General features: G+C 44.4%; 5 protein-coding genes across 12 annotated transcripts; 2 read left to right on the top strand and 3 right to left on the bottom strand.

The window, feature by feature from the left end:
• The first annotated feature begins 1,267 nt into the window (after window positions 1–1,267).
• ZSCAN2 (zinc finger and SCAN domain containing 2) lies at window positions 1,268–18,367 on the top strand. Of its 3 annotated transcripts, none has more exons than XM_045561646.1 (3): window positions 1,268–1,406; window positions 3,974–4,485; window positions 15,507–18,367. In XM_045561646.1, exons 2-3 carry the CDS (start codon window positions 4,077–4,079, stop codon window positions 16,946–16,948), a joined length of 1,851 nt encoding a protein of 616 aa, XP_045417602.1. In that variant the 5' UTR covers window positions 1,268–1,406; window positions 3,974–4,076; the 3' UTR covers window positions 16,949–18,367. The 3 variants fall into 3 exon arrangements, with proteins under 3 accessions (XP_045417602.1, XP_045417600.1, XP_045417601.1); XM_045561644.1 differs by lacking the exon at window positions 1,268–1,406 and adding an exon at window positions 1,707–1,856 and having other exon boundaries at window positions 3,971–4,485; XM_045561645.1 differs by lacking the exon at window positions 1,268–1,406 and adding an exon at window positions 1,736–1,856.
• Window positions 18,368–24,711: 6,344 nt separating this feature from the next.
• LOC123645101 (putative SCAN domain-containing protein SCAND2P) lies at window positions 24,712–39,409 on the top strand. 2 transcript variants are annotated; one of them, XM_045561643.1, is made up of 3 exons: window positions 25,532–26,388; window positions 28,551–28,672; window positions 39,035–39,409. In XM_045561643.1, the coding sequence occupies exons 1-3, from the start codon at window positions 25,990–25,992 to the stop codon at window positions 39,249–39,251; spliced, it is 738 nt and encodes a 245-aa protein (XP_045417599.1). In that variant the 5' UTR covers window positions 25,532–25,989; the 3' UTR covers window positions 39,252–39,409. The 2 variants fall into 2 exon arrangements, 1 of the variants encoding a protein (XP_045417599.1); XR_006737408.1 differs by lacking the exons at window positions 25,532–26,388; window positions 39,035–39,409 and adding an exon at window positions 24,712–25,077 and having other exon boundaries at window positions 28,551–28,626.
• A 525-nt stretch (window positions 39,410–39,934) lies between these two features.
• Window positions 39,935–50,388, bottom strand: WDR73 (WD repeat domain 73). Of its 2 annotated transcripts, XM_045561642.1 has the most exons (8): window positions 50,307–50,388; window positions 49,717–49,784; window positions 49,328–49,416; window positions 47,127–47,215; window positions 46,498–46,562; window positions 42,634–42,798; window positions 41,943–42,308; window positions 39,935–40,589 (listed from the first exon to the last, which is right to left on the bottom strand). In XM_045561642.1, the coding sequence occupies exons 1-8, from the start codon at window positions 50,348–50,350 to the stop codon at window positions 40,354–40,356; spliced, it is 1,122 nt and encodes a 373-aa protein (XP_045417598.1). In that variant the 5' UTR covers window positions 50,351–50,388; the 3' UTR covers window positions 39,935–40,353. The 2 variants fall into 2 exon arrangements, with proteins under 2 accessions (XP_045417598.1, XP_045417596.1); XM_045561640.1 differs by lacking the exon at window positions 50,307–50,388 and having other exon boundaries at window positions 49,717–50,240.
• Window positions 50,389–51,243: 855 nt separating this feature from the next.
• NMB (neuromedin B) lies at window positions 51,244–54,284 on the bottom strand. Of its 3 annotated transcripts, XM_045561637.1 has the most exons (4): window positions 54,052–54,284; window positions 53,241–53,413; window positions 51,951–52,071; window positions 51,244–51,498 (listed from the first exon to the last, which is right to left on the bottom strand). In XM_045561637.1, exons 1-3 carry the CDS (start codon window positions 54,206–54,208, stop codon window positions 51,985–51,987), a joined length of 417 nt encoding a protein of 138 aa, XP_045417593.1. In that variant the 5' UTR covers window positions 54,209–54,284; the 3' UTR covers window positions 51,244–51,498; window positions 51,951–51,984. The 3 variants fall into 3 exon arrangements, with proteins under 3 accessions (XP_045417593.1, XP_045417595.1, XP_045417594.1); XM_045561639.1 differs by lacking the exon at window positions 51,951–52,071; XM_045561638.1 differs by lacking the exon at window positions 51,951–52,071 and having other exon boundaries at window positions 51,244–51,493.
• An 83-nt stretch (window positions 54,285–54,367) lies between these two features.
• Window positions 54,368–101,093, bottom strand: SEC11A (SEC11 homolog A, signal peptidase complex subunit). Of its 2 annotated transcripts, none has more exons than XR_006737406.1 (6): window positions 100,685–101,050; window positions 85,010–85,119; window positions 78,963–79,112; window positions 73,309–73,428; window positions 57,653–57,719; window positions 54,368–54,774 (listed from the first exon to the last, which is right to left on the bottom strand). XR_006737406.1 is itself a non-coding variant. In XM_045561636.1 (6 exons), the coding sequence occupies exons 1-6, from the start codon at window positions 100,733–100,735 to the stop codon at window positions 66,008–66,010; spliced, it is 540 nt and encodes a 179-aa protein (XP_045417592.1). In that variant the 5' UTR covers window positions 100,736–101,093; the 3' UTR covers window positions 65,536–66,007. The 2 variants fall into 2 exon arrangements, 1 of the variants encoding a protein (XP_045417592.1); XM_045561636.1 differs by lacking the exons at window positions 54,368–54,774; window positions 57,653–57,719 and adding exons at window positions 65,536–66,058; window positions 66,266–66,323 and having other exon boundaries at window positions 100,685–101,093.
• Window positions 101,094–101,581: the final 488 nt, after the last annotated feature.

Below are 101,581 nucleotides of genomic sequence, written 5' to 3'. Positions count from 1 at the left end.
TTCTGCATCCAGGCGCTTAGTGCAGATTTCTCAGGCTGGCCGGGAGGTGGTGCTGTTTGCACGTGGTCAGATAGGACGCTACCAGGGTGCTATTGGATGGTAGGATTCACCAGCAGAACTTCACTTTGCATCTTTGGATTAAAGAGGTTAATTAGCGAAAACAGGTGAATTTCAAATAATCTTTGGACTGATGCAGAGGGCTTTTTAACACAAAACTCAGAAGCTATAGAGACAATATTAACAAATTGGACAGCAGAAAAAAATTTTTTATTTATGAAAGAATGAATGAATGAATGAATGAATGAATGAATGACATAATCTCGTTCTGTAGTCCAGGCTAGAGTGCTGTGGCGTCAGCATAGCTCACAGCAACCTCAAACTCCTGGGTTCAAGTGATTCTCCTGCCTTAGCCTCCCAAGTAGCTGGGACCACAGGTGAGTGCCATGATGCCCAGCTAACTTTTCTATTTTTTGCAGAGACAGGGTTGTGAGCCACTGCACCCGACCGAGAAAATTATCTCTTTGTCACAACAGTTGCTACTATTGCTGGTTATTAAATTTAGAAATTTGGGCCGGGCTCACAACTGTCATCCCAGCACTCTGGGAGGCTGAGGCAGGAGGATTGCTCGAGCCCAGGACTTTGAGGTTGCTGTGAGTTAGGCTGATGCCACGGCACTCTAGCCCAGGCAAGAGAGTGAGACTCTGTCTCAAAAAAATAAATAAATAAATAGATAAATAATTTTCTTAATAAATAAAGAACTCTCAGAGATAAATTCAATTTTAAAATGGGAAAAGGATATGAACAATTAGTTCACAGAAAACAAGATTAGAGTCACCAATAAACATGAAATATTTCTCACTCATAAATTAATGAAAAAAAATTTTTAATGTAGTCATTTGATTATGTGTGCCTCCAGTAACCGCTCTGTACAAACATATACAGTTAAAAGGGTGTCTTTCTCTTCATTCTTTGATTTTCCGTTTGCGTTTCCAGGCACTTTCTCACCTGTTTCCATGCAGTGTTGGGGCAGCCTTTTCTTCAACAGCGCGACTCTGACAGACGCCAACTGTCCCGGCCGCTCTCCCAGGGCTGACACTGACCTGTAAGCAACACCGTGACAAGTACTAAAATGGCGAAGAACAGGTGTGCCAGGGGCAGCGTCTGCGCCTGGGGGGTGGGGACAGGGCGGGCTCCGCAGAGCAGATGGGAGGGTAACGAGCTCCCCGGCACAGGGGCGGGGCGGGCTGATACTCCAGACGCAGGAACACCACGTGCGACGACAAAGCGGTGTGCGAGGGCCGGGGCACGTGCACAGCTGCAGACTGGGGGCAGAGGCGCCGGCCTCGGCGCCGAGGGGCTTCTCCTGCGCAATTCCGTTCCTGCTCGGGGTCTGAGAAGACCTTCAGGTACGTCTATCCAACTTTCCCTTTTTATAGACAAATATGCAGAGGCTTTAGAGAGGTGAAATGCCACAGCTCTGGCAACACTGGGGTCCTGACGGCCCGTCCGCGGACTTTCCTGCCTCTGGCCCTCGAGCTTTGCTCAGGCTACCCACATAACTCTGCCACCGGGACCGCGGTCCGGTCCGTTTCCGGGTGGACTACATCTCCCACAATGCCCCAGGCCCAGTCTCCCTCCTGCCGCGGGGTCGGACCCCGTCGCCACCAGTAAAAAAGCAGAGTTTCCAGGGGCTGTTCCCGGCAGCCAATGAGCGCGGCGGTGGGCGGGCCTCTCCCGTCCATTGTTCTCGGTGCCCCACGGGCTGGAGCCCAGGTAAATCCGAAGGGGCCGGGCCGAGCCCGGGGGCGCTTTCGCGGGCGCAGCATCCCCCAGAGCAGGACCTGGTCTCCGGAGAGGTGAGCCGGGGAGGCAGGCCTGGACCCCGCGGACCCGGGACGGTAGCCCGAGGCCAGGGCATAACGGGCCTGGGGCCAGCTGCCGGAAGCCCTGCTGGGGGAGGGGTGTCGGGGGCGCCGTCCGTGTCCCGCGGGCCGAAAGCGCTCGGATTTACCCGGCCGGCTCCGCGAACCGACCGGACTCCTCTCGCTGACGGAGAGCTCCTGGCTTATCCTGCCAGGAAGCGCAGTGCTTAGACTGGAAGGGACGTTCGACATCCCGCGCAGCCTCCTCGCTTTACAGATGGGGAAACTGAGGTTCAGAGGGGGCGTGTCTTGCCCCAGGTCACACAGCGAATTAGCTGACTAGGCACAGTTTTCCTGGGCTCCCAAGTAGGAGAGAGTTCTGCGTTCTGTTTTACATGTTTCTTTTAATCATTTGGGTAAATACACCTTGAGAGCTTTGGTTTTCCCATTAGCTTTTCTTCTTCTCTCTCTTTTTTAAGCTTTTCCTACTTTTTCTTTCTCTTTTTCTTTTTGAGGGGAATTATCTGAGTCTTCATGATGTAACTATTTTTAAAACTAATTTTTCATTGCTTTCATAATATTTATTTTAAGTCGTTTGTAATTCCATTGCTCTCAGTATTTTGCAGTTGCCCTCTAGGTCTTTTTTCCTCTGTGTTCATTTTTAAAGGAAATCAGGGTCTTATTGTGTCTATGGTTTTTCTGCCTTGTCGGTTTTGTTTTTATCCATTATTTTCATATCTGGAGGATTATCTTAAATTATTAATGATGAATAATCTTTGTCAGTATGATTTTTTAAATGTTTGAACATACAGCAGAGTGTATGACTCTTAAATTTCATATGCATGCTCTTGTCTTGTGCCACCATTTGCCAAAGCAAGACATAGAAAATTTGCAGCACCTCAGAAGGCTCCTTTGAGCCCCTACCCAGTCAATATCCCCCACAGGTAGTCTTGATTATGTTAGCATAATTTCTAATACATTCTACTGTGTGGAAGTGCCATAGTTTATTAACCACTAGATTTTAAGGAACCCATTTTTTGCAATCAAAAACAGTGCTATGGTTGTATGTCCTTGCAAATAAATTTCCTTTTACTGAGATGGGGTTTTTTGTTGTTTTTTTGTTTATTTGTTTGTTTTTGAGACCTGGTCTCACTGTGTTGCCTGAGTTAGAGTGCAGTGGCATCATCATAGCTCGTAGCAACCTCAAACTCCTGGGCTCAAGTGATCCTCTTGTCTCAGCGTCCTGAGTAGCTGAGACTAAAGGTGCATGCCACCACACTGGGCTAATTTTTTAAAAATTTTTTGTAGAGACAGGGTCTTGCTATTGCCCAGGCTGGTCTGGAACTCCTGGCCTCAAGCAATCCTCCCTACTCGGCCTCCCAAAGTGCTAGGATTACAGACTTGAGGCACTGCACCCAGCCCAGATGGTTATTTATTAAAGATAAATTACTGAGGGGCCAAGGCTGGATCAGAGATTATGAACATGTTTAAAACTTTGAGCTGGGCTTGGTGGCTCATGCCTGTAATCCCAGCTACTCAGGAGGCTGAGGCAGGAAGAGTTTGTGACCAGCGTGGGCAACAGAACAAGACCTTATCTCTTAAAAAAAAAGAAAAACCCCAAAACCAAAAACGTAATACTTTAAAATATGGTAATAATGTGGTTGAGATACTGCCTTCCTTCCAATGAAGTTCAAAGAGCCTTGACATCCGATCCATTCCTACTCCTTAAGGTGTCACTATCTATATTTCTTAGGTGGTCTCTGAGGTTAAGTGACTAAGTTGTATGTTAGGTCAAAGTCACTTGCTCAGCAGCAAGTCTGAACTGACTTAGGGCAAGAGAACTCAGCCTGGGTTTTTTTTGATGATTTTGCATTTCTGATACTCATTCTTTGGTCTTTTGGGAAGAACAATGCTGTATTTTTTGTATCTTTTGTTACCATAGAGAAATATGTTTTTAGGAATAAGCCATTTTTCCTTTAAGAGGGACAGGAAACGTCTGTTGACTTGCGGATATAAGGATCACTTGGTGGCCTGATGTGGGCTGCTGTGACTTAGATTGCTTTAGAACAGTCTACTAATGGATTCTGGTTCTCTTTCTTGTTTCTCAGCAGGACTACTTGTTGAGATTTGAGGAGGGAGGTGTCTTCTCAGAGAGCCTGGCTGGAGGAGACTGAGTCAATGCTTGAAGCCTGAGTGATCGCCCCAGGAACGTGGATGATGGCTGCAGAGGCACCGAGAGTGACCACTCCCCTTAGCCCCTTGGTGCAGGTGCCTCAAGAAGAAAATGGACAGGAGGAGGAGGTCACCACTATGATCCTGGAGGATGACTCCTGGGTTCAGGAAGCTGTGCTGCAGGAGGATGGCCCTGAGTCCGAGCCCTTTCCCCAGAGTGCTGGCAAGGGCAGCCCCCAGGAGGAGGCAGTGGCCGGGGGACCGCAGGGTGCACTCAGCCGCCTCCGAGAGCTCTGTCGGCGCTGGCTGAGGCCAGAGGTGCACACCAAGGAGCAGATGTTGACCGTGCTGCCGAGGGAAATTCAGGCTTGGCTACAAGAGCATAGGCCCGAAGGCAGCGAGGAGGCAGTAGCCTTGGTGGAAGACTTGACCCAGACCCTTCAGGAAAGTGGTGAGACACAGAACCTCATAGGGAGAGGGTGGAGGAGGCACAGGTGGTATCTAGGACAGAGTGGGGGTGTCTAGGACAGGGCCATCCCTCTGCTCTGCAGACAGTCGGCATATTCTTCACCCTTTTAATGCCCTCATCATGTGCAGTGGTAGCTCTAGAACTTCCGTATTGGAGGGGCTTAGAGGGCTGCTCTTGGAGCAACATTTGCATACATAGTTTTTCTTACATGTTGGAGTGGTGGGGGAGCTGGTGGAGGTTTTGGGGGAGGGGCTGAATATCCCTGTAAACCACCCCTTCGCACCTTCACTTGGTTGTACAATAAACCTCGAAATAGTTCCAGCAATTATAAAAACCAAATAATCTGATTTTCTTCAAAGTAATTATTTTTATGAAACCCAAGATAATTGGCAAATAAACCATCTACTAACTAGGGACTTTCTGTGGTATAAAGTTGTCCTGGGCTCCTAAAAGAGTACTTCAAAACTTGAGCTCTTTGCCGCCTGTGTTACTGTTAGTTTTGGGTTCCTGGCATGCCCTTTACCTGCTCTGGGTCCATTCTGGTTTTTAATTGGAAACTGGACCCACTTCATTACCAAATACTTACTTCAGATCTACCTGTGCCCCTAGGACTATTTCGGGACCCAGGGCACAGGGCTGCCTTTGTGCTGATGAGGACTGCAGAAATTCAGAGGAAGGAACATGGAGAGGTCAGGTCAGGTCAGAGAAGGCTTCATGGAGGACATGAAACCTAAGCAGGAGGGAGTCAAATTGGGAAAGGTGGGGGGCAGGGAGCAGGGTGTGGAGCGAAAGGAGTTGTGTTGAGCAAACCGGAAGGGCAGAGCCAGCATAGTTTATTCCTTCAGGTGACAGTGAGGAGGGCTGGCTGATTGGCGTGGAAAGTGTGTTTTTAGGAAGTGGTAGGTAGAGTTTGAGGAAGGGTGGATGAAGGCTTGAACTGAATGTCATTGGTCTCAACTGGGGCCCAAGAGGCATGGGAGGAAGCTGAGTCTGGCAACAGGATGTAGGTGTGATTAGAGTAGGGAGAGGCTAGAGGCAGGAGAGCAGCCAGGAAGCTGCCTAGTCATCGGGCTGCAGTGATGGGGGTTGGCCCCTGATTGGACACTTGTGAGAAAGAACTAACAGTAACAATGGCTAGCATTTGTCGAGCTGTTTCTGTGGGCCAGGCCGGGAAATATGCTTAGCATCTAATATGCAAAACTCATGTAAACTTCATAGCCCGTGAAGATAAACAGGATTGTCATCACCAGAGAAGTTAAGTGGCTCCGTTAAGATCATGCAGCTAGTAGGAGGCAGAACCAAGATTTGAACTTGTATGTCTGAGGACATGGCCCACGTCCTTAAACATTTTATCACATGTGTGATGCTAAGTGACAGTTCTTAATGGGCTGTTGGAAGGAGGGGATGGAGACAGGATTAAGACAAAGTGACTAACTCCGGGGCATCTAGCCTGGAGGATTCCGAAGATTGGGAGGTGGGCCAGACGCAGTGGCTCATGCCCACAGTCTCAGCGCTTTGGGAGGCTGAGGTGGTGGTGGTGGGGTATTGCTTGAGGCCAGGAGGTGGAGGTTACAGTGAGCTATGATTGCATCACTGCACTCCAGCCTGGGTGACAGAGCAAGACCCTGTCTCTAAAAGCATGAAAAATAAATTAAAAAAGAAGACTGGGAAGGGAAGAGAAGGAAAAGGAAGGTGGTTTGGGGCAATGGTTATGACAATCTCCTGTGACTGTTAGGTAGGAATAAAGCTGTCCTCTGAAGAAAGGGACTGACCTTGAGGGCTTATGGTGACAGCCCTGCACTGGGCACCTTACATGTCCATCTCTAAGAATCCTGTGAGGTGGGTGGGACTGTCATTTCCCAGATAAATGGAAATTCAGCAAGGTCACACAGCTGTCACCTGGTGGAGCCAGGATTCAAACTGTTTGCTTCCATGTGTGTTTGGTAGAGCCTAAGTTTTATTTGAAGTAAAGTACCTGATTTTCTTTGGCCCTGAAAAATAACTTTTAATTTTATTCCACCTGTTTAGAAAAACTTCTCATCCTATTTCAAAACTTTGTTTCCTTGCGTCCAGCTGGATGTGACAAATTTGTAGTGAACTTGAGGATCTTGAGTTAGACACTCTGGAGGAGGCAGAGTGGTTGTGGCCGAGGAGGTGGCTCTGGGGTGGCTATTTAGTTGGGAGGCACAGAGCAGAGGGTCCCGTCTCAGCAGGTGTCTGAGGTGATCACAGCCCTTCCCACCTGGCTTGCTGCAGAGGCTTTGTGCCTTTCATCTTTTACTGGACATCCGAGATGGGGACGGTCCCGGACACGTGGGTGTGTCAGTCCCTGACTTCTGCCTTTGCAGCAGTATTTGCCTGGTTTGTTTAACAGACGCTCTCGCCCTTCCCCGTGGCTGCTCACAGGAATCGCTACACTTGTCTTCGTCCCTTCTCAAACATTTACTCAACACGAGACCGCTTGACCTCTATTCTGTTTGTCCAGCTTGGGACCTTTGTTCACATTTACCCAGCACAGGACATTTCAAGACTTCATTAGGTGGTGGTTTAATGTTTGACTAATGGGAACCTCTAGGTGCTCACAAAGTATCTTATAATTCCAATTAAGATCAGACTATATTAATAGTGGTGGAGCTCATCTCTATCTGTGAATGTTTCCCAAGGACATTGTAATCCCCGTAGCCAGCCCTAATCTAGGCTCTTGGTATTTCTCACCTGAATTCTTGCAGCAGCCTCCAGACTGAACCTGCCTTTGGCCTCTTCCCCTTCATTACAGCCCTTCCCCTCCTACCGGAGTGATCGGGGCACACTCCTACCTAAGTATCTTCATGAGTTTCCCAGGGTCCACCAAATCAGGCATGACCTCTTTGTTTGGCCACGGCCCTGTGTGACCTGGCCCAGACCTCCCTGGCAGCCTGGTCCCTCCCCTGCCCCCTTGCTGTAGCTTCCACTGCATTCAGACCAGAGCTCGACATCTCTTGAACATAGCCTGTGCTTTCTAGCATTCACCTTTTGCTCCTGAATTTTTGGCTTGGAGCGGCCTCGTCTCATCTCTGTAATAAAATCCCAGCTGTCTTTTGAGTGCCCACCCTTGGAGACCCTCTTCATAAAGCTGTCCCTATCCCCAGTTCCACACACCTGGGAGCATCTCTAACCAATCACCTTGCTAGAAGTCATCTCCCCCAGAACATTTGGACTCCGTCCCCCTCTTCTTCCCTCCCCATTCTCTTCCCCCTCTCTTTTCCTCTCTCTCCAGTGTCATGAACCTCTGGGCCCCACCCCAGAACTGCTGAATCAGAAACTCTGGGCTTGGCGCCCAGCACTCCATGGCTTAACAAGCCCTTTAGGTGATCCTGATTCAACTCCAGTTTGAGAACCTCTGCACTAGACACCTCATTCTCAAACTTGGGTGCACATCAGAATCACCTGGGGACTTGGCACCCACTCCCAAGGCTTCTGATTTTCTGATTTGATTGGTATGGGGTATGGCCTGGGCAAGGAATTTTTGAAAGCTTCCCAGAGAGTTCTATTGTGCAGTAAAGTTTAAAGACCATTGCTATTAGAGCTTTGTTACTCAGAGGGTGGTCAGTGAACCAACAGCATGAGTATCACCTGGGAGTTTGTTGGACATGGACTGTCAATCTCACCCCAGCCCCACTGAAGCAGAATCTACAATTAACAAGATCTCCAGGTGATCTGTGTGCTCTTTGAGGTTTGAGAAACACTATCCTAGACTGGAAAGGAATAGAGGTTATTAGCTTCAAACGTACTGTCCTCCGTCACTTGAGCCAGAGTCACAGCTGACCTCTCCTGCCATCCTCAGCATCATCTGGCTTTTGGTGGTCACAGGCAACAGGTTATCTGTTTTGAGCTTGCTGCCCCAGCAAAATGCTCCCTTTGACCACGAATGAACACACACACTTGGTTTTTCTTAGCCAGAAAGGGAGTGGGGAGTGTTGGAGGATTATAAAAGGATATGTCTTTTTAGAGCTACAATTCTTAGCTTCAAAACAAAATTACTTTTAGTTTACTTAAATACTTGAAAAGTATGGTACCAGACAGCTCTTAGGGAAAGGTAAAATAACTGTAAAGTGTTTGGCAGTCATTCATTTACACTGTTCATTGTTGTTTTTTATCAGTGGTTAGTCTGTTAAGCAGCCACAGTTGAGGGGGAACAATACCCGCAGTCACTCAGCATGTCCAGGTCTCCGCAGCTTGCCAGGGCAGCGCTCTGCCGGGCAGAGCCCAGGTCAGAGTGGAGCTGGGCATAGCCTGTGCCAGAATCACTTCTCCATTTTAGACCAATAGCTCCAGCCACAGTCTTGAGACACAGCGGTATGTCCCAGTCAGGCAAGAAGGGCTTTAGAAGAATTTTGAGCTGCACACTAAAGCACCAAAGTTTGTGACCAATTTATATTGTTATAAATAAATTACAGCAAATTCAAGTTTATCCCCATATTGGCATCGGTTTTCCTCACATTCACTGTGATGTGCTTTCTAACATGGGAGGGAAAGAGGAGGCCTGTGGCCAGGCAGGGGGACACACGAGGCCCTGTGAACAGCCACAGGAACGTGCCAAGCACGAGTCCAGAGCATGTGTCGAGGGCGTGAAAATACAAGAACCATTGGTTTAGATCGAGTTACGATTGCAGCTTTTGTCTACTGACTGATACGGAGAGAGGTCCTGTGGCAATTCAAGAACCACTCAGTGGGCTGGGCGTGGTGGCTCACGCCTGTAATCCTAGCACTCTGGGAGGCCGAGGCGGGTGGATCACTCGAGGTCAGGAGTTCGAGACCAGCCTGAGCAAGAGTGAGACCCTGTCTCTACTAAAAATAGAAACAAATTAGCTGGCCAACTAAAAAAAAAAAAAAAAACCTAGCCGGGCATGGTGGCGCATGCCTGTAGTCCCAGCTACTTGGGAGGCTGAGGCAGGAGGATCGCTTAAGCCCAGGAATTTGAGGTTGCTGTGAGCTGGGCTGATGCCACGGCACTCACTCTAGCCTGGGCAAGTAAGCGAGATTCTGTCTGAAAAAAAAAAAAATAAAGAACCACTCAGTGTATAGTTTTTGGACAGTGGTCTAATCATTTTGAAAAAACAAAGATTGGCTCTCTACTTCTCAGCCTACACAGAAATAGATCCCTGCTTCACAGGTTACACAAAAATAAATTCCAGATGGATTACAAATCTATACCATACAAGATCTGAAATGTCATGTAAGAAAATATTTTTGTAATATTAGGTTGGGGAAGGACTTCATAACCAATACAGAAATCATCAAAGCTAGATTGGACTCATGAGTATAGAAGAAAAGTCATTTACATAAAAAAGATACTATGAACAAAATTAAAAGACAACACAGAGTGGGAGAAAATAGTTGCACCAAAGCCTGGAACATAACAGATCAAGAGTGAAAATCCTTGATCTACAAGAGCTTCTATAAATTCATAAGAAAAGTGAACACAATAGAATAGAAAGTGAAAAATATAAACAAGTACTTTAGAAATGAAAAAAATACAAATTATAACTATATGAAAAGATATTCTACCTTATAAATTATCAGGGAAATACTCATTAAAGTAAGATACTATTATTTTGCCTATTAAACCATCAGAAATATGAGTGTTTCTAAGAACTCTCTACCTTTCTGAGCATTTAATTTTTTAAAATTAATTTTCAGAATTTTTCTAGTAGACAGTGTGTCCCTTTTTTTGGGGGGGGAGGACAAGATCTTGCTCTGTCACCCAGGCTGGAATACAGTGGCATGATCATAGCTCACTGCAGCTTTGAATTCCTGGGCTCAAGCGATCTTCCCACTTTAGCCTCCTAAGTAGCTAGGACTACAGGTGTATGCCACCATGCCTGGCTAATTTTTTTTTTAAGTTTTTGTGGAGATAAGTTCTCCAGGCTGGTTGGTCTCAAACTCCTGGACTTAAGTGATCCTCCTGTTTGGGCCTCCCAAAGTGCGGGGATTATAGGCAAGAGCCAACATGCCCGGCCTTGTCACCAATTTTAAATTTGGTAGATTATATAAAGTTACATATAAGAGCCGTCTGTAGTTGTTATTTTATTTATTTATTTATTTATTTTGAGACAGGATCTCCCTCTGTCCTCTTGGTTAGAGTGCAGTGGCATCATCATAGCTCATTGCAACCTGACTTGTGAGCTCAAGCGATCTTCCTCCCTCAGCCTCCTGAGTAGCTGGGACTATAGGCACATGCCACCCACCCAGCTAATTTTTCTATTTTTTTTTTTTGAAACAGAGTGTCACTTTGTTGCCCTGGCTAGAGTGAGTGCCGTGGCGTCAGCCTAGCTCACAGCAACCTCAAACTCCTGGGCTTAAGCAATCCTACTGCCTCAGCCTCCCGAGTAGCTAGGACTACAGGCATGCGCCACCATGCCCGGCTAATTTTTTCTATATATATTTTAGTTGGCCAGATAATTTATTTCTGTTTTTAGTAGAGACGGGGTCTCGCTCAGGCTGGTCTCGAACTCCTGACCTTGAGTGATCCACCCACCTCGGCCTCCCAGAGTGCTAGGATTACAGGCTTGAGCCACTAGTTTTTCTATTTTTTATGGAGATGGGGGTCTCACTCTTGCTCAGGCTGGTCTCAAACTCCCGAGCTCAAGCCATCCTCCCGCCTCGGCCTCCCAAAGTGCTGAGATTATAGGCGTGAGCCACCTCACCCAGCTTTATATTTTCATCTAATAGTTTGATACTATTTTTTTTTTTACATTTAAATCTTTGATCCATATAAGATTTGACCAAGCGTGGGTCCAACTTGAATTTTTTCATTTGGCCTAACTAGTTTTTCCTGCATCATTTATTCTTTTTTTTTTTTTTTTTGAGACAAAGTCTTGCTTTGTTGCCCTGGCTAGAGTGAGTGCCGTGGCGTCAGCCTAGCTCACAGCAACCTCAGATTCCTTGGCTTAAGCGATCCTACTGCCTCAGCCTCCCAAGTAGCTGGGACTACAGGCATGCGCCACTATGCCTGGCTAATTTTTTCTATATAGATTTTTAGTTGGCCAGCTAATTTGTTTCTATTTTTAGTAGAGACGGGGTCTTGCTCTTGCTCAGGCTGGTCTCGAACTCCTGACCTGGAGCAATCCACCCGCCTCGGCCTCCCAGAGTGCTAGGATTACAGGCGTGAGCCACCGCGCCCGGCCTATCATTTATTCTATGTTGTATCTTTTCTCCATGTATTTAAGAGCCTACCCTTATCTTACGCTAAATTTCCATAGTCATTATGCAGATTCTCTTTTCTGTTCTACCGTTCTGTCCAGGTGTCACTAGATTAAATTCTGACTTTATATGTCTATTGAGTCTATCTGGAGTTTTTGTTTTGTGTCTTTGGCCCAATTGTCTATTAATGTTTTAACTACTGAGATTTCATACTATTTAACATCTGACAGAGATAATCCCTTTCCTCCTCCCCATTTCAGTCAATGACTTTCTTAATGTTTATTTTCGTACACTTATACTTCCGTTACGTGATTTGCCACTGTTAAATGTTATCCTTTGGATTTCCAGGTAATTACAGATGAGGCAATCAGCAAACATACCCTGTATCCTACCTTATACCCCTCAACCTCAATTTTGGTTAGAGTATCATTTCTACACTATAACATTTACAAGCTCTGTAGTCATCCTAATTGCCATGGTAATTGTAGTCTTTGTTTTAACGATAAATTTATTAGGCGTTTGTCCTTTAATATTCCACAAATCTGCATATGCCAAAAGCTCTTTGCCAATAGGTTTTATACTTGAAGGGCAGTTTTGTTGAATATAAAATCCTTGGCATACATTTTTTTTTCTTGCATGTCCTGTAGCTGTTGCTCCTTTTGCTGCAGGCGTTGAATGTAGGGAAATCTTGAAACCAGTTGATTTTCTTCCCTCTTATCAGGATTGATCTTTTTGCTATTGTCCACCTGTCTCACGGTTAGACACTTGGGTTAGTTTTCCTTGGCACACAGTAGACCTTTCAAGGGTTCTTATATCTTTATAGATTATATTCTTAAGTATTCTATTCCTTTTAGTTTTCTTCTTTGAGAACTCCAGTTATGTGTTTATTGATTCTCCTTTTGCCCACCTTCTGCTTGTCATTCTCTTTAATCCTTTTAGCGTCTTTGTTTCTATTTCATTTAATTGCTTTTCTCATTTTAGTCCTCTTTTCCCCAGTCTGCTTTCCAAGATGCCCATTTCCCATTGTGCTCCTTCCCATCTTGCTTTATTTCTCCGGAAGACTTTTCCCTTCTTGCCTGAGTCCTTCCAGCTTACGTTTCATCTCTTCCTTTAGTCTCACCATCTCTTCCTTAAGTTCTACTGTATAGTATTCCTTTATAGAGGCGGTTGCTTCATCTAACCATTTTTATGGATGGAAACAGTCACCTTTCTCAGTAATAATAATTCTCCTGATTAATGTGTATGGGTCGAAGGCTCTGTTCTCTGCTTACGGAAACAGCGTCCTGCATATGTGGCTCTTCTGTGCGATTCTAGTTGTAGTCTCACCTCCTTTGATTTTCTGAACCAAAGAAGCCAGCCCTGCTGACCCCAGGTCTCAAACGTACTGCTGCATATCCAGAACCTTCAGGAAGTGATTTTCTGCCTGAGCTTTCTGAGCTCTGCTCCTGGGCACCCTCCCACCCCAGTACTTTCCATGCTTAGTCTTTTCACTTCCTTCCTCACCACTTCAACCAGTCTCTAATGTTTTAGGAAGACCTGCTGTGTCTTGACGTGTCTGTAAATTATATTTTTCTTCTGATTTCACTGAAATCAGTTTGATTTTTTACTTGTTTTCCCTTTGTTTCTTAGTTTATACAAGAACTTACTGATTCTCATTTTCAAGTGGTGAAAAACCTTATTAGCTAATGTTATGATACCTATTCAGAAGAGAAAAATTACTAACGTCATCAAAAAAATGTTTTTGGTCATGTTAGCTTGCTAAAAATAAATCAGGGCCTTGGCCTGGAGGTCCTTCTAGAAGAGATATGATAGCAGAGCTCTGTTCTCAAAACTTGCAAAGCCACTGTCTGGTAGGAAGTTGAGGAAGCACGGAATCCCACCCTGAGCAAACAGGAGTATGCGTTATGCCCCTCACACCTCTGTCCAGCCCCTGGAGATAGGGGCAAGCGGGCTGGAGGGCAATTATATGAACCCACAGGTTACCAGCAACATGCATGATAGTGTAAGCACAAGATATAATTATGTGCCTATTTGCAAGTTTAATTTTTTTTTTTTTTTAAAGGCAGGGTTTTGCTTTGTTGCCTAAGTTGGAGTACAGTAATGTGATCATAGCTCCATGCAGCCTCAAACTGCTGATCTTCTTGCCTGAGCCTCCTGAGTAGCTGGGACTACAGGTGCCTGCCACCACACCCAGCTAATTTTTAAAAATTTTTTTGTAGAGACAGGGTCTCACTATATTGCCCAGGCTTATTTGCAGTTTAAATGTGATCTTCCATTGACTGAAGGCATGAGTGGAACCCAGGCCCTGTCTGAGAATTCCCATACGTGGGAATTTACGTTAACTTACAGAAACCATTATTTGTTGAATTGAGATCTCACCTTAAGTAAAACAGTTTGTTAGCTTTAATAATAGAAATGTCACTAAAACTTTGTATAATTATTTTACTAATTGTCTTCTCTGTTTTCTCAGGCAGTCCAATGTTAGGTCTTAGGAATAATCAGGCCATCATCTTCATCATAATTAATTTATTTCTGTACACTCTACAGAATTTCAAAAAAGGATTGGAGACACTCTACTGAAATATAGCACAAGGAATTTATAGTAAGAAAGAAAATAATGAGAGGAAAACCATGAAATGAAAGCACACAAAATGCATGCTATAAAAACATCCAGTATTCTTGCTCTAAGCTCTTGTCTCCGAGATTCCAAGCAGACAAGGCAAAGAGGGAGCTGCAGTCACGGGCATGAAGCAGACACACTTCAGTTGCTCAGAAGAGCAGCTCTTTTTGGGATTGAGGTCAAGAGAGAAATTTGTTCATCAGTCTCATCAAGAGGACACTGTGTGGTATAAACAATGTTGTCAGCAACTTCCTGGCAGCAGTAATGTTCCTGACAGCCATTAATTTTAATGACACTTAGATTGTCAGCCAGGGCCATTAAGCCAACACACTGTTCAGTAAACACAGTTTTGCCAGGGGTCGGAACAGTGTGATCCAGCTTCAGAGCTCTCTGCTGCTCTGGCTTCATCCTAGAGTGATTTTAGAGTCTCTTGTCTAAGGAAGGGGCTATGTAATTCCAGCAACCTTCCCTAATGATTTCTTTCGCTCACATGTTTGCTAAGTGTAGGGCAATACAGGGTTTGACAAGTTCGTGAAAGATAGATGTGTTCTGTATTACCAAATAAAGGTCCAATAGGCTTCCACTGCAGACAAATTTGAGGGCTCTGTTTTAACTGCCCACTTACTCGTTTCTAGTTATTTGTATAGACATCTAGTGTCCTTGTTGTAGGGGCTCTGTCATCTGTTTCTTACTTAAATGCCAAGTAATAAGATTGTAAATACCAGATACATTCTGTTGCAAGAAATCATTATTTAAGCTCCTTTTGAAAGGAAACTGAGCTTTAGGGAAATTTCTATGGCACCAATAAAAATTCATTCACTTGTCAAATTTAATGAACACCTACTAAGCATCAGTGGGCACCATGGTGAGTATTGGGGGTTATTGTGTACCCTGTTGCAGTCCTTTAGTTAGGATTTTCAAATTCCCACCTGACCTGCTTTCCTGGTGAAAAAACAGGTAAGAGACATGGAACCCAAATTGTTATGACTTTGAGATTTTGGGTGATAGCCATAAAGATGTGGAGCCTGGCAACTAAATAACCAGTTAGAGTGAAATAAACCTGGTTTTTAGAAGCTTTGAGGATTTTCTAGCCTCTTTGCGTTCACTAGAGGTTTAATTTTTATAAATTTCCCTTTGGTTTCCCTTTCTCATCATGACAGGGAATTGAGTAGACATTGTATGTTTTTCTTCATTGTTTCAGATTTTGAGATGCAGAGTGAAAATGGGGAGAACTCTAATCAAGACATGTTTGAGGATGTCGAGTCACATGAGTTGTTCTCAAAGATGCCTGAAGTGGAAGGCGTTCAGCAATCCGATGGGGAAAGTGACTGTGAGAGAGACTGTGGCACTGGGGGGCCCCAGAGAAGTGCCCCCGGTGAGGACCACGGGGAGGTGCCGTCCCACGGCAGGGAAGTGGGCCAGCTCATAGGCCTTCAGGGCACCTACCTGGGCGAGAAGCCCTATGAATGTCCCCAGTGTGGGAAGACTTTCAGCCGGAAATCCCACCTAATCACACATGAACGGACCCACACGGGAGAGAAATACTACAAATGTGACGAATGTGGGAAAAGCTTTAGTGACGGTTCAAACTTCAGTAGACACCAAACTACTCACACTGGGGAGAAACCTTATAAATGCAGGGATTGTGGGAAGAGCTTTAGCCGGAGTGCAAACCTCATCACCCACCAGAGGATCCACACGGGAGAGAAACCCTTCCAGTGTGCCGAGTGCGGCAAGAGTTTCAGCAGGAGCCCCAATCTCATTGCTCACCAGCGCACCCACACGGGAGAGAAGCCGTACTCGTGCCCGGAGTGTGGGAAGAGCTTTGGCAACCGGTCCAGCCTCAACACACATCAGGGAATCCACACTGGAGAAAAGCCCTACGAATGTAAGGAATGCGGCGAAAGCTTTAGTTACAACTCGAACCTAATCAGACACCAGAGAATCCACACAGGAGAGAAACCATACAAATGTACTGACTGCGGGCAGAGGTTCAGCCAGAGCTCGGCTCTCATCACCCACCGGAGAACTCACACGGGAGAAAAGCCCTATCAGTGCGGTGAGTGCGGGAAAAGCTTTAGCCGCAGCTCCAATCTGGCCACCCACCGGAGAACCCACATGGTGGAGAAGCCCTATAAGTGTGGGGTGTGCGGGAAGAGCTTCAGCCAGAGCTCCAGCCTGATCGCACACCAGGGCATGCACACGGGGGAGAAACCCTACGAGTGCCTGACATGCGGGGAGAGCTTCAGCTGGAGCTCCAACCTCCTCAAGCACCAGAGGATCCACACGGGAGAGAAGCCCTACAAATGTGGCGACTGCGGGAAGTGCTTCAGCCAGCGCTCGCAGCTGGTGGTGCACCAGCGGACCCACACGGGCGAGAAGCCCTACAAATGCCTCATGTGTGGGAAGAGCTTCAGCCGGGGCTCCATCCTGGTCATGCACCAGAGAGCCCACTTGGGAGACAAGCCCTACAGGTGTCCCGAATGTGGGAAAGGCTTTAGCTGGAATTCGGTTCTCATTATACATCAGCGAATCCACACAGGGGAGAAGCCCTATAAGTGCCCTGAGTGTGGCAAAGGGTTCAGCAATAGCTCCAATTTTATTACGCATCAGAGAACTCATATGAAAGAGAAACTTTATTGAAGTGGCAAAGAGGGAAAGTGAGGCGACTGGCTGGAGAAGGAATTGCCACACTGCCCCAAACAGCGATGTCCCTTTAAAAGAGCCATTCTTCCCAAATGCTCTTTTGGGTTTTTGCCAGAATCTCACCCTTGCTCATCATCATTTCTAGAACCATGTCATCTTAGTGGTTGGAGTCAAGCCCCACACACGGTCAAGAACAGCGTGTAGGAGCAGAAGTTCTGCAAAGTTGGGTCTTTTTTGGTGACATTTCATGGCTTGATTGGCCTCTCTCTCTTGATTCCTCTGTGCCTCAGTTTCCTCTTTGGTGAAATGGGGGGGAAATATTTCTCCATGTGGAATGGAAGATAGCGTGGCCCACAACATGGGCTGAGTCCTCAGAGAAATACTGGAAGTCCATTAATGTGGTTCTGGTAGCTTTGCTGCCATTTTGTTGGGCTTAGGTGCCTTCACCCCAAGCTGTTAGCATCCAGGGCCCCTTGTCCAAGTTAGTATCTGCTCTTCTGGCTTTGGTGTCTTGGGTTTTGGTTTCAGGTAAAGATGGAAGGGCTTCTCCAATTCTCAGTCACCTGTGTAAAGGTAAAGCCCCTTTGTATTTCTAGAAAGTATCAGGAGCGCAGAAACATGAGGTCTGGCCTGGACCCATTGTCCCAGTGTCCTTCCCATTGATAAGAGGTGGACAGGGCCTGCCCAGAAAGGTACCCATTGCGGAGATTTACATGCTTGCTTTGGTCTCCGCTTACTGTCCTGTGGTAAGTCAGTTGCTGGGGGAACACACTGTTCTTGTGGGGTTTTGTTTGGAGTGTGTAATGAAGTCAGAGACCCCCGGCTGCCTACCCATAGTGGATGGTCGTTTCTGTCTCGTCAGGAGTGCAGCAGTCCCACATGCTATGGGTGGGCTTGTGTCTTTACCGCCACAGATACGTAGCCCCATAATCATTTCTGAGTTACTCTACGCACTTATTATTTCCCTGTTCTTAATATTTTTCATTTTATATATGCAGACCTTGAATTCTGCCTGGTAGCTTTTGTATACTAAGAACATTATTTTTAAGGAAGTGCTGATTGAGGACATTATCTGTCCCCTGGAGAGATCTGGGCTTGAATCAGGAGTTTGTCCTACAGATGTCGCCCTTGATCTTGGGATACTACCAGGGCTTTGTTCTTGGGATCCTCCAGCCTGAAACAGTGAAGATGGGAAAGATGACAGGTGAAGGGGTTTGTTATGAGGGAAGAAGAGAGTAGCTGAGGTGTTTCTGGGAGATGTGAGACTGCCTCCTCCCACACATGGGGCCTGTGCTCCGAATGGGCTTTGGTTCTTACAGGATGGATGCTCCATGCTGCCTAATAAAGTAGAGTCCCATTCTTTTCTGGAGTCTGTCTTCTAACGCATGTTAAAAACCTGAACATGACTGTTAGCAAACTCACACCCCACTTCCCCACCCACCTCCTATCCTGTCCCAGGCTGATAGTGGTCCAAGACCTTCAGGGAGCAAAAACCCATTGCTTCAAAGAGCACACCTTTGGGTGAACCTAGGGCCATATGTGCGTGACCAGGGCACATACCTTTCCACTGCCTTTTGCAGACTCTACATCCAATCTGTCAACCAAGACTTGGAGCAGCAGCTTTGGCCAAGGAGCCAGATGGCCACTGGGAATCAGCCAAGTTAGACACCAGAAGGAAGTTCTAAGCAGTGATGGTTGTTAAACCAAACCAAGTAGGCTGTGAAATCCCTGTAATTAGTTCCATTCCTTCACTTATTTGGCCAACAGTCACTGGGGACTTATGTACCGCCACTGTCCTAGGTGCTAGGGAGAGGTTGTGAACAAGAAGTCCCATCATCTGTCTGGGAAGATACAAGAGCTGTCCTGCCTATAAGGGAGAACAGATAGGATGGCTTCCCAGCTGACATTAGTCCTGGAATTTGATTAGTAAAGGAAACTTGGGTTGTAGAAAATATTGGATCTTTAAGTCTCAGCTTGACAGAAGAGTTGATACTAAGCTTTTTGAAACTTTCGAACTAACTTTCTTTTTTTACTCCTTCCTACCTGGTAGAAACACAAAATATTCTGGGGAAAAAAGGAAACAAGATTATTAGCTAGAACTGCAGCATTATGGTAGGACCAGGTTGGGAAAATAACAAATTGTGGTTCTTGAGAGGTTGAGGATTCACTGCTTCCTCTATGTGGGTCCACAGAGGCAAAGAGGGCTCAGTATACAGCAGCCTTCATGCAGCTCTGTGTTGGGTGGAAGGACATGACTTCTTCCTCTAAAAGATTTCAAGAGGCCGGGCGCGGTGGCTCATGCCTATAATCCTAGCACTCTGGGAAGCCGAGGCAGGCGGACCGTTTGAGCTCAGGAGTTCGAGACCAGCCTGAGCAAAAGTGAGACCCCCGTCTCTACGAACAAAATAGAAAGAAATTAACTGGACAACTAAAAATATATAGAAAAAATTAGCCAGGCATGGTGGCACATGCCTGTAGTCCCAGCTACTCGGGAGGCTGAGGCAGGAGGATTGCTTGAGCCCAGGAGTTTGAGGTTGCTGTGAGCTAGGCTGACACCACGGCACTCACTCTAGCCTGGGCAACAGAGCGAGACTCTGTCTCAAAAAAAAAGATTTCAAGAGGCTCCAGTCCTTTGGGCAGACCTACCTCTGCCACAGCTTCCCTCACAACTCAATTCCACCTGTGTCTCTGTAACAAAGGCTGTTTCCCTTACATGTCCATACCTTTAGGGACTCAGCTTTTGTTACTAGTTTTTTCTTCAAGATCATGGGAACAGACACCCTTGGGACAATTAATCCACAATAAATGGTTTAAAAAAAAGCCCCCCCCCAAAAAAAAATTGCTTCAACCTCAGCTTGCCCCCCAACTCCACCTCAGCAAGTCTTTTATATGACTTTGGTCAATTCCCTCTCCCCGTCCTCACAATGGCCTTGTACCCTTTGGCCATTCTCAGAATGTCAGCTCATGTCCTCTGAGAACCTTGAACCTGTCAGGTGTGGCCTCTCTCAGCTCCCGCCTGTGAACCAACAAATCTCTCTCTGCACTCAATCCCTCGCCCCCATGTGCAGCCTAGAGGTGTGCTCTTAGCTTAGTAACCTCTGCCTGCAGCTCCTCCAGGACCCGGACCTTGCTCCATCAGCTGTTTCCTCTCAATTTCGAGTCTCTCCCTCCCTACCGGCTTCTTCCAGCAACCTGCTCTCCTGCTGAAGTTGCTCCTAGAGTCTCAAACTCAGCATGTCCAGAACTCGCCCCCCCAACCCCCGTCGGCCTCCCCTTGCCTTTCCGCTTTGTGAGTGGCACCACCACCCACCTGGCCTCACCCAACCCAAACACCTGGCCGTCATCCCGATCCTTCCTCAGAGCTACTTGGGATCACAAATTCTGCCTCCCTACTTAACATTCCCCAGCCCTGGCGTAGTTCAGACCTTCGCTTGCACTGGTTTCCCGACTCCCTCCAGCCCTGCCCCTGCGTCTCATCCCTCATGTTGCAGCCAGCGTGAGCCGTCACTGCTCAGCTTGAGCCTTCCCGGCTCCTTGTCGCCTACAGAAAGGCCACGCTCCGTGGACAGCAGAAGAGGCCTTTCTGATGGGAACCTCTGTGGTACCTCATCGCCACACCTCTATGCCTTGCCTGTCCTTGCCCCTGGGTGGCTCCCCTTCAATGTCCCCTGCTGGGCCTTGCCTCAGTGCCTCTCCTCATTCTGCTTCCTTTTCTGGAATGCTGGGCCTGCCTGTCTGCCGGGGGCACACCTGCCCACCTTTGAAGACACAGCCAGGGCACCACCTCCTCCATGCAGCCTTCTCTGCACTTTCCTGGCAGGCGTGACCCTGCCTGTGCTCCCCTGCACTCTGACTTTAGTGCTGTGACTCTCATGACACTGACCTGTTACCCGTCTGCCTCCCCTCCTAGATCCTGCCCCTCCCTCTTTTCTGTTATGTTCATACCCGTCCTAAGGTTCCAAACTCTCTTGCACCCAGCTCAGTGCATGTAGTAGGAACTCAGGAAATATTTGCCACTTGGTTCTCTTCATAGAAATACATAGAAATGCAAGAGGCAGAGGGAGCCCAAAATTCTGGCCTGGAAAATGGATTAGGTTTCCTTTGGTAAGGTGATGAATGTAAATTAGTTTTAACTTCAGTGCTCTCTCAGTATTTACTCACATACAGTATACACACAGCTGAAGACATTTATAAAAGCAACCAACCAGTATCTTTTTTTCCCCCAACAGTTCCAATTAACCAACCAGTATCTTAATGAAACAACTTATATTTTTGAAATGTCACATAATCAAAAGCCAGTGGAAAACCATGCATCTTCTTTATTATAGCTGAATCTGTAATATACGATCTATTTTTTTCTGTTTGAACACACAGTAAAGCTTCAGAGACTTTGTCTTACTCTTTAATCCAGTGTATCCATATATCTATATTCTGAGACAGCTCCCTTTGTTTTAAACTTTTCATTGAAATTTAGCAGACAAAGCTGAGCACGGTGGCACACACCTGTAATCCCGGGACTTTGGGAAGCTGAGGCGGGAGAACTGCTTGAGGGGCAGGAGTTCAAGACCTGTCTGGGTAACAACAAGACCCTGTCTCCACAAAAAATAATTTAAAGAAATTAGCCAGGCATGATGGTGTGCACCTGTAGTCCCAGCCACTTGGGAGGCTGAAGTGGGAGCATCTCTTGAGCCTAGGGGTTTGAGGTGACAGTGAGCTTTGATTGCACCACTGCATGCCAGCTTGGGCAACAGAATGAGACCCTGTCTCAAAAAAAAAAAATATATATATATATATATATACACATATATATATAGCAGATAAATGCACACAAGTGTACAGCTCATTGAATTTTTACAAATTGCACACACTTGTGTAACCAGCGCCCACATCAAGAAACAAGTTAGCAGCACCCTAGAAATCTCCCCTGCACGCCCTCCGCGTCAGCACCTTGTCTGCCTCCTGACCCTGCCCTGAAGTTTGTGGTGTAGTGGATGCAGTATCGGGAGTTGGACAGATACGGTTCTAGATAAACTTGGATTCACCAACTACACACCTTCACTTTTATTTTATACTTTAAGGCAGGTCGTAATTAGACGACTTTTTTTTTTTCATGGAATTTTGCTTCCCTTAGGTTGTACTTATACTTTACAATAAACCGTAATAGCTTATATTAATGGCAACAAAATTTACAGAGCAATTACCATGTGCCAGGCCCTGTGCTAAGCTCTTTACTTGTTATCTCACTTAATCTGGACAACAACCCTAGGAGGCAGGTAAGTACCCTCACTCCATAGGTGAGACAGTGGAGGCTCAGAGGAGAGGTTTGGTAAGTGACTTGCCCAGCACCTCTTAACCGTGACTCCTTAACCTTCACTCCGTGAAGTCAGTTAACTCCACTGCATTGTTATAGCCATGAGAAATAGCTGATAGGAACAAATGGATAAAACAAAACAAAATAAAACTGATAGGCCAGGTGTGGTGGCTCACGCCTGTAATCCCAGCACTTTGGGAGGCCAAGGTGGGAGGATGGGTTAAGGCCAGCCTAGGCAACATAGTGAGAGCCTGTCTCTACAAAAAATAAAAATAATTAGCCAGGCATAGTGGTGTGCACCTGAATCACAGCCACTCAGAAGGCTGAGGCAGGACAATGGTTTGAGCCTAGGAGTTTTGAGGTTGCTGTGAGCTATGATGACGCCACTGCACTCTAGCAAGGGTGACGAGTGAGACTCTGTCTCAAAAAAAAATTTTTTTTTTAAATAAAAACTGATATGTTAGCTACAATTTTTAGTCTTCTACCTAGCTAGGGTCAGGTCTATGCACAACTGTAATTACTTAGTCCCTCTTTGCACATGAGCAGTGATTGCCCTTCCTGGCCCTTTATCTCTGATGGGGATCCTGTCTCAGCCAGGGAGTTCAGCAGGAGCTCCACCTCCTGAGCTTGCTGTACCCACAGCCTCTCACAGACGGCCTTGGGGCTTTTCAAGTGGAGGGTCGTTCTAACCTCCCTGCTCCCTGGCCCTGTTAACCTATTTCAAATCTTTGGACAAAATACAGTCTTTCCTTTTTTTTACCCTCTTTATAAAATATCCCAAGGCCACAGGGGAAGTGGATATAGAATTGTGTGGGTGGCTGGTAAGATTTTGAAAGCAGGAGATTACAGAACCTGGCAGAGAGGAAGGGCCTGTGGTTAACTCCCTTTGGCTTTCCAACCCTTCCTTGGTGCAGCTGAGCTCATGCCTCTGAGCAGAGGCTGTGGCTCCAGGGCCTACCTGCCCCAGGATCCCTCTCTCCTGCTCACTCTTCCCGGTGTCCCTCACTGAGACGTTCTATTCATTCACAGGCCAGAGGCAGCTGTGGGAGAACTGCTGGGAGAGGTTCTCACTCCAGCGACACTTTACTGGAGTCCTTCATAACTCATGGACTATGTAAAACACGTAAACGCAGAGCTGCTCTGGTGACTGGAAGGTGGGAACCCAAAGGCCTCTCCTGGGTTGGGCCTTTGCCCCACCTTGCCAGTCCCTGAGGCAGCTCAGGAATTTCAGGGCTGGTCCAGGGAATGGTTTGAAAGCTAGATGTGTGTGCAGGCGAAGAGTGTTGGCCTGAGTTTCCACATGAGCCCTCTCAGGAGGAATTGTCATGGCTGGACCCGGTAACTGGCTCTCCGGAGAGCCCCTCCTGTCATCCTGTGCTTTCTCTCACCACAGGCTGCTCTTACTGGGGGAAATCACAGCTTCACCTACCTCCACTAGATCTGGACCTTTCATGTGTTAAATAGGGAGTGAGACCTACTATGCCGGATTCCAGGATTCCTTGTTGCAACCAAACCAGATAAAATGCGTAAATTAGACACTAAATAAAGTGGTTTCCTGCCCCCTTTCCCTGAGGTTGCACCTTCTTCCATCCTGAGCTCTCCCTACCCCTCTCTAGTATTTCTGACAAGTTGTTTCCTTTGAACTCGCTTCCACCTGGCATGTATCACACAGCATTGGAGTTATTTGGGTTCTTCCTGGCAGCGTTTTCTTAAATGCATCCTCAGCTGGACTGCACTTCTAAGAGGAAAGCAGTGTTTCGCTTTTTGTTTTCTGCCACCACAGCACACCCACGGCCTGGTGCTCGGCCCAAAGCAGATGCTCCACGGTTGTTTGTTGAATGAATAAACGTCAATGGTGTTCCTCTCGAATGACCCAGGACTGTGCACGCAGGAAATGAGGACGTGTGAGGCGTGAGGGGAGAAGAGGTGGAGGGAGGATCGTAGTGGTGAAGCATTTCCACAGCTGGCAACCAGAGAAAAGCACTTTAAGTGGCAGAAAACCTGAACTGGAGTCCCAGCTCCGTAATCAACAGACCCTCCTCAAGCCGCCTCGGGGTATTCATCTATGTAACACGGGTAAATAGAGATTAACAGGTTTAAACGGCCGCCCTCAGCCCTAAGTGAAACGCGTTTAAAGGGCACTCTCGCTCCGAGTCGCCAGGGCCGCGCAGGGCGACAGGCATCCTCCTCCCCCGGGAGGCAGGACCCACGCGCCCCGCAGCCGGGTCGGTTCTAGCCCCAGCAGGCGGCGTGCAGTAAGGCAAGTCCTACCCGTCGTCAATGGTTGGTCTGGAAGAAAGAGGCGCTCGAGACATCCTCATATGTTATTGGTTAGTGCTGCTGTCTGTCTGCGGGCGGAGGCCTCTGGGAAATGTAGTTCCGCGAATACAAAAATGCCTCTGGGCCTCGGCTTCCGCTTCCGGTGTTCCGCAGCCATCCGATGCCCGGGCTGGGGACTCTGGGTTCGAGTGTGGTGCTGTGGACGTTGCGTGGCCGCGGAGAAGGTGCCACTGGGTCTAGTCGTCCGTATTCGCAGGGCCTAGGCGGGCAGGAGCGGCTGTCACCTCGAGCCAGGGCCGTCCCCGCCGGGTGGTCGTGGCCGGGCCGCGAGCGGGGTCGGGCCGCCTGGGCTCAGGAGCGGACCAGGGGCAGGCTACGGCCCTCGTGCTGGCGGCGCTCGCCTTCCAGCGGCCCACTGGGCCTGGAGAGGACGTCCGTGGCTCTGTGGCCGCCGAGGCGCCCCGCTCCCCAGGGCCCGCGTTTGACCCATAAAGCTGCAGAGAAGGTCGCCCGCGGAGCAGAGTAGCCTTCCAGTGTAAGTCACGCTCTGTGAGCTGGTCGGGTCACCCAGTTCACGGTCAGAGGGCTGAGCCACTGTCCAGTTTCCTTCCATAAACCAGCTGCATGACCTTGAGCAAGTCCCTGGGGGTCTCTGGAGCCATGACTGCTTCTGCCCTAGGATCCTTGAAGCCAGAGCATCTCTTAACTTTCCTTCCAACTCTAACATCCCGTGAGTCTGTTTTTATTATTGTCTTAAAGATTGTAACCTTAACCAGGGTAAATCTCCTTGTTTGGGAGAGTTCTGATGCCAGGGCTGAGGAATCCAGAACGGGGCGCCCAAGGCTGAGAACCCAGCCAAAGGTGAGGGCAGTTGAGCAGCCGGAGCATTTGAATCTCTGAAATTCAGAGCCAGCGCCACCCCAGTGCTGCTCTCCATGGTGCTGCTACCTTAGGTGCCTTCTCAGACTTGTGCCAGACATTTACTTTGCAACACCCTGGAGTTCCGAAGATCAGTGGCTTGGGAGGGTGGGCAGTTTATTGTCCCATACATAATCTCCATCGGCCCATTGGCATTCTTCAGTGGATAACTGGCCTTTCCTCAGCCTTACGATGATTGCCATGTAAACACAGATTCAAGCTCCTCTACTTTCTGACCAGATTAGCAGCCCTTGACCCCTCTTAACAAACTTCTGGACTGCCTCCCCAGTGACAGAGGGTATCCAGGCATGGAGTGGGGTGGGGACTGGAAGGTTCTCTTCTCAATCCTGCTAGGTTAATACTTGTGATTTTCACTAGAGTTCACTTTGTAATGTGTGTCTCTGACTCCAGAATTTCGAGTTCCACTTAGTGACGCCTAACTGAAGATGGCTTCCAAGTGAGGTGACAGAAGAGATTTGAGCTTCAGAGTGCAGTTGCAAGGCTTTTTTTTTTTTTTCTGAGCTGAACAATGGCTGTAGCTGTGGACCAACAAGTCCAGACTCCACAAGTACAAGATCTTGAAATAGTGAAACTGGAAGAAGATTCCCACTGGGAGCAGGAAATTTCCCTTCAAGGGAATGACTCTGGCCCAGAGATATCCCGCCAGAGCTCTTGGCATTTTTGCTATCAAGAAGCATCAGGACCCCGGGAGGCCCTCAACCAACTCTGGAAGCTCTGTCACCAGTGGCTGAGACCAGAAAAGTGTGCAAAAGAGCAAATCCTAGAGTTGCTAGTCCTGGAACAGTTCCTGACTGTCCTTCCCCCGGAGACCCAAATCTGGGTTAGACCACAACATCCAGAGAGTGGCGAGGAAGCCGTGGCTCTGGTAGAAGACTTACAGGAAGAGCTTGGAAGACAGAGGCTGCAAGTGAGATATAAGAACATAGTTCTGAGTAGTTAAAATAGAGGAATGTGAGAGATGGAACCACCTTGGGTTGCCAGCAGTGTAGGAGACATGCAGTAATTTGCTATTTGTGTCAAACTAGAATTTGCTTATTCCATGGTCCAGGTAGCTGCAGCTTTCTTTCCAAGTTCCAACTGACTCTTCAGAGAATGCATGACACTGGCTGCTTTGAGTGTTGGTCCCTGCCATTACATAAGAGAGTTGTTTAAAATGGCTTGAGCATCACTCTGAGCAAGGAGGAACACATATGACAGGGATCTGTTTTTGGAGAACAGCTCTCATTCTGCAGCAGTCAGCCCGAAGCAAGGGGCTCCACTGGTCTTTATTGATGTAATTAAACCTACTGCAAAATAGCTGAAGTATTGGTTGGCCCTATGTGTTTTACCTAGGAGTTGGCAGGGCAGGTAGGAGCAGCCCCCAGGAGCTCCGGGTGGCCAGGCTGCAGTGGGCCTGGGTTCCAGGCTTATCTCCATGAAATATTCCACACATCCACACTCCTTACTGCTGCTGCAGGGATTTGCATAAGACTGGCTTTCTCTTTTGCTTCTTTGTGTCTTGGGATGTTTAAGTTTTAGCTCCTACAGAATTTTGATGACTTCCAGTCCTTAAATAGGGACAGGATGTGCTCTCAGAGAAGAGGGAATCCTCAGGATCAGTACTGAGTTCTATAAACATCCATCCAAAGCAAGCACAGAAAGAATTCATGCGTCTGTTCCAGGCAACGGTGAAGGGCTCACAGGCAGAACCAGAGGAACTATTGAACCACAGCCCCAAAACAGAACCCCAATCCTTCCATGACAGTGGTAAGAAATACTGATAGCAGTGTGGGGAGGAAGGAGGGACCCTTCTGTGGGGAGGGCTTAAGATTACTCTGAGTGCAGAAAGCTGGGTAGAGGGTACAGCTCCCTTCTACTTGGAAGATGTGGCATGTGAACTGAGGATGACTGCATGAATCTGTGAGATCCTAAATAGGTACCTCCAAAGGGAAGAAGGACCTTGGTTGGCATAGGGGAGCCTGTGGCACCTTTCCTTATGTGAGTGAGAGATTACTGGTCCTAGTAGGAATAGATTTTAGGCCTGGTTAGTGGGAAGGATACGAGGTAGGGTTAAACTAAGGTGCAGTAATCCTTAAAACAGGCAGATGTCCCCAAACCAAAACTAAAAAACAAAATTATAAAACCCTGACTGTCAGTACCTGGATGGATATAGAAGGGAAAACCTATAAACTTCATCTTAGAAATGTATCATTTTGGATTTTTAACAACCTTTTATAGGTCAAAACAGATACTAAGAGGAGGAAGACTCTTCTGTTTCTGAACTCAGTTGGGCCAGTCCCCAAGAGGAGTTGAGAACCATGTACTCTAATGGCTCCTTTCTCCTCTCCCAGCCCTGCCTGATGCTCAGGCTCTAGGAATTCCTACAGAGAAGAGCTGTGGTGACCAGGGATGGTCAGCAGCTCCCAGGTGAGCCAGACTTTTCTCTACTCAGGTTACCTTTTACTACTGAGTGGGCTCTCTGCAGCCAACTCTCTTGCTGCTCAGAAGTTCCAAAATAGTTTTACCCAGTGAGGAAGCCCAGTGACTTTACAGATTAGGCTTTAAAATTCCGTCAGCCTGCAAAAGGTCTTCCAAATCTCCTTATTTATATAAGGCAGTGCCACAGTGTGGTAGCAAGGGATTGCATTAAAATTATTCTTTTCCTTGACCCTGAAACTATATTGATTTGTTTGTTTGCCTTAAAGGTACTGGTTGCTTCTTTCATTCTACTTCTGGATCTTGTTCACATGGCATTCAGTATTATCTTGTGAGGGGAAAAACAAAGACAAAAACAAAAAGCTTCAGAGACAGACAGCCCTGAGTTCAAATCCCGGCTATGACCTGTACCAGCTGTGTAACTTTGAGCAAGTCTGAAAAGCTGCTGGCTCAGTGCACAGGTGTTCAGTAAATGTTAGCTTATTTCCTTTCTTTCTTTCCTCCTGTGCTCTCTTCCTTTCATTGCATTTAAAAGCCAAAGAGAACTCATTTTTGTATTTCTTCTGTTTTGTCATTTGCTCTGTGACTCAGGCATTATAGAAGCATTTGGTCCTAAGGCAGTATGTTTTGAGGAGGGGTGTTATGTCTCCTCAGGAGCTGATGACATTTGGTGATGTGGCTGTATGTCTCCCAGGAGGTACTGAGGCAACTAGAACCTGGACAGAAGAACCACCTAGAAGTAACTTGGCAGAACTCTGCAAAGGGGGTCTTGCTAGGTAAGAATGACTTTTTCCTTTACAGTCAAAGTTAGCCATAGGGTTTTTGTAGTATTCATTACTGTAGATCTTTTCTGGGTTGAATGTTTCAAATCAATACCTTCCTTCAGTCTTGTTTGAAAGAAATATGGAAATCCAATACCATAGTCAGTGTCACCAAGAATGAGTTTCATGAGCCCAGAAAAGATATTAGATTCAAAGCTCATCTTAGGGAGACGGTCAGTTTAGGAGTGTGCCTGAATTTTATTTGTTATAAGATAGATGAATGTGGATATACAGTTACGGATTGGGGCATGAATTTTTTTCATTTTTACCAGTGCCCAGAGCATGGGAAAAAGTTCAGTAAGAGTTCTACCCTCACCAGCCATCACAGGATCCGCACAAGGGAGAAACCCTATAAATGTCTTGAATGTGGGAAAAATTTCAGTGATTGCTCAAATCTCATTACCCACCAGCGAATTCACACTGGAGAGAGACCCTATAAATGTGGAGAATGTGGGAACAGCTTCAGTCAGAGCTCAAGTCTCATCATACACCAGAAAATCCACACAGGAGAAAAACCCCATGAATGTAGTGAATGTGGGAGGTGATTCAACAATAGTTCGCATTTTTGTGCGCATCGGAGAACCCACGTGGCAGAGAGAGATTCTAAATGTACCCAAATGTAGGGGAAATGTCTTGAAAGCATCAAGTCAGGCTGGGCTCAGTGGCTCACACCTGCAATCCCAGCACTCTGGGAGGCCGAGGTGGCAGGATCGCTTGAGCTCAGGAGTTCGAGACCAGCCTGAGCAGGAGCTAGTCCCCATCTCTACTAAAAATAGAAAAATTAGCCAGGCATTGTGGCATGTGCCTGTAGTCCCAGCTACTTGGGAGGCTGAGGCAGGAAGATCACTTGAGCCCAGGAGTTTGAGGTTGCAGTAAGCTATGATGACCTCACTGCACTTTAGCCTGGGTGACAGAGTGAGACTCTGTCTCAAAAAAAAAAAAGAAAAGAAAAGAAAAAGAAATAAAGCATCAATCTGAAAATACTAGGGAATCTATTCCAAAAAAAGTGTTTGTCTTGCCTTTGATTCTATACCATGTGACCCATATGAGACGAAGAGAGAGATTTTAGATACCAGTCCAACAGACTTTATTTTCTCTCACTACATACTCACTTGGCTTATGAAGTACTACTCAGGGTTTTTTATTCATGCTGTTGAAATGGAAGCCAATTTCCAAAGGATTCAGAGACTAGTTTTGAATTTGAGTATGTCACCATCTCAGTGTATCTTCATTGTGATTCTGTGCCTTACTTTTCACAGCTTGTTAATAGGGGAGTGAGAGTCTTGTCCCTGAAACCCTCCCTCAAGGACAGATGAGGCCCTGTCCTCCTGTGCTGATGACTTTAATGATGGTTGTCAGCTGCGGAGCCAGCAATACTGGGCTGTTTCTTTTTTAAGCACTAGGCAGCTAGACAAGAGTTTATTAATAAAATTTTAAAAGCCTTCTATTGTTCTCCCTGTGGGAGGATTGGGTGGGGCTCAAGACTTGTCTACGTAGGACTTGTCTACATTTCCCCAAATTTCTTTCTTTCTTTTTTTTTTTGAGACAGGGTCTCACTCTGTCATCCAGGCTAGAGTGCCGTGGCATCATCACTGCTCACTGCAACCTCAACCTCCTGGGCTCAAGTGATCCTCCTGCCTCAGTCTCCTGAGTAGCTGGGACTACAGGTGCATGCCACCATGCCCTGATTTTTCTATTTTTTGTATGGATGGGGGTCTTGATGTTGCTCAGGCTGGCCAAATTGCTTTTTGAGATTTGCATGGGGTTCACTTGGGAGGAAAGCATTCTATTATATATTTGGAGGAGGGAAAAGCAGAGAAGTTCTAGACCGGTGGTTGGCTTTCTAAACCATAATGTGCTCCTCCCCTCAAGATATTTGGTTGAACCATATGAGATTGCCATTTTTGATCTGTAAAACCAGCAATTTCATGATTCAACCTAAATAGAATTTCTGAGTGGCAGGACTGTTGTAGAGCCTTTCAGCTCATTCTGTATCCAAAAAATGTGAGATTGGGTCTAGGAGGTTGTGAACCAGGATAACAAAGTAGATAAAGCGTTTTCTGTTTGTAAATATGTCCAGAACAATAACTAAGAACCACAGTATTAAGAAGTCTCCTAGTTGGAGGGTCTGCCTCTGTCTCACCTGCCTCTGACAAGCCCACTAGTTCCTGTCTGTGCTTGTATCTCCAGATCCTGGAGGGAGCCCACGTGCAGGCCAACAGGTTCTCATAGATTCGGGCCCCTCTGTAAGAGCATAGGTCTTGCAGGTACTCTGACATGCAGAACACATGGGGCTTGGAAATAAGTGGAACAGTTTCTCCTCCTCAAAACAGTTGCCTTCGTGTGTTTGATTATTTTTTCCCACAACCTTCCAGAAACCCATTAATTATAAAACAAAGCACAATCTATACACATTATGATTCTCCCTAATTAGATTTATAAAACAGGATTATTAGGTAATGAGTATTTTAAAAACATAAAAGAACTTGTTCAAACAAATGTCTGTCAAAAGTAGTCACTTTGTTTTTCTCACCCCCACCCAAAGTAGTCACTTTGATGGGCTGTGGACTTTTTATGTTGTTCTATACTATTCAACACATTCTTAGGGTTTTTCTTTAAGAACTGTCTTCAAACCACCTTAGAAAGCCTCATCTCCATGAGGTATTTCCAGGATGTACAGTAGTTAGGGTCTTGCACACGGAAAGGGCTTAATAAATGCTGACAGGTGGCTCACACCTGTAATTCTGGCACTTTAAGAAGCTGAGTTGGGAGTATTGTTTAAGGCCAAGAATTTGAAGCCAGTCTGGGCAACATAGCGAGACCCCATCTCTACAAAATTTTTTTTTAAATTAGCCAGGCATGGCAGCACACACCTGTAGTCCTAGCTATCAGGAGGCTGAGGCAGGAGGATCACTTGAGCCTAGGAGATCAAAGCTGCAGTGACCTACAGTCATGCCACTGCACTCCAGACTGGGCAACTGAGCAAGATCCTGTCTCTTAAAAAAATTGTTGATAGAATGGACACCGTGTTTATCTAGCCTGGTATCTGTCATATCCATGAGACTTGGCTGTGCCCAATTTCTGCTTTCCCAAAATAGAATCCCTTCAAAGGATGTCAATTTGCTCACATTGAGGAGACTTTTAAAAGGGCCTGTTGTTGGAGACAGTTTTCAAAGAAGTATTCCAGAAATCTGAGCTTAGAATTTTTTTGCAAGGCCAGGAAATAAATCTGCTGTAGATTATTTAAAATCATTTCACTCTCTCAATGAGAAATTCTTACTTAGGTGGAAATTCATCCTACTAATACCTGAGATGTAGCTCTGCATTGTAAAAAGACTGGAAATAAGCAGATTCCCTTTTGGAAACTGCCATCACACTTCTTTGGAATGGAACAAGAAGATTCAAATAATATCCACACTATTTTATCTCACATGTATTTTCCCTTAGTGAAGTAATGGGAAAATTAAGCTGCAGACTTGTAAATATTTCATAAATATCTTACAATCTTTAAAGCAGTATGACATGTCAGATAGCAATGAGTTAAACTGTGGTTTAATAGTTACATGGAGATGTTTCCCAATGAACCTCAATGTAATATGATTTTTACAGTGTTCTAATTTTGATTTGATACTACAGTCACTCATTATCTTGCTCAAAAGTGTTCTGAGCTACCTTTTTGTCTACCACCGTACTCAGAGGTACAAAGCTCTGGAGGCTCTTGTTTTTAACTCTATTCAAAAGCAATCATGGCTTCAAAGTATCTGAACTAGACAAATCGGTGGTGGCTTTTGTAAGCTGTTTACTTAGAAATCTCTCAAGATAAAAATAATGAAAGCTATAATTGGGAATGCATGAAATTCACTTATTATAAACGTTGCAATAGATGATACATTTAGTTAATCAAATTATGCACTGCAAAATTTTTATTGAAGAAACTCATAGCAAAAATACTGATTCTCATTTAGAGATAGCAGGAAACACTGAGGTTGGATTTCAAGACATTAATCCTAGCCAAAGCTGATGCAAGTGTATTAACCCATTGAATAAATTAACTCCAAGTGAATTCTGTGAGTGAAATGGTCAAATGGAGAGGTGTTTTTATCAAATTAATCATTAGATTTTAAGCTGCAGAGCAGAGACTTGTGTGAGACTGATGTCTGCAAAGAATGGAATAGGCCAGGATGGAGACCTGCAAATACCACTCCATGGTGAGCACGACCCCTTCCCAGTGGAGTTGCCCCAGAACAGGCTACTTCCGACAACTTTGTTCCACCCCCAGAGAACGTGGCTTTTCTCCCTTTATTCCTCTCCTGGGCTCTGGCTTTCTAGTCTCTGCAACACAGTCCTGCAGTCAAGAACTTGAAGTGAAAATTATAACAGCTTATAGTGACTCAGTATTTATAGTGTCAGGCCCTGTGCTAAGCACTTTATCTACAGGGTCTCATTTAACCATCTCAGCCATTCCATGAGACAGTACTATGATCAGGCCCATTTTGTAGACGGGAGACAGCACAGAGCTGGGACTTGGGCCCTGATCTGTGTGACTCCAACGCTGGAGTCTTAATCATGTTCTATCAGCCTCCCAGCTGCAACTGCGGGAGTCACAGCTTATCTTGGGCTTGGGTTCTAAAGTCAGGAAATGAGTGTGTATAGTCAAAATTACTCTTGCAGATCCTTCCTGAAGCCCATTAGGTAAGGGGCTGTGAGCTGCATACTGCTGAAAGCCCAGGGATCAAAACCTCCGGGAAACAGCATGATGCTTTCTCACAGCTGCCCTGGGTGGCTAGAACGGCTAGCTGGTCCGTGTCACTGAGGCGACTCCCTCCCTCGTACAGGCCACCTCACCTCCCTGTGTCCCATGTTCTCATTCACAAAACAGGGAGGTTGTTGAACTGTCACTCCTGATTCTGAGGTCAGATTCTCCAAGCACATCACCATCATTCGAAACATATGATCCTGGCAGCAGGCCCAGGACCTAATCCTAATACCATGAGACCCCGGGCAAAGAGTGCAAATGGAGGGTCACATGCTCTAACACATGTCTAAATATTAAAAGTTATAAAGCAAGCTAACAAACTGTTAAATTCTTATCCTATTCTTATCCTCCTACTTTGACAAATATACCTTATTATGATGTGGAAGACCAGATTTTGGCTTTTGTTTTTTTAAGTTTTAAACCCAGTTGTTTTTAGTATTTGTAAAATTGTCACCACTATCTAATCCTTTACATTTTCACTGCCCCAGAATGAAACCCTATACCCTCAGGAGTCTCTCCCCCTTCCCCTACTCCCTGTCAACCACTAATCTACTTTCTGTCTCTATAGATTTGCTTGTTCTGAACATTTAGTATCAATGGAATCGTATAATAAGAGGCCTTTTGCATGTGGCTCTTTTACTTGGCTTAATGTTTTCAAGGTTCATTCATGTTGTAGCACGTATCAGTACTTCGTTGTTCTTTTGGGCCTAATAATATTCCATCATAGGGACATACCATATTTTGTTCATCCATTCATCAGTTGATGGACAGTTGGCTTGTTTCCACTTTTTGGCTATTGTGAATAATGCTGCTGTGAACATTCATGTACAAGTTTTTGTGTGGACATATGTTTCTAGTTTTCACATAAATACCTAGGAGTGGAATTGCTGGGTCATACGGTAACTCTATGTTTAACCTTTTGAGGAACTGCCAGTCTTGTTTTCCAAAGAGGCTGCATAGTTTTACATTCCCAAGGGCAGTGTATGAGGGTTGCAATTTCTCCACATCCTCTTCAACACTTGCTATTGTCTGTTTTTTATTATAGCAATCCTAGAGTGTATAAAGCCATGAAGCTAGCTTTTGAATTTAGAATTTTGGAGTCCTCAGAGTTCCATGATGGAACATGATGGTGTGGGAGGGACCATTACCTGTCCTCCCCCTTCTCCTCCTACCTCCTGCTCTGACTGGTGATAGCCTTGCATGCAAGTATGTGGACACTCGCTCTGTCCACACAAGCTCTGTCCACATTCCCCACATACAGCCACCCCCTGGCCACCTTGCAGGCCTAGAGTGCGCACACCAACTGCATAGTCTGCCCGTGGGAGGACAGAACTGGAAAAGAGGCTGAGTAGATTCTGGAAGCAGGCTCTGGATATTTGGACCCGGAATTTTGGGTCCTGTATGCCTGGAAGATGATCTGGAAGAGGAGTTAGGGTCTGTGGACATACACCCTTGGCCCTGTGGACTTCTGCCCTCATGGAGAAGGGCACGGCCAGAGGAGGGTTGGAATGGGGCCCTCTAAAGAACCCAGCCTTGGTTTCCACTTTTTAACAATTGTGGTAAAATATGCATAACAAAATTTACTTCAGTGGTATTTAAGTACATTCAATTATTGTGCAACTACACCACTACTAACTTCAGAACATTTTTATCTTCCCAAACTAAAACTCTGTACCCATTAAACATTAACTCCCCATTCTCCCTCCCCTCAGTCCCTGGCAACCACCATTCTACTTTCTGTCTCTGTGAATTTGCCTGCCGTGGGTACCTCATGTAAGTGGAATCCTGTGATATTTGTCCTTTTGTATCTGAATCATTTCCCAGCATCCATTTCTCCCAGGTCTAAGGGAAGCTCTGGGCAGGGAAAATCTGAACCACTTGGTTGACTGGTTGAGTGACACTTCATACATCATACGCATCCAAGATAGCAAACGAGCATGTGAAGACACCACCACAGATTTGAGCATGTGATCACACATCTCTGACCGTTCCAGCAGAAGGCCCACATCCCCTCATCCAGAAATCATAATAGCCATCTCACTTATCCATTCACACTGCCCTGTCACGCCATTTAATTCCTTCAGCGACTCCAGGCTCAACTCCTTGGCACAGTACACAGAGCACCACAAATTGGCCACAGGCTGTTTTCTCCGTTGCATTTCCAGCTCCCTTTGTCCCCAAGCTGGGGCTGCATCTTTCTCACTTCTGTCTTTTCATATGCGGTTCTCTCTGTCCGGAGGTAGAATACAACTCAGCACCTCCCCTGATCACACCTGATCCCCAGCCAAGCAGAACATACGACCCCCTTCCCTCTCCCAGTGCCCCCCAATTAGTGGGGTCATATTTTATACATCTCTGTCTCGTATCCGCACCCAGCATCGTGCTTGGCACACACTAATGCTCAGTAAGTGCCAGTTGAGAGAATCAGACCTATAGCATCGCCTCCTCCCACAGCTGTGGGGACACTGCTTTCCTTCCCAACTCCGACAACTGGACTCATTCACAATAACCCATCACACAGACCACATGGGGTGGGGACTGTTCCTGTTTTGTTCATTCATTCAGTCTTTATTGCACGCTCTCTCTCCGCCCACCTGTCTCAGGCTGCTGGTTCTTTCTTACCCGTGTTTCTCTCCACGTGTGCTCTAGTCAACAGGGCCTGTCTCCTTCCACAGACCCTCGTTCCTGTTCCCAGAAAGCCAGCCTTAGGCGCGGTGGAGCTGGCCTTCGCACCGACTCCAGCCCTTAAGCCCTCATCCCTGTGAGCGGGTTGGGGCACCTGGGTCAGATGCCCACTCTGGTCCCACCGGCTGTGGCCAGGTGGGACTGGCTAACGCGCCCTTTTAGAGGACTCGGGTGAGTGGGCGGCAGTCCCAAAGAAGGGGGCTTGGGCTGAGCCCCCAGAGACGTGACCTGCTAGAACATTCTTCACTCCCCTGGACATGCCTCAGCATGCCCCTCCCCTGGTGACATCCTTCCCTACCGTGACGCATTCGATTCTGGACACATCCTTGTGCGCACACACAGGGGAAAAAGCTGCCCCGAATTGGCTTACCTTCTCTACGTTGCTACTTGCTGGATTTCTTGCTTCCTTCTCTTTAATCCTCTCCAAATTGCTACGTAGTCTTTCTTTTATATTACCTTGAATTTCTGTGAGGCCAAAAAAGTTCCTGAAGCCTTCTCTTTTACGTGCCAGGGAACCTCCGCGCTCCTTGGCCGCCCCTGAGCTGGGTGGATCGTGCTGACGTGTGAACGGCCAGTCGCCTTTTGTCCCTTTAGGGGTTCTCTGGGACATCTTCCTAAAATTGCTGAGAGAAACCCAGGAGTTTCTTCCTGTGGAATGTGTAGACTCTCAAAGAAGCATTTTGGAAATCTGGAGGTGGGGGAGAATTTGTAGTTGTCACAAACATTGGGGGTACAACTGGAATTCGGTGGCAGGGGCTACACGGATGAGTGCAGTGTCCGAGACGGGCACCGCAAACGCCCCGCCGGGCTGGCGCGGGGCGGGATTCTCCGTGTGGGCGCGTCAGCGTCCCCTGGAGACTGACCAGAAATGCAAGTCCTTGGGCTCCACCTCAACACCTGTGGCGGCTTTATCAGTGGCAGCTTGGCTAGGTGGAACCGCATTCCCCAGACTTCACTCCCGTCTATGCTTCCAGGCAGAGTAGACCAGAAGAGACATTGTCGAGCAAGATTTGGCGGGTGCCGGCGAGGCGGCCGCCATGCTGCGCGGGGGCCGGCGCCCTGGACATGCGCACTTGCGCCTCGCGCGCCCCGGCCAGGGCACGTTTGGCGCCGTGGTGGGGCGTGCAGCCTCCTCAAGACTGGAGACAGCTGGCCCTTGCTCGGCACTCTCCGCCTCCGTCTTCCCTTCCCAGCGGCCTGCTCAGGGGCCTCGCGCTCCAGCCTCAGATGTGAGGCCAGCGGCCTGACTGAGGCTGAGCAGCTCCCCCGGTTAGGAAAGCGCCGATGCCTGTAGTTAGTGTGTGTGTGTGTGTGTGTGTGTTTCTTTACCCGGGTCTTGCTCTGTAGGCTGGAGTGCACTGGAGTCATCACAGCTCCCTGCAACCTCAAACTCCTGGGCTCCAGAGATCCTCCTGCCTCAGCCTCCCAATTAGCTGGTACTACAGGCACTCGCCGCCACGCCTGGCTTAATTTTTCTAGTTTTTGTAGGGATGGTGTCTCACTGTCGTTCAGGCTGGTCTCGAACTCCTCGCCTCAAGTGACCCTCCTGCCTCAGCCTCCCAGAGTGCCAGATTACAGGCGTGAACCACTGTGCCTGCTCCAATATCCTTTTTGCTGTTACTCATTGAATATTTTTTCTTTCTTAAATATTGGAGTCAGATTTTATACTTTAAAAATTTAAAATAATTTCCAAATTAACATATAATCATGTACACTATTCTATTTCTTCTTCTCTAGATCTGTTGTGATATCCTTGTTCTATTTTATTCATTTTTTCCCTTTTTCTTGATTAATTGCAGAGGTCTGAATGTAGTGCCAGGCATTTGCCTATTTGTCTTCGGGTCCTTTCCCTGCTGTGGTCTGCATTGCAGGGTGCTGACTCCTGCTCACTGCATTGTCCAGGCTCCCTTGGCAGTGACCTCCAGGTAGACTTGGCCAGTGGCACTGGCAGGATATTGGAGGGTGGAAGGAAACCAGAGGATTTCTCCTCCTCTGTACTTCTGCAGTCTTCAGTTGTCTCCTCTGCAGGTTGAGGACCTGCTTGGCAGCCCCTGCCGCAGGGTCCCAGCTCTAGCCAGGCAGGATAACTGCTCAGCTCTGCCAAGAGGCCCCACTCTTGTCACACCCACCCACCACCTCCTTTTGTCCGTCTGTGACAACTTCTTGCAGTTGCTCATCTCTGAGTGCCTCACCTCTTGCTTCCTTTTTCAGAGATCTCATACCTAAATTCCCTCAACTGAATTACCTGGTGTGGGTTCAATCTTCCTGGCCAGAACATGACTAATATATACCTTATCAATATTTTTCAGGAAAGCAGCTTTTAAATTCATGCATCGATTCTACTGTTTTCCAAATTACTCATTTCTGCTTTTATTTGCTAAAATAGTTTAGCTTAGTAAGAGGCATGCAGCTAATCCAGCTGGGGGAAGCCCTGCTTTGTATCACTTGCCAATTTCTGAGGTGTAAATATTCTCACCATGGCTGATTTCAAGCTACCAATGTCACATACTGAACACAGAGTTGGGAAGAGAGCTACAGAATCAGCTGCTCTTAGGAAGGGGGAAATGATTGAGAAGACTCCAGAAAATGGCAAAGATGATCATGTCTTAAAATTGGAAAATCTAAATTAGACGTCTCCAAAATATAACATTATTGTCAACTTCATTGTTAAGTAATCAAAAAATTCATTTCATTTAAAAGTTTATGTTAGGTTTTCCTCACTTCAAAATAATTCCCAAGGGCTATGGACTGAATTGTGTCCCCTCAAAATTCGTATGTTGAAGCCTTAATTGCCAATGTGACTATATTTGGAGATAGGGCCTTAGGGGGTAATTAAAGTTAAATGAGGTCATAAGGGTGGGGCTCTAATCTGACAGGATTGGTGGCTTTATAAGAGCAAGAGGTCTCAATCCCCAACCGCCAGCCACAGCACATACAGAGAAGAGGTCACGTAAGCACAGAGCAAGATGGTGGCGCCTACAAACCACGAGAAGCCTCACAATGAAACCTACCTTCCCAGCCTTCAAAACTATGAGAAATAAATTCGTTTGTTTCAGCTACCCAGTCTGTGGCATTTTGTTATGTCAGCCCTAGCTAAGGAATACACCAAGCATACCCAATTGATAGCCAAGATATTAGAGCCCATAATGGTTACAGAGTTTGTGTTTGGCGTGATAAAAAGTTTTAGAAATAGATGGTGGTAATGGTTGTACAACTTTGTGAATGTAATTAATGTTACTGGATTGCACACTTAAAAATGGATTAAAATGATTAAGCTTTGCTACATATATTTTATGATTTTTAAAAATTAATGTAACATACCAAAAACCATTGAACTGTATACTTTAGATGGGTGAACTGTATGGTGTGTGAATTCTATCTCAATAGAGATATTTTTAAACAAATCAAAGGCCAAACTGTGACTAGTAAATCATTTCAAAAGCAAAATTGCTGAAAATTCTTTAATAAAGGCTACAGTGAGATTATTTGTTTATTATTTATTTATTTAGACAGGGTCTCGCTCTGTTATCCAGGATAGAGTGCAATGGCGTGATTATAGCTCACTACAATCTCACACTCAGGCAATCCTCCTGCCTCAGCTTCCCAAATAGCTGGGACTACAGGTGCTTGCCACCACGCCCGGCTAATTTTTTGTTTCTATTTTTAGTTGCCTGGTTAATTTTTTCTATTTTTAGTAGAGACGGGAATCTCACTCTTGCTCAGGCTGGTCTCGAACTCCTAAGCTCAAGGGATCCTCCCGCCTCGGCCTCCCAGAGTGCTAGGGTTACAGGTGTCAGCCACCACATCCCGCCTCTTGTACATTTTTTTTATTCTGTAAAAAAGTTCAAAAAACATATTGGCTTTCATTAGCTCTTCTGCTTCTCACTAGGGTACAGGGTGAAGAATACAGAGACAAAACGCTGCCATTTTACACTTGGGGGAAATGGGGCTCCCAGATCAAATAATTTATGGTGCGGCATATTACTTCTGACCTTCCCAACAACCCTGAGAGGTAGTTGTCACTATCTTCATTTTACAAATAAGGAAACTGGGGCTAAGAGAGCCTGGTTGACCTGCCTACAGCCACACAGCTGGTAACAGGGACCTGTGGTCACCTGAGTCCTACATCAGGTCCCTTGCTACCACAGCAGCTACTCCTCCTCCTAGAGGCCTGGACAGAAAGATGCTGCTGGTGTCAGTGGGAGGCACCAAGGTCCACCCAGTCCCACACGTGAAGAGAGGCATCGCTTGCTGCTGATAACAAAGTCCTTGGTTTGCAGGGGTGCCAGGTGTGGGTGGTGACCAATGGGGCAGTGTCCACGCTGTTTCCATCTAGGAAGATGTGACCTCTGTGAGTGAAGAGAGGTTCTATTCGGTTCCCCATTCCATCCCAAGAAGAGACATCATAAACCTGGACTGTCGCATCAAAACCTGAGGAAGAACACAGAAAAGAGAGGATTGACACTGAATTCCTAAAATACCTTTTTTTCTTTTTTTTTTTTGAGACAGAGTCTTGTTCTGTTGCCCAGGTTAGAGTGCAGTGGTGTCATCACAGCTCACTGCAACCTCAAACTCCTGGACTCAAGTGATCCTCCTGCTCAGCCTCCTGGGGAGCTGGGGCTATAGGTATGCACCATGATGCCTGGCTAATTTTTCTATTTTTTGTAGAGCTGAGGTCTCATTATTGCCCAGGCTGGTCTCAAACTCCTGGGCTCAAGTGATCCTCCCACCTAGGCCTGCCAAAGTGCTAGCATGACAGATGTGAGCCACTGCAACCAGCCCTAAAATACTTTTTATAATTTGCATTACGGTACCACAATAGGATAGAGGACAAGGAATCAAGATACTTAAAGGCCAACTGGAGGGCATGTAACATCTGCCCTCAATGTTGGCAGCTGACCCTCCCTGTGGCATGTAACCACGAGCATCTGTTGTACACCTAGTATGTGCCAGGCCCAAGGCTAATCCTGACATGGATTATACCTTTTAATCCTCACAACTGTATCAAGTGGGTACTGTTATTTTCCCCCAGGAAATTGAGGCTTAAGAAACTTTTTCAAGCCTTTTCAACTTGCCTCAAATTCTAGTGCCTGCATCTGTAGGCCCTCTCAGCAGATGGTCTTGTCCTCTACTTGATGGGGGAAACAGAAGCTTTCAGAGGGGCTCATGTCCCTACACAATCTAGCTACTCACACACCCACCCCATCCTGCCGTCCTCCTGTTACTAAAGAGCCAATCCCTCTCCCCGAGCTTGGCTCTTTTCTTCCGCTTTTTCTGGTATTTCCAATCCTCCTTTCCTGCTCTCTCAATTCTCCAACCCCTCCTCCTCTCGATGCACCCTCCCCATTGGCTTATCAGATGCCCTCATTAAATACCCCCATGCAACTAGAGACCACCAGACCAGACGCAGGAGCCTGCTGACCCAGCTGGCTTGCTACAGTTTGAAAAGCAAGTAGGCTGAGAAGCACCCCTGAGATCCTGTCACCTCTTCTTTCTGGTATAGCCCCATTGCTGTCCCAGCATCTCACTATCTGCAGGCCTCTCAACTGACCTCAGACCTGAATCCCTGCAGGCTGGGAGAGGCCCCTGCCAGTGTGTGGACGCTGAGTAGCCAGGGTGGGGATGGGCCTGTCACTGAAGCACCTGGAGAGTTAACTTCTCTGGGGGCAGCTTTAACTTCTGGAGCCAGATTTATCATGGGGCTACAGGCTCCTTCCTGAACACTCCATAGTCCCCTGGAAGAGAAAGATCAAATAACAGACCTAAAATCCTGCTCAGCAGTACCTGAAATGGCCAAACAATTGTCCAGGCCTGGGGCCCAAGTCACTCGCAGCAGCTCTGGGTTGGGGCTAGGTGTGGACACTGGGCACTGGACTGAGCTCACAGGGTGGCAGAGATCCCGGGGGTCCAGGAGACGGAGCTGCCCATCCGAGCCAAGGCTGGCAATGCGGGGCCCAGGGCCCTGGCCCCTGCCGCCAACTTCTGCACACCATCTAAGTGCGTCGGACTCAGGGCCAGGGCTGCGAGTCTCCAGTGGTGCCCACTTCTGGCGGGTGTCAACAAGCCCCAGCCGGCCTGAGATGCAGCAGAAGGCAAAGGTGTCTGCATCTAGGACCTGCAGGCTACTCAGTTCTTCACTGTCACTGACACCTAGAAGACCGAGGGCAAAGGACAAAAGCTGCCGGAGTCAGATGGGTCTGGCAACTTGGCAGGGCTGGCTGGTCACAAGGCCCTTCCCACCAGTTCCAAGCAGAATGAATCCTATCTCCCCTCCCGCTCATCGTGCCATTGTACACTCAGCTGGGCAGGCGCTGGTCGCTGGGACTGCCTCTCCCCACCCCAGCCCAGGAGCTCTTTGAGGCCAGGGTTTGCCTCTTATCCATCGTGTTTCCCCAACATCTGGCACAGCCCTTGGACTATCATCAGCGTGGCTGAGTTGGGCTGGGAGGCGCCGGCATGGGGTAAACTGCTGTACCTGAGGTGTATGTGGGCTTTTGGGATTCCAGATCCACAACCTGCAGACTGCTGAGCCTCACCCCGTGGAGGACTCCAGGTGCCACTGAGGAGAAGATGGCCATTCTAGGCCAGAGACTCTTCTCTTTCTCGTGTACAGCAATGGTACTGACAGCTTTAATGACATCTGAGGGAAAAGAGAAAGAGGCTAAAATCCAGAATGTTAATGCAAGTTTAAAATCTTGCACAGTGGAGGCCAGCCAGCTGTCTTCCCCTGTACATTTAGAAGGCCAAGGAAGAAAGGGAGTTGCCAGTTGGCAAGAGAGGATGTTGAGACATAAACACTCTGAGTTATGTTGACATTTTTGAAACTGTCAGAAGCACTTTAATTTCTTTATAATTTGTCTTACGAACTGCTTTTGCAAATGGGAAATAATGAATCATAGCAGTCATCTCAACCCCCCAAAGTGGTCTGGCTTTTTATAGTTTTGTGGAGGACAAATAGAAGAAAAGAATGAACACCCTGTTGATGTCATTTACACCTTCAGTGAAAAATAACAGGTACAGAGTTCATGAACTAATATTATTTCTTCAAAAATGCGTTCCATGACCTCAAGCAATTTGCTGAAGCCTAGCAAGTAAAGGTTACATTGCAGATGTTGTAGTCTTAAAATATAAATTGGACAACAAAAAGTCCACATCTTTTTTACACTGAATGGAACAATGACATACTTGGCCTTGAGTTGAATTTGAGTTTTGTTTGTCTCAGGCCCTGGTTAGCAGGCAGGTTCTCAGCTCTGTATTCTAACTTGAGACTTCTCTTAATAGACACCATCCATAACAGTTCAGAGCAAGCTATTTACTGTACAAACTAATTAAAGGGAAATTCATATTTTCTATTTTACATTTTCTTGCTCCAAGAGGGGACTCACTAGTTGGTTTCCACATTCTCTGAAGAAAATGGAGATCTGTATATATTTTCCATTCTAAAGGACAGGTGTAAGTCAGATGAGGAAGGAATAGATGAGGAAAGGACACGACACACGAATGGCTCGTCAAGCAAGTGTGTGGCAGCAAGTTCCTCTGACATGGCTCCCACACAAGGAGTGCACAGAGAGACAGTTCTGGCTGGGTTAGAACACAGCGGACCCTTGGGTACTATTCCCAAAGCCCACAGGCCTCTTGGTGGACTCAGTCCAGACTTGCTGAACCTACCTGCTCCCACCACAGGAGCCGCAGAGGTTTGGAGCAGACACAACACCTGACCCTCAGGACCAGTCTGTCCCCAGGGAGTGCCAATGAGGCTGTGATTCAAGCCCAGCAGAGTTTGCCTGACTCTCGTGGGGCTACACTCGAGTGGCTCACTCTTCCCTTTCCACAGACTCTGGGGAGCCTGGAACAGATTCTCCCAGGGCCTGCTGCTCTGAGTCAGGGGATGGCCGTCAGATGTGATTTGTCCCCTGATGGGAGGAAGACCTATTTCAAAGATTCAGTGGAAAACAAAGCCTTGAGGGCCTGCTATAATTACAGCAGGAAAGAAATCAGGTCTCCTCTTCTCTAGTCAATGATAAAATGCCCTCCCCTATGAAATCCACACCAAATCTAAAAACCAACCCCAAATTACTACAAAATCAAAGCAAAAGCACAGCAAGGCACCTCCATGAGCTTGGAAGTAAAAGAAAGTTGTCTCTAAAAATTAGACAAACACAGACTGGGTCAGAGCAGAGGCAGGCAAAGGTAACTTAAGGAGCCAGAAAGGCTTCCAGACCGGCAATACTGAGCAAACGCCGTAACATGTCTAAAGGGAAGTGGTGTCCATGAGAGGGGGCTGTTCAGCCACAGAGGCAAAGAAAATGCAGAGGCCTGTCCAGGACAAAGGGAGCTGAACCAACAGGCTGATTTTCTTTTTTGAGACAGAGACAGTCTCCCTCAGTTGCCCGGGCTAGAGTGCCGTGCCGTCAGCCTAGCTCTCAGCAACCTCAAACTCCCGGGCTCAAGCGATCCTCCTCCCTCAGCCTCCCGAGTAGCTGGGACTACAGGTGTGTACCACCATGCCCAGCTTATTTTTTCTGTTCTTAGTCATCTGGCTAATTTCTTTCTATTTTTAGTAGAGCTGGGGTCTTGCTCTTGCTCAGGCTGGTCTCAAACCCCTGACCTCAAGCAATCCTCCTGCCTCAGCCTCCCTGAGTGCTAAGATTACAGGCATGAGCCACCATGCTCAGCCCTCAGGCTGAATATTTAAGTTCTAAGTGGAAGCAGCAAGTGACATTCAGCTGAGCCCCTTGGACACTGTATTCATCCAACCCAGAGCTGAGAGAAGAGGCCTCAGGCCCAGCCCCACAGTTGCAGGCAGCAATGCCTTCACACATGCTGTGTGCCTAAGATTTCTTACAGAAAAGCAATTTGGAAACCTCTGACCTGATTTCTCTTGTTCTGGTTACCTTTCTCATGTAGCCATTGACTAGGCTGGCTCTTCTGTAGTTACAAGGACCTGGGACATTCCACATTTAGTGATACTTATTTTTTCATTATAAACTAACAAAATTGCACTCCGGTTTATCCTGCTGTCTTGTGAGTCTGGTAAGTGTGTCTGCCCCTATAAACAGATTCAATTTGTTCTAGATGTGTTGACAAAATCAGGTTTCTGAGACATCAAGGCTGTGGGTTCATTCCTGGACCTTGGAAAATTCACCAAGATAATGTTATGCATTTAGGCCTCTAGGAAAATAGCTGGCCAGTCTCCCTTTAGCTCTGGGATATTCTGTACTACTATCTAGAAGAAGGTGACTCTATCTGACTTTCTAGACCCAGATGAGTGCCAGAGAAAGCACCCGTGGGCCATTAGCTCCTCTAGGCCTGAGGCTACAGATTCTATGTGACACCTGGTCCCCATGCACTGTAGGGACCAAAAGAACTCCAAATGGTTAGTAAGATTCTTCCCCCTGTCATCTTTAAACCATTGCTGCCCCACTCAGCCTATTTTTGGACAAAGATAAAAAACAACTACAAGTCACTAGCATAAGGATAGATAAGCGGATCAACAGAGCAGAAAGGAGAATGCAGAAATCAGTCCTTACATTTATGGTCAATTGATTGTCAATAAAGGCACCAAGGCAAACCAATGGAGGAGGGACAGGCTTTTTGACAAATGGTGCCATGACAATTGGATGTCCACATGCAAAAAAGATTAGAATTTTACCTGATACTACACACAAAAATTAACTTAAAATGGATCATAGACTCAAATGTTGGAGCTAAAACAGTAAAACTTTTGGAAAAAAAATTGGAGAAAATCTGAGTTAGGTAAAGATTTCTTAGATGTGACACCTAAAGCACAGTCCTTAAGAGGAAAAATTGATAAATTGGATCTTAGAAAAATTTAAAAGTTTTATGCTTCAAAGGACACCAATATTAAGAAGATGAAAAGACAAGTAACAGACTGGGAGAAAATATTAGCAAAACACATATTTCATAAAGAACTTGTACCCAGAATGTACAGCTCAATAAAGACAACCTAATCAAAAAATGGGCAAAAGATCTTAATGGACATTTCAGCAAATATACAAATCATTAACAAGCACATGAAAAGATGCTCAACATTATTACTCATTAAGGAAATGCAAACAAAAGCGTTGCCTCTGCCCTGCCCATGGCAGAGGCCTGCAGTTCTCCGAGCGAACTCAATTCCTGCAGTAGGTAACAGGAAGCTCTATATGTATGCCATGCCGTGGTTGCTAATTCATCTTTGCCTACATTAAAGTAGATATTACATTTTAATTCCCACCTTGCTCTGAATTTACTTCTTAACTGGCTCAGATTAGGGGGTGGGGGTACGTGAGTCACAAAGTCCTAGAACCCCAACCCCCACCACATCAAATTCACTCACCACTGTCCTCTGTGACCTGCCACACCTGCAGATAACAACCTGGAAGGCCACTGGTCACCAACAAGCTATTCAGGATAGATAGAAAATCTTAGTCCAGACATCTTGTCCCTTCCCCCCTCTAGCCCACTCAGCTTGAGACTCCACTCCCCATATCAGGAAATCTTACTGCAGGATCATCAAGACCAGCCACCCTCATTTAACGGATGAGGAGCACGCTCGCTTTGCTTTAGGGACAGGCCACATGTCACGATGGTCACCTAGAGCGGGTACCAGTGTGGAGCCTGAGCACACAGCTCTGACCTGGAGACTCTCAGCCTATCCCAGCTGAACTATCATCATCCAACTACCCACCATCAGCTCTTGCAGACATTAAGAGCATCCTTCTATCCTCTAGCTGTTCCCTGCAGCAACTCCAGTGAACTGTTGGTTACATTAGTCAAAAGGGCTATGGGGGACTGTGAAGCCACAGCAATGGTTTCTTTGTATTCTAAATCTGTGTGTGCGTACGCACGTGCGTGCACTCATACAAGCCATGTGCTGAGAGGTGGGAATAAACATGCAGGATGCCCTGGGGCATTTCCAGCCATCCCACCCTGCATGGAAGGTCTGGGTCACAGAATCCACCATACCTGGTATCTGGTACATGCTTCAGATCAAAGACAGACCTGTCTGAAAATCCTCCATGGCGCACTTTGAAATCTCTTTCTGGAAATAAGCCCTAAAATAAAGACGGGCAGCAAATCAAATAGAGCCTGCTCTTCACAGGAACATTTCACATGAACTCCAGGTAAGGAGTCAGATCCTGGCCTGGCAGGAGGCCATGGACATCCCTCAGCTGGTGACAGACACTTTTCCCTGCAGGGCCTTGGTATGTTGCTATCTGGAAATGGTGGTGTCAGCTGCTTACATATACAGCTTCCTTTTTCCCCCTGCACATCCAAAACCCTTCTCCGAGCCGTTCACCAACCCCTTTCACTACAGTACAAGCATTATACTCCAGGCCTTCTTAGAGGAGTCACAGAAGTTCAACAGCTTCATCCCAGAAAGTAGGGATCTACGAGCCAACAAACGCACCGCCATTTCTCCCCCCACTCTCCCGCTGGAAGCCAGGTGGGTTCCTCTAGCAATAAAAATATAACAACTGCCACTTACCAAGTGTTCACTCTCTCCGGCACTGTTTAATTCACATTTAATTCTTACAACTACTCTGTGACCTGGGTATTATAACTACCCCTATTCTATCAATGACAAAACTAAAGTATAGGGAGCTTAAGCCACTTTTCTAAGGTCACACGGGTATTAAGTTGTGCATCTGAACCTAAGTCTGTCTAACCAAAGTCCATGCTCTTAGCCACTAGCCTCTGCTATCTCCATGTAATGAACTGGAGCAGGGGAAAAGGAGGAGGCCGAAGAGAAAAGAGGAAAAGCCAGTGGGGAGAGGGGAGATAAATCAGGTCTCTCCCCAAGGCTCAGTCTGGGTGAGCCCCTGGCTCAAGCCTGAGTGGTGGAGATGGGGGGACCAAGAGCCCTAGGTAGGTAATTTCCCCCCAAGGCAACAAAGACTAGGTTGCTCTATAGCTTTCGTAGATTCTAGGTTTTGTGAGTACAAACTTGTTTTCTTGGGCCTTACCTCTTGAGATTCTAATTCAGTAGGTCTAAGAGGGGGCCCAGGAACATGCAATTTAGACAGCACCCCTAATGGCTCTGACACAGGTGGTCCTCAGGCTAGTTTAAGAAACACTGGACCACAGATTCCTTAGGGTCCAGCCTCCCCTAGGCTTTCTATGTCCTTGTCTAGCCTCTTCTATTTTAAACTCAACTCCATAACGTGGTCACCCCTAAGATAACTTTCTTATTTAATTAAAGAATTTAACAAATTCAGGAACAAACACTCAAACTGCTGCCCCCACATGGGCCTCCAAGGTTATTTGCCTATATACCTCCCCCTTCCCTTATCTTCTGATGACAAGTGCCATCCTAGGGACTCCTGATCTATCTTCATTCTCCCTCCCTGGAAGTAAAAGCAGGTTCCCTGTGTTATTCCCTCACTCCTGAATTTTCATCCTCTCCCTCTTCAGGGGCTACTCCTCCACAGCTTGTAACTCTGCTCAAGCCTCTGTGTTTAGGAAACCTTCCCTCAAATCTGTGTTTCCTACTAGTTACTGCTTTAGCTTCTTCCCTCCCTACATATCCAGACTCTACTTCCTCTTCTTTTTCAGTCTGTGGCCCTGACCACCACCACTGGCAAAAATGCTGTGGCAGAGGTCACGAAGAGCTTCGCAACTGCCAGTCCAATGAATGAACTTTTCAATCCTCATCTGAATGAGGCAACATCAGATAACTACCAACCCTTTACTTCTTGACATGTTCCCTTCTCTTGGCTTCTGAAACACTGACCTTTTCCAAGACTCCTTCCACTTCAAAGACATTCCTTCTTAGTATTCCTTGTGTGTTCATCTTCCTGTATCCATCCCTTAAAATGTGTTTCCCGAGGTTCTGTCCTTAGCTGTATTCTCCTCTTATTCCTTGTACAGTACACATTCACTATATGATCTTAACTATTCTGTGGGCTTCAACTACCCTATATACTATATTAAAAGCTCCCTAAATCCATTTTTGTTAAAGCAAAACTGACCTCTTCCTCTAGTAGTCCTGCATAAGCCACAGGACATTCTACAGCATTTATCTCTGTGCACATTTGCCTCCCTCCATCAGACTACAAGGGCAGGCCCTGCGTCTCTCTCTGGTATCCAGGACAACACCTGGTAGATAATAGGAGCTCCAGAAATAAAAGGTGACACATATACTCAGCATTTATATTTCATGTTACCTGGTTTTCCTTCACAGAAAGCCTGAGAGGTAATATCAGATGAAGAATCTCATTTTTTTTCAGGCTTTCATAGCCAGCCACAAAGACTCCTGGAAAAAGAAGAAGTAGCTGTGACAAATTGTTAGAAAGATTGTAGACCATGGCTGGGTCTATAAACTCCAACCAAATCCCCCAAAGCAAGGATAAATTCCTTCCTTGTTGGTGTGCAGCCTTCTATCAGGGGATGGAAGAGCTTGGTAAGAAGAGGAATATAAGTGCTGACACAGCATCAAATTGCTACAAGTGACCAAGAAGCCCAGAGAAGAGCGGATTGGGTCCCTCTAGGCTGAGTCCCTGAAACCCCGAGGAATGCAATTCCCTCTCCCTTAGGGCCAGGCAGGGCCTATCACCTTTGTCATCAATCCATTCAAGGACTCGAGTGGCTCCTGAGAGGTCAAATGCATAGAAATCCTGATACCTGCACGACAGGGACACAAAATCACACGGTGTACAGCACTTTAGAGCTGTCGAAGAACTCCCAGATGGCAGCCACATGTACGGTGCTTAGGGATCCAGGCTCTGGAGTCAGTTTCCCATTTTATCCCTTGTGTGTCTGGGACCAGACCAGTCACGTTATTTCCCTGAGGCTTGGTCCTCATCTGCGGAGCTCCCAGGATTTCCCAACGTTGATGTGAGGAATCAAAGAGATAACCTTGCGTTCAGGGCTCAACTCAGAAGCCAGAGCAAAACAACTGGTCACTTATGTTACCTTTCGCCAGCGCTGCTCCTACCAGCCCCTCACACAACTTGCCCCCGCAGGCGGGTGCCATCTCCCAGACGTGGGGGCCGAGGCGCAGGCCGAGCCCTCCGCATCCGCCCAGCCCGCGGCCACCGCCGGCCCAGCCCACGCCAGAAGTCCCCGCGTGCCGCCGCCCGCAGCCACCCGCCCGCGGAGCCAGCTCCAGGCCCAGAGCCGGATTCCCAGCGCCGCACGACTTACAAGCGCAAGGATTCCACCAGCCAGCCCTCCTCCGCGGGCTCCATGGCAACTGCCGCTTCCGGTTCCCCACTTCCGCCCTTGCGGGCCTCTCGCGAGGGTGGCGGCGTCGTCCGCCGAGGGCGGGGCCGGGTAGGGGCCGAGCGGTGTGCGAGCGCCGCTGCGCCCGCGCCGGGCCGGGGTTCTGGGTTCTCTGCGAAAAACCTCCGGGAAAAGTGACAGAAGAGCAGGGCTTCTTCGATGTTCGCTCCAAGCGGAGCCCGAGGGACCAAATGGTCGCCCGTCTTAAGACCAGGTGTTTGCAGCCCAGAGAGGGCCAGTCGGTGCCCTGAGGTCAGATACACCACAGGACCGCCCGGAAAGTTCGAATTCAGATAAACAATAAATTTTTTTCAAATGAGTATGTCCATACAATATTTAGGACATATTAAACGACAAAATTATTATCTGAAATTCGAATTTAAATGGGTGTCCTGTATTTTTATTTGCTAACTCGGGCAACCGTACTCCAGGCCAGAGAGGAGAGTGCGTGCACGGCGGGTCTGGATCCCAGCTCTGCTCTCTGCCCTGTACGCGCTGGGCCCTCCCCGCAGTGCGTGGCGTGGGATGGAGTGAGACGGTAGGCAGAGCCGGGGAGTGTAGTGTAAGCAACCTCTCTTCCTGGTGAGGACACGCAGGAGACACTCGCCTGGCCAGGAGGTGGCAGAGGCGAGAGTGGAACCCGGCGCCCGGCACGGGACCGGAGTACAGCAGGCACTGACTCTGCTTGCTGGGTGAGTGGATGACTAGGAGTCCAGAGGCAGTGCCAGGCTGGTGCCACGGCGTGGAGCATTTGGGGCTTTTTGGAGCTAGCCCCATGTCACTGAGCACCCTGCCCTACAGCCCTCTTTCCCTCCCATTCTTTCCAAACGTGGCTGCAAGAAGAGGACCAGACATTTTATGTAAAGAGCAGGGTTTTATTCACAACTTCAACAGGGAAGCAAGACATACAGCAGGAACATAGTTTGCGTCTGCCTCAGCGATAATCCTAGCAGCCCAGCCAGAAATTGCAGTAATGGAGTAACAGAGATTCGCACTCAGGATTTACATCCAGATGAGGCCACCACCAGGGTCCCATTCAGCACCTTCCAATGTTGTCATGGCTGCCCCAGTATTGGCATCACTCCTGCAGTATTTGCATCAGCAGCCTCCTGGACTGAAGGGGAACATACGGAAGAATTTACCTGGGGTGGGATGGACAAATGATGGGGGCATCCTGCTATTCCTAAGTGCTAGGCATCCACAGAGGGGGCAGGGGCAGGCTGTCAGCTGAGGCAGGCCCCCTAGGATCCTGAAGGGCTGGGAGGGGGCAGGGGCACTAGTTTTCTCAGAATACAGCCCCAATCTCACAGGGTAGTCATGACAGTCAAAAGAAGACCATGGAAGTCAATCCAAGTACCGTGCCTGGTGCTGGGCCAGGGTTGGTGTCCTCACTTCCCCAGCCCAGCTCTGCCCCAGACTCACTCTGAAGCGCCACCCCCGGGGCTAGGTACTGCTTCCTCTGAGATTCTCTTTGTTGGTCTGCATGTTTCAGGCCTTCAAAACCTAGGTCCTAGAGGTGACATCATCTCCCTTCATACTCAGCCAGCCCAAGCTCCTAGCCCTTACCTCTGAGGTCCCCAGGGACTGGTGGTTCTGTGCATCAGGAAGTCAGGGATGCTGGCTGGGTCTGGGGTTGGAGCTTCTCTGGGGAATGCCCCTCCCTTCTTTCAAAATGTGACACTATATGCTAGGCACAGTGGGGGAGACAAAGGTGAGTCAGTAACAGGTGCCGCCAGGGAGCTCACAGACTGCTGAGAGCTCCCATTTACTAAGGGCTTTTTATGCACCAGGCATCATGCTGAGCATGTGACATAAATGGTGTCATTTAATGGAAGATGGCCTATTATTATCTCCATTTTATGGATGAGGAAGATGAGGCTTAGAGAGGTTAAGTGACATTTCTAAGGCCACACAGCTACTCATGTAGCTAGGTTATAAGCCCAGCACATTATTGCCAGACCCCACATTCTACCACATCATCCTGCCTTCTGCACACGGCATCAAGTGCCAGGGAGGGTGGTACGCAGTGGGGACAGCACTAGGAGCAGGGGATGGAGGAGCTGCCACTAAACTAGGCTAGACATTAAGACAAGCTTGGTTTCAGCTTTGGGGCCTTGAAATCCCATAGGTCAGTGGTTTACAACCAAGAGTGGTTTCGGGCCCTCTCCCCTAGGGGACATCTGGTGATGTGTAGAGACATTTATGCATGTCACAACTTGGGTTGGGAGGAAGGAAGGTGCTATGGGCATCTAATGGGTAGAGACCAGGGATGTTGCTAAACATACTACAATGCACAGAACAGCCCCCACAACAAAGAATTACACAGCCCACAATGTCAAGAGTGCTGAAATCGATAACCCTGCCCCTGGTTACTGAGGCAGATGAGAGTGGAAAGAGCACTGGTCCAGGTGAGCAAGGTCCGGGCTCTGTCTTAGCTACTGACTTCTCTTCCCCTCTCTGGGCCACAGGGTCCCAGTCTGGCCACAGGCACCCACAGGGCACAGCAAAGATGGACTAATGCAGCAGGGAACAGCCAGGGTGAGACAAGGCTGTGTGGTCTGGAGGAGAAAGGTCCTGCTGCAAGAGGCTGGATGACCCTAGGCTGAGACTTTAGACAGGGTGATGAGTGAGAGGGAATTTCTTTCCCTAACTCTTGCTCCATGGGGTCTACTGGGAAGGTCAGCCTCCTTTCTAGAGTGCTCCTCCTTTGAGCTCTGGGTCATAGGGAGAGCCTGAGACTCTGGCTTTCTGGAGTTCCCACCCTAAACCCGACGTTGGGTGGTAATTCCTCCCATGCTGGATCCAGGGGTGGCCCTGGGTGAGCCCTCTGGGTTCTGGGGTGGGGGCCTGGCTCACCTGGGTGTGGGGTGCTAGGCCACTGAGGCTCATGCGCAGAGCTTTCTTTAGCAGGAGGATCCTGAGCAGATCATGACTCAGCTGCCGTCTCTGGTCCCTCAGGGAAGTGTAGGGAGCTGTCCCCAATGGGGACGGGCTGGAGAGTTCCAGACTTTTCTTGCCCATGAAGTGACCTAAAAAGGAGGTGCCGAGGGACAAAGAAGTCAGGGAGCAAGAATCCTACCCCAGTGGGAAAGTTCCCTATCTCCCCACATTTTCAGTTCTCATGGCAGGTAGATATGAAACCTTCATCCTCCTCTTCTCCAGCGAGCCACAAAGACATCTGGGTGGTGGCAAAGCCTGCTACCTCGGCTTTTCCTGAACAAGTGGAGGAGATGGAGAGGATGGCACAGCTGGAAGGAGGGTGGGATAGTCCGGGATCAGGGAGAAACTCTGCTAGTTGTGCTGCCTGCCTGGCGGCAGGGGGGGAAGGGGCAGGAAAGAAATGGAGAACGAAGAGGCACTTGGAAGGTGGGGCTGCAGAGAAGACACACTAGAGGTTAGAAGATTCGGCAAAATCCGGGAAAGGGCACCCGCTGGCAGTCAGATGTAGGATCTAGCCCCAGCTCTGCTTTAAACTGGCTGAGTGATCGTAACCAAGTCACTGACTTGTCTGTCTGGGTCTCAAGTTCCCATCTATTAAATTAGGTGAGCCTCGGCATCCCCACCTGCTCAGACACTCGTGTCTGGCTGAGGAGAGGCCAGAGTGTTGAGAAGGAAAATGGGGTCCGGGCAGGGTGAGGGGCGCTTGCCTGGATCCCCGAAGCCTTACCGGTGGCCCAGAGGTTGCCCCGCGGGTGCACTCGGATCTTGCTGGCTCGGCTCCGGGACTCCGGGGGATCCCAGCTGAGCGGGGCGACGCCGGCAGCGAGCAGGGCGACGAGCAGGAGACCGCCGAGCAGCTGAGCGCCCCCAGCCCGCCGGGTCATGGCTGTGGCCCGCCGCGGCTCCTCCGGCGCGCTCCCGGGCGGCTCCCGCCTCCCCAGCCCGCCTTCCCGGCTTTTAAACCCGCGCCCCTGGGCGGAGCCCGCCCCGGGAGCCGAGCCCGCCCCCGCGGCCCGCCCCGCTCCTCGAGGACCCCTCGCCGCCAGGTTCTCGGTGAGGGACACCCAACCCGGAGGCCCGGCACACGCACCTGCACACCGCGCCCCTGCCCGCACGTGGGCACCGCCTCCGCCGGGGGTGTCTGGCCGAAGCCCGCCGCCTTCGGCTAAGGACCCGGCACCCGGCTAGCCGGTTCCCCTGCCCTCCCTCGCCACTCCCGCCGGCTTGCGGCCAACAAGCGGTTCCTGCACCCTCCGAGCCTCTTTACGAGGGTAAACGTCGGGAGAGGCGCCCTCCTGCCGTGTCGCACGGGCATTTTTACAGTGCCCAGCCAGGGCGCTCCATAAATGACCCCCGCACCCTCTGGGGGAATCTCACCGTGTTCGCCTGGCTCTCCGCCTCACGGAGCAGCACACACCAGGTAATCTGGACACGTTCTGGCACACAGCGGCTGCTCGGGATGGGAATGTGGAATGAGACCGGGTGGGACAAGGAGCCACCTCCGGGGAGCGGGCGCCCTGCTGGAAGGCCTGGCCTATGGGTAGGAAGCAGATCTCTGGGGCAGGGGAGTGGAAAGAGCCCTGAACCAGGAGTCCATACACAAGCCGTGTGACTTGGTTGAACCTGACTTTCAACTAAAAAAAAAAATTTTTTTTAAGACAAGAGTCTGGCTCTGTTGCACTGGGTAGAGTTCAATGGCGTCATCGTAGCTCACTGCAACCTCACATTCCTGGGCTTAAGTGATCCTCCTGCCTCAGCCTACGGAGTAGCTGGGACTACAGGGTCCCCACGACCCCTGGCTAATTTTTTCTGTTTTCAGTAGAGATGGGGTCTCACTCTTGCTCAGGCTTGTCTTGAACTCCTGACCTCCAGCGATCCTCCCCCTCAGCTTCCCAGTGTGCTAGGATTCCAGGCATAAGCCACTGCGCCTGGCCAATAAATAATATGAAATTTTTAGCACAATTATTTTGTGGCAGGAAGCAGCAGTTCTATAGCACCTGTCCTCTTCACACCCAGCACTCTGTCCTCCCAAGGAGCTGTCCAGACTTGGAAAGAACTTTTGGATCAGTGGCATCACTTAATGAGCAGAGGAAGACACAGTGCTCCAGAATAATACATTTATTTTTGCTTAAACGTTTACTGAACATCAATGTCCAGAGCACTGTGGAGGGCAGAGACAATTCCCTGCTCCCACAATGCTGACCGTCTCATTGGAGAGAGCACACAGAGGAGTGAATGATGGAGGAGCCGGATGCAGACCAAACCCTGGACTTTGAAAACCTCCCTGGAACACTGAACAGTGAGTGTGGTGGCTGTGACACAAGCTACTCCTGTCTAGCTCAATAATGGTACCTGCTACTGCTCCTTTTGCACGTATCTAGCTCAGCAAGGCCTGCGAGCTCTCTGGACCACCATCCTAGAAGGGGAAGCTCATATGAGAAGCCAGCTCATGCCCAGCTGCCAGGAGCATGACACACAGGACAGGACACTCCGTTTCTGGCCCTGGCTTTTTTCCCAACCTCCCTGCTTCTCATCCCCCGCCCTGGCATTTACACCTCTTTGTTTTCTTGTCACAGCTTAGCCATGGTGTACAGATATAGCTCTTATCACCTTCCTGCAGTAATCATTCCTTTTCGACCCCCTCCTTCTCCTCTGCATCCATCACACCCCAATGATATCTTCTCTGCTCCGTGGATGTAGAAATTAGTGTGAACACACAGGAGCTGGTATTGAGTGCTGCCTCACTTAAATGCTTGAAGGAACCTTTTTAGTAGGTTTCTCTCTTCTCATTTTATAGGTGGAAAACAGGCTCAGAGAGGTTGTCACTTGCCCAGATATCTTACTAGAATCAGACTTCAGGTCTGCTGGGACCATTGCATCAGTCCCCCTAATCTGTACAGGCAGACACAGCTCTCCCTAAATTCACTCCCATTTTACCATCCCAAATTTCATAGCGAAGGTGGGTTTAGATATCTCAGGAGAAAGGGGGATGGGCGCTGCATTCCGAGTTTCATCTCTCTTCCACGGGTGACCATAGGACCTTGGATTCTACCCTGATAGGTCAATTTATACTTAAGCCGGCCGGGCACGGTGGCTCACGCCTGTAATCCTAGCACTCTGGGAGGCCGAGGCAGGTGGATCGCTTGAGCTCAGGAGTTCAAGACCAGCCTGAGCAAGAGTGAGACCCCATCTCTACTAAAAATAGAAAGAAATTATCTGGTCAACTAAAATATATATAGAAAAAATTAGCCAGGCATGGTGGCGCATGCCTGTAGTCCCAGCTACTCGGGAGGCTGAGGCAGGAGGATCGCTTAAGCCCAGGAGTCTGAGGTTGCTGTGAGCTAGGCTGACGCCACGGCACTCACTCTAGCCCAGGCAACAAAGCAGGACTGTGTCTCAAAAAAAAAAAAAAAAATTTATACTTAAGCCAAGCTTCCTCTGACACAGCCTGGGTTCACAGCTCCAAACACAGCTCTGAGAATGGCCCCAGATGCCCTTGGGGCCATTGGATTTGTCAGCCTAGCACAGGGAAAAGGGGGCCTCAGAGCAGCCTGGAGAAAGCAGCAGGGCAGCAGCTCCAGACACAGGCGATCACATGCACAGCAGAAAGGGTGGCTCACCCAAGGGAGTGCTGGGCTCTGAGCTTAGCATGAGGACCCTAACTGCTGACTGCCTGTTCCCTAAGTCCCCTCTGATGGCAAGGGAAGTCCACAGGCCTCTGTCGGATGAGGAAAGGCTGACAGGACAGGACACAAGAAAGCAGACAAAAATTGAATGGAGGGATGTGGGGGAAAGCTCTTTCAAGCTCACTCTGGACCCTCCCAGGACTCTACAACATTCAAGGATAACCACAGAAAATGTAAGGAAGGTTCACGGAACAGTCCAAAAGGCGACAAAAGGGATGAGAGATACACAGCAAATCCTAGTATAACCAACACCAAGAAAACACTGCAACTGCACCATGTTTTTTAATCCAAAATTGCTTGAATAAAGGACATATATATTAATGTCTTTGCTATATTTTCATCAAATTGGAATTGATTATAATGCCTTTTCACAACTGAATCTTTGTTGTTGTTTTCCAAATGTGCTTACAGGCATGATCTTTTGCTCCTCAACATTGTTTTGATGTAGTAAAGACTGGTATTATGCACATTTTATAGATGAGTTAACTTGAGTACAAAACAAGTTAGTTGCAGAGAAACTAAACAAATGGAGAAAACCAGAGGGTTAAAACACATGAAAGGTACACAGGACAACAGAGCAAGAGAAAAGCAGAAATTAAAATTAGACATAAATGAGTCTAGAGAAAAGAAATGACAACAAACCTAGAGCTGCTCACAGCAGGATGGTGTAAAATCTCTATCCTGGCAAACCTTTCAGCATAGTCTCAACCTAAATGGGCGAGGGAGAAAAAGAGAAACATCCTGGAATATCTCAGGTCTGCTCTTCAGTTTTAGAGAGGAGAAGGGCTGTAGAATCAGGAAAACAGCAGAATTTCTTAAGGGAGCAAGAAGGGAGAATCGGGGATACAATTTCAAGACGTCAGAGGGAGCATATAGGGATTAGTTATAAAATCTGAACATTAACCTCGTGAAGGAAATCTTTTGGAAACTGAAATTGCCAGTATACAAAATGTTTTCTTAAAGGCGATCTTCTAAAAAGAGAAAATACCTACAATCTAATGAGAATGTGATGGCGACTCCAGCGGTGGCTGAGAAAGCTAAAGGCTGCTGCTCAGCTGAATGGTGCCGGCGCTCGGGAAGCGGTGAAAGCCTACAGCGGCGAGAAGCCCGAGGCCCAGAACTCTTAGTTATTTGGGTACCGTATTCATGTATTTCAGGGGACATTTCCATAACTGAGATAAATACTTTTTAAACTCTAAAGAGGTTTAAATGCTTGGAAATTGGCCAGAGAATCTCACTATTTCTAGGAGATTTACTAATCTGGGAAAAGCCAGAGGAAAAACCTGGAGGCCGTAAAGGAGTCCCAAGGGCTTTGCGATTACTGCAAATGAAAAGCATCTCATTAGACTATGTAGAAGGACGGGGTTATGACACCCAGTACTGTGGCACGGTATGAGCAAGACTTCAAGCCTGGCTCTGCCGGGCATGGACCAGAAGACCCTGGGCAAATCCCTTCACTTCTCCTGGTTTCCTTCTTTTGTATAATGGAGGTCATTTTGAGGTCTACTAAATGAGAGAAAGTAAAAGTTTGTTAAAACACTTAGCAGAGCACCTGGCACATCCTAAATACTCATTATTAGCTGGCTCCTGGGAAAAGCAAAGCCTGCTTTAAATCTGAAGCTCATTAGAGGAGAAAAAGTTCCTGGATAACCACCATGGTGTTGACACAACAGTGCCTGGCCCTGGCAAAATGCCTATTACATCGTAAGTTGTTTGATAAACTAAAATACCAGCACATCTACCTCAGCTCTTGACCAATTCCAAGAAAAGAATTCTATACAGTATTCTCTTTTGGGGGGCTTAAATAAGTTATCAAGCTTAGAGCTTTGATTCAAGCTTGGTGCTAGCTGATTTGCTTATTTGCCTAACACTGAGTCCTAGTATAAATCCTTCTAACTAGACTCCTTGAATTCAAGCTGGTATACAGCTTACCAACCTAAATAGGCCAATTAAAGTAACAATACCTGAGAAATTATTCTTAATTGAGAGTAGGTGGGATTTCAGAAACTCCTAAGATTGGCAGAACAAGGATAACATGCAGTTGGAAAGTCATATTTGATATAATAATATAACTGTATATGGGAAAGGAGTAACTATTGTTTTTATATGACAAACATAAGAAAAAGTAGGTTGGGCACAGTGGCTCACACTTATAATCCCAGAACTTTGGGAGGCTGAGGCAGGAGGATCACTTGAGGCCAGGACTTCAAAGACCAGGCTTGGCAACATAGAGAGTCCCTGTCTCTACCAAAAATACAAAAATTAGCTGGGCATGGTGGCATGCACCTGTAGTCCCAGCTGCTTGGGAGACTGAGGCAGGAGGATTGCCTGAGCCCAGGAGTTTGAGGTTGCAGTAAGCTGTGATGACACCACTGTACTCTACCCAGGGTGAAAAAGTAAGACTCTGTTCCCCCAGACCCCTGCCAAAAAAAAAGGAGCAAGATAAAATACTTTTGACTAATGAGGATAAGAGGTTAGATATTATAGACTGGAGCGGGAGGGGGTGTTTATCAGAATGAAGAGGAGTTATGAGATTTTTATGTTTCCTAAAAGAAGACATGAGTTTTAAAAAATTAAGAAACCTTGTTCTACAGGAAAGTTAAAGATTCCTGGCTGATTATGATAAGATGGCTAGTGGGTCTTTTGTGAAATGGCTTTTTGCAGAAGTTACCAAACTGGATCTAGACTGAGGAACATTCTCTGAAATAGCTCTATGAAGATCATTAGGCTAATTAGTACAAGGATTATTGTACAATGTCACACAGTGAGGTCTGAGAAATTTCGTGGTCCTCAGATACCATTACAAGTTTGTTTTTTTAAATTCCATTTTATGCCCATTCCATAAAGCATAGAAATGACTATTTCCCTCTTTGCATTAGCTGCTAAGGAGCTGAGAGCCAAAGCTATGCATCTTTTCCAGTAGACTACAGAATCTTTTGATATGTCTTATAGGTACTAACCTCACCTCTGATTTCATAGTTTTCTTCTCCCACATTCATTTCAACTCTGAATTTTTCAATTATTTTATATTTTATCACACAATGCTAGACGTATCTTTATGGAACAAGGCAAGGTATAAATAAATCCAAAATATGCAAAGCAGTGCAATAGGGACTAGGGGACATACAAGGATGAATCAGAAGCTGACCTTGTTTTAATGCCTTCAAGGCGCTAGCCCTCTGGTGAGGGACAGCAGCACACAAAAGGCAACGTAAAAGAGGAGCATGAACAAAGCACAGAGCAGTACCGAGCAGGAAGCACTATGCACACTTGAAAACATAGTCAAGAATAAGAGCCATCCCTCTTTGGGGCTTCCTGTGCATCTCTCTCTCATTGTACTTATGATCCTATATGGAAAAATTTGTTTATACATGTTGCCCCGGTTAAGGCACTGAGTTCCTGGCAGAGTAGGAGGGAACTTGCCTTATACATCTTTATATCCCCAGGGCCTAGCCCCAAATCTGGCATACAATAGATGCTCAATATATGTCTGCTAAATGAATGAGAAAACTTTAAGTAGGTAGAGAAGTGACCAGGCGCTCCAGGCAGAGTGACCAGCATAACTGAAGGAAGAATGTCTACACAGTGGGGCCAGTGTCTGGAGTACAATAATGTGCCGTCTGGTAAGGGAAGGCTGGAAGAGTCCTGAGGGCCTACAGTGATACACGGAGGGCAATGCCTTCATCGTTTTTCTGTAAGCCCTGCACATTCTGGTTTATATAATACTTCTTGGTTACACAGCACGCTTTCTACATCCAGACTCACCACGGTTGTGAGAGAAGGGTCATGTGTTGTTTTACTTCTAAAAGCCTACCCAGTATTACTTACAATTCTAGCAAAGGAGGGTAGTGATAAAGATATACCTGGCCATAAAACAGCCTGAACAGGCCGTCCCAACTGAAAGAGCATCTTGAGGAAGGTAGATAATCCATTTAACCAGCTAGAATCAGACAGATCATCTCTGAAGCTTAACAGTGGTAAATGTCATAGGAAGGATGCCCTCAGATGCTGAAACAGCCCCTACAGCATGTTCTGAGGTCTGTTGGACTTGGTAAAACATTTATGCAAATACCAAGAAATACAGGCAGGATAACAGAGACATTATTCCAAGCCCTGGTTCTCTGAGAAGCCTGTGACTCCCTAAGAAAAGTGACAAATGCCAGTACTTCTCCCAGTAAGAAAGAAGACACAGCAAGAGTCTAAGGACACACACACAAAAGAAGAAAGCAGGATTAACGTTTTAAAACCTGGAAAGGGTAGGCCGGCGCGGTGGCTCACGCCTGTAATCCTAGCACTCTGGGAGGCCGAGGCGGGTGGATTGCTCGAGGTCAGGAGTTCGAGACCAGCCTCAGCAAGAGCGAGACCCCCCGTCTCTACTAAAAAAAATAGAAACAAATTAGCTGGTCAACTAAAATATATATAGAAAAAATTAGCCGGGCATGGTGGTGCATGCCTGTAGTCCCAGCTACTCGGGAGGCTGAGGCAGTAGGACTGCTTAAGCTCAGGAGTTTGAGGTTGCTGTGAGCTAGGCTGACACCATGGCACTCACTCTAGCCAGGGCAACAAAGCGACACTCTGTCTCAAAAAAAAAAAAAAAAAAAAAAAAAAACCTGGAAAGGGTATATGTTGTTTTTTGAGACAGAGTCTCACTCTGTTGCCCAGGCTAGAGTGTCTTGGCGTCAGCCTAGCTCACAGCAACCTCAAACTCTTGGGCTTAAGCGATCCTACTGCCTCAGCCTCCCAAGTAGCTGGAACTACAAGCTTGTGCCACCATGCCCGGCTAATTTTTCTATTTTTAGTAGAGACAGGGTCTCACTCTTGCTCAGGCTATTCTCAAACTCCTGACCTCAAGCGATCCTCCCGCCTTGGCCTCCCAGAATGCTAGGATTACAGGTGTGAGCCACCTCGCCCGGCCGGTATATGTTGTTTAAATGGAACCATGAAGGGCTGGGCGCAGAGGCTCATGCATATAATCCCAGCACTTTGGGAGGCCAAGGCAGGAGGATAGCTTGAGAGTTTGAGACTAGCCTGGGCAACATAGCATGACCTAATTGCTACAAAAAATTAAAATAAATAAATAAATAAATAAATAACTGCAACTATGGAGAGAGAAAATTTTCAGATTCAAATTTGGCAAGACCAAGAAAATGCACTTACTAAATAACAGGAAAACACAAATCACTTTAATGATTCATATGCTCTGCCCTAGAATAATAGCTCAGTAACAATGCTAACCTAAGTTATTGCCTCTGGTTCCAGTGCATGATGATTGAACAGTAATACATGCTGCTACTAGGGAAACAGAGTACAATGTCCGTAAAGTGGGGCCCCTACACTATAAGAGTTTACAGTCTTGAGACCTGGAGGCCATATCCACAAACGTTGACCGTAGAACAACCACCTGTGAAGACAGTGAGACTCAGACAAGCAGAAACGAGAGCAGGAGAGAACATAAGAGAAAACACCCAGGAGTATAGCACAAGGATACTTAATGTTAGCTGAATTCAAAGTCTGAACGTCACACTAGGTAACAGGTTGGGTGAACACAAAATTTATGGTCCAAACAAGCCCTTCTGAAAGCAAAAAGCACACGAACACTAATTAACAAGTGGTCACTATCTAAAATAGCCACAGACTGGCACACTGAAGGGAGACTGGTACACAAGCAACAGGGAGCCACTGAATGCACATTTCTGGATTCAGGGGATGGCGATGAGAACGAATGACAGGGGTCAATGTAGGGCTTAGTGACTAGGAATCGGTAGGAAAATGAAAACTCTAGGTTCATACTCCTTCACAGAAACTGTGAAATTTAGAGGGGAATTTTGCAGGAATCACTAATGAGCTTAAGTTTAAAGATGGGACAGTGAAGTAGAAGTGTCTAGTCGGAACAGAGAGACATGGGACTAGAGCTGAGGACAGGCATTTGGAAATGATTTTAATCTTGAAAGTGAGCCATGTGGGTGACCTGAGACCAAGGTGGATAATGATGAGCTGAAAGCTGTAGTGGAAGCAAATCCACCTCGATTTACGTGTGAATTAGCAGCAAGGTTTAATGTTACTATTCCAACAATATCAGACCATTTTAAAACAAATTGGCAAGGTAAAGAAGCTGGATAGATGGGTACTCCATGAATTAAACGAGTGTCAGAAGAGAGATCATCTCGAAGCTTGCCTTTCTTTGCTGTCACAACATAAAGGCAAACCATTTCTACACCATTGTTACATGTGATGAAAAATGGATTCTTTTCGACAATTGCAAGCATTCGGCACAATGCTTGGATAAAGATGAAGTGCTGAAACACAATCCAAAACCAAATATTCATCAAAAAAAGTGAATGGTGTCTGTTTGGTGGTCCAGTGCTGATATTGTCCACTACAGCTTCATGAAATCTGGTCAATCCATTACAGCAGATGACTGTAATCAATTGGATGCAATGACGAAGATGCTTGCGATTAAGTCAATAGATAACAGGCCAATCCTCCCACAAGACAATGCTTGACCACATGTCGCACAAACAACGCTGCTCAAACTACGGAGGCTGGACTTGGAAACTCTGTCATCCACTGTATTCAGCAGACCTTGCACCAACTGACTACCACTTCTTCCAGGCTTTGGACCACTTCTTGCAAGGGAAAATATTCAATTCTCAACAAGCTGTGGAAAACACCTTTTGCAATTTCATTACCACTCACTCTCCGGGCTTCTTTGCTGTTGGCATAAACAAGCCACTGTTAAGATGGCAAAACCGTGTCGATAAGTTTAGGTGCACACTTTGGTTAATTGTACTGCTTCTTGTTTGAGATATAATAAACTACCCTTTTGACTTGAGATCAGACATATTTAATGACCTAATATTTTTGGCTAATGGAGTGATTCAAATGTTTTTAAATGCTTTGACTACTTTCTCAGAGAAACTTAGCTGTTGCTTTCAACTAGAGTGCCCAGCAAAGGAGGAAAAGTAATACTCTTACACAAATGGGTATGAAAATATGCAAGTGAGGAAAGTATTAATGTTTTCCTCCTAACAGGTGTATAAGGAAGAGAAATCTGGATAGATGGAGATACAAGTATTAATACAAGGATGTCTTACACTCAGGCAACCTAGGATCAAAGAGAACCCTGGGATCTCAACCACACCCAGCAAAGCACACTGCTTTTCCCCAGAGCAGTCCTGGAAAGGTTGGCACAAAAACGGAACCAGTGCACTCATTAGGCTGAGTAGTTAACCCCATCCTCCACAGGTGATTAGGAGGGGAAAAAATGGAGTAGTAGGTCAGGTGTCGTGGCCCACAACCTGTAATCCCAGTATTTTGGGAGTCTGAGGCAGAAAAATTGCATGAGGCCAGGAGTTTGAGACCAGCCTGAGCAACATAGTGAGACCCCTTCACTATAACAAAAAAAAAAAAAAAAAAAAGGCAGGTGTGTCGGCGCACGTCTGTAGTCCCAGCTATTGAGGAGGCTGAAGCAAGAGGATTGCTTGAACCCAGGAGTTTCCCGTAAGCTGTGATGAAGCCACTGCACTCTAGCCTGGGCGACAGAGTGAGACCCTGTCTCATAAAACAAAAACAATAAAACAAAAAAAGAAAATGTAAGTACTACTTAAGCCTCACAGTCAGGTTCAAAAATGCTTTTGTTAGCAGTGATTTGCCAAGGTTCATACTCTGCTGAGACCATTAAGAGCCTTTATCTGAAGTGCGAAGGCTAAAGCCTAGTTAATGGATTTGAGACGGCACTATTCTCTATCAGGGAGGGCTTCAGAAGGTTAATTGTCCCTAATCTCATTCCCTTAGCATTGCAGCATAGACTGATTTCCAGCTTAGTTGAACAAATAGTAGAAACGGTTCATGTAGCCCAACACAGAAAACTTGCTTGAGATTTCACATTTAATACAAGAAAAGAACAGGATAGAACTGAGAGTATTTTGTACTCAAAACACACTGGCTTACCCCATACTCCCTATTTCCCTGTCTCAATATTATAAAAAAGAAAACACACAACTGGGGTTTGTATTCATTATGTTAAACTCTGCCTGCCTTAAGTCTGCATTAGAGAAAAGCAAAGCCCGGTACTTAAGAAAACAGGTTCAGGCAAATTAGAGTTTAAATAAAGACAAGTAGAATGCCTGCCAGCACCTTCATCGTGCCTCCTCCAAATGCTAACACACACTGCCATCGTGTAGAAGGGCTGACAATGTCTCAGGTGTAGAATGGGTTATGAGTTTCTACAGCTAAGGGAGACTTTCTGAGCCTCTCAGCAACACCAGCTGAGTTTATACACATTTGAGTCACGCCCTAGTGAAGAATCAATTTTATGACTAAGAAATTTCCTATGAATGTCAATGGCTACTTTTGCTTCACAAAACAAAACAAACAAAAAAACAGTTGTTAGTATTAGGGCAACTTTCTTAGCTGAGGAACTGTTCACACCAAAGCTTTTATATCCCCTCAAGGGGTACTAAGAACCAGGCAAGAAAGGCAAATTTCAGAAGCTTTCCCAAAAAACACAATTCAGGGATAAGGGGTTCAATGTGCAAAGTCTTTTATTTAAAATTTTGAAAAGTTAAGACTTATGACCACCTCAGTATATGCCATTCCCATTATAAGGAGGTATGACGGTTTCAAACTCGTGCAGAGCTGCATTTTCATTTACAGAACTCTGTAGGCACTTTAGAAGTGAAGCTTGGCTTCAAAATACAAACACTGGGGGCTTTGGCTCAACCTTTTAATATAAAAAATTCACTGATGTACAAAAATGTGAAAGTGTGACAATGACAACTATGAAATCCTGTGATTGAAAGTCCCCTCAAGTGCACTCCATGGTGCACATGCACCCGCCCACACATATTCTGGCGTGGAAACAGAAACTAATGCAAACCAGAGCTACCAAGAAGTGCCAACGTGTGTGTTCGCCATTCCGCCAATCACAGACCAGTATCTACTCCAAACGTTCAGTAACAAAAAGTACGGTGTCTTCCCAGGATCAAGGCAGACTTCTTACTCACGATGGACCAATACAAATAAACCCAGCAAAAAGAGTACTGCATACTAGAAAATAAACACAGAACCACAGTCAGGAAAGCTTTTAAAAGTTCACAAGTCCTCAGAGTTAATTAATAAACTGGCCTTTTAGGCCATAATAAGTTACTAAACCATCCAATTATTCTTTCAACTTTTAAGTGTAATCCATTTAATAGCTTCCAAAATTAAGCAAAATATCACACTTTTAATGAAACATATAGTACAGGCTCTTACCTTAAATTTAGGATAGTCATTCATGAGGATTGTCACAATTCCAATATAAGGAACAAATCTAAAAACAAACAAAAAACTGATCACAAAAATTCCTAAGTATTATCATTTACTGCACATTATCAGTATCTTCCATAGAATACTAATTTTCATTTCACAAAGCTCATTTCCATATATTGCCCTATTTGATCTTCTCAACGGCCTGTATGATAGGGAAGTTAGGAATATCACCATTTTAGAGATGAGGAAACAGATGATCACACCCGAGGTACATGGCTTCTGGGAGGCAGAACCAGCACCAGATCCAAGGTCTTAGATCTCTAGCTGTGACTCTAATGCTACACACCGATATGCAGTGCTAGGGGCTAGGTTTGTCATCGTGACCTTCAGGGAGGTGTCAATCTAGTTGGGGAGCCAAGGCAAATAGAACCAGAACATTACAAGGTACTTCATGCTAAGTGGCCAAAAAGTGAGTAGAAGAGCTCTATTAGACTACTTCAGATTTCACCACGCTCTCATTTTCTAACTACTTGTAATCTGGGTTTAGCCCTCTTAATCCTGAAACTTTTCTAGAACAGTTTTAATCACCATATACAGCAAACCAGTCTCAGCCCTCATCTTCCTTTACATCTCTGCAGCATTTAGCTTTGATGACCACAAACTTGCTCTCGAAATCCTTCCAACCTTGGTTTCTGTAACATACCACAAATCTGTTTCTTCATCTACCTCTTTGGCTGCTACACCTTTTTTCCACTAGCTTTCCTTCCTTTTGCCCCTAAAGTTTGTCCCCTCAAGCGAGGCAAAACCACCTTTTAAATAATCCTGTAGCACCTGATATACTTCGAGGTCTTTATCATAACTATCATAATTTTAATTGAATAATTAGTTGTAAAACTAGCTGTATAGTGTCCATCTCCCCTACCACACTGAAAGCTTTATAAGGGCAACAATGATGCCAACCTTGATCCCCCCATATCCTCAAGGCCAACATGGTGCCTTGCACACAGCAGACATGCAGTAAATACTGCCTGACTGAATGTTTGAATGTCCAGGCCTCTTCTTTTTGCCCTCTCTTGGGGAAATCTCATTTTCTACCAGGGCTTCAATTTTTGCCTCCACGTAAAAGACGCCACCTCGACATCATAAGAATTCAGGCAGAAAGAGAAAATCGATGTGCCAGGGAGAGATGGTTAGCAAATATACAACTTTCTTCTTTTTCTCCTCTTCTACTGCTGGACTCCAGAGCAGACTGGGTGATACTGTTCTAAGCTAGAGCCTGTTGTAGAGAAGGGAGGTTGGGCTGAAGTGGAGGCTGCCCTTTGCACACTTTAAAATAGCCCAGATACTTTTATTCAAGGCACCCACAACCTTTGCACCAGGCCAAAGGCAGCACAAACAGAAATCACCTCCCACATAACACCTCCACCCGTCAAAACCTTAGGCAAACTTGAAGAACAGATATTTTGTCTTTGGTACATTTCACTTCCTTTCAAGAACTCCCCTTACTTCCTGTCTCCTGTCCTCATCCCTTCTTGCCCCTCTCCCGTCTGGCAAGCATTACCCCTACCTCTCTCTGCCACCTTATCTCCTAACTCCCATTCCATACACTGGCATTTCTTAAAGCCTAGACCTTCTTTGTTAGAATAACTTAGATGGCTTGTTAAAAATGCAGATTCTTATATCTCCCAAGATTTACTCAGTCAGGGAATCTCTGAAAGGTGGGGCCCAAGTGATGATCCTACACACTAAAGCGCAGTTCTAGTGTGAGATGCATGGAATAGGTGTTTGGTGGCAAATAATATCCCCTCTTGGGGCCCATGCTTTAGTCTCAACCCCTGGGACCTCCAAGAGCTGAAAAGTAACAGTCATTACAGAATAGCATTGCTAAGCTCTAAGAAGAGTGGATAGAGGTTCTCTATATTTTTAATACATATATTTTTTCTTTTTTAATGCAGTAACATTTCTTTTGTCTCATTTTTAACACTTTCATAAAAGCTATCACTTTCAGTGAAGGTAAGTCAGCTATTTAAGAACATAAAGGCAAATGCCTCACAGTAAAATGCAGATTAAGAGCTAGAAAAGAATCTGTGATTTCTTTTAAAACAACAAGCTGCTAATTCTGATCTGATGATCAATAAGCAGCCATTCTCACCTGTAGAGACTTTTTTACCTCCATGTAATGATATCTATGCCCAAAGAATCACAACCTTTGGCTCCCAGCAACCACTCATAGTCCTATGAGTAACCCATGGAAACACTGTTCTTAAGGTTGGCTTTTCCTTGCCCACTCACTATAAGTGAAATGAAAGCAACTTGATCTTTAAGAGTAATATAAGCAAGACATAAGGTTGCCAGCATATGACGAGGCAGTCAGTCCAAAGTCGAACAAAAGATTTAATTATCTGTGCTACTGCTTCCCTCCATGGACAGTGACAGCAAAGAGTTGGTAATCAAGTGCATAATGCCGCTGTCATCAGTCATCTTAAATTCAAATCAGTTGCACTTTTTTCCTATTCTGCTCAGATAAATTCATATACTAAAGCAGAGTTGCTAATAAGCAGAATGGGATTTAAAATAAATAAAATAAATGCCACCCACAAAACCAACTCCAATACCAACCTATACTAAGTTAATACCTAGAAGGTAAAATACATTCGCTATGGTTAAATACATTTCCCTGCCAATTCGTGGGATCAAAGGTGCTGCTGAGGAAGCAGCGTCAGAAGAACTATGTTTTGTGAGAAAATGAACAGAGATCATTAAGCAAAAGGCCAAAAACAGTAAAGAAAAGATGCCACAAAAATTAAGAGACCTCAGGACAATTATATCAGATGTCAAAAGGGGTCTATATTGAGGAAGTTTGGACCCAGTAGCCAATTTAAAAAGATAATATGTGGCCAGATGCAGTGGCTCATGCCTGTAATCCCAGCACTTTCAGAAGCCAAAGTGGTAGGATCGCTTGAGGCCAGGAGCTCAAGACCAGCCTGGGCAACAAAGTGAGACCCTGTCTCCAACAAAAAAATAGAAAAGTTAGCCAGACATCGTGGCACATGCCTGTAGTCCCAGCTACTTGGAGGACGGGGTGGGAGGATCACTTGATCTCAGAAGTTCAAGGCTGCAGGAGCTATGATGACGCCACTGCACTTCAGCCTGGGTGACAGAGCAAGACCCTGTCTCAAAAAAAAAAAAAAGAAAAAAAACCATTTCAAAGTGTTATCTACAAAACCGATTTCAGTCAACAGAAAGCCCAATTACTCTGCTCCTTCCTTATATTTTTATTCTTCTTTCTATTGTCAATATTTCTACCCCCTAATCTTCTGCCAGTCTTTTGTCCTTTTCTCCTGCTGTTCTCTAATCTTCTTTGACGAATAGGTCCTCTTGAGCTTTTCAACTTCCTGAATTTAGAAAAAAATCACCCCTATTAAATCCTTAATTGGTTCAGTGTTAGTTTCATTTTCTAAAATTCTTTTTATTACATGCTACAACATGAATAAATCTTGAAAACGTTATGCTAGGTGAAAGAAGCCAGACACAAAAGACCACATATTGTTATGATTCTGTTTATATGAAAAGTCCAGAAGAGGCAAATCCATACAGACAGAAAGTAGATTAGTGGTTGGGAGGGGCTACAGGAAGTAGGGGAAGGGGAGTGACTGCTAATGAGTATAGACTTTTATTTTTGGGGTGATAGAAGTGTTCTGGAATTAGAGGGATGGTTGTACAACCTTGTGAATGTACTAAAACCCACTGAATTATACACTTTAATATGGTGAATTCTGTAATCCAAAATATATAAATTATATCTCCATTAAAATTTTTAAAAATTATTTTTAATTTAGAGCCTTAGACCTCAGTGTAAAATTGTTTAGTGTGCAGCTATTCAAAAAACCCCAAAACAAAACATTTTTAAAACTGCATAAAGACATTTGTACCACATTCACAGATTTGCCTGCAGAAAAACTCTGTTCTCAAAGTTTGGGTACAACCCAACGTTGAAATATCAGCTTAGTGTTTTATAAATACAATTTCCACAAAAGAAGGTGATATGTTCCATTATGTGTCAAGGTAAGTGGTGGTAAAATCAATGCAAAGTGAATTTGTACAGTGAAGATTCTGTGCTCCTGCTGTTCGTGTCCCAGATGGTTTTTTATACTTCATGGAAAGTTACTTAATTCAGAGAGTACTATACTATTACATTTTTTTATGAAAAGCCAGAAAAAGGTCTATATTTTCAATGTTGAGATTTTAGAAATGGTATTATATATAGTTTGGGATTTTTCAAAAATTCTTCAGAAAGACAAGTTAGCTACTCTAACCTTTCATAGGATGATGCATCTTTTATGCAACCAATGGGCCAGAATGAGCAGGCAGAGCTGTAATAAACACTTTAGAATCAAGACCCAGACAAAGGGATACTATTGTACTGCTGGGAGTATAAATAAAACAGTATGGGCCGGGCGCAGTGGCTCACACCTGTAATCCTACCACTCCGGGAGGCCGAGGTGGGAGGATTGCTCGAGCCCAGTAGTTTGAGGTTGCTGTGAGCTAGGCTGACGCCATGGCACTCCAGCCCAGGCAAGAGAGTGAGACTCTGGCTCAAAAACAAAACAAAACAAAACAAACAAAAAAAAACAGTATGGAAAAATTTGTCAGAAGTCTTAAAATATGAATGTTTCACCCAGTAATTCCACTTCTAGGAATTTACAGTGAAGAATGACTGACCAGAAGCTCTGAGATATATGTAACAAGGATGTCTATCATAGCATTGTTCACAGTAAAAAAGCTAGAAACAGATATCTAACAATAGGAGACTGACTGAATAAAAGCATGGTCTATCCATATAGTGGAATAGCATACAGCTATGAAAATGATGATATAAGACAAAATCTATTGATTTGTAAATATACTAGTAATTTTTTTTGGAAGAAAAAGTTATGAAATAGTGTGAGCATTCTCCTTCCATACACAAAATGTGTTTATGTATGTATAATGATGCATATATTAACATCTGCATCTTTATCTCTATACATAAAGGCTCAAACACAAACCAAAAAGTTAACAGTAAATATTTACAGAGATGGAGAAGAAAGGGATGAGAAGTGACTTTGCTTTTTGATGACCGATAAATTCTTATGTTTCTGCATGAACCTGTATATTTACAATTAGAGGAAATACAAAAAGACTCAAAGAGGTTGATGAGTCTGAATAATCACATTAGCAGCATCTTGGGAACTGAGGGATATACAGGGACCATATTTTCTCAGAAGCACTGATGACCTAATTGGGATTAGGAAAGTATTTTTAGCTCCATCATAGGAAACCAAGTTCCTCTGAAGTGGAGGCATATACAAAAAACAGCTTGCAGGGGACAAACACAACGGTGCTTATTCTGATCTGATCTCTTTGGTCCCAAACTGAGCATCTCTCGTGCTATTAACTGGGGCAGCTTCCACTTAGCAACCTGCATGTCTTTTTCTATAGGAACAGTGTTCTCAGGCCTGCTCACTGGTGTGATCACTCTCTAGCCACACAGTCTGTGTCTCAGAGGTTCTGACAGTGGCAAGTGTGCCACGTGGCATCCAAATAGTAGGAACCAGCAACTACCCACTGCAGAAATCTTATGCCAGTAATACTGGTGTGATGGTTAAGAGGGTAGGCTACAGAGCCAGCCAGCCACTTCTCATCACTGTGATACTAGGTAAATAACTCTTCTGTGTTTCCTCATCTGTAGAATGGGAATATTAGGGTTGTTCTGAGGTTAAATTGAGGTAATATTTGTAAAGCGCCTGGAGTAAGTCTCTGGTACACAGTAAGCCCTAATAAATGCGAGTTATTGTTAATACTATTAATAACATTACGGTAGCAACAATCCCATACTTCCTTAATACCAATAACTTACAATTCCTGTCTTCCACTGATATGTTCTCCTGATAAAATCTGAAACAAACAGGCTTAATATAACTTTTTAATTTCATTTGACCTCATCAATTTCAAGACCAGAAATAAAATTGTATAGAATATATTAACATGATAAAATTAATTTAGGTGACCACTTTAAATTGCTGACTCAGTAAATTTGTTGTTGTTGTTGTTGAGAAACAAGAGTCTCACTCTGTCACCCAGGCTGGAGTACAGTGGCATCATCATAGCTCACTGAAGCCTCAGTGAGGGCTCAGGTGACCCTTCTGCCTCAGCCTCCCAAATTAGGTAGGACATTATAGGTACAAGCCACCATGCCCAGATAATTTTTAAAAATTTTTTTGTAGAGATAGGGTCTCACTAAGTTGCCCAGGCTGGTCTCAAACTCCTGGCTTCAAATGATCTTTCCTCCTTGGCCTCCCAAAGTGTTGAGATTATAGCCTGAGGCACAGTGCCCAGCATCACCAAATTCTTTTTTTTTTTTTTTTTTGAGACAGAGTCTCACTCTGTTACCTGGGCTAGAATGCCATGGCATCAGCCTAGCTCACAGCAACCTCAAACTCCTGGGCTCAAAGGATCCTCCTGCCTCAGCCTCCTGAGTAGCTGGGACTATAGGTGTGCAATACCACGACTGGCTAATTTTTTCTATTTTTAGTAGAGATGGGGTCTCACTCTTGCTCAGGCTGGTCTCAAACTCCAAGCTCAAGCCATCCTCCTGCCTCGGCCTCCCAGAATGCTAGGACTACAGGCATGAGCCACCATGCCCGGCCTGTAAATTCTTAAGAAATGTAAGTTTTATGAAGCAGGAACCATACTACTCTGGATCCCCAGAGCCTAGCATAGCAGAGACATTAGAGCACATGGAAGGTGCTCTTGAGTAAACTGAATAAACAAATGAATTTTTTAAATTGTCATATCCAATTCACCATCTCATCACCAATATTCTATTCATTTATTGTACACTAGTTCCTCTCCTCTGGAGTAGTATATCAAAAGATTTAGATGCATTTTAAGAAGCACAACTTTCAAAGGACAGAAAGATGAAACCAGGACCAAATCACTATATTCAATTGTATATGATGAGACCATATGATTGAGAAGCTCAAGATGCTCCCCTCTATACTTACCCCCTGGCTCTCCCCACAACATCTTTTTTCTCTAGCCAATGTTGTCCTTGTTTATAGAGGCCTCGATCATCAACTGCATTATTATCTCCTTTGGTCAAAAACTTGATATGTCCATTTTGCCTTAAAAGAGTAAGGAAAACTCAAGTCATCAAATATTTTCATGACATTTGAAAGTATAAAATTTGTTCTTGGCAACCAAAAATTCCTGTGGCAGTATGGTATCTTATCACCATTCCTACTATCAAAATAATTCTTTATTTAGCTAGAAGGATATTCACAGTTGTGTTGTTTCTAAAAGGGAAAGACTAAAAACCAACTAAAAGTCCAATAATAAGGCACTGGAATCCTACAAAAGCATTAAGAATAATGTTGTAAAAGAATGTTTAATCACACTGGAAAATTATATGAATTTCAGTAAGTGAAGAAAAGAGTACAAAATAGAATGTACAGTATAATCTCATTTTTATGTTAAAATATATACAAACTACCAATTTTCTGGAACTACAAAAAGCAAAGGAACACATTAACCTACGCCACCAGATGTAACTGGCAAATGTATACTATCGAGAACTACAGAATGACCCAGTTCTCCAACCAACAAGCTGCAAGGAACAAAGAAACAGCTAAAATGAAACAGACCAATGTATAAGCAGTGGCTATCTATGGCTTTAACTTACCTTTTTTTTTTTTTTTTTTGAGACAGAGTCTGGCTCTGTTGCCCAGGCTAGAGTGCCATGGTGCCAACCTAGCTCACAGCAACCTCAAACTCCCAGGCTCAAGCAATCCTTCTGCCTCAGCCTCCCGAGTCGCTGGGACTACAGGCATGTGCCACCATACCCGGCTGATTCTTTCTATATATATTTTTAGTTGTCCAGATAATTTCTTTGTATTTTCAGTAGAGACAAGGTCTCGTTCTTGCTCAGGCTGGTCTCGAACTCCTGACCATGAGCGATCCTCCTACCTCGGCCTCCCAGAGTGCTAGGATTACAGGCATGAACCACTGCGCCTGGCCTAGCTTACCTTTATCTTCTTTTTTTTTTTTTCCTTCAACAAACATGTACTTTTATATTAGGGAAAAAGGTTATTATTTTTTTTTTTTTGAGGAGCAGAGAGAGGAAAAGGAAGGGGAAGAGGTAAAGGGAAATCAAGAAAGTTAATTTTAAAAGAAAAAGCACCTCAATTCTTCACACACACCAGGGTTTATAGGAATAGTACCTTGCTTGATCAGAAAATTATTAGTTTAATTCTACTAAAGAACCATGAGGTTTCTAGTAATTTTAAAATTTAATTGAAAGCAAAGTATATTTTACAGTTGATAAAGACCAGTTTAAAATTCAAGTGAGTTGTGTATTAGCCAATGTACTAGAAGAAGAACATTAGCTTCAGATTTCTACTGACTAGTGTCCACTTAGATTCTAAGTCAGAAACTGGCTCACTAGACAATAAATCTGCAGGTGAAACTAAATTGAGGTGTTGCAAGCACCAAAAACAGTTAAGTGCAAATAGTCACATTAAAAATGAGATTCCAGTTAGAAAAAATGCAAATACATACAGAGGAAAATAATCTGTAGCTGACAATTCAGTAAGTGAAAGAATGTCTGGAAAATCCTGGAGGGTAAAAGAGGACAGGTGCCAGGAGAGGCTAGCTGCAAGGGGCTAGTCAAGAGCATCAGGAAGAAAGAATCAATTCAACCATGAAAATAACATTAACTCCACAGAGGCAGAAAAGTAAAATCACATACGAAAAGACAAAAACCAGGAAATGGGAAACTTCCCAGAAAAGGGATGAGATGCTACAGGAGACCTGGGCTATTCCCAAAGACTTGATTTGTTGGCAAAACGAACAATCAATCACACCCAATTTCCCCTTTCTGGGATATAATCAGGAGAGACACTATAGCTTTTGTGAAAAAGCATAGATCTCCTTCATCAACTTAAATATTCTCTGGCAGCTCTTATTAGACCAATTAAGACCCTACTACAGCACTTCACAACTCATAGGCTCAAAATACTGATTGAAGGCACATTTTTTTTTTTTTTTTTTTTTGAGACAGAGTCTCACTTTGTTGCCCGGGCTAGAGTGAGTGCCGTGGCGTCAGCCTAGCTCACAGCAACCTCAAACTCCTGGGCTCAAGCGATCCTACTGCCTCAGCCTCCCGAGTAGCTGGGACTACAGGCATGAGCCACCATGCCCGGCTAATTTTTTTGTATATATATTTTTAGTTGGCCAGATAATTTCTTTCTATTTTTAGTAGAGACGGGGTCTCACTCTTGCTCAGGCTGGTCTCGAACTCCTGACCTTGAGCGATCCACCCGCCTCGGCCTCCCAGAGCTAGGATTACAGGCGTGAGCCACCGCGCCCGGCCTGAAGGCACATTTATACAGCATCTTTCCCTTGCTAGTACAGGGATCAAATATTTAATATTATCTACCTTTAAGGAGCTCAAAGTATTTAGATTTTAATTCATCCATCATGAAGCTATGACATTAGGAAGGAGGAAATAACCACTTTACAGATGAGAAAAATAAGACCCAAAAAGCCAAATGGGTGCAGAATAAATGCGTCTATCTGCAAGAGAAAAAGCAAAGCTAAGGACTAAGTCAATTTAGTGGTGAAATGTCTCCTTCCAAACTCTTGATCACCAGCCAGTGTTTGATGTCATCAAATAGGCTGAACTTACTTAATACATATATTTTGATTGTTATTTGGCCCCATATTTAAGAACAATGTTAATACTATTAAACCAAATAATAATTCCAATCAGGTATTTCAGTCTCACCAAAAGAAAAAAAAGGAAACCAGAAACTTCATAATATTAACTGGGTCTGTTATCTAAATAGGCCTGCAAGTTGAAAACATCTCAAGAGTCTAAAATCAATTACCAATCCCCCTCAGATTACCAGTATCATACACCTCAAAATCTTCAGAATTCTGTTAAAAATTATTATAAAAATGTAAGGCAGCTGGACATGGTGGCATGCACCTGTAGTCCCAGCAACTTGGGAGGCTGAGGCGGGAGGATTGTTTGAGCCCATGAGTTAGAGGCTGCAGTGAGCTATGATCAGCCACTCACTGTACTCCAGCCTAGGCAGCAGAGTGAGAGCCTGTCTTTAAAAAATAAACTTAAAAAAATTAAAAATAGGCTAGGCGCAGCAGCTCACGCCTGTAATCCTTGCACTCTGAGAGGCCAAGGTGGGAGGACTGCTTGAGCTCAGGAGTTCAAGACCAGCCTAAGCAACAGCAAGACCCTGTCTCTACTAAGAAGAGAAAAATTAGCCAGGCGTGGTGGCACTCGCCTGTAGTCCAAGCTACTTGGGAGGCTGAGACAGGAGGATTGCTTGAGCCCAGGAGTTTGAAGTTGCTGTGAGCTATGATGATGCCACTGTAGTTTAGCCTGTGTGACAGAGAGAGACTCTGTCTCAATAAATAAATATTAAAATTAAAAATAAAAGTCTGTGATTAATATATTATCTGTCAATGAATCTGACCTGAAACTGTTTTAAAATAAAGTCTAGGAACTCACTCAATTTCAAAGGACCATACATAAAAATGGAGAGCTTCTGCTCTAGCTGAAGCAGGGCCTGGGCTTAATTTGATTAACTCTGATAAATTCACGGGAAAGTTGGTTTTGCTTTGTTCACAATAGGCATTGCTGAGAATTAACAACACAAATCCACTTTAAGAATCTGGAAAACCTCTAAAACTCCAAAATAAATTTCTAAAAATTTAAAAGCTATTCCTTCCCAGTCAATAATAGAATGTCATTGTATTTTTTTTTTTTTTTCTGAGACAGAGTCTCACTCTGTTGCCTGGGCTCTAGAGTGCTGTGGTGTCGGCCTAGTTCACAGCAACCTCAAACTCCTGGGCTCAGGCGATTCTCTTGCCTTAGCCTCCCAAGTAGCTGGGACTACAGGTGCCAGCCACCATGCCAGGCTCTATTTTTAGTAGAGACGGGGTTTTGCTCTTGCTCAGGCTGGTCTCAAACTCCTAACCTCAAGCGATCCTCCCGCCTCGGCCTCCCAGAGTGCTAGGATTACAGGTGTGAGCCACTGCACCCAGCCATGACATTTTAAATTACAATCTTTCAATGTATATACTGAAGTCTGATGATTCAAAACAAAAAAAGAAAGAGCAGTCACATCTTTATTTCACATCAATGAAGAACTCTTCTAAACTAGGATGTTTACAGGGATTCTCAAAAAGTAATAATTCAGTTTCCTCTTCTTTAAATGGAGAAAATATATTACTTTATAGGGTATACGGTAGTAAAAAATATTTATTGAAGGCTGCCGAATATTCAAGAACCTAAAGCACCCCCACTGTTTCACTTCCCCTCTGTGTGTCCTGCAGCATGCCTCCTTATTCTTTCAATTCTTTTTTTCCTTCCCTTCTGAAAGTTTTCCTTAACTAGAAATACCACAAATTCAAAAAGGGAAGAATGAGAAATATGTAGCTGGATAGGGACCACAGACTTAAAACTCAAAGAGATCTGTTAATTCTCAGAGATTCTTCCTAAACCTCTCTCTGTTACAGATAAGGAAACTGAGACCCAGAGAGGTGAAATTCTCTGCTTATTTTCATGGCCCACCTCCACCCTGAGGTGATTCTAAGGTTTTGTGTACGTCCTTTCCAATTCTAAAACACAACATGCTTAGATCAGAAGATTCTACTTAAAATCAATCCTTATGGCTGGGCACGGTGGCTCACGCCTATAATCCTAGCACTCTGGGAGGCCGAGGCGGGTGGATTGTTTGACCTCAGCAGTTCGAGACCAGCCTGAGCAAGAGTGAGACCCCGTCTCTACTAAAAATAGAAAGAAATTATATGGACAGCTAAAAATATATATATAAAAAATTAGCCGGGCATGGTGGCGAATGCCTGTAGTCCTAGCTACTCGGGAGGCTGAGGCAGGAGAATTGCTTGAGCCCAGGAGTTGGAGGTTGCTGTGAGCTAGGCTGACACCACAGCACTCTAGCCAGGGTGACAGAGTGAGACTCTGACTCAAAAAAAAAAAAAAAATCAATCAATCCTTAGGTCATGTGTTTTGGAGTTTTATACAGGATTACTGATTGTTTGGGAAGTAGAAAAGAGCTAAGAAAAACCTCTGGAAAAAACTTTTAGGGAAATAAATGAATTAATAAATAACTATTTACAGTTCTCCACACCCTCAGATATTCATAAAATGGACTGGACGGGCCGGGCGCGGTGGCTCACGCCTGTAATCCTAGCACTCTGGGAGGCCGAGGCGAGTGGATCACTTGAGGTCAGGAGTTCGAGACCAGCCTGAGCAACAGCGAGACCCCGTCTCTACTAAAAATAGAAAGAAATTATCTCGCCAACTAAAATATATATAGAAAAAATGAGCCGGCCATGGTGGCGCATGCCTGTAGTCCCAGCTACTCAGGAGGCTGAGGCAGTAGGATCGCTTAAGCCCAGGAGTTTGAGGTTGCTGTGAGCTAGGCTGACGCCACAGCACTCACTCTAGCCCGGGCAACACAGTGAGACTCTGTCTCAAAAAAAAAAAAAAATGGACTGGACGAAGGGCCTTGGGGGCACCTCACCCTCACTCTTTCACAATCTGTGGACTATCAAAACCAAATACTGAAAACACTTAAAAACATTTAAAAACAGAGAAGATACAATTTACACATACTTTTCATGAATCTTCAAGACTCGGTGAACTATAGGAATCTCTCTTCCTTCTATCCTAAAAACAACAATTTCTCCCACTCGTATAGGGTCTTCAACCCGATTTGTTAGGAAGAGAAGATCTCCTCTATGAAATGCAGGTTCCATGCTGCCACTGGGAGAGAAAGAAGAATATAATAGCAAAGAGAGAGTGTGAGATTATATTTGCTTTCAAAATTAGATATTCAACAAAATTAAAAGTATCATCTTTGGAGTATAGCCAATACTTTACCAACTATAACAACATAAATGTATATTGTTCCCAAAATATGGTTTCCCCAGAGTAAAGAGTTACATTAAAAGATTTTTTTAGTTATTAGTCTTCAGTAACTAGTGAAATTAACCATTTTAAGCATTACTATTCAAATGAGCTTAAATCTTGAAAAGAGCAGTGTTACTGATTCCTTAACCTTTTAAAATTTCAAATGACAAACCCGAATATAAAAGAATGAACTTTAAAAACACTGCCCTTATTCTCACTTCATCTGAAAACACTAACATATTCAAATATTCAAATGAGAACTGGATCATCATCTGCCATTTATAAAGATACAGACCAAGATGACCTTATAGACTGAACCCATTAAGAAGGAAAAACAGCTTATCAAGTCAAATAGTCAGCTACAAAGATAACACTTGTGTTATCAATTTACTTATTTCATATTTATTTTTAAAAGAGAAACAAGAAAGAAAATCAAGGACTAGAGCAGAGATTTTGCCTAAGAATTTCAGAAACCAGGAAAGAATTCAATTCTATGGTAATACATGAGAGAAACTTCTACAGAGTGTCATCTTACCTTTCACCTGTTCTATCCTACACAAAGTTCTAAAAAGGTCTTAAGATATTTGCATTAAAATGAACCCTTTTTTTCTATGAAGTAATAGCCCATCAGTATCGTTTCAGGAACTCAAGCTCCAATTTTCAATAACAACAGCTTAAGTAAGAAGAAAATAGACCTGGCATGAAATAAAATTCAATACAGGAATAATTACAAAATCCAAACATTTTTGTTTGAAGACTCTAGTCTCTCTCTGTAAGGGTACAATATGGCAGTGATTCCCAAACTTTACTACTTACACATTAGAATGACTTGGGGCACTTAAAGAAAATCCCAAAGCCGCCAGGCATGGCGGCTCATACCTATAATCCCAGTACTTTGGGAGGCTGAGGCAGGAAGATTGCTTGAGCCCAGGAGTTCGAGACCACCCTGGGCAACATAGCAAGACCCCACTTCTACCAAAAATGTTTTAAAAATTTGCTGGGCATGGTGGTGCACACTTGTAGTCCTAGCTACTCCAGAGGCTGAGGCAGGAGAATCGCTTGATGCCAGGAGTTTGACACTGTAGTGCATAATGATCACGCCTGTGAATATCAACTGCTCTATAGCCTGGGCAACATAGCAAGACCTCATTTCTTTAAAAAAAAATTTTTTAAATAAATAAATACATACAACAAAAAGTTCTATAAACATGGACACAGGCAAATGATGAGAAAAAGTAAAGGATGCACACACAAAATTACCTCAATTGTGAAAAATATATATACATTAAAAAAACTAAAATGTTAATAGTGATTATATCTTAGAATTATGGGTGATGTGTTTTCATCTAGTTATTTTTGCGTTTTCGACATTTCGTATAATGAAAATATATTAACTTTTTTCTGATTATAAAAGCATTTCTCTAAAGGTCACTGCAACAGCCCAGGCAGGGAATGACAAGAGCTTGAAATAGAATAGCAGGGAGCACAACTATAAAGGGGTAGAAGAGAGAGAGGAAAAATAACAAATGTGGTGGCCAACTGGATATGCCAGAAGGGAGAATAAAGAATGACTCCTATATTTGTTAAAAGATACAAAATTACAGCTAGATAGAAGGAATAAGTTGCAGTATTCTATAGCACTGTATGATGACTGCAGTTAGCAATAATATATAGTTTCTAATAGCTAGGATAGAATATTCTTTGCGTTGAACGTTTCCAACATAAAGAAGAGATAAATGTTTGAGATGATGGATACGCTAATTACCCTGATGTGATCATTATACACCGTATCTAACAAAACATTACTAGGTACCCCATAAATATGTATAATTATTATGTGTCAATTAAAAATGTTTAAAAAGAATGATTCCTAGGTTTTTAACATTGGCAATTGAGTAGATGGCAATGATAATCATAGAAACAGGAGAGAGAAGTTTTGAAAAATCAACTTATACAGAGTTTTAAGTTTCTGGTCAATATCCAGATGGAGATACCTGGTGTAGGGTGAAAACAAGAGTCTAGACTTTAGGAAAGAAAGCTGGATGAGAAATAAAAAGATTTAGGAATTCAGATATAGGTGGCAATTAAAGAAACACAAAAGTATATAGTGAGAGAACTATTAAAGAAATAAATTGGAGGAAACTTTTTAAACATTAAATAAATTACCATGAGATGGGACGATTGTTTGAGCTCAGGAGTTCGAGACCAGCCTGAGCAGGAGTGAGACCCTGTCTCTACAAAACATAGAAAAATTAGCCAGCCATGGTGGCATGCGCCTGTAGTCCCAGCTACTCAGGAGGCTGAGCCAGGGGGATCCCTTGAGCCCAGCAGTTTGAGGCTGTAGTGAGGTCTGATGATGCCACTGCACTCTAGCCAGGGAAACAGATCAAACCCTGTTCTCCAAAAAGAAATAAAAATAGGACTTTCTCCATTCCTGGAGACTGACTCATTCCACTCTCTCTGGAACGTAAAAAATAAATAAATAATAAATAAAAAATAAATAAATTATTAGTAAACTTCTTTATTATCAGACTAGACTTTTAAAGTTAATACATCAAACATGATAAATTTTATAAGTTATACAGAAAATACTTTAATATTTTTTAACTGACTTCAGCTTCATAAAGGAAAAAAAAAAATGAGGGCTTTTTTTGTCATTGTTGTTTCGGGTTTTTTAGTGATGGGGTCCCACTCTATCACCCAGGCTGGAGTGCAGTAGCACGACAATAGCTTACTGTCAGCTCGAACTCACGGGCTCTAGCGATCCTCCCGCTTCAGCTGAGACTACAGGCACACCACCACACCAGGCTCACTTTCTTTTATTTTTTGTAGAGGTGGGGTCTCACTTTGTTGTCCAGCATGCCCTCAAACTCCTGGCCTCAAGCAATCCTCCCACTTCAGTCTCCCAAAGTGTGAAGTTTACAGGCATGAAACACCATGCTCAGCCAAAAAATCAGTTTTAAATGTTTCTGAAATGTATAAAATAATTAATGTGAAAATAAATAATATGAAAGTGTTTGTCTTTATCCGCAAGGTTTCATAAAAGTCCTGAAAGCAGATTCTCAGTTCGCCTAAGCCCTCTGAGGCATATTCCAGGTAAAGATATATTCCTTGAAGTTACATAAAACCCTGGCCAGGTAAAAGCTACCTGGCCACCCAATCACATAAATTACATTTCTCTACTGAAAGCTCCTTCTAGTTTTGACCAGATCCTCTTCTAATATGACCTAAATCTAAAATAATCCCAGAAGAATCTTCAGAAGGCTCCCTAATCCCCCTCTCTAATCTTTTCCCCAGAGTGCCAGTTAGAGTGGCTGCTCCTTCTGTTAGTGTTTGAAGACTTCACAAACTGAATTCAAAACTGGGAACTAAGGGCCACATAATTTTAGAACTGGAAAGGTCCTCTGACATCATCTAGGTCTAGCCTTCATTTTACAGATGAGGAAACTATGGTTCAGTGAATATGTGACTTGCCCAAGGTTACAGTTGGACAATGAAAGAGCTTCAGATGCAAGTCTCTATACTCTCAGAGCAGTACTTTAAATGCTTTCGCACTAATAAAATCCATACATTTCTTTCTTTCCTTTCTTTCTTCTTCCTTTCCTTTCCTTTCCCCTTTCCTTTTTCCTTTCCTTTTTCCTTCCCTTTTCCCTTCCCTTCCCTTCCCTTCCCTTCCCTTCCCTTCCCTTCCCTTCCCTTCCCTTCCCTTCCCTTTCCTTTCCTTCCCTCCCTCCCTCCCTCTCTCCCTTCCTTCCTTCCTTCCTTCCTTTTCTTTTCTTTTAAGAGACAGGGACAGGGACAGGGTCTTGCTCTGTCACCCAGGCTGGAGGGCAGTGGCACGATCATAGCTCACCATAACCTTGAACTCCTGGGTTCAAGCAATCCTTCTGCGTCAGCCTCTCGAGTAGCTGGGACTACAGGCATGCGCCACCTTGTTCAGCTAATTTTTTTATTTTTTGTAGAGACAGGATCTTGCTACGTTGACCAGGCTGGTCTCAAACTCCTAGTCTGAAGCAATCCTTTTGCCTTAGCTTTCCACAGTGCTGGGATTACAGGCATGAGCCACTGCGCCCAGCCCATACCCATACATTTCCTTGGATCTCTAAAATTACAGGTTCATTTGATTTCCTTTTTCTTTCTTTTTTTTTTTTTTTTTAAGATAGTGTCTTGCTCTGACACCCTGGGTAGAGTGCAGTGGCGTTATCATAGCTCACTGCAACTTCAAACTCCTGGGATCAAGTGATCCTCCTGCCTCAGTCCCCTCTGAGTAGCTGGGACTACTGGCATGCACCACCATGCCAGGCTAATGCATTTGATAATTAATAAAGATAGAATTAAGATACAAGTAAGAGTATCAGTAAAGTATTATATAAGCAAGCAACAAGTGCTTCCAAACACTGGTTGGAGCTGGAAGTATATCAGAATATGACAATGAAAGAGTCAAATTCGTGTTATTAAAGAGTAATGTTAAGTGTTATTACAAAAATAAGAGGGAGATTCACACCCATAATCCTAGCACTCTGGGAGGCCGAGGTGGGAGGATCGTTTGAGCTCAGGAGTTCGAGACCAGCCTGAGCAAGAGTGAGACCCCGTCTCTACTAAAAATAGAAAGAAATTATATGGACAGCTAAAAATACATATATAAAAAAATAGGCGGGCATGGTGGCGCATGCCTGTAGTCCCAGCTACTCGGGAGGCTGAGCCAGGAGGATCGCTTGAGCCCAGGAGGTTGAGGTTGCTGTGAGCTAGGCTGATGCCATGGCACTCTAGCCCGGGCAACAGAGTGAGACTCTGTCTCCAAAAAAAAATAAAAAAAAATAAGAGGGAGAAAGGAAATTTTTGAAGGTGATGAATATATTTATAGCACTGATTGTGGTGATGGTGTCAGGGGTATATACTTATCTCCAAACTCATCAAGTTGTATACATTAAATATGTACAGCTTTCTGTATATGTCAATCATACCTCAATAAAGTGGCTAAAAAGAGTAATGTACTATTATTTAGACTCTAGATAATGTTAATAATTTGATTTATTTTTATATTTGTACTCCATTATCTCCAAAAAGGATTTGAGATGGCTTACAAAATTAACCCCAAGATAAGACAGAACTATAATGATTCGATTAAATAACCAAGTGGCAATTCTCCAAAAATGAGATATTAAATTCATTTTTAAAATCACTAAGAGTATGAGTACAAAGAGAAGGAAGCAGAGTGAAAAAAAATTCAGTATTATTTGTCACCTTAAGAGATGGTATTAATATCTTCAAAATTCCTGCAGTCTAGGTTAGAGGTGATATTTAAAGGTCAGGAAACATGGAAATAATTAGTGATGCTTCTGTACTGATACTGAGAACATGCAACCAAAAAATTCTTAATTTGCTGATGTACTATAAAATCTAATGAACTAACAATTAAATATCAGGACTGATGTATCAAAGTGAGCAGCATAAGAATTTCAGGAAAATGAAGTACAATGAAACACTTTCTTAAGGGATGTGCCAAAAATAAAGCTCACATAGTAAACTTTTTATAAAAAGGTCATGGACCCTTTGGGGTTCTGAATGGGAGTGTCAATTCTCACAAGGTGAGAATTCCTCATATTTGAGAAGTAGTAATTAATTTTCTTCTAGGCCCTCTTCTGGGAAAGAGCAGTTTTAAGGAACTGATATACTAGTTATTCAATACCTCACTTCTCTCAGGTAATGCCATGCAATTCTACGCCTTGAAAAGAAAAATTAATTGTTACCTGAGCACCACTACAATTGGACTTTCACTTCCAGTTATTACCATTAATCCCTTCCAGATCATTAGCGCCGAAGAGACAATCATTCCAAAATTTAGGACTTGATAATAGAGCTGTAAGAACAAAAGAGAAGAGATCAGACCCACCATTATCCCCACTTAGGAAAGGAACTGAAAGTAGTATCAATTTAAAAGTTTCAAGTTACACTATTAGGGCAGCTAAATTTCTGAAATGTTCTTTAATATACTGTAATAATCACACCATCAGCATATTAGAACAGTCCTCCCTCCCTCACCCAAAGAACCCTGCCCCATTTTGTTTGGTAAGACATCAGTTACATTTATTCAATGACACATTACTTTCAGAACCTTTCATATGAGTTATTTCATTTGGGCTTTACAACCATTCAGCTTAAATTTAATCACACCCACGCTATCTACTAACTGACAGTTATATTAATATATCTCTACTCCTGAACTCCTCTAGTACTCAATATTCTTTCTTTCTCTGTCTCTCTCTCTTTCTTTTTTTTAAGAGACAGAGTCTCATTCTGTCATCCAGGCTGGAGTGTGGTGGCGCGATCATAGCTCACTGCAACCTCGAACTGCTGGGCTCAAGCGATCCTCCTGCCCTGCCCTCCCAAAGTGCTGGGATTACAGTCATGAGCTACTGTGCCCAGCCTCTAGTACTTAATTTTCTACAATAAGTATTCCTTGATAATCATGGGATAGTCAATGACATTTAATTCTACTCTTTCACTCAACAGTTGAGGAAATCTAGTCTCAGAGAGAAGAGACGTCACCAAAGTCCTGTAGCCTACCAGTCATGCAGTCCAGACTTAAAGGTCAGCCTTCTGTCTTGCTTAATTTCTAGTACCCTACAAATTCTAAAATTCCCTAACTTGAATAAGCAGATACAGTATCAGAAAGGCATTTCAAATAAGGGAAATAATGTGAGCTAATTGTGTTAGGCCAAGGCTGGAAAATGGGTAAAAGCAGACAGGATGACTAGACACCAAGGCAAGTAGTTCAAGGAATGAAAAAAGCTAATGCTAGAAAGGATTGGGAGAAATCCGAAAAAGCATATTAAGGTCCAGTTATAGAGAACCTTAAATGCAGGACTGAAAATATGGGCCTGAAAAAATATTCAAAATATACCTTAAAGTGAAAAACCAAAAGTTTCAAAAATATGTACAATGTAAGCTCATTCTTGTTATTTTAAAAAATATATATGTATGTGGACATGCCACAAGACAACTGTCTTACTCTCTTCAAAAATTCAATGCCATGGGAAAAAAGGTGGGAGACTGTCCTAGATTAAAGAGGACCAAAGAGACATAACAACCAAATGCAATGCATAAACTCTGATTGGATCTTGGTTCAAAAAAAACAAAAAGCATAAGAAAAAAAGACATTTTGAGGTCGACTGAGGAAACTCAAAATATGTCTTGGATATTAAATAATACTAGGAAATTAAGGTTAATATTCTTAGGTGTGATAATGATATTGTTGTTATATAGGACAATGTCCTTATCATAGGAGATACATGTTAGCAGTAGTTAGCTAAGCTATAGTTAGGGGTGAACTGTCATATCTGTAACTCCATTTCAAATGATTCAGCAAAAAAAATTTATATGTAACACATGACACACACATAAGTATACACAGCACAAATAAGGCAAAATGTTAAGAATTGTTGAATCTGTGTGGTAGCTTACAGGTGCTCACTATACTATTCTTTTAATTGTTCTTAAAAATTCAAAAAATGTATAGAAAAAATGGAAGAAAATAAACTATGTGTTTATATCTGGAGGTATAATATTAGGCAATTTTATTTATCCATATTTTCTGCTTTTTTTCTTTTTAAAATAATTTTTATTTCTATCAAAATATTACATACATACATACACACACACACACACACACACACACACACACACAAGAACGTATAATAAAAGACAGCAATATCCTAGTCATGGCAGGCCACCTACAGCAACCATTTTCATCTCTTTTAGCTATTTCTTCTCAATGCTTCTAAAAATTTCTCTTCTTTTACAATGGGTAGTTAATAGATGATGTTCAAGATTTATGATGAGGAATTTAGTTCTCTTATACCATTTTCTATCTTTTCCCCTACTATTAACCTGTTTTTCCTGCATACTTAAAAAAAGGTTTCAAGTTTGATATTCTTATAAATGCATGGTCAATCTCTGAAAGGATACACAACAAACTGGGGACAGTGGCTGCCTCTGGGAAGAAGAATCAGGAGTCAGGGTGGAAGAAAAATACTTTGGAACACATACGCTTCATGTTTTTAAAGTTTTTACTAGGCCAGGTGCGGTGGCTCATGCCTATAATCCCAGCACTCTGGGAGGCCAAGGCAGGAGGATTGTTCGAGATCAGGAGTTCGACACCAGCCTGAGCAAGAGAGAGACCCTGTGTCTACCAAAAATAGAAAGAAATGATCTGGACAGCTAAAAATATATATAGAAAAAGATTAGCCAGGCATGGTGGCACATGCCTGTAGTCCCAGCTACTCGAGAGGCTGAGGCAGAAGAATTGCTTGAGCCCAGGAGTTTGAGGTTGCTGTGAGCTAGGCTGATGCTACGGCATACTAGCTAGGGCAACAGAGAGAGACTGTCTCAAAAAAAATAAAAATAAATATATAAATAAAGTTTTTACTATATGGAAGTGTCACCTATTCAAAAATAAACTGTTTAGGTTCATTTTCTTAAGGCCATGCCAATGGCCAGAAACTATTTTTCTGATATTCCAATGAAGCATGATGTACTCTGTCAAGGTAATCAATGTCATCCACAAAGGAAAGAAGAAAATATGAACATTTTCTAAGAGACACTTGGAAATACTTGCTGTTCTTTGAGTAATGGAATAATATAAGCATATGGGTAATCTGAAACCAAGGTTGACACTTTCATTTACAGGTGAGGAAACTGAGGCACAGAGAGGCTAAGCGATGCTCAGGGCTGCACAGCGACTGGCAGGCAGAATAGCAACCACTAGAACTCAGGTCTCCTAAATTCCACCTTTTCAAGATGGTGGCTTTTTAAAAGACAAAAAATGGTCTTTTTATTTAGAAGACTGAATTGAAGTGCGAAATGGGAGACGACAGAAGTAGGAAAACCAGTTTTTAAGAAGCAATCGTGGTCGACCAGAGGATAAACAGTCAAGAATTCAGCTAAGACTCTATTTTCCAAACTTTCCACACTAAAAATATCACCTGCAGTACTAGGTGGGACAAGAGATTCTGCGCCCCATTCCAGAACCTCTGATGAAAGAGCTGTGGGATTCCATAAAAACTACAATGTATAGTTCCACAATCCCTTACTCAAAACCCTTTGGGGTCATACATGTTTCAGAATTCAGAAGGGGTCAGATTTTGAAAAGGTAACACCTGCATATACCATATGTTACACAATACTCTTAGCAGAGCTTACGGCAATATCCTATATTCAAACACATTAAGATTTCTGTGGCAAAACATAAAAATTCACAGTGAAATAAGTAAAAACTAAAAATAACCATATGTCAATCAGCCCAAATCTGTTTTCTTAAAGAAAAACCTTCCATTTTCAGAAGGGCTCTGAGGTAGAACTGTCAGAACAGTTATCTAATATCTAATAATATAACTGCTCTTTAAAAGAAAAATGGCTGGGTGTGGTCGTTGTGTACCTATAGTCCCAGCTACTTGGGAGGCTGAGGCAAGAGGGTCCCTTGACCTCTCCCTCCCCCAGTTGGAGGCTGCAGTGCGCTATAATCATGCCACTGCACTTCAGCCTATAAAAAGAAAAAAATTAAAAAACAAAAGAAAGAAAAATTAACGATTTAAAATTTATGATTTCCTATGTCCCTGCAAGGAGTTCACTATCCTAGCCACTATTATCCTTCCCCTTTTCCTCAGACACCTAATACTACCTTTTACTATGGAAATTTATCTAATCATCAAGATCATCCTCATTTTTATTAGAGAAAAAGTTTAGAAGTCCATCACTGTGCGTAACTGGTATGTTCCTTAAAAGATGCCTATTTGTCTACTGCTGAGTCAGTCTATGAGCAGAACCTAGACAGAAGCACACTCTGTGCTAAAACAATCACTCTGAGCAGAAGTTTGAAAAGTGTCATACACTTCTCCCTTTCTTTTCACCCCTTTTTTTCCTGCCAAGAGTCTTTACTCAAAACTTTTTCAGCACTGACATGATTCTCAAAGGAAATGCTCAGTGGAGCATTTTGGATTTCAGATTTTTAGATTTGGGACATTCAACTGGTATAATACGAATACAAATATTCCGAAATCTGAAAAAAATCCAAAATATTTCTGTTCCCAAGCATTTCAGATAAGGGATATTCAACCTGTAAATGAATTGCAATATTTCCATATAATGGAATACTACTCAGGAATAGCAAGAAATGAACTACCACTGACACATACAACATAGATGAATCTCAAAAATGTGCTGTTCTAGCCAGGTTGGATTCACAGGGACCAAATTTACCTTTCTGCCTGAAGTAACTAAAACACTGGACAAAATATATGAAACAAGAATTTTCAGACACTGGACATATGAATGCATCCAGACAGCACATGACTGTAATTACTTAGAAAGGAGAAACAGACAAGGTGACCTGTGACTGCCCCAACTTATAGATCAGAGAGTTTCCAAAGACAAGGCAAAGGGAAAATGTAGACAGAGTCCAGCAGTCTCCTGATTTGAGAATAAAGAAGTGGGAGGAGTTCAGGGAGGCAAAAGCAACGATCAGTGCATGCAAGTAAGGAAACTACTGAGGATGGAAAAAGAGCCATCTAAAAGCAGGAGATGGAACAATTCTCAAAGCTCACATAGGGTAGGAATAGTTTGTTTCCATCAGCCAGAGTGGAAATCCTCATAACACATGGGGCTTTGGACAGAGTACTCAGAAAGGTATTTTTCACTTGTGGTGCAAAAAAATAAATCCTAGAATAAAGACTGCTCTGGATCTACCTAACAAGGCTTCAGAAGAGCTTGAAAGGACCAAACTGTTTCCACATAACTTGCCTGTATCCCAGAATAAAGCCCAAGACTATTTTTGCAAATACAAAGATATCCACCACCCAAAAAGGTAAAATTCACATTCTGGCAACCAATAAAATATTATCATACATACTCAGGAAGCTGAGGCAAGAGGATTGCTTGAGGCCAGGAGTTCAAGACCAGCGTGGGCAACACAGTGAGACCCCATCTCTAAATAAAATTTTTTATAAATTAGCCGGGTCTGGTGGCACATGCCTGTAGTCCCAGCTACTCGGAAGGCTAAGGCAGAAGGATCACTTCAGCCCAGGACTTCACGACCAGCCTGGGTGCTAGAGCAAGACCTTATCTCAAATAATAATAATAATAAAATAAAGTAAAACAAAATAAAATAAAATTACCAGATATACAAAGAGGCAAGAAAATATGACCCATAATGAGGAGAAAAATCAATAAATAGAAAAAGATTCAGAAATGACAAAGACAGTAAGATTAGTAGAAAAGGACATTAAAACAAGATTAAATTAAATTCAAGAAGGTAGAAGAGGCCGGACACAGTGACTCACACTTGTAATCCCAGCACTTTAAGAGGCTACGTGGGAGGATTGCTTGAGGCCATGAGTTTGAGACCAGCCTGGGCAACATAGCAAGACCCCCATCTCTGCAGAAAATTTAAAAATTAGCTGGGTGTGGTGGCAGATGCTTACAGTACCAGCTACTTGGGAGGCCAAGGCAGGAGAATTGCTTGAGCCAAGAAGTTCAAGGTTACAGAGCTATGATTGCACCACTGCACTCCAGGTTGGGTGACAAAGTGATATCCTGTCTCAAAAAATTAAATAAATAAAGGTAAGTTGAGAATGTAACAATCCTAAACATATATGCAACTAATAACTCTGAAATACAGGAAGTAAAAACTGATAAAACTTCAAGGAGAAATACATAAATCCACAGTAACCGTCAGAAATTTCAAAACCCCTCTCTCGATAATTGATACAGCAACAAGACAGAAAATCAATAAAGAGATAGAAGACTTGAACAACACTACTAACCAATTTGACCTAATTGATATTTACTGAACATTCTGCCCAACAGCAGATAAACATTAAGCAACAACAGCAGATACATTTAAATTCCTTTTAAGTACACATAGAACATTCACCAAGATAAGACCAAATTCATGGTCACAAAACAAATATGAATAAATAGAATTTGAGTTATATAAAGTATATTCTCTGATCACAATGAAATGCAAACAGAAGTCAATAACAGAAAGATGCCTGAAAATTTTCTCAAATATTTAGAAATCAAATACACTTCTAGATAATCAGTGGTAAAAGAAGATATCAAAAGAAATTAGAGTCCAGGCAGGGTGGCTCATGCCTGTAATCCTAGTACTCTGGGAGACCAAGGCGGGAGCATCACTTGAGGTCAGGAGTTCCAGACCAGCCTAAGCCAGAGTAAGACCCCATCTCTTCTAAAAATAGAAAAATTAGCCAGGCAGTGGTGTGCACCTGTAGTCCCAGGGTGGGGGTGGGGGCGGAAGAGGGGTGCTGAGGCAGGAGGATTGCTTGAGCCCAGGAGTTTGAGGATGCAGTGACCTATGAAGATGCCACGACACTCTAGCCAGGGCAACAGGGTGAGACTCTGTCTCCAAAAATAAAAGAGAGAGAGAGAGAGAGAAATTAGAAAGTATTTCAAACTGAATAAAAATAAAAACACAACACATCAAAATTTGTGGATATACTTAAAGTAGTATGTAGAGGGAATTTTTATAGCTGTAAAGGTCTATATTAAGAAAAAAAGAAATGTCTTAAATAATTTATTGTGTTTTTGTTCATACTCAGCTCCAAATATTTTGTCATTTCCTTGTGATTTTTCTTTGATCCATTGTTTGGTTTTTCTTTTTGGGGGGGTGACAGGGTTTTACCCTGTTGCCTGGGCTAGAGTGCAGTGAGTCATCATAGCTTACTTTAACCTCAGACTCCGGGACTCAAGTGATCCTCCTGCCTCAGCCTCCTGAGTAGCTGGGACTAAGGCGTGCACCACTCCACACGGCTAATTTTTTTTGTTTTTTGTAGAGACAGGGTCTTGATATGTTGCTCAGGTTGGTCTCTAACTCCTGGCCTCAAGTGATCCCCCCATCTTGGCCTCCCAAATTGCTAGGATTATAGGCATGAGCCACCATGCCTGGCCCCATGGGTTATTTAGAAATGTACTGTTTAATTCCCAAATTAAGCTTCCATCTTAAAACACTAGAAAAGGAAAAGCAAATGAAATGCAAAATAACCCATAGAAAAGAAATACTGAAAGAAAACAAAAAAAATGAACAGAAGACAGGAAAACAATAAAGAAAATCAATTAAACAAAAAATTAGTTCTTAGAGAAGATCAGTTAGCCAGACCAATCAGGGGGAAAAAAAAGGAGAGAGAAGATATGAATTACCAGTATCAGGAAGAACTGAGAGAGGTGACATCACTAGAGATTCTACAAATATTAAAACAATAATAGACAAGTATTATGAATACTAATATATTAGACAACTTTGATTAAATTAACCCATTCCCTGAATGACACAAACTACCAAAACTCACTCAAGAAGAAATAGATAATCTGAACAGACCTATATCTATTAGATAAATTGAATCTGTGGTTTAAAAACCTTCCCAAGGAGAAAAATCCATGCTCAAAAGGCATTCACTGGTGAATTCTACCAAGCATTTAAGGAAAAAAAAAATCATAACAATTCTAAGTCTTCCAGAAAACTGTGGAAAAGTGAATACTCCCCAACTTATTCTATTTATTTAGTGAACCAATTTTGGGCCAGTTTTAAGTAGGCTCCACAACAGGTCTAAGCTGCTGTGAAAACTGTCTAGCATTTGAGCCACATGACTCAGATCTTCAGGCTGATTGAAGCGTCTGTGACAGACAGGGATGGCATATGGAGCCTCTGGCAGTCCTTTACAGGTGAATGACAAAGGAGACCTTTGGGACTTAGGGGAAAAGCTATGTTGTCCTTTGAAGAATTATTTTTCTCTTGAATAACAGCTTCTAGCTTGCTACTAAGTTCCAGTAGAGACCAAACACTTGACCATGGGTCACCAAGTTAGCATGTAACCTGGACTCTGCAGAATGAACAGAATACTGTCAGATCCACCAAGCCATAAAGTTAGGCGTACACAGTGGTTTAAGTATTTAATCATCAAGTATAAATGGTATAATATTAGATTGGGCTCAAGCATGGCCCAAAGACACAAATAAATACAAGCAAATGATTCGGATACCCATGGTTCCTAATGATGCTACACTGCTTTTTCTACCATCCTGTCTTCCTGCCTCAAGGGGAGTTCCCTATGACCAGCTAAGGAAGACTTTGGGCCTGATTTTTAGATAGTTCTACATAAGCCACCTAGCACCAACTGAAAGACAGCTGTAGCATTATATTCAAGGTTAACCATGGATTGTGATGAAGGGAAATCCTCCCAATGGGTAGAACTTCAAGCAATACAGTTGTTCATTCTACCTGGAAGGAGAGATGAGCACAGGTGTGAACTGACACTGATTCAAGAATGACTAGCAGTTTGGCTGGGTGGTCAGGGACTTGGAAGGGACATCCAACTGGAAAGCTGGAGACAAGGAGGTCGAGGAAGAGGAATGTGGATGGAGCTCTCCAAATGGCTATACAGAATGTGAAGATAATTCCTATAAATGCTCATTAGAGCCATTACCTCAGCAGAGGATCTTAATGATTAGGAAAAAATGACCCATCCTGTGGATGTCAGTCAGTCAGCCTCTTTCCTCAGCCACTGTCTTGTTAGGTTTAATGGTTACACTGAGTTAGAATTTAAGACCCCTACCTAGTCACTTTGGGCTCCTCATGCCAGAGAACCAAAATGCAGGGGGGTTGTTTATTGGCTAGGGTGATTGATCCTGACCATCACAGAGAAACAGGGTTGCTACTACACAATGAGGTAAATGAGTATAACTAGAATATAGAGGATTCTCTGAGGCCCCTCTTAGAATTCCCATGTAAAAGTTAGTAAAAACTCCAACAACCCAATGCAGGTAGCACTGCTTATGACATTAACTCTTCAGTAAAGAAGGTCTGGGTCACCCCCACCAGGCAAGAAACCATGACCAATTTAATTTAGGTTCTCGCTGAGGGCAGAGAAAAAAACCAGCTATGACTGTGTGACCAATTACACAAACAAAGGATAGTTACAGAATAATATATTAGACAGAAATATAACTTTGCTTTTATCTTTATTTGAAAGCTGAATATGAATACAACACGTGTGTACAGATGCCAAGTTGACAAAGAGTAGACTACAGCAGTTTTGTACTTTGTCAACTTGGCTATGCTACAACTAGGTTTCCCCAAAGCCCCTTTCTTGTATGGTTCTGGGTTAGAGTTGGCCCAAAAGAGAAATTTGCCCAAGATGTGGAAAGTGAAAGTGAGGCAGCCACGATTAAGCTGAAGGTCACTGCGGTTAGAGGACATTAAGGATCCAGTTTGTCCTTGCTCTCCTCTGCTCCACATGCAGCTCTCCTGGCTAAGAGAGACTAGATACATAGGTAACAGCCTTCCACAGACTTCTCCATCTGCTTCCTTTGTGGTCTCATTCTAGCAGCCAGATACGGAGTCCTGCCCCAAGGCTTGGATTTGTCCACCCATACCTGTGCTTCAGAAGAGCTGGTTAGTGACATTTCTCTGGTTCTCTAGCTCCCACTTTTAGATTCTTACTTATCCAGCTTTTCCCACCATTGTATAAGGTTTTATTACTATAACATAAAATTCATAATAGTTCTCCTTCCCAGATTAAACCCTGACTGACAAATCATGTTTTTCAGACAAAGCTTTCTGTCCCTGCAGATACCTTCTGTGTTTGGATTCTATAATATATTTCACTTGCTTCCTTGAAGTCAGAAAAGATAACTCTTTTGAAGAGTTATAATCACAATTTCTGCTTAAGTGGAGCTCATCTTTATTGTCACACGCTTGTGCCATCTGCTTGTGGAAATGAATAATCATGCTTGTCTTTATGTCCATGGAGAGAATGTTATGAAAAAAACTAAAAGATGTGAAGTATCAGGAACAGTAGCAAGAAAATGACTTCAGTCCTTACTATGGTGCTGTATTCTGGGTTTTGCTCAGTTACATAGGATAGAGGATGATTTCTGGATGCTCCAGAAGAATATACCCAGATACTAAGTGTAGTTTATAACAAAATTTTATTTGTGATTGCCTTGTGTATGTAATGGAGACTGATGTTAGTATTTCTACATAGAAATTTGGCAATGTCATTAATAAATGTTGACACTCTGTCAGTGATAAAGATTTTCCTGATCATAAACAAGACCAGATTAGTTTTCTATAATCAGAAAAAGTAATGGATTCATCCCCTGTGCTACTCCAATTTGCTGCACTTTTATTCATATTAGGCCTATTTCTAAGAAAAATCTCCTAGGGACCAGGCGCAATGGCTCATGCCTGTAATCCTAGCACTTTGGGAGGCCAAGGTGGGAGTATCACTTGAGGCCAGAAGTTCCAGACCAGGCTGAGCAAGAAAGCGAGACTCCATCTCTACCAAAAAAAAAAAAAAATTAGCCAGGCATGGTGGCACAAGCTTCCAAGCAGCTTATAGTCCCAGCTGCTTGAAGCCTGAGGCAGGAGGATCACTTGAGCCCAGGAGTTTAAGAACAGCCTGAACAACAGAGCGAGACCCCATTACTACAAAAAATAGAAAAATTAGCCCAGCATGGTGGCACACACCTGTAGTCCCAACTACTTGGGAGTCTGAGGCAGGAGGATCATTTAAGCCCAGGAGTTTGAGGTTGCTCTGGCCCAGGAAACAGAGCCAGTCCCTGTCTCCAAAAAATTGTAAAAATTAGTATAATTTTAAATTACAATTAAAAACAAAGGCAATGAATTCATCAGTTCCTAATTATTTTACTACAGTTTACTATTATATATGTTCTTATGGTTATTTTTTCTATTTTATCTATAAAGTAGAAATTATAGTTGTGTGCTACTACATGTCTCTTCCCAATTCTGCATTCAGTGATGACATGTTGGCAGCATGAAATCAGCCATGCTGGAAGCATTTACACCACAGAAATAGTCATACTCTATAAATCAGGGCCTCATGCACTAAGAAAAGCCTCAGACAAAAAGGTGATCTGATACTCCAGTAAAGAAGCCATGCTCCAAATAAAGGGAAGACAAATAAAATAATACATGACATCTAAAAGGACCTTAGAGATCAGGCACATTCAGGGTGGTATGGCAGTAGACATCGGCAAGAAATCACCTAACATTCTAAGGCAGTACCCAAAGACTCAGAAAGAATACAAGGGGGCACTGTTAAAAAAAAATCAATTAATTAAAATGAGATACTGCTACACATCTATCAGAATGGCCAAAATCCAGAATACTGACAACACGAAATGCTGGCAAGGATGTGGAGCAACAGAAACTCTTGCTCACTGCTGGTGGGAATGCAAACAGTACAGCCATCTTGGAAGACAGTTTGGCAGCTTCCCAAAAAACTAAACATACTCCATCACACTTCTTGGTATTTACCCAGAGGAACTAAAAACCTATGTCCACACAAAAACCTGAACCAATATTTACAGCAGCTTTATTCATAATGGCCAAAACTTGGAAGCAACTAAGATGTCCTTCAGTAGATGAATGGATAAACTTCGGTATGTCTTATTCAGAGCTAACAAAAAATGAGCTATTAAGTCATGAAAAGACATGGAGGAACCTTAATACTAAGAAGCCAACCTAAAAAGGCTATATACTGTATGATTCTAACTATATAACATTCTGGAAAACGAAAATTATGAAGACAATATACAGATCAGTGGTTGCCAGGGGGTGAAGGAGTAAGGAGAGGCAAAGCACAGAGGATTTTTAGGGTAGTAAAAATACTCTGTATAATAATATAATGGCAAAATATGTCATTATACATTTGTCCAAGCCCATAGAATATACAACAGCAAGAGTGAATCCTAACATAAACTATAGACTTTTGCAATTATGATGCGTCAATGAAGGTTCATCAAATGTAACTAATGTACTACTCTGATGGGGGTTGCTGATCACTGGGGAGGCTGTGCATGTGTGGAGGCAGGGAATACAATCGAAATCTCTGTACCTTCCTTTCAGTTTTGCTGTGAACCTAAAACTGCTCGAAAAAAATTAAATAGAGAAAAAAAATTGATTAAAACCTAAAGAATACTACTCTGTGATTCCATTCATATAAAATGCAAATCCCTCTATACTGACATAAAGCAAATTAGTGGTTGCCTGGGGGATAAACTACAAAGGGGCACAATGACCTTGTGGGTGATAGGTATGTTTTGTATCTTGATTGTGAGAGGTGTACATAACTGTAAAAACTTATTAAATGGATGGAATTTATTTACTAAAGTGTTCCTCTATGGACCTGATTAAAAAAAAAAACATTAAATCTCAAACAGACTGGGCATGATGGCTCATGCCTATAATCCCAGCAGTTTGGGAGGCCAAGGTGGGAGGATCACTTGAGGCCAGGAGTTTGAGAATAGCCTGGCAACATAGTAAGACCCCGACTCTACAAAAAAAATTAAAAATTAGCCAGATGTGGTGGCATGCACCCGTAGTCCTAGCTACTCAGGAGGCTGAGGCGGGAGGATCACTGAAGCCCAGGATTTCGAGCTGACAGTAAGCCACTGCACCATAGCCTGGGCAGCAGAGCAAGACTTTGCCTCTTATAAAAAAAAAATTCAAAGTAATCAAACATTTCATATGTGTGTAACATGTAATTAGGCATAAATAGAAAAGTTACGAAAGTGATAGCAATTTTTAGAAGAATAAAAACAAAAGTCTAGATTTCCTCTTTCATTTGATTAGCTCCCAATATCCACAGACACTGTCAATTCTTCTTCCCAGGTATTATGTACAGGCAAAGATCTCATTTCATGGCTCTCCTTCACCTCATCCCCATGGTAAACGATTCCTCCCATCCATTCCTAACAACCTCTGGGAAGTCCGGAGGTATGGGGGAGGGGATAGGTTATTTTACCATATAAACTTCCATTAACTCTGAATGTCCTGGATGCAATGAATTCTGAACCACAATCATTCCATATTAGGGAAACAGAAGGGCAGGGCAGCTTCTTCATTCTATCTTCATATTTCTGTTCTCTCTGCCTATACTTTTGTTAATAGTATTTATAACACTGTTCTATAATTGATATTTTTCTTGGTTTCTCTTTTAGATGGCAAACTCTTTTGTGGGCAGGAAGTATACCTTGTACATCTCTATAGCCTCACTGCCTGTCTAGCAGGTCTAGAAGTGTTCAGTGAATGTTCTTCCTTCCCCTACCTCTTGAATTGTCAAAATTCTAACCAACCCACAGAGATGATGCTATTAAGAAGGACTTTTAAGATCCAGCTTAAATGTCAGTTTCTCCTTGAATCTGTTATTAATGCCCTGACTAGAATCTCCCACAATTTTCCTACCACTACTAGAACCTGTCATATCCTTTTTTACCCAAGTTTTCAGGCTTTGGACCTAAGATCAGATCCTGATATTTACCTTTGATCTCTGGCAAATTACTAAATCTCTGTAACAACATCAACAATAACACAACTAATACTGACCATGTGCCAGACATCGTTCTAAGAGCGTTATATGAATTAATTCATTTAATCTTCACAGCAACCCTATGTTGCACAACACTGTGAACGCAATTAATGTCACTGAGTGTACACTTAAAAATGGTTAAAATGGTGTATTTTATGTTATATGTATTTTATCTCAATAAAAATAAAGGTAGGGCTGGGCACAGTGGCTCATGCCTGTAATCCTAGCACTCTGGGAGGCCAAGGCAGGCAGATTGTTTGAACTCAGGAGTTCGAGACCAGCCTGAGAAAGAGCAAGACCCTGTCTCTACTAAAAATAGAAAGAAATTATATGCACAGCTAAAAAAATATATATAGAAAAAATTAGCCAGGCATGGTGGCACATGCCTGTTGCCCCAGCTACTTGGAGGCTGAGGCAGAAGGATCACTTGAGCCCAGGAGTTTGAGGTTGCTGTGAGCTAGGCTGACGCCACGGCACTCTAGCCTGGGTAACAGAGTGAGACTCTGTCTCAAAAAATAAAAAAATAAAAAAACTAAAGGTAGGCACAGAGAAGTTCAGTAATTTACTCAAAGTCTCACAGCTAGTAAGTAGCAAAGCTACCTCAGAAGTCCAGCTTCAGAGTCCATATTCTTAACTTCTATACTGTATTGTTTCTCACAAAATCTCATTTTCTTCATATATATAACAGGAATGCCATTACCTACCTTACAGGTATATAAAGTGCTTCACATATAGCAACAGTGCAAAAAAGTTATTGTTTTGCCTTAGTCCCTTTCTACATATTTGTGTTACTTGAAGGCTGAGTCTGTCTTATCTATCTTTGAACTTCTCTCACTGTACCTAGCACAGGGTACAATAAAGAGCAGAACTAAAATAAATATTTTATTCAGAGAAATGTCGTGGCACCTAGAAATCGGATGAAAAAGACAACACAAGTCAAGTGAGAATTTTGAATTGTTATTATAAAGACATAAACTAACATTTTGTGCAAGTTGAAAAGAATGATCAATTCTGACTGAGGGAACATGTCTAAGAGGAGATAACACTGAGCTAGCCAAGGCCTGAAGGAGAGTTACGGGGAGGCTGTATAACCACTTCCCTAAATGGCAATTATAAACAGTTCAAAATAGAAGTCCAATGGAAAAAAAAAAACTTTAATAGTGACATTAAAATAATCATAACAGTAAAATACTGTAAAAAAAATTCCAATGCAAGTAAAATTAGGCTCTATAGATACACTTGGTGCAGAAAACAAAAAGGAGCCCCCTTTTCTAACGACTAAATAATGACAACAGTATTCTCAGCACCATTTGGCATACAATTTAGAAGATCAAGGCAGTGTAAGTTTTAATGACAGATCAGCAGACCTGCACTTCAAGATCCCTCTGCCACTGACACTGGACAGTAAAATCATAGATTCTGAGGGCTGCCACCTTAATGCTAAGTGGACTCAAGGGCAAGTAGCGTAACTGGTCCAACTTTGAGCTCAGGGCGGTCCAAGTTAAAGTCGGTGCAGCCCGCTATGGCCCGTCTGTACTAGAAGGGTCGCAGGGACTGAAAGCAGCAAAACGGCTTTTGTGGGGCATACAAATCGCCTTCCCGAGCGCCCCAAAAGACGAAGTAGCCGTGAACTTCTAAACCTCCTCTCTCTGGAATCCATCCGAAGTCGCCCCGATTGGGCAATCCGGGAGTCGGCCGACTTACAATGTCTAAAACAATAAGCAACCTCAACTCCCACCTACAAAGATCCCTAGGGTTTCCATCTACTCCCCTGCCTCGTTGGGAGATATGGAACGTGAAAACGCCGCTTCCCGCTCTGCCCCTGGTAGGCCGCGAATCAGGTGGGGGCTAAAAACGGGGCAGACAAAGCGGCCTCCGGCCACCGACTCCAAAGAAAGGGAATGAGCCCGGCATCAGACCCGCTCAGGCCCTCACACCCGGGCCCAGGGGTCCGCCGGAACCCGCAGTAGCGGCGTCGAACGGACAGGGGAGCCAGGGGAAACAGAGAACGGCCAAGCTCACCTGTCGCTTGTTCATCCGCCGCACATCGTCCAAAAAGTCTAGAGACAGCATGGCGGGGACGAAGGGCAGGACACGGACAGGAGCGAGAGACTCAATGTGAACCAGCGGGCGGAACGGCGGGCGCACGGGCCGGGCTCACACTGGACGGGACGCCGCAGTGACTGCACTTCCGCTTCCGGGGCGGGAGCCGGCACGGCCCTTCCCCTTGCTGTGGAGAGCGGACAAAGGGAACCGCAACCCTTCTAGTCCAGCCTCCCGGCCTGGCCTCGCTGTAGGAGGGCTCTCCCGCTCCAGCCCTCGCCTGCCGAAAACCGGCTGGATCCCACTGCGGCGCTGAGCCCGCCGGCCTTTGCGGAGGCGGCAACCCAGGGTTAGAGGGGAGGCAGCCCTGCCACCTTCGAAAGGCGGGTCCTCGTGCACAGCTGGCCAATTGGGAGCGGTCTTTCCGGTCAGGGCGGGCAGAAGCGGTTCCTGAATGGCCGGCGCGGTCCTGTGCCCGGGCCCGGGCCTGGGTGCGGCGGTTGACGTGTCATCTGGTCGTGCATTCTCAGGTGGAGCTCGTCTTTCCCGCGCTACGGGAAGCTGGCGATTGAGGAGCTTTCAGTAAGTGCTTTTCGCGTAAGGGTGGACAACGTGAGAGACTTTGAAAGCACTGTCTGAAGAAGCTCCCAGGAGTTTACAGTACGGCTGGAGAGAAACAGCCCGCTGCAATTAGAAAGCAACCAAAAGATGCAACAGTGTGATGAGACCGCCAGTGGTGCGAGTCGTCAGAAAGTGCTTCCTCCCCAGCCTTGACTTTGCAGACAGGATTTGGCTTTATCTCCTTGAACTCTACCTCCTGGTTTTCTTAACTCGGGCACCTTGACGTGACCCTCTTTTCGGTATCTTCTATCTCCT

The sequence above is a fragment of the Lemur catta genome, chromosome 9 (genome assembly GCF_020740605.2).
Source record: "Lemur catta isolate mLemCat1 chromosome 9, mLemCat1.pri, whole genome shotgun sequence".
Lineage (NCBI taxonomy): Eukaryota > Metazoa > Chordata > Mammalia > Primates > Lemuridae > Lemur > Lemur catta.
This window is presented reverse-complemented; position numbering and strand designations above follow the sequence as displayed.

Coding starts and splice junctions, on each gene's coding strand:
- ZSCAN2 (XM_045561646.1), top strand. CDS start 4,077: ATGATGGCTGCAGAGGCACCGAGAGTGACCACTCCCCTTAGCCCCTTG. Junction 4,486..15,506: donor CCAGACCCTTCAGGAAAGTG/GTGAGACACAGA, acceptor TCATTGTTTCAG/ATTTTGAGATGCAGAGTGAA.
- LOC123645101 (XM_045561643.1), top strand. CDS start 25,990: ATGGCTGTAGCTGTGGACCAACAAGTCCAGACTCCACAAGTACAAGAT. Junction 26,389..28,550: donor TTGGAAGACAGAGGCTGCAA/GTGAGATATAAG, acceptor ATGTCTCCTCAG/GAGCTGATGACATTTGGTGA. Junction 28,673..39,034: donor TGCAAAGGGGGTCTTGCTAG/GTAAGAATGACT, acceptor CTAATCTGACAG/GATTGGTGGCTTTATAAGAG.
- WDR73 (XM_045561640.1), bottom strand. CDS start 49,861: ATGTGGCTGCCATCTGGGAGTTCTTCGACAGCTCTAAAGTGCTGTACA. Junction 49,417..49,716: donor TGAATGGATTGATGACAAAG/GTGATAGGCCCT, acceptor TTCTTTTTCCAG/GAGTCTTTGTGGCTGGCTAT. Junction 46,563..47,126: donor AAGCATGTACCAGATACCAG/GTATGGTGGATT, acceptor TATCCTGAATAG/CTTGTTGGTGACCAGTGGCC.
- NMB (XM_045561637.1), bottom strand. CDS start 54,208: ATGACCCGGCGGGCTGGGGGCGCTCAGCTGCTCGGCGGTCTCCTGCTC. Junction 53,414..54,051: donor GGGCAACCTCTGGGCCACCG/GTAAGGCTTCGG, acceptor CCTCCTTTTTAG/GTCACTTCATGGGCAAGAAA. Junction 52,072..53,240: donor GCCTAGCACCCCACACCCAG/GTGAGCCAGGCC, acceptor CACTGTGCCTAG/CATATAGTGTCACATTTTGA.
- SEC11A (XM_045561636.1), bottom strand. CDS start 100,735: ATGCTGTCTCTAGACTTTTTGGACGATGTGCGGCGGATGAACAAGCGA. Junction 66,324..73,308: donor GTTGTGGGGAGAGCCAGGGG/GTAAGTATAGAG, acceptor GTTTGTTTTTAG/ATTTGTTCCTTATATTGGAA. Junction 66,059..66,265: donor ATGACTATCCTAAATTTAAG/GTAAGAGCCTGT, acceptor TTTATTTTCTAG/TATGCAGTACTCTTTTTGCT.